Raw genomic sequence first — 144179 nt, forward strand, 5'->3', positions numbered from 1 at the left:
ATTGTGCCTATTCCTAAGATTAAACCAATGGCCACAAAAGTCAAACCAAAGTAACCATTAAGACTTTTGATAACTGGAAAGGAAATACTAGAAGAAATTGATTTAGACACAGATATAGTTATTCCAAAAATTGACTATGAAAATGCTACCATTGAAGAAATGAGGTATGCTAGTCAATTAATAGAGATGAAGGCTACGCAGAAGTAGTTAAGATCTGAAAGGGATAAGGAATACAAAATAATAGAGGACACCAAGAACATTATTATAGAGGCTATACGTGTTGAAGTAGATTCTACTCAACACATTTTGATTCAATTAGAAGAGGCTGTAAATAAATTCAATGAGGACACCTCTGGTCAAGAAAAATTGATTGAGAAGGCTGAAAGAAAATTTGATAGTAAGATGCTTGAGCACATTGCAATAAAATAGGTAGAATTGTCTATAATTTTGGCCAATTTTGAATATTCTTTTAATAATGTAACTTCACTTTTTTCCAAACTTTGTGATGTTACCGAGTACACCAAAGAGATCAAAGAAAAATTGAATAAAATTGATGAGGATATGAAGGGCGGTGCCCAAATATTGCAACTTGATCCCAATTCAAGTTCATCCCATCATCTCTAAATCAAGTTTTTGTCAGAAAAGCAGGCAGAATTGCTGAGAGAGGAAGCAAGGATTAGGTCTACCTTGATTGATATTCAAAATATGATACTTTCTATTAGGGACACAATGCAAAAACTCATTGTCCACTCCAAAGCATTGATCCATGACAACAATTCAGTTGAAGATCATGTGATTGAACTTTTAGTAGAAGTATAAATAGCACTGTCCACCTACAAAATTTTGCAAGAAAATTGGGATAAGACTTTGGCTCTTATTCTCAAGGTACATTCTGAATTCATCTCCCATTTTGGTGTCTCTATGTAAATATATATTGCTTAATTTGGCATTATTGTCAAAAAGGGGGAGATAGAGTTTAGAGGGGGAGATAGAGTTATAAAAGATAGAGATATTTGTAAATACTCCAAGCATATTGTATAGGGGAGATATATGTAAATCAGTACATCAAATTTTGTACATAAGTTTTTACTCATAAGTGTTTTTGTCACTAATGCCAAAGGGGGAGATTGTTGGAATTATGTTATATTTGTCATTAGTGCAAACACTTATTCTATCCTGAATGCTTATCTTGCTCATCACTTAGTCTCAAGTATATACTGAGCATTCAGTGATTACCTTATAAGTTCAGCAGGTAAATAGTTCTCACAGAGCATTCCAGAAGATATCGACTGAATGAGAAGTTCAATAGGCAAACAGTTCTCACCGAGCATTCTAGAAGATACCGAGTGAAAATGGTAAAGGAAGTTTAGCAGTCTTTACCGAGTGAAAAAGGTAATCAAAGATCAGCAAAGTTTACCAAGTGAAAAAGGTAAACAAAGGATTTAGTGTTTATCGAGCTAAGCAAGGTAAACGAAGAAGATAGTTTCTACTGAGTAACACTACATCTACTGAGTCACCAATGGCTACCGAGTTCCAAGCAATGTTCTGGGACTAGTATGAACTGAGTCTCTATTTCTACTGAGTACATGAAGATGCCAAGTAATTTAGTGGATGTCGAGTATCAGAAGGTCACTGAGTCAGTTCAGTGAATCCGAGTTTACTAATGGGCCGACTCAGTAATGTTTTGTTCACTTATGTTTTAGCAGATCTTGTAACTGTAAATATTGGAATGGTATATATGTAATGTATGATATCATTTTTGACATATGAATGAGGTGTATGATTGAGAATATTGGCATGAAATAAGAAAGTAATTGTTCGCATGTGAAGAAGGTATTGCTATTAGCAGCAGAGCAAAAGGAATATAACAAGGTCAGCATATGGAGCAAAAAAGTTATATCTATCACATCAGGTGATCAATGCAAAAGGATCTTATCAAGAAACAAGTTGTAAGTAGATCCAGTATTTCTTCCTAATAGGTGAATCAATTTTTTAAATCCTTTAACAGGGTAGACTTAACAGTCTTTTGTAAATCTCCTAACAGAGTGCATACTTCACTGTATGTTTGTAAATTCTATAACAAGGTGGATCTAGCAGTCCTACTTGCTCCTAACAAGGCAGATCATCAGAAGTGATCATTGTAAGCCTTAACCGGCCAACTTCATACTACAGTAATGAAGTTTTGTGGGCATCATCCCCACCCCAGTTTTACTTTCTAATTGGAAGGTTTCTGGGTCACCAAATCATTGTCTTCGTGTGTTATGAATGATTGATTTTCATTTATGCAGTAGATTAGATGAATGAATTATGAATGGTTAAAATGCATAAAATTTTATATGTTACTGATTCACCCCTCCCCTCTTAGTAACACATTTCATCATGAATATTTCCAATAGTTTCTCCTTTTGCTAAATCATTTTTAATGGTGTAAAGATAGTAGATCCTTAAAAAGTATGTTAATAAATTTCATTACATTTGGATTACTATACTTTTTTTTAAATTATTCTCAAACTGGCCTTATGTTTTATTATCATTCCATTATTTTGTTCATATCAAAACACCTTTGTCTCTAAATGTATATGGAATTTTGCAAAACTATAATGTTGTGCATGGCTACTCTAGAGTGACAATGAAAAGTTCCCATGAATTTCAATCAAATTACACTCCTATGGTGTTCTTCGACCATCTTTTGTCAATAAAATAAACTTGTAATTACTCACAAATTTTGTTCTTATAGGTTCTTTAAAGATGATGAATCATAAATCTCTATTATATTTTCTCTAAGAATATTTTTTCACAGTTTTATTTTCCTCATGATAGAGTCTATTTTAATTTGTGCCAAGTTATATATTTTTTAATCTATCAACCTATAATCATGTTTTTCCTTCTAATCATATGCACAAAGTATTAATGTGATCTTTCAAGCCTTGGTTGAATAATTGGAAATGGTACGTGGATCCACTTGATCCACCTGAATGTTTGTATTAATATAAGCTGGCCCTTTGTAATGAGCCTAAAATATTTTCACCTTATAAATTATTGTGCATATGCTCTATATTCATAGCACTAGATGCATGAAATTTTTCAATAATTAAGGCTTAAAACAATCACTTAGCATAATATTACTTTAGGAGATGTGATTGAAATTCTTGTTAATTTTAGTGTCATCTTTTTTATTTGCAAATGAAAATCATTTAATATCCCAAAAAATCTACTTGTTAACATCTAAAAGTACAACAACTAATTCTAGGCACAAAGTGTCTAAGCATAGTGACCCAACGTGGGTTTGAACCTTAGTGATAGTCTCACCAATTAAATGTTCCATCATTTTCTTCTATTCTTAGCACACTTATATTTGGATATTATTTTCTACATCTAAAAACTCAATAGTTCTACTATTTTTACTAATACTATTATGAACAATATTTTTTCTTTTCATTCTAAGCCATTGGTTAACTCTAATTTTCTTATGTAATATTAGTTTTGATCCTAATGTTGTTTTGGAGATTCAACATGTGTAGAATTAATAAACATAAAGAAAGTATCTAGTATGGTGTCCAAGGGGTTTCCTTTATAGGTTATAAGGTATATTTCTTGAAGTGCATTTATTTAGTTTGAGAAAGCTATAAAAATGTCTCTATTCCACCTTTGCCACTCTTACAAGATAATATCTTGAATGAAACCCTCTTCCCCTTTTATCTTTTAATAGTCAAGTTGGGTTGTGGTAGTGACCTCCACATTATTGCTCCATGCCTTATTAATGTCATTGATGGACCCCTCATGAAACTATTTCAAATCCAATTGGTATTTTCTCTACTAAGAACTATCTAGATTCCTAAGTAATAAATTTATAAGGAGAAATGTTATTATGATGGTTGGGAGCTTGTGGATGCTGACAAACTTTCAAGATGAAAAACTATTAATTCATCCTAATGATCAATACTATTCTCTTACTTTAGAATTTCTCTTATGACTTATTGTATTTTTATGTCGTAATAATCTAATAGATTGATTGTTATTTATTAATTTATTTCATAGACTATTCTATATCATGAAGTTTTTCCATTTTAAGGCCACATATCTATTTATAAACCTTGCATTTGTAGGCTTATCTTTGGAGAGTGATTACATGTTGTCCTTTTCTTTAGAATTTGGTTTCTTATATATATATATATATATATATATATATATATATATATATATATATATATATATATATATATATATATATATATATATATATATATATACCTTGCATTTGTAGGCTTGTCTTTGGAGAATGATTACATGTTGTCCTTTTCTTTATAATTTGGTTTCTTATATATTGTATATACATATATGTATATATATACATATATATGTATATACATATATGTGTATATATATATACACACATATGTATATACATATATATACATATATATCTATACATATATATATATACATATATCTATGTACATATATATATATATATATGTATATATGTATATATATATGTATGTATATACACATATATACATACACACACACACACACATATATACATACATATATATATATATATATATATGTACATAGATATATGTATGTACATATATATAAGTGTGTGTATATATATGTATAGATATAAATGTGTACATACATACATACATACATACATACATACATACATACATACATACATACATATATATATATATATATATATATATATATATATATATATATATATATATATATATTAGAGTAATTAGATCCTAATTAACTCTAGTTTTCTTAAGCTAAACTTTACACATCTAATAATTAATTCTTTTACTAACTATTATGATATAACTTAGGTTAGTTACCTATTAGGGTTTTGATCTTATTTTATAAGGATTGATCTCTCTTTGTAAATTAATTCATTTTTTACAATAGAAATTTATCTTTTATCTCATCAAGAGTGTCTCATCAGTGGATTTGGAAATTTCATCCTCCATAGCTTTTTGCTTCTCTATTTTTGTGATAGGTGTTTGCATGCAACTGCTTCTTGGGAGTTGTAGGGTTGACCTTTCATCAACTTTAACATGGTATCAGAGCTCCATATTTTCATGACCCTATTCTATTCTTGTGATATTTGACATTGATTTTCCATTTGTGGCTTTCAAATGATTTTGTATTGGATTTGGAAAGGACCTATTTTTTGAGGAACTTTGAGCCCAAAAGGACATCACCATTGAGCTCAAAGCACTCTAAAACCCCCAGTTCCATAGAAAATATATCCAATTTGGGCACTCTTGAAATCTAAAGCAAAAACATTTTAGCCCAAAGTTGTACGACTTTGGCTCAAAAATCAAGACAATAATTTTTTAATAAAATGTTTCTTTGATTACAAATTATCTATAAATTTTTATCAGTGCATGGCCTTTTTATTTTAAATGAAAGGGGAGAGTGGATTTTATTATTGAGGGGGGCAGAAAATTTCATCAAGGGTTGCCTTATACCTACACTTTCCATATTTTACAAATTTGATGGGCCTCGAGCTTCATACTTGTTCAACCTTTGTACCTCCTCCAATGCGTGCACTTCTACTCTTGGGTTAGGTGGCTTGGAAGTCACACTTTTTTAAGATTAGTTGGTGGTGGTTTTGCATGTCTTTGGAAATTTTTGAGATTTACTAGATGGATTGCTCCAAGTAGAACCTAGTGGATGCATTGGTGGGTGGACATAACCCAAGAAATGTACATAGCTAAGTAAATGGGCACGAGCCTAGGTGTGCATAGGGTAGCATATAAGGAGTTTCTTTTGGATGTGTGTTTATTGGAGGACTTTGAGCACTCTATACCTTGTGGCCACCTTTAATGCCTTAATTTCTAGCATTTTTTCCACAAGTGGTTGTTTGGATCAATGGTAGTTTTCAATGGAAGATTAGGCCATTTCTAGTCATGATTGTTCTTGCATTGCATGCATCTTGGTGCATGGTTGTATTTGACACTTGCTAAGGAATCAATTTTTTTGTTGACAAGTCTCTATGTTTGATACACCAATAGTGCCCTTTTATTAGCTTTTGTTTGAGAATTGATGTAAGTTTTTTTAAAATGTAGAGTCTTTATTTTGGTCACCATGCCTTGGGACACTACTGGCTCCTTCAAATCTGACTTGTGCCCACCTTCAGTGTGTTATCTCCACCAATCTCTATGGTTTTTATTGGAATAGTAGGTGAGATTATTCTTGAGAACAAATTTTAAGGTGAAACTAGCTGCTTGAGGATGTCAAGGGTCATGTATCCTACCATTCTTGTCACCCAATATTTATGGGATTTTGGTGGCTTTTGGTGCCTACACCAAATTTTTGGTCTATGATTTTGATTGCAAGCATACATGTCCTTGGTACCTTAAATTTGGTGACATCAACGGCTCTAATGTGGGAACTACATGGATTCCATCTTAAACCATGTGGCTTGTTGTTTGTCACAACTTATGGGTGGGCTTGAAATTCTTAAACAATGGTGGTTTGATGTAAGACAATTTTTATTTTGGATGATTTTTAGACATATGCTATCTTTATTTGGCCATGAGATTTTTTATGGCACCAACCCTTTACTCGGTACATTTTCCAATGATTGCATTTTTTTCCCTATAAGGGTCATTTTCTAGTATTTTCTTGCCTTGATGGCCATTTCATTGTGAAATTTGGGCTGATCATTTGCTGACATCAGTGCCATGTCAACTTGCATCAACACTTTTGTCACTTCTTTAGGCTTCATTTGGACCCAACTTCACATTTTTTCTCATATTTTGGGCATACAGACTTCATTTTCCAAAAATGAGATATCATCAAAAAGCTAGTTCCAAGTTTGTCACAGTGGTATATGTATTGTTCAATTTGATGTTTTTTTGATAGTGTTTTGTATTGGAAAAGTTAGAGGTAAATTTTTGCACTCTAGGAGACATATCTTGAGCATCTAATCTCTTATTTGGGAAGTCTTTATATCATTGGAAAGGTATTATAAATTTCTTTCCATCGATGCTGATTTTTTTTCCAAATTATGCTCTTGCCACATTTTATTTTGTTTTTTCATTTTAGTGAATATATTGGTTGTGTTAGGTTTGGGGATCATTTTTGTTCCTTCAAATGATTTATCATGGGTTGTACTATCTATTATATTAGACTTATGTCTCTTCTGGTCTATTTAGACATCATTTTTATGCATTCTTGCAAACCCACTAAGATAAAGTACCATATTGCATTTGTGTTTTCATTTCAATTATTTTTCCTTGTTTTTCCATCTCATTCGAGCAGTCTCATCTAAGGACACTCATGTGGATTATTTTATTCTTGGGATTTACCATATCTTGTGCCTTTTTTTACATGCACTACTCTGATTAAAGTGTCATAGAGGGTTGATGTTTTGCCTTTGTTTGTCATCTTCCTTTGTCCAGTGAGTTTCCATTATGTGACATTAGCTATATGATGTGTATGAGATTGATCACCTCAATACACACATATGTACTCTTTTATGCATCTTGATCATGGTTCCTTGACATGTAGTTCTTTTGGCCCACTTTTCTAGTTTCTTGTCACCTCATCCTTGTGTGCATTATGAGGGTTCATCTATTATTTCTCATGCTTCCTTGGTTTGATGGGGTCAGCTATGTATTTATTATTTGTTCCTATGTACTAGGTGGATGTAGTGGCTGGGTATTTATGCATTTTGGTGAGATGGATCATTTACCATATAGACACTTTTCTTTTCATTCCTACTTTGGTTGCATCCTTCTTTGTTTGATTGATGAGCTCTTTAGGCTGTGGCATTTCATATCATTTGATGCAAATTATAGTCTTCTCTACCTAGTTAGGTTCTATTTCAATGGAGGTTCTTTGGATCAACCATTACCTTTGACAAATATTTGCAACTTCTACATTATTTAGTGGTTTTCTTCATGATCATATTTTGTTCCTATCTTTTGGGACATTCCCTATTTTGGAGGCTTCTTCAGTCCTTCACTAGTTATTTTCAACATTATTTCAATCTCTTGTTGGAGTAGGGTTTTTCCCTTGTGGTTTTCTCTAATTCTTGTCTTTGTAGAGATTTGGTTGTGCTTAAGTACCTCACGAAGCCTTGTTGTTGAGACCCAAATCTATTTTTAGTAGTAGATTCTAGGTTTTTTATCTACTGCATAAGTTTATCTTAAGGAAGGGTCATAGAGTATTAGATATTTTTGATAAATGATTGAAAATATCATTTGAGTTAGAACATTGTTGTAAGAAGTGTTTTCAATCATTATTTTGTCACTGATGTCAAACCTACTATATGTTGGTAAGACAAATGCTTATATGTTTCAAGCACTATCACATAGTTGATTGATGAAGAGGATTTGATCAACAAGATGTAACAAAAGTACCTAGAGAAAAGGTTCATTTATGATTATGTATTGAAGTGCAAGAATCAATTAAGATAGTGATAACATAATGTATTGATGATCTACTTGGGGTTACAAAATATTTGGCTACACTTAGAAAGTTCAGATGAAAAAGGTTGAACAAAGTTCATTTGCTAAGCTTGACCAAGTTGATAGAAGGTACCAAGTAAAGTTATTGCAAGCCAAGAAAAAAGTCAATTGGAGTCAAGTGAAAGCATTTTCTAGTGGATGTTGAGAAAAATAATAGGTGTCAAGCAAGTTAGTAGATGTTGAGTGAATTCTAGTATGTTTTGAGCATCAATAAAATCTAGTTGATGCTGAGTAACACAATATGTGCCAAGCATCAGTAAATTGATAATGCCAAGCTACTACATTATGAAAAGGATGAAAGATTCACCAAATAAAAGCCAACAAGTTTGGTTTCTTGGAACTTATGAATCAAGAGGAAGATAAGATTGATGAGCTGGAGGCACAGAATCTTATGTAAAGCATTTTGGAGGTGAATTCAAATGGATTCTATAAGAAGTTTCTAGAAAAGACAAGATATGAGGTAGATACATTGTATCCTACCTAATCCATAAAAACCCTATTTTTTGAGATGGATATTGAGTAGGAAAAATAGTTTTAATTCCCTATATCTAGGGATGAGTTGTCATGAAGCAAAGATTGAGAGGTTAGGAAGATTTTGGGTGCAAAAATATGACAAAGAGAAGGAGGAAGGGTTTGCTTCATCAAGTGACCTAAGTGAAGAAGTATGCAATGGAAAACAAAGCAAGAAAGCTTAATGAAGATGAATTCATGAAGGGTGAACAACTGTTAGAACTACAAAGATTGGAAGCCAAGCAGAGTTGAGGACTGAATAGTGATATGTAATTTGCAACTAAGGTTGTAAGTTATATCAGATCAAAATCTATTGTTACTCTCTAACAATTGTATTAGATTAGGGTAAATTCTTTGGAGAAAGGTTGACTTAACAGTCATTGGAAAATCCTTTAATAGGGTGCAATTACAAGTGAATGACCTCAAGTCCTCTAACAAGGCTCACTTTTAACAAGGTGATTGAAATCCCTTAACCAGGTCACATTTAATAGTGTGTGTTGTAACCTTTAACAAGGATGTCCTTTAACAAGGCATCACTTCAGAAGAGTGAGAAAGGAGTAGCATGTTATTCATGGTTTTTCCCAAATTAGGTTTCCACATTAAATCATTGTGTCATGTGTACTAATGGATGTGTTGTGTTTTATGCTTTACATTTTTACATGATAGTAAAATAGTAACATACCTATTTTGGTTAACTCACAATGAATACATGCATGATGAAGAAATTTTTATGGGTTCATTGAATTGTAAAAGTTTTATTTGACATCTAGACCTTGAATAACTTATTCACTCCCCCTCTCAGTTATTCTAAAAGAATTCCAAAAATTGGTATCAGAGCACAATTGCTTAAGAGGATTAGTTTCAAGGTACCAAAAGCATAAAGATCAAGATGTCAAAGAGAGAGGTACCCAAGCTGAATAGAGATAACTTTCCTGCATGGAAAATTTTGATGAAGCTTCACCTTGAAGGACTTGGAGACTATGCACAAAATTGCATTACAATAGAACATGTTGATCTAACAGGAGCCCTAACTACTGAAGATTTGAAGAAAAAGAAAGAGCACAATCAAGCAATGTTGGAGATTGCCTCTACCCTAAGCTATGTTGAGTTTGATGATATCAAAGACCTCAAAAGTGCAAAGTAGATGTGGGATTCCTTGAACACCATCTATGGAGGAGACAAAAATGTTCAAAGAGACAAGTCAGAGAGCTTCAGAGATAAGTTTCATGACATGAGAATGGAAGAAGGTGAAAAGATTGCTCAATATGTTGCTAGAATAAAAGATGTTGTTAATGATATAAAAGATGAAACTAGTAAAATTGATGATGAAACTATTATAAGTAAAATCTTGAGAACATTATTGTCTGTGTATGTCATTAGAGTATCTACAATTCAAGAGTTAAGATGCATACTAGGAAATAATCTAACCCTTAAAGGTATAGTGGGTAGACTCATTGCATTTGAGCTATGTAATTTTGACAACTACAGACTAGAGAGTATTGAATTAGCTTTCAAAGCCAAATTATTACTAAAGGATTCTAAGGAGACAAAGCCAAAGAAGAAGAATAGAAAGATAAAGTATGCATCTAGTGATAGTAGTACAAATGAAGAAGACATTGAAGAATTGGAAGCATTGTTGGCAAGAAGATTCCACAAAGGAAAACGTAAATTCAAAGGTAAGCTACCTATCATTTGTTTTAATTGCAATGAAGTTGGTCATGTTGCAGCAAGATGTACACAGAAGAACTCTAGAGAAGGGAACAAGTACAAAAACAAAAGAGAAGATGATGGAAGAGACTATAGAGATAAAGGGAAGAAGTCATGCTATATTGCTAAAAAAAAGAATTCTGATGAAAATGATGATGAAGTGGTATATGTTGCAATGAAGGATGAATCAGATGAGGATGAGGCTATTGCACTTATGACTTGTGTAAACAAGAATGAAAAATGGATCATTGATAGTGGATGCTCACATCACATGAATAGAGACAAAAGCAAGTTTATTATCTTAACTTGTTATGATGGAAATACTATAAGATTTGGTAATGATGCACCATGTTCAATAAAAGGAAAAGGGTCTATTAAGCTTACTGACAAGATCTCATGTTGTGATATGAATATCAGGATTTAACTGTGTGATTTTGAGTCAAACTCAATGACCCATGTTTCATGATTAGTGATTCAACATGAATCCATCTCTCATGAGAATAAATTGAACACTTAGCACTCATTGGACAATGCTTATTATGTTGAAGGATTGAATTATAATTTTTTAAGTGTGTCACAATTGAACAATTTGGGGTGCAAAGTTGAGTTTCAAAAAAAATTGGACAAGATATATAATACAAATGGAAATTTGATTGGAAAAGGTGATCAAACTAGGAGTAATTTATTCTATTTGGATATAGAAGATGCTACTTGCCTTATTGCAAAATTTGATGATGTATGGCTTTCGCACAAGAGATCATGTCATCTTAACTTTGATAATCTAATTAGTATAAGTAACATGGAAAGAGTTAGAGGTTTTCCTAAGTTGAAGAAACTAGAAAACATAATGTGCAAACAATTTCAGCTAGGCAAGATGACAAAATCAAGCTTTAAAAGTAAATCTTATACCTCTAAAGAAATAATTGAAATTGTTCATATTGACTTGTGTGGACCTATAGAAGTGAAAAGCTACAAAGGAGATAGGTATATAATGTTACTTGTTGATGATTACTCTAGAATGATGACTATCATGTTTCTAAGATAAAAATTAGATGCTTTTCAAATGTTTAAATGGTGCTTGGTAAGAGTTGAGAAAGAAACAGGTAAGAGATTGAAATGCTTGAGATTAGATAGAGGAGGTGAATTCATTTCACGTGAATTTGAAGCATTCTACAATGACAGAGGAATTAAAAGGAAAACATTAGCACCAAGGACTCCCCCACAAAATGGAATTGTTAAAAGAAGAAATAGATCTGTAATGGACTGTATCAAAACACTAATGATGGAGAAAAATGTTGCCCTAAAATACTAAAGAGAAGCTGTAAGTATTATAGTATACACTCTAAACCATGTACAAGTGAAGATAGGTACTCACTCAACACCTTTTGAACTATGGTATGGTCATCCACCTAATGTTAAATATTTTAAGGTATTTGAAAGCAAATGCTATATTCTCAAAGATGTTAGAAGTGGAAAGTTTGATGCAAAGAGTGAAGAAGGTATATTTCTTGGTTATTCCACAAGAAGTAAAGCTTACAAGTCTTTAATTACTAACACTAAAAAAATTGTGGAAAGTACAAATGTAAATTTTGATGAGTTTATAGAAGCACATGAAGTTGAATCTGCAAATGAACTAGGAGTTTACAAGACATTTGCATGTTACTATGAAGGAATTCCTATTGAAGAAGATGTCATAAATCATGTAGAAAATTAACAAGTTTCAAAAACTATTGAATCACACCCTATGAATGTCGAGTTGCATTCAGATGCCAAGATGCAAAATGAGGAGAGTGCAAAATCTAACTCTAAGATTAGCACACATGAAAGAGATGCTAAAATACTTGATAGAGATGCAAATAGAGATATTGAAGATGAGAGACAAAATGAAGCCACAAGAACTGAGTCTAGACTGTACAAATATGTCAAAAGACACCATCCTATATATCAAATCATTAGAGATAAAGATTCAAGGCTAATGACAAGAAATATATTAAGAGGTGAATTATGTTTTCTGAGCATGAAGGAATCTAAGATAGTAAAAGATGCATTGTAAGACGATGATTGGTACAAGGCTATGGAAGAAGAAATTCAGCAGATAGAAAAGAGCAAGACTTAGAGCCTAGTTCCTAGACTAGATGACAAGAATGTGATTGGCACAAAATGGGTATTTAGGGACAAGCTAGATGAGAATGGTGAAGTAACAAGAAATAAAGCAAGACTAGTTTGCAAAGGGCATGCACAAGAAGAAGGAATTGACTGTGGTGAAACATTTTCTCCTATTGCAAGAATGGGAGTAAGAATTTTGTTTTCTTATGTCGCTTATAAAGGTTTCGAATTTTACTAGATGGATGTCAAGTCTGCATTTCTAAATGGAATATTAGAAGAGGTTTACATAGAACAACTAGAAGGATTTGTGGACAAAAATAATAAAAACATGGTATGCAAACTACACAAAGCCTTGTATGTATTGAAATAAGCACCAAGAGCATGGTATGAGAGACTTCATACTTATCTTATTAAGATTGGATTTGAAAGGATAGATGATAACAACAATTTTTACATGAAGAAAGATAAAGAAAGAGGTATACTATTATCTAAAATTTTTGTTGATGACATAATATTTGGAGGACAAGATTCTTTGTGTAAAGATTTTGCAAATCAAATGAAGCAAGAGTTTGAGATGTGAATGTTTGGTGAGATCAAATTCTTTGTGGGATTACAAGTATATCAAATGAAGTATGGTGTATATATTACTCAGTAAAAATATGTCAAGGATATTTTGAAGACATTTGGACTTGAGGACTCAAAACTAGTAAGTACACCTATGGCAACAACACTCAAGTATCAAAGAATGATGAATCAACTGAGGTCATTCAAACATTGTACAAATCCATGATTGGAAAATTGCAATATGTAGTACACAACAAACTTGATATTGCATTTTTTGCGGAAATAGTTACTAGATTCTCTACTAATCCAAGAAAAAATCACCTAATTGTAGTGAAAAGGATAATGAGATACTTGAAGGGAATAGAAGAGTATGGCTTATACTATAAGAAGAATGAAAAGTTTGAGCTAAAATCCTACACTAATGCTGATTGGGTTGGAAATATTGATGAAAAGAAGAACACTAGTGGAGGAGCATTTTTGTTAGGTAGAAGACTTGTTACATGGACAAGCAAGAAGCAGAGTTGTACTTCACAATCTATTGCTCAAGAAAAATATGTTGCTACTACTATCAATTGCACAAACATTGTATGGATCAAATAGCTACTAAAATGAATGAAGGAAGAAATCACTGAAACAATGACACTTTATCGCAATAATACAAGTGCTATAAATATATCAAAGAATCATGTTATGCATACAAAGACAATGCACATTGCAATAAAGTATCATTATGTAAGGGAGTTAGTTCAAGACAAAGAGGTGAAGATGGAATATACCAACACAAAAGAGAAAAATTTTGATATCTTCACCAAAGCATTAGCTAAGGATGCTTGTGAGTATTTGAGAGGTAAATTAGGGGTGATAACCCTATCAAAGGCTATGTAAACGATAGAGGGAGTACACTACATCAAACAAGCTAACATACATTTCATACAAATTGATGTAGTGGATCTTACTTTAGGAAGTTACCTAAAGTAATCATAGAGCTAGAAATTCAAATTAGTCACAAGCAAGGTGACAAAGGGAGAAAATTGAAGAGCCTGCAAAAGTCAATGTTTGCATAGATTTAGATACCAAGCATTGAGTGCGTGTCTTTGGCATTGTTGTCAAAGAGGGAGAATGTTCAATAAACTGATCAAGTACATATTGATCATGATGAAGATGATCAAAGTAGAAAATCAAGTCAAAGGGAGAGTAAAAGAAGAATAATGAATTAAAAGTACATCATTAGAAGATCAAAAGACTAGAAGCAAGAAAAAGGGGAATATTCTGATCCATCAAAAAAGTGAATTAGATAAGTGAGATTTTGTAACCTAAGAAGGAGTTGTTGATAGAGGGATAAGTTTTAATCACAAGATTTCTCTTGGTATTCCCTTACTATTTAACCTAGTTAGTTTGATGTTTGACTAGTTGATCAGTTTGGTTTGCCATTAATGCCAAAGAGGGAGATTGTTGATACATGATTGAAAAGATCATTTGAGTTAGAACATTTTTGTAAGAAGTGTTTTCAATCATTTTTTTGTCACTGATGTCAAACTTTCCCTATGTTGTTAAGATAATTGCTTATATGTTTCAAGCACTATCACTTAGTTGATTGATGAAGAGGATTTGATCAAAAAGATGTAAAAAAAGTATCTAGAGGAAAGGTTCATTTATGATTATGTTTTGAAGTGCAAGAATCAATTAAGATAGTGATAACAAAATGTATTGATGAGCTACTTGGGGTTGCAAAATGTTTGGATACACTTAGAAAGTTTAGATGAAAAAGGTTGAAAAAAGTTCATTTGATAAGCTTGACCAAGTTGATAGAAGGTGCTAAGTAAAGTTAGTGCAAGCTGAGCAAAAAGTCAGTTAGAGCCAAGTGAAAGCATTTTCTAGTGGATGTTGAGAAAACTAATAGGTGTTGAGAAAGTTAGTAGATGCCAAGTAAATTTTAGTATGTGTTGAGCATCATTAAAGTTTAGTTGATGTCGAGTAATATAGTATGTGCCAAGCATTAGTAAATTGATAATGTTGAGCTATTGCATTGTGAAAAAGATCAAAGATTTGCCAAATAAAAGTTGACAAGTTTATTTTCTTGGAACTTGTGAATCAAGAGGAAGATAAGATTGATGAGTTGGAGGCACAAAATCTTATGTAAACTATTTTAGAGGTGAATTCAAATGGATTCTATAAGAAGTTTATAGAAAAGAAAAGATATGGGGTAGATACATTGTATCCTACCTAATCCATCAGAACCCTAATTTTTGAGATGGATATTGAGTGGGAAAAAGAGTTCTAATTCCCTATATCTAGGGATGACTAGTCGTGAAGTAGAGGTTTAGAGGTTAGAAATATTTTGGGTACAAAAATTTGACAAGGAGAAGGAAGAAGGGTTTGTTTCTTCAAGTGACCTAAGTGAAGAACTCTGCAATGGTGAACTAAGCAAGAAGGCTTAATGAAGATGAATGCTTGAAGGGTGAGCAAGCTATCAGAATTGCAAAGATTTGAAGCCAAGAAGAGTTGAGGACTGAATAGTGATCTATAATCTGCAAGTAAGATTGTAAGTTGTATCAGATCAAACTCTACTGGTACTCTCTAACAATTGTATTAGATTAGGGTAAATCCTTTGGAGAAAGGTTGACTTAACAGTCATTGGAAAATCCTTTAATAGGGTGGCATTCCAAGTGAATGACCTAAATTTCTCTAACAGGGCTCACTTAACAAGGTGATTGAAATCCCTTAACTAGGTCACATTTAATAGTGCATGTTGTAACCTTTAACGGGGTTGGCCTTTAACAAGGCATCACTTCAAAAGAGTGAGAAAGGAGTAGCATGTTACTAGTGGTTTTTCCCAAATTAGGTTTCCACATTAAATCATTGTGTCATGTGTATTGATGGATGTGTTGTGTTTTATGCTTTACATTTCTACATGATAGTTTAACAGTAACATATCTATTTTGGTTAACTCACAATGAATACATGCACGGTGAAGAAAGTTTTATGGGTTCACTGAATTATAAAAGTTTTATTTGACATTTGGACCTTGAATAACTAATTCAACCCCCTCTCAATTATTCTACAAGAATTCCAATAGATATTTCCTAATTAACTCTAGTTTTCTTAAGCTAAACTTTAGACATCTATTAATTCATTCTTTTATTAATTATTATTATGCAACCTAGGTTAGTTACTTATTAGGGTTCTGATACCTTTTTATAAGGATTGATCTCTCTTTGTAAATTAATTCATTTTTGATAATGGTAATTTCTCTTTTTTCTCATCAACAATGTCTTGTCTGTGGATCTAAAAATTCTAGCTTCCATAGCTTTTTGTTTCTCTCTTTATGTGATAGGTGTTTGCATGTAGGTGATTCTTGCGAACTATAGGGTTGATTTTTCATCAACTTCAACAACACACACACACACATGCATGCATTTATACATATATAAAAGGAAGAATTAAAAAGAATAAATGACTAATTTTGCTAAAAATCAACAATGAATTTTATTTACTAAAAAAATTAGATTAAAAGAACTAAAGTCCACTAACATCATTATAATACCAAATTTTAAGTAGCTAAGACTTAATGAGAAAGTTAAAATATAATAAAATTAGTATTTAAAGATCCATGGTAGTAGAAGAGGAATATAAAATTTATTGAAAGGAACCTCTTTTTGGTGATAGCTATTATTATTTTTATTTCAATATTGATTTGAGTATTCTCATTTAATTTTTTTAACTTCTTTTTTTGTAAATTTTTTTTCAAAATGTAATGTCATTATACTATTTATTTTTAAATTAATAGAAATTCACACTCACTCATTGAAAAGTAGGATAGATAAATGCATGTCTCATATGAAAGGAGATACAATATACAACAATAACAAGTTATCTTGAAAGTTCATAATTTGTTATATATTAGATACATTACTATGATTCTTTTATTGAAAAAGGTGTGATGTTGAGATGATATAAAAAAAAATTGGCACTATAGATCAAAGAATTCTTAAAGTGAAAATTAAATAAAAATAATATTAAAATTATATGTTAAAAAGTGATTTATTGAGTTTTAAATATATTAGAAATAATTAATAATATCAATAACTAAGACAATTTTTTAATAGTTTGAATAAATTATGTATAGCTAAATATTATTGTTTATGCTTAACTAATTTATATGTCAGTATCCATAGAGATGATAAATAAATTTGTAAAAGAATATAAGGTAACAAATATATACATAAAAAGTTTTATATATTTGTTTGTCACAAGTTGTGTTCAAATATAACTTAAAAGGTTCTTATAATGAAAGTTTGGTTTACATCTTCCTAATAAAGTAAAATATTACATAAAGAAATAGTCATCTACTTCTTCTATTATCCAATGAAGAGAAAATTACAATATGATGTTTTTCACATTACATAAGCACCCATTTAAAGACCATTAAGATTGTTTACAAAAGTCGATTTATGAAATTACTAAAATTTTAATATGATTAGTTGACCATACCAACACTATCCATTGTATCCTTTGTGAATCTGTACAATTTTTTTTTATGAATTTAATATAAAAATTCATTTTATATAAAAAAGTAAAATTATTTCTTGCACCCACCTTATTTTTATATATATGTATAATATTGATTTTTTAATAAATAATATAAAGAATTACACATTATGTTAAAAAATGACAAAAGTGAAATAATAATCTACACAAGATATCATAAAAATTAACAAGTGTCATGTAGTGGCTTGTATTTTCCATAAGTTAACTTAATAGTTAGAAAATAATAAGAGAAAAGTTTAATATATTTTTCTCAATAGTTTATTAATATTTTAATTCTAAACTTTGTTGAATGATAAGATTGTTTGATAAGTTGATTTTGTTGTACTAGAAGCTATACGGGATAGAAACTGTGTAGAATTGATTTTCAAAATATCATGCCTAAAGTGGTAAGAATTATATCAATACAAGATTTATTATCATTTGATTGGTAAAAGTCAATTCATCTTATAAATATTTTTATTATTAAAAGAATTATATGCTTTTAAAAATGATAATAACTAGTTACTTGAGGTTTAATTACTTTAGATTTATAGGTTGTTAAATTTGTATTTTAATGTTTCATTTAAAATTATATTAGAAATAATGACTATTGTCATTTTATAATTATGTTTATAAAGTTGATTACTAAAATTGGTAATTAGATAGATTGAAATATTTATAATTAATAATATATTTTTATTTATCACATATTACTACTGTAACTTTATTCAATATGTTTTATGAGTTTGATATTTTAATATATATTTTGTCCTCAAATATTGCCATACAATAAGTTTTTGAAAATTGTTCCTATAAGACCCAAAATAAAAACTTATATTTAAAAATAGAAATACTTACAACTCATTGGTTGAAGTAGAAAAAATTAATCATTAGTTAGATGAAAGTGATTGCAATAGTATATTGCCTACAATAGATACAATAATATACAGACTATTAAAGGTATCATGAAGGAAGGGTGGGCTATTAAACGTGTGATAGAGGACATCAAACATCTTTTAATCATTTTAAATAGATTTGATTTGAATAATACTTTTTAGGAGGGAAATAGGGTGGCAGATGGAACAATGGCTTTAGACCTAAATGTGAAGGAACTAAGGTGTTGGACGGAATTTGATGCCTTGCCAAAGTTGGTATGAGATTTAGTGAATAAAGAGATTAAGCATGTTGAATCCTAGCTAGAGGATTATTTTAAATTTTTGTGACCTATTGTTGAGTAGGTGGATAGGATAGTGTCATGATGGATAGATGGCAAGGAGTTATGGTAAAGGTACTTGTGATGATAAATTTTCTTGGCCCAAAAAAGAAAGATTTTTGAAGTTTGACATGAAAGGTTTTTTAATAATTTTTCTATGTGTATTCTTATACACTTGGATGAGAAAAAGTTTAAATTTTAAATGGTTCAAAAGTATTGGGAATGTTGGAAAATATTAGATGAGAGATAGAGACAGTCAACATGTGATATTAATGTCTAGAAGGGATACTGCCATTATTAACAATAAAGGCCTTTATGTCTACTTAAGGGCTATTAGTTATTTTCCTAAGTGTGACTTCATTCTTAGTAATTTCCTTTGGGTTTGGAAGGAGAAGAGAGTTTTAGGGAAAATTTTAGAGATGGGTGGTGATCTCTTATGAATTAAACCTTCAATGATAGAGGAGAATACTACGAAGTCACAGGTGTAGTACATGCTGAAGGGAGGTGATTTCATCCCGTTTATGGAGGCATTAAATGGGTATAATGAAAATTGTTCCCTACAATTTGTCAATTCCTAGGAGGACCGAACAGTAAAAATTAATGGCATCTCATTTCATATCTCTAAAGAAGTCATCTCTATGGAAACAAGTCTAGCTATGAGGGGAAGGAAATGGAAAAAACTGACAAAGGTGGTTGATGAAGTGAGTCTGTAGTGCTTCTTCTTGGAAGGGGAGGAACCTATTGAACATAGAGGAGGTTTTATGTAAGAGAAGCTCCCTAAGCCATGGAATGAGGTCAGTTTGATGTTGATGAGGTATGTAACTCTAGAAGGGAGGTATGGTTTCTATTATTACTATCACTTCCCTCTCCTAAACCATTTCACCACCATGACTTTATTTCCATTTTGTGCTTTCTATTGCATGATGTAGTGGATATGGTTATTGACATTAAAGAAAAAAAAGGAAGGGTGTTAATTTTACCATTCTACACCAAGGGTTGATGTTTTGGCTATATTAATTCCACCTTGCTTTGGTTCTCCCTAGGATCATTGAGATTGATATTCCTGCCCATCCAAACCATTTGCCCCAACAAGTCCCTCTTAAGATTATGAGTCCTAGGGTCTCTACCCCACAACCTTCACCTAGTCGATCTTTGGTTGAGTTAATGCCCACCCCCAGGTAAAAAAGGGAAATTAGATAAAGGGAGAGAGAAGGAACTAGAGGAGTTGAAGGATGAGGGAAGAGGTGGTAGGAGGAGGTCAGGGAGGGCTACAAAATCCAATGCTCAAAGGAAACTGAGAGAAGGGGCCTCACAGAATGAGGAGGCAAATTCAGAGGACATGGACCATCCTAAAAAAGGATGAAAGAGAAGGCTTCAAATTTTGGTGAGGGGAACATGGAGGAGGAGGAAGTGGAGGTTTCAGATTCCTCATGACCTAGCTTGGGAGGTAGGATTAAGGAAAAAAGGGAGATGATGCATGTTTTGGCCACCATTGGGTTGGGGTGTGTGGACTTAACTCATAACCAACTCCCAAAAATTGAGGATAGAATGCCCTCCCCTGTAAAGATTTCCTCCCCTATTAGGGTTTCATCCAAGGATAATGCTAACCCTCGATTGTGCAAGATGTTGCTAAGGTGCAAGAAAATGACCATCTTTATGATAGGCAAGAGGTCACCATGGAGATCAAGAAGATAGTTGGAAATGATGTATGGGAAAGAATTCATGCTCTGGAAGAAAGAATGTTCCTCTTGACAAAATTTACTATTAAGGTGACACATGTAGCTACTACCACACTACAACTACTTACAGACTAGGAGGGTGATTTGATAAAGGAGGACTCCAAAATGTTGTTTGACTTCCTTGTAGAAGATTGGGCTAATATCATCCTAGGGAAGAAGGAGGCCAAGAAGCCTTAAGGGTTCATTCCTTCTATTTTTCATGTTGATTTTCTATTGGATGTTGAACTTGGCTATGTTTAAGGTGACTATGCCCTTTCCTTTACATTTCCTTACCTTTTCTAGTTCTAGTACAAGTAGTATTTATGTCATGCCTATTAAAACTCTTTTAGTTAAGTTCTCAAACTACATTTTTGTGTTTTAAGAGGTAGGGGGTAATTTTGGTTGGTGGTTATCTATTGGTAGTTCACCAGTTTGTATGTATAAAGGGCCAACCCCCTAGTTTTTGGTTGCTTTTAATTCAAAAACAAATAGAATAATAAAAAAGTGTCACATAGTGGTGAGTACTTATAGAAAAGAGTTATTAAATTGTTTGAATTAATAGATTGTTTGATTTTCAATTTATATTTTGTTGATGGGATTGATATTTAAAACATATAGTAATATAACATTTATTATTTAGTAAAATTATATTTAAATATATTTATTAAGAATTATAAATAATAGAAAATATATATCAAATATTAGCATTTATATATTTAACTGAAAAAATAATTATTTTCAATGTAACTCTTTCAATATAATAATAAAATGTGTGAGCATAAATTTTATTTCAAAAATTTAACTTATAAAACATAAAATAAATCAAAATCAAAATCAAAAGCTAAAAAAATATTAAGATCTAAAAATACAATTTGAAAAGATAATAAAACATTTAAAAAAACCCATAAAGAAATGCAATAGTATTTTCACAAGTACAATAACAACTCTAGCCAGATTAATTAAAAACAACTCAAAGCTTAAACAATTTTTAAATTATATTTAATAATTTTGTATGTTAACCATTTACCAACTTTATTGTTGTTTCTATTTATATTGTTTAGCTAGAATGCAAGTCTCTTTATTATTCAATACCTTGTGTGAACTTGTCCAAGTTGATTGTTTTTATTAATAATTAAGCTAATAGGCTTCACTCCTTGAGAAACATTGGCTTGAATGTTTAGATTTTTTGGCATTCATACACTACTAAATGCAAAAATGATGTTGCTAAATAAAGAAATGAGTTATCTCAAAATTGTCACCTCAAATTTCTAAAACTCAATAACCAATGAAGCTAAGCTAATACAGTGTTATAAACAGTGATTCAATTGGTGGATTTTCAGGCAACTTGTTTAGAAGTCTATACATACTTGATTTTTTCTGTGTAACTATTTAGATGTCTATGCCTGTAAAAGCCTAGGAAAGATTGGTAAACAATGTATTTAGATCACCAAGTTCTACATCTATACATGGTAGAACAACAAAATGGCTTTGGTCTAGCTTATTTGCATGTTAGCAACTGATGACTTATAATATATCTCATTTGACAATTTGGTTTTAGTAAATGTTTGAATAAATCAATCTACATTCAAGTTATTTTTGGATGCTTTGAACTATTCAATTTTTATTTTCTTGTTCACAACAAAAATGATGGAAGAATACAAAGTCTATGTAGGTCAAATTTTAGTTTAGGTCAGCCTTGCAGGCATTTGTATCATACTCAGAATTTCTTTTGACAATGGAATGAATAGTTTTGTATACATTGCTTATAGACATGTTTTTGCTACACTTATAATGGTTCCTTCTGCTTATTTTATAGAAAGGCAGCCAAGGCTTTCTATAATGGCTTACAATCTCAAAGACTTTTAGAACAAATTACCATATAAGAAAAGACACTTGCAACAAGAAAAAAAAAACTCAACAATTATAGTGCCATAAATGGAGTAGAAATAAAGTAGCATCAAGGAATTTGGTTTGGTTATTCAGTTTGTAAGCCTTTTTGGATTAAATACTAGTCATGAGCATTGATATCATGAAACAATTTCATGCGCTTTATGGAATCTCAATTAGTATGTTTGGTAATACATTAATCTATATCAATTATATTTAATTATGTATTAATTAAAGTCATTAATATAATTGAATTTGACTGTAATATTTTACTAAAATTTATAGTCGTATGATTACACATGGTTTTAATTAAAAATAAATAAGGTAATTGTAAATAAGTAAATAATTTTAAGTCAAATAACTTTGATCTAATATTATCTATGAAAATAAAATGTAAAATAAGTTTTATTTTAATAATATAATATTTTGGATGATAATATATAATGTAATGGTTAAACTATCTTATAAAACAATTAATTCTTTGATAGATTTGTATTTAAAATTAATTATTATTTTAAAATATTTAGTATAAATTTGACATTTTTTTCCTCTAAAGAGATTTCTAAACCTAAAGATATTGTTACATATATTTTTACATTCAGATAAATTAGTACATTATAGAATTCTAAAATATTTTATTAGACTTAAATGATATATTATTTAAGTTTATATTTATTATTGTATTTGTTGGAGGCACATATTATTACAATCACTTGTGCATAACGACTAATTAATTCTTCCTACTTCAACCAATGAAATGTAAGTATTTTTATAATTAAGTTAATGCTTTAATTTTTTTTCTAATGTTTATATGTCAAATCTTAATTTCTAAAATAATGAAAAATATTTTACTTTAGTTTGATTGACTCATATTATTTGAGTCTTATAGAAGCAGGTTCTAGGAACCATTATCTTATATTTAAGGATGAAATATATAAAATATGAAACATGTAAGACATATATCAAACTCATAAAACTTATCAAACAACTTTTTAGCTATAATAGTTACATATTATAAATTCAAAAATATTTTTATGTTAGAAACTATTATTTGATATATGTAGTTTAAATGATAATTGTTTTTAATCTTAATAATTTAAAGAGAACAAATGAATTCTAGCATTACACCTATATGATAATTTTTTTAGAAATTATTATTGTTCAAATATTTAAATATTTATGAAGAATTTTTTTTAATCTTAAAATATATTGATTAAATTATATTAAATTAACATCATTCACTATTAAATTTTTATTCTTAAACTATTATAACTTACCTCAACTCACTATTTTCTAGCTATTAAATTTTTAATCTTAAACTATTAAAATTTCTAGCAAATATAAGCCACTATGTGACACTTGTTTTAGTTAAAATATAGTTTGATCTTTAAGAATCTTAGTTCTCAAAAATTTAGTGTAGCTTTTAAGAGTGTTCTAAAAAATTTATGTATCTTTTTTGTAGTATCTGAGATTTCAATTTATAAATATTTTAAATATATAACCGATAAATTAGGAGTAGGGTGGAATTTGATTTTTCATTATTTCATTACTAAGATTTTTTGTGTTATACTAATATATATTCAATAAGGATTTGAAATTGAGCAATTGATCTTGTCAATATAAATATAAATTATATATTAAAAAAAACCTTTTGTGTTTTGGATTAACATTAAGATTTTTATCTTAAAGATGTGTTAAATTTTAGATTAAGGTTCCAAGTTTTCTAAAATTCTTTAACATTTAATTCAAAAATTCAATCAAGCTTAAGTACATTTAAAGTAATAATCTAAAATGTGTCCAATATATATCCAAAGAAAAATAATGATTGGCCCAAATGAGAAAATGTTGTGCTAAAAATATAAATGATATATAACTTGCTTTCTCATGGATGGAATTAAAGTATGATATTTTGGAAGATCAATAAGTTGTCTTTAGAACAATAAAAATGAACTAAAAGACTATAGTCAACATTCAAAAAAATTTGGAAGACATAATTTCACCATTAAATAAAAACACATCATATGATAAAAATCAACTTTTGTGCTACTTGTTTATTTAATCCACACTATGTGCACTTATTTCCATTATGAACTCCACTGTCTTCATCTCTCCATAAAGAATTGATACCTTGTATAATGTAAGATTTTCATTTCTATGATTAAAAATGCCTTTGAAAATATTCATCTATTTTTATCCTTATTAACATAGTTGGTCACTGAGGAGGAAGTTCGTAGAGCTATTTTCTCTATGAAAGCCTATAAATCCCTTGGCCTTGATGATTTCCCTCCAGCCTTTTTCCAACACTTCTGGGAGATGATTAAAATGGATCTGCTTTGGGCTACCCATGAATTTTTTAGAACTAGGAAGTTTCTTAAGAAATTCAATAAAACACTTATTGTCTTGATCCCTAAGGTCAAGGACCTAGGGGCTCCTTCTAATTTCAGTCTAATTAGCCTTTGTAACACTACTTATAAGATTTTTTTCTAAAATTATGGTGAACATGATAAAACCACTGCTTCATAAATTTATTGGGAAAACCTAGAATGGGTTTGATCTAAGGTGTCAAAACCTTAATATGGTCATAACTACTCATGAGGTACTTCAATCTATGGAGAAGAGGGGTAATCTAGGTATGCATTTGAAACTTGATATCTCAATAGCTTATGATAGGATCAACTAGACCTTCTTGTATGATGTTTGGTTAGAATTGGTTTTAGTTAGAAGGTTGTAAGGATGGTTAAATCAATGATAGAGACTATTAATTATTTGGTGCTGGTGAATGCTTTTCCTTGGGGAAACTTTGGTGTGGAGAGAGGACTAAGATAGGGGGGGACCCTATCTCTCCTTACTAGTTTATTATGGTGGTGGAAGTGTTGGGTAGGGCTTTCCTAAGAAAGATGGAAGGGGGGAGATCGAAGGTATTAAGCCTGCTTCCATGCTATCACCAGAGGTGATACAACAATTTATTGATGTCACTTTCCTGAGTGGGGAATCCTCTATGGGGGAAGCTAAGACTTGGAAAATTTCCTTGGAAGTTTATGCAGTTAATGCAGGATAGAAAATTAATTTGGATAAAAGTAAGGTTTTCTTCTTTAACACTCTTCCAAATATTTAGTGGAGGATCTTAAATATTCTGGGGTGTAATATTTCCTTGCTGCCCCATACATATTTTGGACTCCCTTTGACTATGAAAGATTTAAGCAATAACTTTTGGAATACCATTCTGGAAAAAATGGAAAAGAAGTTGATCTAGTGGAAAGGTAAAACCTTGAGTATTTTAGGTAAGCTTCGGCTTCTTATTTCAACCCTTCAAGGAATCCCTATGCATTTCCATTCTTTGTTCAAAATCACTCAGGGCATGGTAGATAGATTGGAGAAAATCCAAAGAAATTTCCTTTGGTTAGGAGGAAGTGAGAAGAATAGGTTAAGATTGGTTAGCTGGGGCATGGTTTGTAAACATAAGAATAGAGGAGGTTTAGGAGTTAGAAGGATATTTGATTGGAATAATGTTCTTCTCATGAAGGTGGGGTGGAATCTAATGAAGGAGGAGGCCAATTGGTGTAAAATTTTAAAAGCAAAGTATATGGAAAATATGAATTTTTCTCATTGCATCTAGAGAAATGATCATCCAATGGGATCTAAGATTTGGTGTAATATACAAATAAACATAAGTCTTTTGAGGGAAGTTGTGAAGTGGCTGGTGGGTGATGGAAATCAGGTTAATCTCTAGAAGGATACATGGCTTGCTGACAAACCTCTTACTAGAATGAAGTATGGGTCCCTTCAGGAGCACCTACAAGAGCAAGTGGAGCATAAGGTTGTCAATTTTATTGGCCCAAGGAGAAAGTGGAAAAAGGTTGCATTACAATAGAACACCTTCAATGGTGGGGAGTTGATTAAGGATATAAATGGCCTGCTTAAATGTTATAGAATCCTAGGAGCAACCCAAAATGATACTTTATATGGAAGTCTACCTTGATGGGGGATTTCTAAGTTGTCAGGTCTTCTTAAAAATTAATGTTTGAAAAATTTTTAGAGCCTAATTGTTGGGGGAATATCTAGTTCAACAATTTGATCTTGAAGATCAATATATTTTGGTGGACCACCATTCATGGGAAAATTGTCACTATTGATAATCTCATGACAAGGGGATTCCAATTATCCAACAGATGTTATTTGTGCAAGAAAGTAGAGGAGAATATTACCCATATGTTCCTTGAATGTAAATATGCTTCTAATGTTTGGGGGAGGGTATTACAAAAACTAGATTTGAATTGGGTGTTTAATATGGAAAATGAGAAATTTGTTGAGAGTTGGCAAGGCCCGTTTACCCACCTCCTCCTTGCCTGAATGTGGAAGGTAATCCCCACCCATTTTTTTTGGGGTATCTAGAAGGAGAGAAATAATAGGGCATTTATGAATGAAGAGAGAAGTGAGAAGTTTATTATGGACATGATTTGCAAACTTCTCGTTGAAAATATGAAGAGTTGTAAGTGGACGAAACCAACGATCTCCCTTAATTAGATGGAAATTAGGATTGCTAAGAGCTTGGGTCTAGAAGAGGGGCTCATGGAGATTGATAATTCCAATCTTCTGGAAAGGAAAAGGATATGATGGAAAATCCTAAGAGAGAATTGGGTTAAGCTCAATTTTATGATGCTGCTAGAAAGGAGGGATCAACTAGTGGAGGTATAGTCAATGATAGTGAGGGTAGGATGCTTTTGGCTTATGTTGGACATCTGCCCGAAAAGTTTCCAATAATATTGTGGAAGCTATGGCTCTATTTTAGGGTCTAAAAATGGTGATCAGTGTTGGATGGGAAAACATGGAGATTGAAGGTGACTCAAAAACTATTCTTGAAGCTATTAAAGGCATCATGAATGAAGGTTGGGAAATTAAAAGAATCATAGAAGGAATTAGAAATTTATTAATTATTTTAAAAAGATTTGAATTGCATCATATTTTTTGGAAGGGAAATGGGGTACCTGATGGAATAGAAATATTAGGTCTAAATGTGAAGGACCTATGGTGTTGGAGGGAATTTAAAGCCTTACCAAAATTGGTAAGAGATTTAGTTATTAAAGAAATTAAGCATGACTAATTCTAGCTAGAGGATCCTTTTAAAATATAGTGACTCATTGTTGATTCGATAGAAGGGATAGAGTCATTATGGATAGATGGCAAGGAGTGGTGGAAAAGGTACTCGTGATAATAAATTCACATGGTTCGATATGGAAAGAATATAGAAGTTTGAGATGAGTGTATTTTTAATTTTTTTTTTACATGTCCTCATACTTTGTGATGAGTAAAAGTTCAAATTTTAAATGGTTTGGTCTTATTGGGAATTATGGAAAAGACTGGAGTAGGGATAAAGGTGGTTGACATGTGACAAATATGTCTAGATGGGACACAACTATTCTAAAACAATAAAGGCCTTTATGAATTCTTAAGGCCCACTATTTTTGTGCTCAAGTTTGATTTCATTCTTAATAATTGCCTCTAGGTTTGGGAGAAGGAGAGACTCTTACAAAAAATTGCAAAGATAGGGGGTGATCTTCTACAAATTATGTCTTCTATGATAAAGGACAGTTCTGGGAAACCATTGGTCTGGTATATGCTAAAGGAGGGAGGATTTATCCCATTCATGGAGGCATTGAATGGATATGATGAAAGTTGTTCCCTACAATTTTTTAATTCTTAGGAGGATAGAAAAGTCATAGTTAATGGTATCTTGTTTCATATATCAGAGGAAGTTATCTCTTTGATGATAGGTCTTGCTATGAAGGGAAGGAAATGACAAAAAGTGACAAGGGTGGTGATGAAGTGAGTTTACATCATTTCTTCTTGGAGGGTGGGAAACCTATTTTCCACATAGGATAGTTTATTAGAGAGAAGCTTGGAGAGCCTTAGAATGAAGTTTGTCTAGTGTTGATGAAGTATTTAAGACCTGAAGGGAGGTATGGTGCCTACTATTATTACCATATTCCTCTTCTAAACCACTTTTACCACCATAATTTCATTTCTATTCCATTTTTTTTTGTTACATGATTTGGTTGATATGGTTGCCAATTTTAAGGAAAAAATGAGGAAGGGGGTTAATTATACCATTTTGCATCAAGAGTTGATGTTTTGTCTCTATCAATTCCACCTTGCATTGGTCCCCCCTAAGATTGTTGAGGTTGATATCCCTAATCCCCACAAACCCCCCCTCCCCCCATCAAATCCCCCTTAGGATCTTGGGCCCTAGAGTCCCTACCCCACAACCTTTGCCTATTGGGTCCCCTATTGAGACAATGCTCTCCCCCTTGGGTAAAATAGTGAAGTCAGAAAAAGGAAAAGACAAAGTTTTAGAGAACTCAGAGGATGAGGGGAGAGGTGTTAGAAGGAGGTCAGGGAGGATTGTGAAATGTAATTCTAAAAGGAAGTTGAGATATGGGGCCTCATAGGAGGAAGTTAATTCAAAGGAGATGGGCCACTCTAAACAAAGGATTAAATAGAAGCCTTTAAATTTTGGTGGAGGGAATATGGAGGAGGAAGTGTAGGTTTCTAATTCCTTAAGGTCTTGCTTGGGAGGTGTGATTAAAGGAGAGAAAGAGATGACACATGTTTTGGCCTCCATAGGGATGGCATTTGTGGACCTAATTTAGGACTAGTTCCCTAATATTGTGGATAGAGTGCCCTCCCCTATTATGGTTTCCTCTCCTTCCAGGGTTTCTATCAAGGATAATGTTATACCTAACTCCCAGATTATGCAGGATGTCACTAAGGACCAGGTGGATGGCTACCAATGTAGCAAGTAGGAGGTCACTAAGGATGTCCAAAAGATGGTTGGAAATGAGTTGTGGGAGAGAATCTATGCCCTAGAGGAGAGAATGTCTCTTCACTAAATTCACCATCAAGGTGACACATGTTGCTACTACCATGTTACATCTACTAAAGGGCTAGGAGGGTGATCTAAAAAATGAGGACTATAAAATGTTACTCAACTTCCTTGCTAAAGACTGGGTAAAAATCAACTTTCTTACTTTTAGTAGTTCTAGTACAAGCAGTAGTTGTTTAATGCCTATTGATACTTTTATCTTCGTACTTCCAAACAATGTTTTTGTGTAAAAAGTGGTAGGGAGTAATTTTGGTTGGTGGTAATCTACTAGTTATGGACTAGTTTGTCTATTTTAAGGGCCAACCCCCTTATTTTGGTTTCTTTTTAATTCAAAAACAATATACTCACAACCTTTTGAATGTTTTCATACAACCCTAGATTATTATTCATTTAAGCATTAAAAAATATAGCTATATTCATTAAAATAGAATCTAATGTTTAATCTATTTTTTTTTAAATTAGTCATACTAAATATATTATGTACAGATAGAGATACATACAAGCAGTAGTTGTTTAATGCCTATTGATACTTTTATCTTCGTACTTCCAAACAATGGTTTTGTGTAAAAAGTGGTAGGGAGTAATTTTGGTTGGTGGTAATCTACTAGTTGTGGACTAGTTTGTCTATTTTAAGGGCCAACCCCCTTATTTTGGTTTCTTTTTAATTCAAAAACAATATACTCACAACCTTTTGAATGTTTTCATACAAACCCTAGATTATTATTCATTTAAGCATTAAAAAATATAGCTATATTCATTAAAATAGAATCTAATGTTTAATCTATTTTTTTTTAAATTAGTCATATTAAATATATTATGTACAGATAGAGATACATACAACTACACACACACACACACACACACACACACACATAGAGAGAGAGAGTATAAATGTGTGTATCTAGGCAATTGTACATGTAGGGATGCAAATCTAGATAAAGAGAGTATTAGTGTGGGATAAAAATCCAAAAAGATATCATGATATATCTCAATTGATATATATTTTCCTATTGGCCTATCCCTTGCACCCTTCAAAGGTGCAAGTGCTAGTCTTATTTGATCTAAAAAAATAGATTTGCACTATATATTTTGAATTATTTAGCTATATTACTAAAGATATTACACCCCTTTTTATATATTGTTTAGAGGTACACATTGTATGAACCACCATTTCTCATATGTGATGCACCACCACATATTTGAAAGGATGGATATGCATTCTCATACCACAAGTTATGGAATGAGGCTTGCTTTCAAGATGGGCATTCTATGGTTTCTTATAAATTTATAGTCAATTCCATGCCTTATATTGTGTACAACCAAAATGATTATAGATATAAATGATTGTCATGGTGAAATTATAGGCTATTTTTAATATTAATTGGTTTAATATTTTAGAAGGTAATAATATTTGTATATAAATGAGATATAAAAAGAGCGTAAATCATGTGTATCATTCATTTTTATGTTTTAGATTTGTAATGGTGTTATCAATCTGATAATTAGTTTATAATTACAATTGATATAATCTTGTGTAAATTTAGTTTATTTATTGACATAAGTTTAATTGTCAAAATTTATCATTTCAAATTGGATTAGATTAGATACACAAATATGAATATTAGATAAGTCATATATAATTTAAAAATATTCATTTTTTCATTAAAATTTTTATAAGAGTTTGAGAAAAATACTTACCATATGAAAAATTATTATGCTTATTTATGTTTAATTGTCTTTTAGACTATAAAGCCAACCCACTATGAGTTTGATTAAATAGAACTTGATAAATAGAAGATAATTTCCACAGTAAGTCAAATTGTGATATTTCTATCAGGATTTAACTGTGTGATTTTGAGTCAAACTCTGACCCATGTTTCATGAGTAGTGATTCAACATGAATCCATCTCTCGTGAGAATAAATGGAACACTTAGCACTCATTGGATCTAGGTGATGCTCATAGGGGTGGAGCATCAAGACTTCCTGGTGCTTCACCCCTATGAGCATCACCTAGATCCAATGAGTGCTAAGTGTTCCATTTATTCTCACGAGAGATTCATGTTGAATCACGACTCATGAAACATGGGTTAGAGTTTGACTCAAAATAACACAGTTAAATCCTGATAGCAATATCATAAATAGAACTTGTCTTTATGATTTTTTCTATTTTCAAATTTGTAAGCATAAATACATTTTATCTATATAAAGACCAATCCTTATAGATATTTAGATACTAAAAATTGGGAGAGTAAATTTCAATAGTCTACATTTTATCATATTAGATCTTGTAGTGCCTCTCCCATTTGACTTTTGTAAGTTGTCTTGATGGATGCAACCTTGCTGATCTTTTGTTGTGATGGATCATGATTGTGACCCTGAGTGGTCTACACCGTTGAGGTGTTTGGATTTATGTTTCTGTATCAGTTGCTTTGATTATGCTTTTGTCTGATCTATGAGATTATGATGTGATTTATGGTTCACTGAGGTTTGTGCCAGTGGTTACCAGGATCGATGTGGTATCATGAGGTTGTTTCGTGATTACCTTGAGATGTGTGTAGAGATTGCACTATGTACTATTACCATGCTACATGGGACTAGGTTCCTGCAGCAGTAGTTAGTCATGTTTTTTACTGTGTTCGCTTATGTGTTTTAAGTGCTTTATTAAATTCTTAAGTAATTAGAATGGATTGTTCTTGTTGGATTATTTGGTTATGTGTTGCAGACATTTACCTTGTTACATTTTGATCTGAGAGGTATCTGTTCTTATGTGATATTTTACATTTGAGACGACTCGAGGGTCAGATGTTATACCTTGATTTCAGTATCATAGATTTTAGACTACCGTGCTATTCAGTTAATCATATTGCATGATGATGCCATTTTGAGATGATAGTGCATTTTATGATGATATCTAGTTATCTAGTATTTGGACATACCTCTAATTATGTTATGTGATGGATTTAATACTATGGTTATTTACTTCATTCCTGCATTGTTATGCTTTATGCGAATGTGAGTGATATAAATAGATTATTTTAATATAATTAAATAAATGGTTAAATTAGGTGATTTAATGCATTTATTACTTTAGCTATATTATTATATGCAATTGCACTTGATCATGTTGTTTAGTGTGCAGGATTTATATCCCTAGCAGTGGCATATGGAGTTAGTGATTTAGCCATTCATATTTTACCAATGTCGTCCTTATATGGTTGGTGTATCCTTTATTAAATGTTTAAATTAAACCTTTCGATGATTATTAAATCCAAACTCATCTGCATTATGTGATTAGACCAGTAAGCGTGTATGTGCATTTAGAGTTTTGCATTGTCACGAAAGTCATTAGGGAGATTTTTGTGTTTTTTGGTTTTCGAGCTTTTTAATTGATTTATTTTAATTTCTGGCAGCTTTGCCATAGATGAATTCCTATTTATAGGAATAGCCTATTTTCATTTGGGTTGATTCAAGGTTTAACTAGATTGGCTAGTTAAATGCCTTAATCAATTATTCACTCGAAAAGTGAATAAGTATCTAAAGAGGAATTTAATTCCTCACTTCTCACTTTCAAATTGGGAAGTTGGAGAGTAAAACTCAAAATCCTCTTCATGAGGATTTACTATTTTGTTTGTTGTGGGAGCTACAGGCATGGGATCGTCGCGAGGTTGGGCTCGTTGGATCCAGCTCGGGGAAACCTTGGATTGCCACAATTTTCAGCCACTTCTGCAAGCGTTTTATTTTCTAATTCAATTTTTCATTTTGCCCTTTTGGCTGCGAGGTAGGGCTTTTCCATTTTATTATTTTTTCTCCATTTTTGCTTCTATTTTTGGTAGCCATTTGTTTGGAGAATGAGAACTAGTGTTCCACTCTATTTCTGTATGCTAGTTCTACTTGGTTGGGCAGGTACAAACATTTCCTTCTTTTTCGAGATGAGGGTTTGAGATTTTGCACCGTTATGCTGGCTGTTTTTGCATATGATGTCTAATTCCATTTATTTTTGGATTTTTGGAGTTTTTGTGCCCAAAAGTCAAATGGGTTTTTAATTTTGAAGTTTTTTAAATTTTTGAGAATTTTTCCTCGTTTTGTGTGCCACCCTATTTTCTCAAGTTTTCTTGGCACAATGTGGGTCGTGGACCTTGATGATCTGTTTGGATATTAGTTAGACCACTTTTGCACTTTTATGTTGCATTGGGATGCGTGTTGCATTTGTACTCTTGATGTTGTGTTCAGTTGAGTAATTTTATACCTATTATGGTTTCTTTTGGACCTTTGCTTTTGTTTCGTAGACACTTGGATTCGTGTAGAATCCATACTCTTGGATTGAGGCTGGTGGAGTGAGTTCATGACTTTTGGTCTTGTTGCATCATTGAAATTCATGTAGAATCCATACTCTCGGATTGAGGCCAGTTGAGTGATTTCATTATGTATGATTTTAGTGGCTTTGGGATTCATGTAGAATCCACCCTCTTGAGTTGCTTTTGATTGGGTGTTTTTTTTTGCGTTGTGTTCTCATCCTGTCCTTGAGTTATGATCTTCGTGATGGTGGTGCACCACACACGAGTACGTGTTCATACGTTTGTCAGAGGACTTGTGGGTCTCGACCTTCCATGTCTTTTCTAGAAGTTTTGATCATTGGGGTTGGGATGGGAGTATGCATGCCCACGGGCACTTGTCATAGGATGAGCATGGGTAGGGTAGGGTAGTATATGGAGGGGCTTCTATCCTGCAACTTGGTGACTATTCCTCGGTTGGCAGAAGAAGTTTTATATAAGTGTTAATTAAATTAAAACATTGGGTGGTAATTAATACAAGATAATAAAATGTGTGGGTTGTGTGCCTTCCATCGTGAAGAGTTGCTGCCCTAGGTTGTGTACCTTCTGTTGAGAAGAGTAGCTACCCTGGGTTGTACACCTTTCATCATGAAGAGTTGTTACCCTAGGTTGTGTGCCTTCTGTTGAGAAGAGTAGCTGCCTATACTAGCTTGGGCTTTTGGATGCCAAGCGACTCTCCATGATGTCAGCACCTACTTAGTAGCCTTTTGAGTGTCTGACCAGGACTTGTACTCCTTGCATTGTCTTAGGTTCTTGGTTCAGCCATCATACTATCTGGCGTGAGTGTTAGCTATGGATGTTGTGTTTTATGTGTGTTTGTGGTTGGATCATTATCTCCATTAGCATGGCGGGTGTAGACCTATGGGTGCCACATGGTTGGGAGGCATAGCTACCTTCACCACTGCTAGGGACCAATGTACAGAGACGGTCTTGTCCTAGTGTGACCATTGCTAGATGTTTTCACTTGGTACTTCAGGTTCTGGAGTATTCTTTCTTGTGATTTATGCTTTCATTGGGATGATTGTATATCATTTTTAGACGATGTTAGTTTACTTGATGCATTCCCTTATCATGATGGTTAGCATATGATTAGATGATGCTATTTGATTTAGTAGTATATCTATTGTTTACTACTGTTTAGCACATGATAGGTGATGTTATCTATTGTAGGATTATCTTATGCTTTACTACAAGCATGTTAGATTTCCTTATGCTTATATTGTTGCATGTTTTATTAGTGACATCTCTATTACGACAGTACTGATGATTTGGTTGATGGCTTGGGATGTTACGCACGGGGCATGGCTAGGATCCATGATGGTCTTATGATGCTATTGACAGTTGGGAGAAACTGTATACTTAGTTTATTTGTTCAGTTCATTACGATGTTTCTTTTGTTCTCTTGGATGTTTATTTTAGTATTTTCTTTGCTATTGTGGTTTAGATGGATAGATGTTCCTCTTTCCTTTCTGTTGTTGCTCTCAAGTGTTCATTCCTCAATTTGCATGGATCCAGTACTCCCCGATGTGGAGGTTTCATTTTTTTTAGCTTTTTGTTTGCATTTTGTGTCTTGTTGATTTGTTTCCTCATGCGAGACTATATTTTCCTCGCACGAGAATGTTTTTTCCTCATGCGAGAGAATAGACTTCCCGCGTGAGAATGTAAATCTTTACACAGTGCGTAGGGAACCCTTGCATGAGAATGTGAATCCTCGTGCAAAGTTTAGTATTCCTCATACGAAGTGCGCACTTTCTCACGTGAAGTAGTGAAAGATCTCATGCAAAACTCAAGACCAATTTTCTTTCTTGTGCGAGAAATAAAGGCTATCTAGGATTGTCAGATGAAAGTTTGAAAGTTGGTTTTGGACACCCCTATTGGTTTTAACACCTTCCTGGTTTAGAATAGGTTTCCTAGGGGTTTAAAATATATCATCTAAGTATAAGTTGGCATATATTTAATTCCTTATACTTAAGATATATTTTAATATATGCGACAAATCTTTTGAGATAGGTTTCAAACCTCTCAGAGACAAGTTAAGGATTCTAGGAAATTTCAAGGCTTGAGAAATCTAAACTTAGCCAATTTTCAAGACTTTAGGATTTTAGGCTTAGCCAAATTTTAAGATTCTACATTTTACCCCAGCTCGATGTTTTTTTGATGAGTGGTCATTACTTGGGCCCTCATCTTGTTGTGGTGGTTGTTGGCTTTTGTTCCCATGTGTCAGTTTGGTAGTGGCATTCGAAGATCTGTTGGTTGCCAGGATTGTGGTGAAGTCTTTCATTGCAATATTTGCGATCCCTGTATGATGTTGTCATGTGCATTCATACTTGTAAAAAATAAATCTAGCTTTTATTTCATCCTTGTTTCCAAGGATCTTCGGGCGGGGCATTATAGATCTAAACATCATGAATTCAAATCAATTAATAAGATTTTTGTTGATCTCAAATTGGTCTTGACAAGTGAGTGTCAACACACTTAAACCATTTACTTTGTTCATGTCAAATTAGTAATATATGTTGAGCACAACATGTAAATATTAGACCATGTTGAGTTGTATGAGTGCCAAGTCACTCAAGTACTAAGCAGATAGACCATGCTTAGTGATTCAAGAGTTGATTAAATATTAGATGCCAAGCAATGTAGGTGTCAAGTCACAATACAAAGATCAGTGCATGTTGAGCATTAGAGACTTCATATGCCAAGTGACACAGTTTTCAAATATTTGTTGGTTATGGCACAAACAACTATGTAAACTATTTTTGAGCCAGCTAAAGATTATATTTTGATATTTTGAAGATAAGGATGAGTCTCTATTTGGATTCCCTATGCAATTACATGTGGCCAATCAAAAAATTGGAAGGATTAAGTGACAAAATGGATAAATCTTAGCTGTAGATTCATACCTAACCCTAAGACACCAAAGTCTTCTTAAGGAGAATGAAGCCCTAAACTCTTAAGAGAATGGAATGGAATGTTTAATGAATTGAAGGAGTGAGCAATTTTTTTACATGCAAAGAATTCAAAGTGACTTAGAAGTTATGAAGAAAGAGTGAATTGCATAATCAATTAGAAAAGAATAGAGGATAGAGCAAAGGATACATCATTGAGACATATGATAATGAAGGATCAAAGAGACATTGTTTAGAGGTGATCTATTATTAGGCAAGCAAGTGTTAATCATAGGATCTACGTTGAGACATTTTAATAGGTGATTTAAGTTAAATCTCTTAACAGAGTAGTCATAACACGCTATATGAAATCCTTTAACAAGGTGCTTAGTTGTAAGTTGAAGTCCTCTAACAAGGCACACTTCTAACAGGGTGTTGAAATCATCTAAGAAGGTGAGACCTAACAATATTTGTAAGTCTTTAATAAGGTAGACCTTTCATAGGGTAGATCATGTTTCATGGTCAAAACATTACAACCTTAATTGGATACACTATATTACTTTAGTAGTGAAGATTTGCAGGTTTCATCCCCAACCTAGTTTTACCTTCTCACTTGGAGGGTTTTTAGGTAATCATATCTAGTGTTATGTGTATGACTGTTTACATGGTTATATGATTTAGATGTATATGATTTAAATGTTATTTAAGTTTACTCAATTAATGCATGAGGTAGATGTATGGTGAAATTTTTATGGGTCCAAGTTTAAAATACTAATTCACACCCCCAACCCCTCAAAAGTTTACCATTCCTCTTGTATTTCCAACAATAGGTATTAGAGCCTTGTTCTCTAAAAGAGAAGCTTTGCAGCTTAGAGGAAAGATCTTGAAATGGAAGCCTCCAAGTTGGGAGAGACTATTGAAAACCAAGAGATTGAAATACATCTTATACTACATTAATTGAATGAAGCAAGAGAGGGACTAAAGAAATCCTTGAAGAGAAGGAAAGAGATTGCTATTATGGAGAATGATACAATACACAAAGAGATAGGAACTACTAAGCTATTTGTAGATGGTGAATCCAATGAATTTGATGCAGCAATTGTAGATCTAATAGAGAAGAATAGAGTCCAAGCTGAGAAAATAAAAAATCTCAAGATAGAACAAGAATCACAAGCTATACTACTATGTGAGGTGACTAAACAAAAGAAGAAAGCTATGAAAGAAAAATTCATGATTGAAGAAGACAAAAAAATTCTGGCCAATAGATTGGAAGAGAAGTCAACAGAGCTAACATAAATTTCCAACATGTAATTGGATACCCTAAGTCAAATGATGAATGCCAACTATGAATTGAATGTCAAGGACATTGAGATAGCTACATTAAAGTTGTAGAATGAATGATTGTAGGACCTAAAGAGAGAAAATGAATTTGTTGAAAGTTTCAACAAGCCAAATGAAGCCATCAAATACTTTGAGAAATTATTGAGATCCACTAGATCCAACAATGATACATCAGGACTAGGCTACACAAGCACTAAAGAAGAAGAATCATCCAAAGATGTAGAAGAAAGGAACATTAAAGGTAAGAAATCCAAACCTACTTGTAATAATTGTGACAAGATAGGACATACTCCTAATGTGTACAGGAGCAAGACTACAAATCAGAATGTCAAGCCTAAGAACATGACTCATTATCATAAGTGCAACAAGCAACCTCATCAAGCACATGAATGCAGAACTAGAACCATGCATACTATAAAGATTTGAAGGTTATTGCTACAATTGTTAGAAGTATGGACATGGAGCTTTTGAATGCAAATCCAAATCCATGTGGCCATCAAACAAGCCGAAAAAGGTAAGAAATAATGGAAACTCTTATAATTGGGATTATAATACAAGATATAGCTATCATTATTGTCAAGAATATGGACATGTTCCTAAGAATTGTATTAGGACACATTTCAATGGAAATTACAAAAGATGGTTAAGTCAAACTACATGTTTTAGCTATTTGAAGATTGGTCACATCAATAAATATTTTCCAACTAAGTCAAGGGCACCAAGTTGTGAATTTGATAAAGTTAAAGGCAAGGTAGATGTTGAAGACATTAGAGATGAGATGAACATGACATGGAAAAAGAAATATATTTGCACCACATCTAATGGAGAAGGGATAACTTCACCCAATGGGTCAAGTGACCCCACCTCATTAAACTAGGCAAACAAGAGGTATGTGGGATTGATATTTAAAGGTTATATCATGCATTAGTTCCAAAATGATATAGTACTAAAAAGAATACATTAGCATGAATAAAGATGCAAGATATTATTAGAAATTCAAGACAAATCTTTAAGTTTTTTTTTTTTTTTTTGGTAGACTGCAGGAATTGGTGCAACACGGCCCCCCTATAAACTGCAGTGTGCCTGGTAAACTTTTTAACGTGACCGGTAGCAAATCTTTAAGGTTTTCATGTTGTTTCCAAGTATGAATTTTTTTTTATATGCACCAAGCTATCAAACTAGGTAGTTGATGTTGAGCTTGTAGTAGTTGTCAAGTTATGGAAATATCATAATGGATTACAAGTGAAGTCAAAATTGGTTATTGTTGAGCTTATAGTTGTGTAATAAATTAGTATTAAATGCAAGGTTTTCAAAGGGTATATGATCATTTTGAAATTGAGAAAGAGCAAGAAGAGCTAGAGGTGACCTAAAAATTCATCAGAAGTGATTACAAAAGATTTGTGTAGCAATTCATTGCTAGTTCATCAAATTTTCTAAGGTATTTATCAAGAGCCAAGCTATGCAGTTTAAATTTTCATAAAACCCAGCTTGAAAAAATGGCATCAAGTTTTAAATGTTTAGCTAGTTAGTGATGAAGTTAAGCAGCCTATATTTAAAGCCATTCCTAACATTGCTTATAAACAAGACCCTTCTGGCACATTGTCTATGATCCTGCCAAATGTGATAATGGTGCAAGATGTGAGGAAATGGTACAATTTCAAGATAGGAAGCATTGGTGACATGGAAATAATAGGTGCATACAACATGTTTTGTGAAAATGGTGTTCTAAAAGAAGAATTCAAAATTGTTGAGAAAAAGGGTTTAACATGAGCCCTAGATTTTCCTACTATATTTAAAATAGAGTGGATATGAATTATGCTAAGCCAAATTCATGATGGTTCCTTGTGGCTAGAAGGAGGACCAATCAAAAAAGATAAGAGAATTATTCTTAGGGTTACTGGCTATCTAACCCTAGATCAACCAAAGACACTCAAAAGTGATTCCAAGGAAATGATTAAGAAGAGTATTAGAGCAGTCTAGAATAAGAGAGGTATGACTGTAGATTTAATAAAAAATCTTCTTATCAATTTTTTTGTAAGGTTAATCTCACACAAATTCTACTAATCCAATAGATTAAATAGTGTACCCTACATAGCTATGGATGTTGGTTATAAGATTGTTAAGAAAGATCATACATATGATCTAGTAGAACCTCAATTGTAACAACTTATGGAGAACCTTGGAGCAATAAGGAAATCCAAGAGTGCACAATGAAAGTTTGGTTCTATAGTAGTTTGTATATTCTTTTATTTATAGAACATATTTCCCTCATTTGGAATAGTAGGGTGGAAGACTAATAGATCAGTTGCAATACAGATAGGTGAATACATTAAGTAGCTAGGAGAAAAATTTGAATCCTTAATGACTAGTTACTTTGAAGATTTTAAAATGTCAATGAAGCAAAGACTCATAATACCATTTTCTTAGATGAGAAAAAACATTATAAAAATATATGTTTTCTTATTGATACTGACTACACATTTGTGTAAGCTTCCATGCCAAGGGTATGATGGTTGAGACCCTTAGGGTATGAGGTCAATGTGGATGAAGCCTCAACAACCATACCAGCTCTACTTGTAGAAGAATTAGATAAGACTACACAAGTTTTTGGAAACTATGAGATGATAAAATAAAAAATTACCATGGATTTGAAAACAATCTCTAGCATGAAGAAAAGGGAAAAGATAGTAAAGAAATTGAAAGCAAAATTTGGAGAGGGTGTCAAGGAGAAAGAGGAAGAAGAAGAAGAGGATGAAGAGGAAGAACAAACTCAAGCTCAAAATCCTCTAGCATTGGCATAGGTCATGGGAGAAGAAAAAGAAGAGGAGGAGACTAAAGATGTCAAGGGAGAAGAAGCTGAGGAAGGACCTACTCCTGCTAAGTAAAAGAAATGAAAGGCTAAGGCACAATTAGTGGAAAGGACAAAGAAACTTATTAGCCAAAGCCCACTGCACCTACAACTAGAGCTAGCACACATGCTACAACATAAAAGGAGAAAGAAAATTCAAAGCAAATAGAGCAAGGAGGAAAGGAGTAGAAAAGATAGAGAAGGAAGTATGTGGTTGAACTAGATTCAGATGAAGAGAAGACAAAATTAGATGACAACAACCAATTCAAGGTGGTGAGTCACAATCCTCTCTTAGATCTTGAGAATCTATGTGAAAATGTCAAGAACAATGTTGATTTATCAAGTTTTAGTCATGTTGATTTTAATAAATTGGGTAAAGAAGAGAAAATTCAAGTGGAATTGGCATTATATGACATGATGTCAAAGTTCAAGGCCATGCCACTAAATTTTTTTAGCTTGGTACCAAAAAGTCTATATGACATAGTTGAGCAAAGATGGAATTATTATCTGAATTTGGAAAGGTAAATCAGGGAAACAACACTAGCCCAATTAAAGCTTAAGTTGACTAAGGGACAAATTGCTAAGGTAGTTAAGAAATATGTAGTTAGGTTCACACCTAAGTACAAAGCCTTTAGAATTCTCCAAAATAATATTAAAATTTGTTAAGAATAAGGTGCAAGCCAAGTCATAGTGATAGACTAGGGCAAGCTTGAAGAGATAGAACCAAAGGTGAAGGAACAAGTGGCCATCTAAGCACTGGTAGCTTTACCAGTATCTGGCATTCCTTCTACACAAACTCTTTAGAAGCCAAGCACAAATGATACTCCATTGCAAATCTTAGTGCCATGCCCAAGCTTTTCAAAGGATAAAAGGTAATGCATTATGGAGATATAATCCTTGATGAAGAAATTACTATGCCAAAGTATGATTATGATACTATGAAATTGGAACAAATAGGCATTTTATAGCAAGCCTTAGAAAGAAAATAAGCATCAAGAAATTCTTATGAGAGAACATAGGCAAAAGCAAGCACTAAGGACATCTTTCTAGATGCATTTAGTCTTCCAACTCTTGAAGAGACCAAGCCACTAATAGAAAAACTAAAATATATAGTGGAGAAGGTCAGTAATGAAGACCTTGATACAAATGAAAAATTATTAGAATGATCAAAAAAGAAGTTCCAAAATAGAGTAAATGAGAAAGTATCTGGTGATATAAAACTTACTCAAGTTGCATTGGTAACCAAGGTTGAGGATGTGAATAAGGTACTTGAGAATATATTCTCATTGTACACAAAACTATGCAATCCTATGCTCTTACTCCAAGAGACTAGAAGTCACATTCTAAGCCTAGAAAGCCAAATATTTGCATTAGGTGCAAGACTACCTACAAATCCAACTCAAATTGAGAAGCATTTTAGGACATTGCTTTAGACACAGAGTTAGTTAGTTGTCTTAACAACAGATGAGGCTAACATTAGAGCCAAACTGACAAGCATAGGAGCTACCCTAACCCCACACATGGAGATATTACACAAGGAGCTAGGCTATGGTGAAATTGTATTGAAGAAAGAACCCAATATTTCTACTTTATATGGCCTAGTACACCTTGCTGCCAAGCTTGTAATCCAAATTAAGTCATTGGATGTTGCATGTGATAATTAGGATATAGCCCTCAAGAAAATAATGGATATCCATAAATCCATTTTGGAAAAACACACCATAGGTGTATAGCCCATTTGACATAAGTGTCAAAAAGGGGAGAGAAAAATACTATGGGAGAGATAAAAGGGAGAGTTATATCATTGGGGAGATATATATTTTTGGGGGAGAAAGAGAAAAAGGGAGAGATATCAACTGAGAGAGGGAATATTAGATGAAAGAGTATCAGTAACACAACCTATTGAAATCAAAGTGTATCAGTAGAGACACATCTACAAAAAGGGAGCACAAAATTTTGGATACAATATAGACATATTAACTCTGAGGGAGTTATCAAATTTTGAGGTATACAAGTTATTGCAAAATTTTGAAGCTTTGTATATAAGTCAATTCATGGATGTGTTATGATTGAGAGATTAAGGATAATATTGTATATTTAAGTGTTTTTGACACTCATATCAAAGGGGGAGATTGTTGATCTTAGATTGGTCTTGACAAGTGAGTGTCAACACACTTGAGGCATTTACTCAATTCATGCCAAACTAGTCATACTTGTCAAGAAAAACATGTAAATATTAGACCATGCCAAGTTGCAATGAGTGTTGAGAAAATAGACCATGTCAAGTAATTCAGGAGCCAAGTAAATAGTGGATGCTGAGAAATGTAGGTGCTAAGTCACAGTATAAAGATCAGTGCATACCAAGCACCAGAGACTTCATATGCCAAGTGACACAGTTTTGACATATTCATTTGTAATGACACAAACAAATATGTAAATCATTTTTGAGATGACTTAAGATTATATTTCAATATTTTAAAGATAAGGATGAATCTCTATTTGGATTCCCTATTCAATTACATGTAGCCAATCAGAAAATGGGAAAGATTAAGAGGCAAAATGGATGAATCTCAGTTGTAGATTCATACCTAACCCTAAGCCACCAAAGTCTTCTTAAGGAGGATGAAGCTCTAAATTCTTAAGAGAATGGAATGGAATGTTTAAGGAATTTAAGGAGCAAACAAGATAGTTTGCATACAAAGAATCCAAGGTGACTTAGAAGTTATAAAGAAAGAGTGAATTGCAGAATCAGTTAGAAAAGAATAGAGGATAGAGAAAAGGATACAACATTGAGACATCTGATCATGAAGGATCAGAAAGACATTGTTTAGAGTTGATCTATTATCATGAAAGAAAGTGCCAACCATAGAATCTATGCTAAGACATTTTAACAGTTGATTTCAGTTAAATCTCTTATCAAAGTAGTCCTGATAGGCTATATGAAATCCTTTAACAAGGTGTTTACTTAGTTGTATTAGAAGTCCTCTAACAAGGAACACTTCTAATAGGGTGTTGAAATCTGCTAACAAGGTGAGACCTAACAATCTGTAAGCCTTTAATAGGGAAAACCTTTCATAGGGTAGATCATATTTCATGGTCAAAACATTATAACCTTCACTGGATACACTTTATTACTATAGTATGAAGATTTATGAGTGTCATCCCCACCCTAGTTTTACCTTCTCACTTGTAGGGTTTCTAGGTAATCATATCTAGTGTTATGTGTGTGAATTCTTACATGGTTATATGATTCAGGTGTATACTCCTTACATGTTGTTTTAGTTTACTCATTGAATGCATGAGGTAGATGTATGGTGAAATTTTTATAGGTCCAAGTTTAAACTACTAATTCAACCGCCCCCCCCACCACAAAAGAAGTTTACCTTTCCTCTTGTAATTCCAACAACTTCATCTTTTAAAACATACTAACTCTTTTAAATGTATTTAAATATCTATAATAATCACAAATCATTTTCTAACATTGTTAAATCACTTCATCATTTAATCTAGCTAAACATTATTTGTTATATAATTAAATTTGATATCTATTTTCATTTATAACAAAAATAACATCAATTGTAAGGAGAGAGTCTACAACACAATGGTAAATTGTGAGTCTCTTATGTGGGAGGTATTAGGTTCAAGTCCACTCAAGCTTAACAAATAATAATATTAATTATTCACAAAAAATAATATTAATTGGCCTTTGCTTCAACCTATTACCCATAAAAAATAGCATCAAATATTATTAGTCTAGATTAATTGTGTACTTATTTGTCATGCCTAAAATTCAGGGCAAAACAGACACCAATTTTTTTTAAAGTGATAATAGGATTAAAATGTGTTGTTGGTACAATAATGTAGGCTTAATTTCTATTCAATCAAATATGAAGATGCGAGATATGCTTTTCATTCATGTAACTTCAAATTTTCTTGTCATAAATTGAAATTAAAATGCTTAATTATATGCCATCATTTTATCCAATTAATATTAATAAAGTGAATGCAATTTTCAAGTATATAATGCCACAGTAAGGTAACATCATCACAATTGATTTATAAGTACATATGCAAAATTGAAATGAACTAGAAATATCATAAGCAAGGATATTACTCAATCATTATTTTATTGAACTACCTGATTCAAAGGCTCCACCGGGAAAGAACTAGGAAGAAAACCTGACATCATTTCCATTTCAATAATAAGTTAACAATAAAATTTTTACATAGGATTTCAATCCTGAGGAGAAATCTCCCAACATAATTGAATTTCAATAACAATTTGAATTTCTTTCTTGGCCCTTAACAAGGGATTCATTACAAATTCTACAATACATCACAGTGATCATGGAGAGAATGAAAATTAACTCGGAGACAACCAAATTTAACATGAATGTAAAATCAAGCATTCACTCCCATTTCAGTTTGCACAATAGTTTTGACATTGAACCAGACTAGGGAGAAGGTGGATTTTTCCAATAGGAAATGCCAGACACAACACCATAACAAGTGCCCTTTCGAGTCTAAAATCTCAAGAACTTTTGTTCTTCCACAAATGCCCTTTTGAGGCTGATATCACCATGGACTTTTGTTCTTTCACTTCTCAAATTTCAAAACTCAAAACATGGTTTGTGCTGATGATTAGGGGCCCATAACACCTTACTCTCTTTCCTTCTTCTCATCTTGAGAAGAGACTCTACACAATTGGAGCCCAATTGAAGACTTCCCCCCATACATGGCCACTTCTACCCTATTTGAGGGTGAGTAATGCCAATACACCCATACAATCCCTTCGAAAAGAAAAGCAAAAATACAAAGGAAAACCATTCAAGAAAACCTATTTCAATCCCTCCCAAACATACTCAAAACACATACAAAAATACAAATGCAAACAAAATAACTTAAGCATAAAAAAACATGAACAACATGAGCAAAGGGATTCCTACCTTTGAAATCAAGTTACAAAAAATGAACAAATTTGAGATGAGAAATCCCTTCCTTCTCCTTCTCCTTCAATCCTAAATTCCACTATAAAACTAGAGGTTGGGTGAACACTCAAACCCTCTCAAATTTGCCTCTAAATAAGATCCAAAAAAGCAATAACTTCTCCACTTGCCTAAAAGTTTTAGAGTCTTCTAACTCAACTAGACATAGGCTAACCTCAAGGTGGAGTTAAAGTTATCCAACCCATGATGAAGTCATTCAATTTTCGCAGTAAAGCAAAAATGGAGTTTCTGAGTGACCACAAAAGTCAACAAAAGGGGCTAGAGAGGTGGAAAATGCCCCCAACCCATACCCATACCCATTAGGTACTTAGATTTCAAGATTATTGGCCTTTAGGACTAATTAGGGACCTAACAAAATGCTATAAAATTTTGGACTTCCTAACAACCTTCAAAAATGCAAATTAAATCACTAATCCTGAGTAGGGTAATTAATCTCAATTACTAACTGATTAGCAAAAAGGTCACTAACCTAGTCTGACTTAGATCTTTAGGTTACTTAGTTATCACTAATTATCATGTTGAAATGAATATACAATTCACAAATGTCAAGCAACACTATAAAAACACGGTTACGAAACATTAACATTTAAAGATTACAAAATGATACATTCATCCAATCCATGATACAAATAAAATACAAACAATGAGGTTTGCACCTTTTGTTAGACACAACCTTGGTTTCCCCAATTGATACATAGGGTTTCGTTTCATTTCTCTGTTAGATTCCCCAATAATAAATATCTTGCATACTCATTGCACACATTAGTAGCTCAAGAAAATCACATACATATATTCAAAACTTATCTGGATAGTTACATAAATCAAAACATGAATCTTTCATATAATTAACTGTTTAATTCATTTCTACTCACATTTAATCACTAGTAATCACATAATCAATATAACATAACTTATTCATTAATTTAGATTAAAATATGATCGTTAGGCATGCATATACCTAACATCATAAACATCACCATTTAAGGAATACTAAACTATCTAGAACATAAAACTTAATCATCAGGGTATCAAAATCAACACCCTTATCATCAGGTGAAAATGCCTCATATCTTCATGAGTAAAATTTTAATGTTTAAACAATCGAGATAGTGTAGTTTGTTCTTGAATCACTAAATATTTAAAACATGAATGTATTAGGATCTTAGTTCTTATTAGGACATCTAAACCATAAAACATTATTTCATATCCATTATAATCTCCTACAATAGTTTCAATAAAGAGATACATATTTAATAAGTACTTGCGAGGAGGGACCTCACATCATTAGTCATACCTATTTAATTGATCTTAAAATATTTATTTATTTAAAATAACACCTCTAGGGGAAGAGCTTTGATAGTCTTATAGCTAACTTCAAGCACTCTAAGTTCTTAAATATTACATTAGATTTTGATATTTTTTGTCCCAATGTGTGATTTAAATGTGTATAGCTATTTTTTAGGCTTATGTTGAGTAAGGATGAAGAATGTGGCATATGTATACAATGGGCGACGGGTGATGGGATTGTTGTTGGAGTTGTGATCAGCCACCAATCTAAGGTTGAAAGCCTATAAAAATTTATGTGTCATTTGAAATGTAATTTCCATTGTCCCATTATCCCTTTATTTTTACAACCAAACAAATTGGTCAAATAATATAATACTAATGCAAAAATATGTCAATAGTTGTGCTATAGTCTATTTTGTTTATTTAGTAAATAAAAAAATTACATTAGATTGTTGGAAACTAAAATTGGAAAAATTGTTATGTTTTCATTGATGTCAAACCTTATTGTTAAGATGGTTTTCTATCTAATTTGAGTGTCATACCTAGATGATTGATGAAGAGGATTGAGAAGATGGACATAACAAAAGTACCCAATGGAAAAGTTGAGTTATGAGAGGAAACAACAATGAGCATTTGATTAGTTATATTTTGATAAGATAAATTGATTGTTAAAATCCTACTACAACTAAAGAAGACATGTGTACTAAAGCCTTGAAGAAGTGACTAAAGATTGAATAAATGCATAGGCTTGACTGAGAAAAAGAGAAGAAGAAATTAAGGAACTTGAAGTTTATGTCGAGTGATACTAGTGCCAATTGAGCCCTAGTATATGCTAAGGAAAAATAGTATTGACCGAGAATCAGTATTAACTGAGTGTCAGTATATGTGTCAACTAGAAATGTTAGTAGTGAACGAGTAACCCAGTGATGACTAAGAATTAGAATACACTGTTGGCCAAGTGATAACATTTAACAATTTTTTAGGAAATCATGATTTCCAACTAACATAGTTGATTTCTTTGGATATGTAATGCATGTGGAAGATAAGGATAAATGATCTAGAGCATTTAAGTCAAGGGAAACCATATTTTTTGTGTTCTATGCAAGGATTCAGGGATAATATTTGAGAAGTTTCTAGAAGAGAAAAGAGGAGATGAAATTTTAGAAAGATTTGATGATTCTAACCAAACCCTAAGATCTATGGTGGTGTTTCAGTGGAAAAATATCATAATTACCTCTTTAAGGAGGCACAAGGGCTAATTTGGAGTGGTTGAAATGGTTGTTGATGCTATTGATTGGTAAACTTAAGCAGGAGGCTAAGAAGAATTGTGAAGAGGTGAAGAGTGATTGCTTGAAGGGTTTCCAAGCATATCAGAGAGAAAAATTACAATGGAGGTCGGTCTATGGATCAACATGTGAGACAAACTATGATCTGTATTTGTAAAGTGAGTTCTATTTGTTAGATCAAAACCTATTTTTACTTTCTAGTTATTGTATTAGTATTGAAATCCTTTAATCAAGGTTGGCATAATGGTCATATGTAAATCCTTTGATCAAGGTAGAATTCTAATGGAATGGTCTAAAGTCTTGTAATGAGTCCACTCCTAATGGGATGATTAAATCCTTTAAAAAGGTCACATTTAACTATATTTTGTGTAACCTTTAATAGGGTTGGATCCTAGCATAGCTCACTTTAAAAGAGTGAAATATTAGTGACATCTTACTAGTGGTTTTCCCCAAATTGAGTTTTGACATTAAATCCTAGTGTCAAACTTGTGCAGACATTATTTGTGATGATTTATTGTTGATATTTTACATTCTACAAGTCTATTATAATTAGGATAGTGTAATACTAGTTGATGTTATTGATAATCTTCTATAAAATCCAAGCTAATGGATTATTATATTTGAAGTAGTTGAAGTGTTTATTTTTTCAATCAATACATTTTTACCTTGGATAACTTATTTAGAACCCCACCCCCTTGCACCTCTCAATTATTCAAAAAATTCTAACAATTTGTATCAAAGTGTGGTGCTTGTAGAGAATTTTTTCAAAGGTACTTCAAGCTAAAGATCAATATGTACCAAAAGGAGGTGCCAAGGTTGAACAAAGAGAACTTCTTTGCATGGAAAATTTTGGTGATGATACATCTAGAAAGAATTGGAGATTGTGCAATACATTTTGTGGTTAATGCATATGTGGAGATAATAGTTCTTCCTTTGACAATTCAATAGCTAAAAGAGAAGCAAGAACACAACCAATAAATTTTGAGATTACATCAGCCCTAAGCTACATTGAGTTTCATGACATAAACTACTAAAAAAATTCCAAGAAAAAGTGGGATACAGTTCAAACTTTTGATGGAGGAGACAAAAATGTCTTAAGGGAAAAATTAGAAAGTTTGAGAGGTAGGTTTGATGAAATGAGAATGATGGAAGGTGTGAATATTGCCTAATATTGTGGAAGAATCAAAGAGGTTGTTAATGTCACAAGAGGATCAAATGGAAAGATTGATGAAGAGACTATGATCCACAAGGTATTGAGGACACTACTTATCATTTATGTTATTAGGGTTTCTATAATAAAAGAAATGAGATGTATTCCTAGTAATAATCTAACTCTAGAAGGTGTGATTGGTAGACTTACTGCTTTTAAAATGTCAATTTTTGATGATTTCACCTCTACCACTATTGAATCTACTTTCAAATTACAATTGGTTCTTAGTAATAAAGGAAAAGGAAAATGTTTGAAAAGTGATAGTGACATTTTTGATGATGAACTTGATGAGCTTGAAGATCTATTGGCTAGAAGATTTCTAATAGTCAAAGAAAAATATAAAGGTAAACTTCCTATAATATATTTTTCATGAAACAAATTTGGTCATATTATTGCAAGGTGTCCTGACAGAGAAGAAAAGGATGAAATAAGGGAAAGAAAGTACAAAGGAAGAAGAGATGACTAAGACAATAGGAGAAACAAGGACAAAAAAGAAAAAGGTAGGAAATCTAGTTACATTGCTAAAGAAGAGACTGATAATGAGTCTGATAGTAATGATGAAGAATTTGTCTATGTTTCTATGAAAGAAGATAATGATGAAGGTGCATTAATCTCTTATGTAGGTAAAGGTGATAGATGGATAACTTATAGTTGTTTTTCACATCACATGATTGGTTATAAAAGTAAATTTGAAACCATAGAACCTTACAAGGGTAGTTTTGTTAAATTTTGTAATAGTTTTATGTGCATCCTTTACCTTGAATAATTGAAAGGAAAAATAGATCAATCATGGATTGTGCTAGAATATTAATGATGGAGAAGAATGTGTCACAAAAATACTAGAGAAAAGTTGTAAGTATAAGAATTTATACCTTGAAGAGAGTGCAAGTCAAGCAAGGTACAAATATTACACTCTTTGAATTGTGGTATGGAAATGTACCTAATGTAAAGTATTTTAAATTTTTTAGAAGAAAATTTTATATATTGAAGGGTAATAGACATGGAAAAATTGATGCTAAAATTGATACTAAAAATGTTGTGAAAAGTGTGAAAAAGAATGAAGATGAATGCAAGACAAAACTTGAAGACTATATTACATTCATATATGTGAATGAAGGTTCTCCTTGAACCATACCTAAGAAAGAGAATAAAGCTACAAATCATAAACAAAATGTGAATGTCAAGCTACAACAACAAGTTGTTGAGCAACAAAATGCATGTGTCAAGAAACAACAAAATGATGTTGAGGTACATGTAGAAGAAGTCAAACATTAGGAAGACAATGTGAAAAAGAAGAACCTAAACTAGAACTAGAACCAGAGAGACAAAATGAACTTGAAATCATTTTCCAAGATGAACCTATAGAAGAAGAGAGAAGGAAAGAACATGTACTAGAAAAGTATGTAAGAAGACACCATGCACCTAAGAAAATTATTAGTAACAAAGAATCTAGATTTATGAAAAGGAAAATATTCATAAGTGATACATGTTTACTTTGTGAATTTGAACACAAATTAGTAAAAGATGCTTTGGATAATGAAGATTGAATTAAAGAAATGAATGAAGAAATTAAGCAAATAGAGAAGAATAAAACATGGACATTGGTACCTAGATCTAAGGAAAAGACTGTTATTGGAATAGAGTGGGTATTTAAGAAAAGGCTAAATGAAAATGGTGAAGTCACAAGGAACAAGGCTAGGCTAATATGCAAAGGATATACACAAGAAGAGGAAATTGATTATGAGGAAACATTTTCCCCTATTGCAAGATTAGGATTTAGAACACTACTTCATATTCTTCTTATAAAATATTTAAAGTGTATCAAATGGATGTCAAATCTACATTTTTGAATGGAATGGTGGAAGAAGAAGTTTATAATGAATAGGCATAGGGATTTTTTGACCTTAGCAAAAAGAATATGGCATGTAAATTACACTAGGCTTTATTTTGTTTGAAACAAGCACCTATATTATGGTATGAAGAACTGCACAATTATTTGGTGAAGATTAGATTTGGAAGAACTAATGATAATAACAATCTATATTTGAAGACTGGTAGTAACAATGAGATATTGTTATCTGAAATCTTTGTGGATGATATCATATTTGGAGTAAAGGAAGCATAATGAAAATCATTTGTAGATGAGATGAAGAAGGAATTTGAAATGTCTATGTTTGGTGAGATCAAATTCTTTGTTGGTTTACAAGTACATCAAATGAAGTAGGGAATCTATCTTACTCAATCAAAATACATCAGGGAGATGTTGAAATTCTTTGGAATGGAAGATTCAAAACTAGTTAGTACAGTTATGGCTATAGGAAATAAGATAACTAAGAATGAGTATTCCATTGATGTGAGCCATATATAATATAGATCAATGATTGAAAAACTACAATATGTTGTTTACAAAAGATCTAATGTTGCATTTGCAAGTCCTAAGGAGAATCACATGACGGGAGTGAAAAGGATACTAAGATATCTAAAAGGAACAGAAGACTATGACTTGTATTTCAATAAGAATGAAAAGTTTCAAATGAAAGTGTACACATATGTTGATTGGGAAGGAAATGTTGATGACAAAAAGAGTACAAATGGAGGAGATTTCTTTATAGGAAAGAGACTAGTTTCATGGATATAAAAAAAAAAAGAAATACATTTCTCAATCAAGAGTTGAAGCTAAATATGTGGCAACAATAATAAATTGTTTAAATATTATGTGGATCAAGAAATTGTTTAAAGGAATCAAGGAAGACATCACTAATCTAGTTGTTATCTATTTTGATAACACTAGTTCTATAAACATATCAAATAATCTTGTAATGAACACAAAGACAAAGCACATTGCTATGAAGTATCACTACTCGAGAGAGTTAGTTCAAGACAAAGAAGTGAACTAAGGAGTAGAATAGATGATATTTTCACTAAGACTTTAGGTAAGGATTCTCATTAATATCTAAGAGGTACATCAAGGGTGATTCCCCTAGACAAGGATACTTGAGATGAGATGGAACTCTCCATCAAATGTGTTAATTAGAATATCTTGCAAGTTGATGCAAATTGTCTTACATTAGGAATTTCCTAAAGTAGAAAAGGAAGGAGGAAAAAAATGTTGTATCAGTCATATATTAGATGAAAAATGATGAATTTAGCATTGATATAAGTATATCTATAGAATAAATATGTATGAGAAAAATTATCTTTAGCATTGTTGTCAAAGAGGGAGATAATATTCAACTACCTATGTAGTAGCAAGAAAGAGGGAGAGTATGCTAAATACTATGGAAGAAAGTAAAAATGTAATCGAGGGAGATAATATATAGTTAATGTACAAAGATGAAATTTTTTAGAAAGAGATTTTGCAAAGAGGGAGAGTGTATGTAAGGTGTTGCTATAGATACCAAGGAATTTGATTGATTTCATGATCTGATATGATAGAGGGAACTTATGTGTTGCATATTGAAGTTTCATGAATGAGAATTAGAATAAAACTAAATGAGAGAGATTATTGGACATAGAGGTGAGAATCATAATGAAACCAAACATATTAATGATGATTTGATACTAAGGACATAAGCTTCTCAAAGCAGTACATGTTTTGGATTACATGGTAACTAGAGGTCTTGTCATCAATGCCAAAGAGGGAAATTGTTGGGAACTACAATTGGAAAAATTGTTATGTTGTTAATGATGTCAAACCTTATTGGTAAGACAATTTTCTATATGATTTGAGTACCATATCTAAATGATTGATGAAGAGGATTTGAAAAGATGGACATTACAAAAGAACTTAAAGGAAAGGTTGAGTTGTGAGAGGAAACTGCAATGGACACTTGATTAGTTAGACTTTTTCAAGATAAAGTGATTTTCAAATTATGCTATAAGTGAAGAAAATATTTGTACTCAAGCCTTGAAGAAGTGATCAAAGATTGAAAAAATGTATAGGCTTGACTAAGAAAAAGAACATAACATTAAAGAACTTGAAATTTATGTTGAGTGATGCTAGTATCAACTAAGTGGCAATATGTACCAAGAAGAAGTTGTTGGAATTACAAATAGAAAAGGTAAACTCTAAGGTGGGAAAATTTAACCCATATGAATATTCACCACACATCCATATCACATATTTATTAAGTAAATTAAAATACAATGTAAAACATATACATCTAAAGTATGTAAACAAGTAAGTATTCACACATATATGACACAAGATATGATTACCCAAAAACCCTCCAATGAGAAGGTAAAATTCGGGTGGGAATAACACCCTCAAATCTTCACTACTAGAATAATAAAGTGTATCTAATGAAGGTTACAAAGTTTGATCATGAAACATGATCTACCTTGTGAAAGGTTGGCCATGTTAAAATCCTACAAAGACTACTAGGTCTTACCTTGTTAGAGGATTTCAATACAATGTATTAGGACTAATTTGTTAAGAGATTAAATAATTCACCTATTAGAATTTCTTAGTAATGATCTTGTGATTAGCACTCTATTTCTTGATGAAAAATCACCTGTATACTAATGTATATTTGTTCCTTCTTGATCAGATATCTCTCTATTGTTCACTATTTCCTTCCTCTATTCTCCTTTAACTAATTTTGTAATGCAATTTAGATCATAATACCTTGATCACCAAAAATTTCCTAGTTTGTACATGAAAAAATCTCCTTGGCCATTCATTCATTCACTCTTTACTTATAAGAAGTTTAGGGTTTTTCCTCCTCAAGAAGACCTAGGTGACTTAGGGTTAGGTATGAATCAATGGGTGTGATTCATTTGTATTGCCACTTAAACCTTCCCTTTATCTGATTGGGTGTATGTAATATATAGGGATTCCCACTTAAGATTCATCCTTATCAACAAAATATCATAATTCAATCCTTAAGTAAGCCCAAAAAATGGTTTGCATATTAGTTTGTGCCAATACAAACAACTACGAAAAAACTATGTTACTCAACATCTGAATTCCTTGATGCTTGACATCAATTGTGACTTCAATACTATCACTCGGAATACACTACCTTCTTGGATCCTAAATCACTCAACATATACTATCTACTTGACACTTGAGTGACTTGGATTATGAGTGACTCAATGCTCACTATTTTTTTGGCATGCTTTAACTTATGTGTTGTGCTTGGCATATATTACTTGTTCAAAAAGAAGTAAGTAAATGACTTAAGTGTATAGGCACTCACTTGTCAAAACCAATCTAAGATTAACAATCTCCCCCTTTGACATGAGTGACAAAAACACTTGGTCATACATTAATACTCTTATTCGTATGAGCATAACATAAATGACTATTTGACTTCTATACAAAATTTTTTAAAATATCAAGATTTTGCAACATGACTTATATCTCAAAATCTCTTAACTCCCCCTAAGTTGTTTGATCTATTGTGTTCAATACTCTATATCAAAAATCTTTCTTTTACTAAGTAGATTTGCATCAACTAATACTCTATATCTACTTGCTTGCTTGATTGTATCTGTTCTTGCTCTTCTCTTTACTCCCCTTTGTTCTTACTCCCCCTTTTTGACACTAATGTTAATTGGTCATACACTATAGTGTATTTATTCGAGAAAGATTTATGGACCTCAAGTATTTGTTTAAGAGTTGGATCCAAATTATCACAAGATACCTCCAAAGACTTAATTTGGATGGCCATCTTAGCAACAAGGTGTACTAAGCCATCTAATGCAGAAAGATTGAGGTCTTTCTTCATAAGTGCTTCTACATAGCCTAGCTCATTGTGTAAAATATCCATGTGAGGAGTTAATGTAGACTAGATGCTGATTAATTTAGCCTTGATGTTGGCTTCATCTTCTTATAATGTTAATAACTAACTTTGGGATTTCAAAAGGGTCCTAAAGTGTTTCTCACTTTGAGCTAGAGACATGGGCAATTTTGCATTAGATGATTGCATTTGACTCTCCAAAATTAGGATGTGATTCCTTATCTCTTGTGTGAAGAATATAGGGTTACAAAATTTGGTGTAAAAAGAGAAATTATTCTCTAGTACCTTCTTAACACTATTTATCTTAGTTACCAATGCAATCTATGTGAGTGCAATATCACTAGATATCTTCTCATTCACTTTGTTTTGAAACTTCTTCTTAGACCATTCTAATATTTTGACATTAGTATCTAGGTCTGTGTCACTTACTCTTTCTACTATATTGGTCAATTTTTCAATGATTATCTTTCATTTGGAGTAGGTAGATTGAATGCATCTAAGAAAATTTCATTGATCTCAATCAAAGCTTGCTTCTACCTATGCTCCCTTCTAAGAAATTCTTGATGTTTCTTCCTTGCTAAGGCCTCTAGAATTATACCCATATGCTCAATTTTTATTGCTATATAATCAAACTTGGACAAAATACTTTCTTCATCTATGCTAACATCTCCATAAGTTATTACCTCTTCTACCTTAGATGAGCTAGGACTCAACACTAAGAATTGAAAATGTGTTGCATCTATGCTCGGCCTCTAAAGAGTTTGGCTGGGAGGAGTTCTAGATTCTGGTAATGTTACCAGTGCTTGGATTACTACTAGCTCCTTCAGATTGGGTGTCAAACTTGTCTCTTTAGGCTTGTCCTTTTTTGCCTCTTTGATTTTAGTTGCACCTTGATCTTGTACTAGAGGTGCAAGTATATCTACCTAACCTATTTAGTTTTGTGTCCCATTATTTATTGATGTTTCTACCTTGTCTTTTTAAGGTTCTTGTATATTTTTTGAGACTGGAGTGCCTTCTATGAGTGTATTGATAGTGCATCCTATTATCTCATTCCTTTCATATACAACTAAGGGCTGTGAAGGTTGTACACTTGTGACTTGAGGAGTTATTGTAGGTAGTCCTTGTCTTTTCACTTCCTCCCCTACAGTCATAAACTCTCGCTTCTAAATTTCATCCACAATTACTAGTACATGGTTGTCACATAATTTGGCTTGAAAAGTAGATTGGATAAGTATCCTTTTTAAATATTCCTCTATTAGGGGATTGATGTTTTGATTAGTAGGATAAGAGACATCCTTTACTTTGATAGTTCCAGTGATTATACTTGTCACCTATGGAGGGTTGATACTTGGCATTACTGTATCTTGTACACTCTATTCGTATTGTTGTTCTTCCTTAGTTGTTGCCTAATTATCAAGATTCACATCAGTGCCTCTCTCAAATGTGCCTTGATCTTTATCATTTTCTTCATCATCTTCTACCTCAATAGTTTCTTGGTCAACATCTTTGGTTGTGGCTAGTCCATATGCAATCTTTCACATTTATTTGGACTTTTGGACAACATCCTCTATGTTGTTCTATAATATGCTATACTTTGGAAAAAATCTGATAGCATATTTCTTAATGGCCATTGACATTTCAGCCTTATTGAGTTCTGGCATAACATGAGCAAGGGATGTCTCCCTAATTTTCTTATCTATGTCTAAACAATAGTGTCATTTTTGGTCAACTCGTTCATATAGGCTCTTAGGTATAGAGTTGGAAATTTCTAGACGAGCCTTCTTAAATGTAGCCATCATGGCATATATTGCTTCCTCTACTTGATTTTTCTTTTTTTTCCCAAGATTATCAAATTCAATGTGAGAGAAACTTCATAAATCAACATTGTTTCTAACATTCTCACATAAGTTATGTCATGTCCCCTAATTATATAGGTGAATTATTTTAAATAAATCAATTTATTAAATTATTAGAGTAAATGACTCTATATAATCATATTATAATTTCATGATGAGTACAAATACTTATGAAAATATAAAGTTAATAATAAAATAATCTAAATAATAAATAAATACGATATAATAATAAACTATTAACAATGTTAAAAAAATTATTGCATAATATATAATAAATATGAGAATTAAATATTATTATAAAAGTAATGTATTATGCAATATTATTAGTATAAATATTAATAATATATTAATGAGAAATATAATTTATATTATTAATATAAATTATAATGTTAGTAATATAATATATATAATTAATATAATCAAATTATTGGTAGAATATAGTGTTTATTTATGAAAAGATGTGACTTTTCTTTTTTCTTTTTTTTTTGATAAAGAGGGGTAAATGCTTTGACTTGGAGCTATGAACCACTGAGGCCAAAAATGGGGGACCTCATCCCCATTAGATTTGAACCTTGATGGCAAGGATAACAAAGTAACAACTTAACCATCACAACATGCCATTATTGGCATGACTGTTAATATAGAGTACATATATAGAATAAAATAATGTTGAGAGAATCATTTAGATTTTTGGAGGAAATGAAGTTAAATATATCTAGAGATTGGGAAATACAAATTAATAAAAGGAAATGATATAGAAAATATATGCAGAGCTAGAATTATAATCTAATGTCCTAATCGGGGATATTACAAGTTATCTAGGTTTGAGGATGGATTGTGACTCATGACCACTTGGAATTGGTTGTTTTCATATAAAAAAAAATTCTCACCATCAGATTCAGCCTGAGCAACATACTTTCTTCTTGGTCTCTTTTGTGCTCCAGCTTTATACTCTTTAGGCTTGGCTAACTCTTTCATCTTTTGTATAGTGACTCTTGTACTAGCCCTTGTGGTAGGTACTATTGTTTTAGGTTGGCTTGGTTTTGCAACATTCTTTGATCTTATCATTTCTTGTGTTTTGGCTTTCTTTTCTTCTTGTTAGTAGGAATAGGTGCTTCCTTGGCTTCTTCTTCCTTGACACCTTCTATAGTTTCTATTTCCTCCTCTTCCTGATCCTCTACCTAACCTTGTGTTAGTGCCAATGGTACTTGAACCTATGTATTCTCTTCTTCATTTTCATCTTCATCATCTTCTTCTTTCTTTGTTCTTTCACCAAAATTCTCTTTTATTTTCTTTGCCAATTTGTTCTTCTCCCTAATTATAGAGGAAATCTTCAACTCCATAAAGATCTTTGATTTGGCCAATTAATAGTTATCAAAAGCTTTGTATTCTTTGTCCATTTCTTCTATATGTAATATTGTGATTCTTGCAGAGGCCACATCAATATTAATCTCATAACCTAATGGCCTTAGCCATCTCACCCTAGGAATTGTTTCTTGTACGAATATGTGATCAATATCAACTAGGAAGCAAACATCATCATAATGTTTCTCCACTAGTGAGATAGGTATTTATTAACCAAAATTTCCTCCCACCAAAAAAATGAATTTTAATGCCAAAGCCCACCTAACAGTCACTTTCCATATTTAAATTTTCAAATGCCATGGGAATATGAAATAAATTAAATAAAAACCTTATAATATTTCTATGTTTTCCTAAGTTTACTTTTTGGCTCCCGTAACATTTTGGAACATCAGATCTTGCATAGATCCATGGTGGGCACTTTCTCGCATTATGAAATTGTTCAAACTTTAAGAAATGTAGGTGAGCACCTTGTCACCATGTGGCACGTGGGGTCTATTTTCTCTTTGTGGGCCACAAAAAAGGAAAAGCTATCAATCAATTTGGCATTTTGATTGCTTATCACTTTCCTACATTTTGTGTTTTGTCAGAATTTTTGATAATATGGGAAAGAGACTTTCCACCATGTGGATTTGTAAGTCTAGCTTCTTTAGTGGGCTACTACAAATAAGGTAGACAAGCTGTCAGAGCACATTGGCATATGTAGGTAGTTTGGTGTTATGTCATTGGTCAAAGGTATTGACATGGATAGATTTTTGGTTGCATGTTTCAGGGCCATCTGATCTAAGATGGATCAACAATAGGTGCCTCCCCACTTCTTGAAGCTGCAATATGTTTAAACATTATAGGGAAGTGACAATGCAACACATGGCATATAGGACCTGATTCTATTGTGAGCCACTATCATTTAAAAGATAGTTCTAGTTAGGGTACCAAGTAGTGTTGAGGTGGATGTTGAGTATCTGGTGGACCCAAAATTTTTAGAAGTAAATGTCATGATAACTAGGATCTTCCATGATCATTGATCTTGTGGATATCAATGATCAATAATTGCCTATATTTTGAAGCTGTAAGGATTTTAGAGAATGCAAGAATGCATCTAATTTCCATGTGTCCTCGTGGACCCAGTTTGAAAGAAAAGTAGTCGTATTAAGGTTGATAGTTATGTGACATAGTTGTTAAGTTGGAAAGTTGTCACAATTAGTAGGTTATGTGGTCAAATGCATGAGGACCTTACAAGGTGGCAGAAAGATAAAAGAGTAGTAGTCCACATGGTGTTGTCTAGTTGTAGAACTCAATTGACCTACTGACCTTACTGACTCATGAACCAACTATGAGGAAGAGATTTTTTCTTACATGATACAATCTTTATGATCAATTCCAACCACTCTCCAATGAATTTCATGCCTAGTGAATGAAAGAAAATAATCCACCACCTCTGGTTTTATCCATCTACTTGGTCAGAGTGATTTAATGGTGTCGTTCTATCTTCTCAAGGCTCTATTTTAGAAAATGTTGGATTTCATTTTATTTGAATCTATGCCAAGATCAAAATTTCTCTAGATCTATATGATTATTCTTTGTAATATTAAATTATAGTGGTTGAGTTTGGTTTAGGATAGAAAATATCTCAGTTATGCCTAAGCTATAAAGGTAGTTTTCTAAATTTTGTAGAGGTTGACTCTTCTCTATTTTCTTGATATTACTCTACAAGTTCACTATAAATTCACTTTGCCTTTGAACCTATATGATACTCTATTTTATCTCCTCCATACATTGTTGTATTGTACAAGACCTATTTTCCTGTCATTAGTGTATTATGGATATCTATAATCTTCCATGACTATATCTCCTTTTGGCCTATGAATGATATATAAGTGAATTCTCTTCCTCCTTGAGTCATTTATTTGGGTTTTATGATTTGCATCTGATTGTTAGATTAAAAAAAGTCTAGATGTGTATATCATTTGGTATCATGATGGTTAAAGTATGCATGTATGGGTGGAGATTGGCTTGAACACTCTATTTTTGTGCATCATCCCTTAGGTTAGAATAAGTAGATTTGCTTTCATGCATTCCTTCTCCCTTTTCCTCTCCAAGAGTAGATAGGTGCATCCTAATAGCAAAGGAAGTTGGCCTTCTCTGGAGATTGAACCTCATAGTTCAAGTCCCATAGATTGGATGTTGCTTTCATGTTTCACAAGGTTTTCCTTAGGTTAAAATTTTTGACAAGAGTGCAAACTTTTGTGACAACAATTTTTGGCATGCCTAGTGGGATAAAGAAGATTCAACTATATAAATCCACTAGTTAGCTAGCTAATTTGGATACACTAAGAATTTGGGTGTTATTCTTAGTGCCATCAGCCTCTGGAGGCTTTTAATCAAACACCATGGTGACTCTAGTGCACATCTCCTAGTTTCAAATAGACAAAGTGCTGGTATGTAAAAGATCACTCTTTATCTTTGTGATTTTTAGGTTTGCTATGAGTTTGTAGTTTTTATGAAGCTTTAATTATGGACCCATTTTGTAGAAATAGTTACTATTCCCCCCTTATCATGAAAATTTTATTCCTTAGCCCTTACATGGCCAATTTCAATCACAACGCCAAGTTGATTATAGCTAGTATGGTCAAAATTATTATTTCCCTCCAACCCCTATTCCACCTAACCCGACATCCCCATTTGTAGAGTTTAAGGATGTGATGTTGGAATTCCAAAAGAGGGTGGAGTTCAAACTTCATAAATGAGATGAGCAATGGTTGGTCTAGGATAGGTAACTTGAGGAGATTGCAAGGCAGCAAGCGATAGAGAGACAATGGGAGGAGATAGCCTACCAGGCCTATCTCCAACAATAACAACAACAACAAGAGAGGGAGGGATAGAGACATTTTGAGGAGAATCTTACAAGGAAAGTTGCTATAGTGAGAGAGGAGAAAATGAGGCTCCAATCACCTCATTTTCAAACCAAGGAAGTAGATGCTCCCCTTCTACCAAATATGTCATCCCAAGCTTTAAGAAGCCCCCTCCCTCACAAGAGCCTATTATTGTAACCCCTCCACACCCTATAAAAGAGAGTTGGATTGGTTATGACCCCCCTAGATCTATCACTATTTCCCTATTTTAGTATGGATGGACCGGTTATATGGACTCCTAATGGTCCAAATAAGGAGTTTTGGGAGAGTGAATCCAAACCCACAAGGCTACAAAGGGAGGAGTTGCAATCTTTTGAAGAGAACAATGAGGTAGTTGTAGAGCCAAAGGAAGAGAATCCAATCCTCCTATCTAAAGATCCCCCCTCCTTGTTGAGGAAGAAGAAGAAGGAGAAAAGTTGTCCCTTCTTTAAGGAACAAATCATGGCTTTTGAGCCCTTGCCAAAAAATGAGGATCTACTGCAAGGTGAGCAAGAAGAGAACCATTTGTTGCAGCAGACAACTCTCCATGATGTGGAGGATGGAAAAAAGAGCCTCAAGGATAGTACTATCCTTGAGGAGGAATATTCTAACCTACATGAGGTTTCCCCTCAACCTATGCATGTCTTTGCAACTGTAATAGAGGAGATTAATGATGAGGATGATCTTTTGGATGAGTTGGATGCTATATGCTCTTCCATAGATATTGAATCCTCATCTCCTATATATGAGGAGAATGTTCCATGACAACAACAAGTGGAAAATTGCACCATACCGGTAGCTCCTAAGGTGGTGGTTCATGAGCATCATGAGCAAGATGTGGAGGTTCTCTCTTCACAAAAGTAGGAGCCACTTCCAAACCAACAATATACTACTATTGCAAAGCATAACCAAATGGTCAAGGATGATTCCTTTGCCCCTACACCATCAAGAGGATGCCCCATAAGGCACCTAGCTCTAAAACAAATCAACAAGTTGCCCCTAGTCATGCTTATACTTGAGCATGAGGAGGAAGATCACAAAGAAGAATAAGTATGTTTTGCTCCACAACGAAACACCCCAATGCTAGAATGCTTCATTGTTGTTAGCACTGGAAAGGAGGTGTTCCATGCAACAACATGTTTGTCATACTTGCTATAATTTTCAGCTACCCTTTTGTATGAAAGAAGAAATCAATTGGTGAGGAAAGGGAGCTACTTCAACAAACCAATCAATGGGTTTGTTTAAACATGCATATATGTAAACACTTGCACTTAGTGGAGTAGGATTTTGTTTTCATTTTTTTCCTATTTTTAAAAAAGTGCATGAGCATAGAATGTCTATCCATGGGATGGTCAAGTTTCTTTTGAAATTTTGAAATTTTGAAGTTGCAAAGGGTTCTAGTTCCTAGTTTCAACTGTAGAGTTCTTGTTTTGTAGTTAGAGGTAGGATTTTTAGTGTTTTATTGCCACAGAGGTAGGTTTAGGGTATCATAATGCATAGGATCCACATTTTTTTATGACTTTGTAGCCCAATGAATGCTTCAGGCCATTGGTCTTATGCATATCAGACTTGCATCCCCTCCAAGTCACTAGAATTGTTAACCAGAATTGTCTCCCACCAAAAAGTTGAATTTTAATGCCAAAGCCCACCTAATAGTCACTTTCCATATTTAAAATTTCAAATTCCATGGTAATATGAAATAAATTAAATAAAAAACTTATAATATTTTCATGTTTTCCTAAGTTTACTTTTCAGCTCCCGCAACTTTCTAGACTGTCAGATCTAACATAGATCCATGGTGGGCACTTTCCCACATTATGAAATTGCTCAAACTTTAAGCAACATAGGTGAGAACCTTACCTCCATGTGGCATGTGGGTCTATTTTATCTTTGTGGGCCACAAAAAAGGAAAAGCTATCAGTCAAGTTGGCATTTTGATTTGCCATCACTTTCTCACATTCTATGCTTTGTCAAAATTTCTAACAATATGGGAAAAAAACTTTCCACCATGTGGATTCATGGGTCCAACTTCTTTATTAGGCCACTAAAGATAAGGTGAACAAACTATTAGAGAACATTAGCATATGGAGGCAATTTGGTTTTATGTCATTGGTCAAAGGTATTGACATGGACTATTTTTTAGTTGCATGTTTTTGGGTCATCTAATCTTAAATGGATCAATGATAGGCACTTCCTTGCTTCTTGAAGATGTGATATGTTTAAACATTGTAGGGAAGTGATAATGCAATGCATGGCATATAGGACTTGTTTCCAATATGGGCCGCCAAAATATAAAATATAGTGCTAGTTAGGGTGCCAAGTAGTGCTAAGGTGGAAAGTATGTTCCAGTTACTTCTTGCTGATTTGCTAGAAGGGTTGACATACTTGATGAAGGTGGATGATGAGTGTCTAGTGGTCTCGAAAGTTTTAAAAGAAAATCCCATGATAAATCAGATCTTCCATGATTGTTTATCTTATGGAGATTTATGGTCAATGTTTTTTCGCATTTTGAAGTTGTGAGGATTTTAGACAATGCAAGAATGTGCGTAATCACCACATGTCCTTGTGGATTCAGTTTGAAAGAAAAGAAGTCACAGTTAAGGCTGATAGTTATGTAATATCATAGTTAAGTTGGAAAGTTGGTATGGTTAGTAGGTTATGAGGTAAAATGCATGAGGACCTTGCAAGGTGGTAGAAAGATAAAAGAATACTATTCCATGTGGTGCTTTCTGGTTGGAGAACTCGGTTGACCTACTGATATTGTTGACTCATGGCCAACTATGAGGAAGAAATGTTTTCTTGCATGATTTAATATTCATGATCGATTCCAACCACTCTCAAATGAATGACATGCCTAGTGCATAAAGGAAAACACTCCACCACCATTGGTTTTATCCATCTACTTGGTCAGAGTGATTTAATGACATTGTTCAATCTTCTCAAGCCTATTTTTTGGAAAATTGTTGGATTTCATTGTATTTGAATCTATGCCAAGATCAAATTTTGTCCAGAATCTGTATGATTGTTCTTTGCAATCTTAAATTTTAGTGGTTGAGTTTAGTTTAGGACAAAAAATATCTTAGTTATGCTTGAGCTATAAAGGTAGTTTTTATAAATTTTGTAGAGGTTGACTCTTCTCTATTTTCTTGATATTACTTTGCAAGTTTACTATAAATTCCCTTTGCCTCTAAACCTATATGACACTCTACTTTATCTCCTCTAGACATTGATGTATTGTGCAAGACCTATTTTCCTCTCATTAGTGTATTATGGATATTTGCAATCTTACATGATTGTATCTCCTTTTGGCCTATGAATGATATATAAGTGAATTCTCTTCTTCCTTGTGTCATTTATTTGGGTATGATCTGCATGTGATTATTAGATTAAAAAAAGTCTAGATGTGTATATATTTTGGTGTCATGATGGTTCAAGTGTGCGTGTATGGATGGAGATTGGTTTGAACACTCTATTTTGGTGTATCACCCCTTAGGTTAGAATAAATAGATTTTCTTTCATGCATTCTTTCTCCCTTTTCCTCTCGAAGACTAGTTAGGTGCATTTTGATAGCAAAGGAAGCCAACCTTCTCTAAATACTCAACATCATAGTTCAAGTCCCACATCTTGAAGGTTTTTTCCATATTTCACAAGGTCATCCTTAGGTAAAAACTTTGGACAAGGGTGCAAACTTTTGTGACAATAGTATCCTCAATATTTTCTTCTTAGATTTTTTAAAATCTTCAAAATAACTAGTCATCATTGACTCAAAATTATTACCTAATTGTTCAATGAACTCTCCTATTTGAAGTGCACTTGATCTATTTGTCATCCATGCAACATTACCAAATGTTGGAAATGTATTTGACACATAGAAGAAAATATATACTAGAATAGATCTAAATTTACACTGAGCACTCCTAGTTTTCCTTATAGCTCCCATATTTTTAATCAATTGTTGTAACAATAGCTTGCAATGCAAGGTACACTATTTAATTTACTTGATTGATAAAACTTGTGTACTATTACCCTCATTGTAAAATTTATTACGGGATCTATGATAGTGTCATGGCCATTCCCCTTTTGTTCCATATAGTCCCTATGTTCTTTTCAATGACTTCCTTTGAATCACTTCTCATAGTCTTTGGCCAATGTAGGGTTGGATACCCTATTACCCTATGAACAATATTCTTTGTGATTTTAATTGGCCACATTCTCTAACTATACTAATTTATCAGGAATTCTACTTAAGACAATCTTAATCTACTCAAGTTTGAAAACATTGGAGAAATCTAGGGTACAAGTTAACCCTTTCTTCTCTACAATCTTGTATTCTTACTTCAACACTATATTTTTACATAGTCTTACATATTCTTCTTTGATTTCCATGTCTCCTATTCTTCCAATCTTGCAATTGTAAAAATTCCTAACATCTTGAATTATTAACACACACAATGGTATCATAGATAATGCATTGAAGGGATCTTGTTTGTATGATATTTATGGAATAACATTGAAAATAAGTTGTTTTTTTAATCTTGTTTCTAATTAACTAAAAATTTAAAACCTCTTCTCATTCTACTTCTTTTTCTTTAGAAGAACTAGACACCATTACATATATATAGGGTTTACAATATTTGAAACTGTGTAGCTCAGCACATGGTAAATACTTTATAAATCCTACTGAAATGGTGTCAAACAACAATTCAAATCTCCTACAAATGTTTCAAATAAAATTCTCCAAATCACCTTTAGCTCTTCATGTTATTTCTCAAATTCAAATGATGTTAAATGAGTAGAAATCAATAAAATAGCTCTTAAAACATTGTAATTAATGTTAGGTGCTTACAAAGTTATAAGATCACCATCAATTGATTTTTGGCTCACTCGACATTCACATGTCTTTCCATTCACTTGAAAACCATTATGAGCTTGGCCTTAACTAACTAATTCCATTATCTTGGCATCCACTAACATTTTACTCAACAACCATTAGAAACTTTTTCATGAACTCGGTAGTAACATGAAAAATTGACAAAACTTAAAGATTTTTCTTTGATTTCTAATAACACTTTGCATCTTTATTCATGCATATGTAATATTTTCAAAACTAAATCCTTGGAATTGATGTATGGTATATCTTTTAAATATCAGTCCCACATAACTCTTGATTACTTAGTTTGATGAGGTGTGATCACCAAAACCATTGGGTGAAGTGATCCCATCTCCACTTGATGTGTTGCAATCCTTCGTTCTCTTCCATGTATTGTTTATCTCATTTATGAAATTTTCAATATTTGCCTTTCCTTTTCCTTTTTTGAACTTGCAACTTGGTGCCTTTGACATTTTTGGACAATATCGATTGATGTGACCAGTCTTCAAATAGCTAAAACATGCAGTTTGACTCAACCAACTTTTGTAATCACCTCTAAAACATGTTTTGAAACAATTCTCAGCAACATGTCCATACTCTTGATAATAGTGACAACTATACCTTGCATTATAATCCCAAATATAAGCGTTTCCATTGTTCTTTACCTGTTTTTCTTGTTTGATCACCACTTGGGTTTGGATCTGCACTCAAAAGCTCTATGTCCATACTTCTGATGATTATAAAAATATCCTTCAAATCTTTGAGTGTGCATGGTCTTGGTCACATTCATGTGTCTAATGACCTTGTTTGTTGCACTTATGGTAGTGACCCATGCCCTTTTTCTTAATATTCTAATTTACAATCTTGCTCTTGTAGACATTAGTATCATGTCCTTTCTTACCACAATTATGACAAGTAGGTTTTGAATTATTACCTTTGTTACTTTCTTCAACACTTTTGGATGATTCCCCTCCTTCTTTACTTTCATATCCCAGTCTAGATGTATCATTGTTAGATCTAGGGGATCTCATGAATTGTTCAAAGTAATTGATAGTTTCACTTGGTTTATTGAAACTTTAAGCAAACTCCTTTTCCCTTTTTAGATCATTTCTCAACTATTCATTCTGCAACTTTAGTTTTGTGATCTCAATATCCTTGGCATTCAATTCATGATTTGCAATCATCATTTGACCCAAAGTTTCCAATTGCATGTTAGCAATCCTAGTTACCTCTGATGATTTCTACTCCAGTTTTTTGGTCAAAACTCTTTTGTCATCTTCAACCATGACTTTTTCTTCTATAGGTTTCTTTTTTTATTTGGTCACCTCACATAGTAATATGGCTTGTGATTCTTGTTCTATCTTAAGATTTTTAATCTCTTTAACTAGGATTCTTTTCTTTTCTATTAGATCTACAACTGCTAGATCAAATTCATTAGAGTTTCCATTTTCAAATAGCTTAGTAGTGTCCATCTCTTGGTATTTTTTATCATTCTCCTCAATAGAAATTTATTTCCTTATTCTCAATTATTTCTTTAGATCTTCTCTTGCTTCATTCAACTAATATATAATGAGTTATATTTCAATCTCCTGGTTCTCAATAAATTTTCCCAACTTGTAGACTTCCATTTCCAAAATCTTTCCTCAAAGATGATAGGCTTCACTTTCAAAGAACTAGGCTCTAACACCAATTATTGGAACTACAATAAGAATGGTAAATAAGTAAGTATTCACACATATATGACACAAGATATGATTACCCGAAAATCCTCCAATGAGAAGGTAAAACTAGGGTGGGAATGACACCCACAATTTTTTACTATTGTAGTAATAATGTGTATCCAATGAAGGTTACAATGTTTGATCATGAAACATGATCTACCCTATTAAAAGTTTAAAAATATTGTTAGGTCTTACCTTGTTAGAGGATTTCAACACCCTATTAGAAGTGTACCTGATTAAAGGACTTTAACTCACAATTAAGTAAGCATCTTGTTAAAAGATTTTAATATAACCTATTTGGACTACTCTGTTAAGATATTTCAATGATTCACCTATTAGAATGTATCAACAATGATCCTATGATTATCACTCTATTTCTTGATGACAAATCACCTCTATCCTGATGTATATTTGATTGTTCTTGATCAGATATCTCTCTATTGTTCACTATTTTCTTCTTCTATTCTCCTTAATTGATTTTGTGATGCTATTGAGATCATAATACCTTGATTACCATGAATATCCTGGTTTGTGCATGCAAAACTCTCCTTGACCATTCATTCATTCCCTCTTCACTTATAAGAAGTTTTAAGTTTTTCCTCCTCAAGAAGACCTAGGCAACTTAGGATTAGATATGAATCAATTATTTTGATTCATCCCTATTTTCACTTGAACATTCATTTTATATGATTGGGTGCATGTAATACATAGGGATTCCCAATTAATATTCATCCTTATTAACAAAATATCATAATTCAATCCTTAATTTTTCCCAAAAATGGTCTACATAGTAGATTGTGCCAATACAAACAACTATGAAAAATAGTGTTACTCGGCATCTAAAGTCCTTAATGCTTGGCATCAACTATGACTTTATTACTAGCACTCGACATCTAAATGAGTTGGCATGCATTACTTGCTTAGCTCATAAATCACTTGGCACTTACTATCTTCTTGGCATATGAGTGACTCAACACTCACTATTTACTCAACATTCTCTAACTTATGTGTTGTGCTCGGTATATGTTACTTGTTCAACATGAACTAAGTAAATGACTTAAGTGTATAGACACTCACTTGTCAAAACCAATCTAGGATTAATAGAAGTAATGTTGATCGAGCATCAATATATGTACCAAACATAAGGTTAGTAGTGATTGAGTAACCTAGTAATGGTCAAGCATTAGAACACAATTTTGGCTAAGGGACAACATTTAACATTTTTTGAGGAAATCCTAGTTTTCAGCTAACATAGTTGATTTCTTAGGATATGTAAAGTGTGTGAAAGATAGGGATAGATGATCTAAAGCATTTAAGTCAAGGAAAACAATGTTTGCATGTTTATGTGCAAAGATTCAAGAAAAATTATTGAAATTTCTAGAAGAGAAAAGAGGAGACAAAATGTTCGAAGGATTCAATGAATCTAAGAAAGCCCTAAGATCTATGATGGTGTTTAAGTGGAAAAAGATCAAAATTACCTATTGAAGGAGGTACAAGGGCTAACCTAGAGTTCTTGGAATAATTATTGATGCTATTGATTGGAAAAATTAAGAAGGAGGTTAAGAAGAGTTGTGAAGAAGTAAAGAGTGGTTGCTTGAAGAGTTGCCAACTATATAAGAGACATAAATGACAATGGAGGTCAATCACTAGATCAACATGTGAGATGAACTATGATTTGTATTTGCAAAGTGAGTTGTATTCATTAGATCAAAATCTAATGTTACTTTCTAACCATTATATCAATATTGAAATCTTTTAATAAAGGTTGACCAAAAAATCATATGCAAATCCTTAATCAAGGTGGCATTCTAATAGAATGTTCTAAAGTCCTCTAACAAGGACACTCCTAAAAGGGTGATTAAATCATTTAACAAGGTCTTATTTAATATTGTATTTTTCAACCTTTAATGGGTTTGGTTCCTAATAAAACTCACTTTAGAAGAGTGAATTATTAGTCATATGTTGCTAGTGGTTTTTCCCAAATTGGGTTTCCACATTAAATCCTAGCCTCAAATTTGTGTGGATGTTATTTGTGATAATTTATTGTTAATGTTTTACATTCTTCAAGTCTATTATAGTTAGGAAAGTTGATTGCTAGTTGATATTATTGATAATCTACTATAGAGGACAAGGTAATGGATACATAGATTTGATGTAGTTGAAGTGTTTGTTTGTTGAATTAGTACATCTGGACCTTGGATAATTGATTCACACACACCCCCCCACTCCAATTATTCTAAACATTCTAACATAGATGTCAATCAAATAATTTATAAAATAAGACAAAAAAGCATAAATTAAACATATTCCAAAAAAATACAAGAAGTAAAACATTACAAATCATAAGATATGACAAATTAAGTTTCAAATTGAACTAATTACTAACATTTATCTCCAAAATGAAGACAACTATTGACACATTAGATGATTTTTTAGCTTAATGCCTCACCAAGGAATCCAAGAGGACAACACAACATACAAAGAAACTAGAAGATATTTTATTTTTTGAAAATAAAAGTGCAACAAACATTATAATAGTATTTCATTTCACATAACTCATTAATGATTTATTTCATTATATGCAAACATGAATGTTGAACATTAATCAGATAACTAAGTCCTCTTAGGTTCCCCAATGTTGGTACTAGAAATGCATAACAACCAAGACTCACACTAAGATAACCATATTTAAACTAGGATCATTAATACACTATGTGGACATTCATTTGAATTTTGCATCTAGAGAAAACAATTCATATGAACAATCAAAGGTGTACATCATACACCACTTCTTTAATTACATACAAGCAATCATAAATACATCTTTACATAAACCATTACAAGTAATCATTGATCCATATTTACATATGCTTTTTTCATTTGCAACTTCAAGAAGGTTACAATAAAACATGAATTCAATGATACATCCACATAAATATGGGCAGCAAGATATAGTAAATTACAGAAGCAATTTGGTTGTATGACTAATAACTTTAGAGAAGAAAATATAATTTTATGCCAAAGCTCCTAATCACAATTAGGAAAAATACTAGATGGATTAAAAAAAATTCACCCAACCACATGAAACCCTAAGGCCCACTCCTTTGAGTAGGAAATAACACAAGGCCCCATTGTAGACACCCAAAATTAGATAGACTTCTGAGTTTACCTCCTAAGTCAAATATTTTCATCCTTCAATCTTCCCTAATATAAATTAAATAAATAAACTTATTTAATTGATAAACCTTTAATTAATTGATTACTATTAGTTAATTAAACTTAATTTCCAATTTTTAATAATTTAAATAATTATTTAAATCAACTAATTTATTCCTCATTAAGTTAAATTCTAAATTTAATTCATCTTAATTTGAGTTTTTGATTAATTTCTATTTAATTTCATCTTTCAACAAAAAATAAATTTTAAATTTAATTAAATCTTCTAAATGTTAGAAATTCTTTAGAATAACTAAAAGAAGGGTGAATCAGTTATTCAAGGTCCAAATGTCCTATTCAAACTTTTCACTAAGTATAGTGAGCCCATTCAATCATTCATTCATCCAAGCTTTAACTTTTCTAACCAACAAGTTACTGTAAATCAACATGCAAGCATAACACATAAGAAATCAACATATAACCCAATAATTTATGTGGAAACCCAATTTGGGAAAAACCACCAGTAACATGCTACTCAATTCTCACTCTTTTGAAGTGATGCTATGTGAAAGGCCCGCCTTGTTAAAGGCTTACAACACACTGTTAAATGTCACCTTGTTAAAGGATTTAACCACCCTATTAGAAGTGGGCTTGGTTAGACAACTTTAGAACATTCACTTGGAATACCACGCTGTTTAAGGATTTACAAATGGTTGTTGGGCCAACCTAAGTCCATAGAATTTTTCTTCTATCCTAACTGATACAATTGCAAGAGAGTAAGAATTAGGGATTTTGATTTTATTGTAGAATACAACTTGACTTGTAGATCTTAGATCACTTCTTAGCTCATAGCATAGCCTGCCTTACAGTTTCTACAACTCTAATAGCTTAACCTCCTTTCAAGCTTAGTCTCCTCAAGTCTCCGTGCTCAATGTACCAGTGCAATCATCTCTTCTTAACCACTTGTAGAAGTAGAGCCTCTATGCTCTTCCTTTTTCTAGATGCCTTCTTCTTGACACCCTTCAAACTACTTCGCAATTTGACTCTTTGGCAGCAGCAATATTAGTAGCATTTGCTTCTTGGTCTGTGAATCCTTAAATAGAAGTCTTGGAGTTCTTTTCCCACTCAATTCTTCCTTCTTTTTCATTTCAACTTGTATGGATTAGGTAGGATTCATTGTATCTAACCCATATTTTGTTTCCTCTAGAAACTTATTGAATAATCCTCTTGAATTCACCCAAAAATGGTTAAAATTTTGTGCCACCAGCTCATCATCCTTATCTTCTAACTAGTTCACAAAATTCAAGGTAACCACTTTGTCAGCTCAAATTTGGAAAATCTTCATTATTTAAAATAATGCAGTAGCTCAATACTATTGAAATATTGGTGTTACTTGGCATCAACTATATTTTTCTTGATGCTCGGCATCTAAAGATCACTCAACACCAACTAAGATTTTCTACTTGAACTTCACTCGGCACCTAAAGATCACTTAGGACACACTAAAATTTCTTATTACTCGGCTCCAACAGAGTATTTTCTCAGCTTCAACTAACTTGCTCAGCACCCACTAATGATATTAGTTTAAGCTTTGCAGTCAACCTTGTTACAACTTGTTCCTTCAATGTTTCTAAGTGTGACCAACCTCTATATCTTTGGGTATGTTATCAATACACCATTTGACCATTGTCTTAACTGATCCTTGCACTTTATTACAACATCATAACTCAACCTTTCCCTTGGGTAGTCTTGTTACATCTTGTTGATCAAATCCTCTTCATCAATAAACTAAGTGATAATACTTGGATCTTATAAGAAAATGTCATTCCTACAAATAGTAGGTTTGACATCAATAAAAAAATAATGATTGAAAACATTCTTTTAACAACAATATTCCTTCTTTGCAACAATCTCCCTCTTTCATCTTCAACAATGAGCTTTTCAATTAGATTGTCAACAATCTCCATCTTTGGCATTGATGGCAAACCAAACTGATCAACCATTAGACTAAACTATTTAACCAAATGCTAACTAGGTTAGAACAGTAAGTCAGATGCCAAAAAGTAATTGTATTACCATCATTTTTAATATCTCCATCTACTATCTTGATTGCTTCATTTCTGCTTCTCCCTCTATATTGCTCATCTTCTACTATTCTAATCAAATTTTGATTATTTTTGTCAACTTCTCCCTCTATCTTCATTTGATCAAATTCTGCATTTTTGGTCATTTCTCCCTCATACTTTTGATCACTAGATCATCAACATTTGATCAGTTTCTCACAATTTCTCCCTCTTTGACAACAATGCCAAATACATATTAGCATTTTATTAGCTTTTGCAGGTTCATTCAATTTCTCCCTCTATCACCTTTCTTGTGACTAATTTGGAACTTCAACACTTCTACTACTTTAGGCATGAATCCTAAAGTAAACATCCTCTACATCAATGTGTGAAATCTTTTAAAAATTAGCTCATTTGATGCAGGACATTCTTGCTTTTTCTTCAAGTAGCCTTGGCTAGGGGTATCACCCCTAACTTACCTCTAAGATATTCAAAAGCATCTTTAGGTAGTTCTTTTATGAAGATGTTAGTAATTTGTTCCTTTGAACTAACATATTCCATCTTCACTTGTTTGTCTTCCACCAATTCTCTTACATAGTGATACTTGATTGCAATATGCTTTATTTTAGCATGCATTACAGGGTTCTTTGATATGTTGATTGTACTTGTATTATCACAATAAAGTATCACAAGGTCATTTATCTCTTCTTTCATACCTTGCAACAAATGTTTGATCCATACAATATTGGTGCAATTTATAGCTGCTGCAACATATTTAACTTCAGCAATGGACTATGAGGTATAGCTTTGTTTTTTGTTGGTCATTGTAATCAACCTTTTTCCCAAGAAAAGTGCTCCTCCACTGGTGCTTTTTCTATCATCAATGTTAACTCCCCAGTCTCCACCAGTGTAGACTTTTAGTTCAATTTTTTCATCCTCTTGTAGTACAAACCAAAGTCATCAATTCCATTTAGGTACTTTAGTATTCTCTTGACTGCCATTAAGTGATTTTCTCTTGGATTTTTAGAAAATCTTGCCACTATTCCAATAGCTAATGTAATGTCTAGTCTACTATGTACAACATATTTTAGCTTTCCAATTATTGATCTATACAATGTTTGATTTACTTCAGCAACTCATCATTCTTGGATAGCTTATGTCCTATTGCCATTGGTGTGCTGACTAGTTTTGAGTCTTCTAACCCAAATATCTTGAGTATCTACTTGATGTATTTTGATTGGGTAACAAATATGTCATGCTTCAATTGATGCACTTTCAATCCAACAAAGAATTTGATTTCTCCAAACATTGACATCTTGAACTCATGTTTCATTTGATCAGCAAAATCTTTGCAAAGAACATCTTTTCCTCCAAATATTATATCATCAACGAAGAGTTCTGATATCAAAATGTCTTTACCTTTTTCAGCTTTGATATAAAATTTGTTGTTGTCATCTATTCTCTCAAATCCTATTATCACAAGATATTTGTGCAGTCTCTCATACCATGCTCTAGGTGCTTGCTTCAATCCATAAAGTGCCTTGTGTAGTTTGCAAACCATGTCCTTGTTCTTTTCATCTACAAATCCCTCTAGTTTCTCTATGTAGACTTCCTCTTCGAGTATACCATTCAAAAAAGTAGACTTTACATCCATTTGGTAAACTTTGAAACCTTTATAAGAAGCATATGCAAGCAGTGTTCTTACTCCTTCCATTCTTGCAATAGGGGCAAATGTTTCCCCATCATCCGATCCTTCTTCTTGTGCATAGCCTTTGCAAGCTAGTATGGCTTTGTTTCTTGTTATCTCACCATTCTCATCAAGTTTTTTTCTAAACACCCATTTGGTACCAATCACACTCTTATCAGCTGGTCTAGGAACTTGGGTCCATGTTTTGTTCTTGTCAATCCGATCTATCTCCTCTTCCATGGCTTTATACTAGTCATCATCTTGTAGTGCATCTTTCACTATTTTAAGTTCAACCTTGCTTAATAGAAGGGATTCATTCATGAGCCTATTTCTTGTCATTGGTCTAGCATCCTTGTCACCAATGATTTGTTCTATAGGGTGATGTCTTTTTACATACTTGACTAACCATGGTTCTATCCTTCTTTTCATGTTTGATCCTTCAGCTTTAGAGTCATTTTGTTCTTCTTCATCTGGCACTTCATCATTCCTCTCATGTATACTATTTTTTAGAACCAGAATGTGCATTTTCTACATTTTGTAGCTCAGCTTCTGAATGTAGCTCGACATTTACTAGATGTGACTTGGCTGATACTGAAATTTATTGCTAACTCCCAACTTGATTTGCAGCATTTTCTTCAATAGTCATTCCTTCATAGAAGTATACAAAGGATCTATAAGCCTCTGATTGCTTAGTTTCATCAACCTAAACTTCTACATGCTCATCAAAATTTACATTTGCACTCTCCACAATCTTGTTAGTGTTAGTATTGAAACGCTTATATGTGTTACTTCTAGTGGAGTATCCAAGGAATATGCCTTCATCACTCTTTGCATGAAACTTGCCATGTCTAGTATCTTTAAGAATATACCATTTACATCCAAAAACTTTGAAATGTTTAACATTGGGTGAGTGACCATACCATAATTCAAAAGGTGTTGTATTGTACCTTTCTTGACTTGAACTCTATTCAATGTGTAGATTACAGTACTTACAGATTCTCTCTAGTACTTTAGTGCAACATTTTTCTCCATCATCAAGATTCTAGCATAGTTAATTATTGACCTATTCCTTCTTTTAGTAATATCATTCTATGGAAGAGTTTTTGGTGCTAATGTTTTCCTTTTGATGCCTTTGTCATTGTAGAATATCTCAAACTCTTTTGTTGTGAACTCACCTCCTCCGTCTGACCTTAGGCATTTTAAGTTCTTTCATATTTCCTTCTCCACTCTGGCCAAGTACCACTTAAACATTTGAAATGCATCAATTTTTTTCTTTAAAAATATAGCAGTCATCATCCTGGAACAATCATCTACAAGTAGCATTATGTATCTATCTCCATGATAACTTTGCACTTCTATTGGACCACATAAGTCTATATGGACTAACTCTAGTACATCTTTGGAAGTCTATTTTTTTCTTTTGAAGCTAGACTTAGTCATCTTCCCTAGTTGACATTTTTTTCACATTATGTTTTTAGGTTTCTTTAATTTGGGCAACCCTCTGACCTCCTTTTTGCTGATGCTAATCAGATTATCAAAGTTAACAAGACATAATATTTTATGTCACAACCACACATCATCAAGTCTAATAACAAGGCATGCTGCATCTTCCATGTCTAGGTAAAATAGATTACTCCTAGTTTGTTCACCTTTTCCTATCAGATTTCCATCAGTGTCATAGATCTTGGAAGTTTTGTTTCCAAACTCTACTTTTCCACCTATATTACTTAACTATGACACACTCAACAAGTTGTAGTTCAATCCTTCAACATAGTATGCATTATCACATGAAATTTTCTCTATGAGTTTAATAGAGCCTTTTCCTTTGGTTTGACATGGAGCATCATTACCAAATCTAACACTATTTCTATCCTATTGAGTAAAAGTAATCAACTTACTTTTATCTCCTATCATGTGATGTGAGAATCCACTATCTTTGATCCACTTGTCATTTATGTTCACACAGGTAACCAATATTATTGCTTCATCTTCATCTTTATCTAATTCATCCTTCATGGCCACATAGACTACTTCATCATCATTCTCATCAGAATCTTCTTCAACAATATAACATCTTTTGCCTTTCTCCTTGTAGTCTTTGCTATCACCTTCTTTTTTTTCCTGTACTTGTTTCCTTCTTTGCAGTTCTTCTTCTATGTGCATTTTTCAGTAGTATGACCTACTTCATTGCAATTGAAACATATGGTAGGGATCTTACCTTTGAATTTACCTTTGCCTCTATGGAATCTCCTAGCCAGTAGTGCTTCTAACTATTCCACATCTTCCTCATTTGTACTACTATCACTAGATGCATGTTTTCTATTTCTTCTCTTCTTGCTTGATGACTCATCCTTAGTGTATTTTATTTTCATCTTGGCCTTAAAAGAAAATTTAAGGTTCTTAGGTCTATAGTTATCAAAATTGGACAATTCAAATGTAGTAAGTCTTCCCACTATTCCTTCAAAGGTTAGTGTGTTTCCTTATATACACCTTAGCTCTTGAATGGCTAAAACTCTAATAGAATAGATAGGGAGTAGAGTTTTTAAGTATTTGTTGATGATAATTTCTTCTTCCAATTGACCACCTAGACTTCTTATTGCACTTACCACTTCTTTTATTCTTGCAGCGTATTGAGCAACATTTTCACCTTCCTCCATTTTCATGTCATCAAACTTTCCTCTTAGGATTTATCTCTTTGCTTTCTGGACATTCTAATCTCCTCCATAGATATCTTATAAGGCTTTCCACATCTTGAATGTAGTATCACAATCTTTGATGTCATCATATTCTATATAACTAAGTTTAGAGACAATCTCCAACATTGCTTGATTGTGCTCCTCCCGTTTGTTCAAATCATCTGTAGTAAGAGGTCCTACTAGATTTATATGTTCTATTCCAATTGAGGTTTATGCATAGTCACCTATTGATCCAAGGTACAATTTCATTAGACTCTACCATGCAGAAAAGTTGTCTTTGTTGAGCTTGGGAACTTCTCTTTTGGACATCTTGATCTTCCTACTTCTAGTACCTTGAAACTAAATCAGTAGAAGGCTCTGATACCAATTGTTAGAAATGCTTTAGAATAACTGAGAGGGGGGGTGAATCATTTATTCAAGGTCCAAATGACATATTCAAACTTTTTACTAAGTATAGTGAGCCCATTCAATCATTCATTCATCCAAGCTTTAACTTTTCTAACCAGCAAGTTACTATAAATCAACATGCAATCATAACACATAAGAAATCAACACATAAGACAATAATTTACGTGGAAACCCAATTTGAGAAAAACCACCAGTAACATGCTACTCAATTCTCACTCTTCTAAAGTGATGCCCTATGAAAGGCATGCCTTGTTAAAGGCTTACAACACACTATTAAATGTGACATTGTTAGAGGATTTAACCACCCTATTAGAAGTGGGCCTGGCTAGAGGACTTTGGAACATTCACTTGGAATGCCACCCTGTTAAAGGATTTACAAATGGTTGTTGGGCCAACCTAAGTCCATAGGATTTTCCTTCTATCCTAAGTGATACAATTGCTAGAGAGTAACAATTAGGGATTTTGACCTAATTGTAGAATACAACTTGACTTGCAAATCTCAGATCAGTTATCAGCTCATACCATTATCTGGCTTACAATTTTTGCAACTTTGAAAGCTTGACCTCCTTTCAAGCTTAGTCTCCTTGAGTCTCTATGTTTAATTTACTAGGGCAATCATCTCTTCTTGACCACTTGTAGAAGTAGAGCCTCTATCCTCTTCCTTTCTCTAGATGGCTTCTTCTTGACACCCTTCAAACTACTTCAAAATTTGACTCTTTGGAAGTAGCATCATCAGCAACATTTGCTTCTTGGTATATGACTCCTTAAATAAAATTCTTGGAGTTCTTTTCCCACTCAATTCTTCCTTCTTTTTGATTTCAATTTGTATGGATTAGGTAGGATTCATTGTATCTAACGCATATTTTATTTCCTCTAGAAACTTCTTGAATAATCCTCTTGAATTCACCCAAAAATGGTTTACCTAAAATTATGTGCCACCAACTCATCATCCTTATCTTCCAACTAGTTCAAAAAATTCAAAGTAACCACTCTGTCAACTTAGATTTGGTAAATCTTCGTTATTTAAAATAATGTCGCAGCTTGGCACTATTGAAATACTAGTGCTCGGTACATACTGTGTTACTCGACATCAACTGTATTTTTCTTGATGCTTGACATCTGAAGATCACTCGGTACCAAGAAAGATTTTCTGTTGCTCAACACCTAAACTTCATTTGACACCTAAAGATCACTCAGCACACACTAAAATTTCTTGTTACTCAACTCCAACTGAGTATTTTCTCGGCTTCAACTAACTTGCTCAGAACCTACTAATGATCTTAGTTTAAGCTTTTTAGTCAACCTTGTTACAACTTGTTCCTTCAATGTTTCTAAGTGTGACCAACCTCTATATCTTTGGGTATGTTATCAATACATCATTTAACCATTGTCTTAACTAATCCTTGCACTTCATTACAACATCATAACTCAACCTTTCCCTTAGGTAGTCTTGTTACATCTTGTTGATCAAATCCTCTTCATCAATCAACTAAGTGATAGTACTTGGATCTTATAAGCAAATGGCATTTCTACAAATAGTAGGTTTGACATCAATGAAAAAAAATTATTGACAACATTATTTTAAAAATAATCTTGCTTCTTTGCAACAATCTCCCTCTTTGATCTTCAACAATGAGCTTTTCAATTATATTTCCAACACTAAAATCTAAAAAGACAATTTTATGAGGAATTATAAAATTTAAAAATTAGAAAATCTTCATGAAGTAAAAAATTAGTATTTCAGAATATCCAAAATCAGAATTGATTTCAAATTTTCCATTTTCAATTTTTGGAAACTTTATCTCTCCAAAAATGAAAATATTTAAAATTTTATCCTATCTTTCTTAGTTCAAAATTGGAAACTTCCCAATTATTCCTCCAATTTCTTTAATCCTTGTCCATTGATCATGATTTTCCCAAATTGATCTAAACCATTTATGGATTTTCAAAAAAATCTATATAAATAACCCTCCTAACTTATAATTTCATCACTCACTTTCACATTGAACCTCTATGATGAGGAGCTTCTTCAACTAAGAGCTTCTAGCACTTCTAGGCTACTCCTAGCCCATTATAGGGTTTTATTTGCTAACCCTAACTCAAAGGATTCCTCTACAATCCCCCTTTTTCAAGAAACCCTCCACTAATGTAAAACTCTAATGTCATTCTCCTAATTCACCCTAGATGCCTTCTTTGGCATAGAAATGTCAAAAGTTCCCAAGGAAAAAAAGTCCCTCAAAAATAATATGGAACACTCCTAATAAGGTTCTCAATGCATTCCTCGTGATTCTACACCATTCTTTTAATGTTCTTCCACCCAAATCACAAAATTGGCTAGTTAGGTCTTATAGCCCTAAGAACCCCTATTAGCCCTCCTAGAATCAAGGAAATAGGTATAACTCACAAAAACCATTAGAAAGGAATATTTGAATATACTATACTTTTGTCTCTATGACCACCTTTTCAAGATTTTGTAGGTCTAAGTTTCTAGTAATGTCTATACTATGTGGATTCAGAAAACCCTACCTTTAAGGGTTTTGGTAGCAATGTTGGTGTCTCTTCCCTTCCAAGTGTAAAAATCCATATCTAGACTCCTAGTTTGATTTTATCCTCCCTCACACATTTATCCTACCTTACAAATTCAATATTGACCTATGTCAATCATCTGTTTTTCATAAGAACTCCTTACAAGCATCTCCGTGCATCTTGCCTAGGGCTCACTTGTAAACACAAAAAATGGCCTTCCACAACCTCCAAAGACCATATTTAAAATATTTATATAGTATATTTCTTGTCTCCAAAGGGCATGGTGATTAGACCGAGGAAACTCAAGCTATAGCCCATTTCATGATTTCTACTCAAAATTGGACAACAAGATCCACAAAAATAAATAATTTTCAAAATGTTATTGAATGCCTACTTCAAACCAAAAAAATTCACATATATTTAGGACATGAACATAGGATTATACTTCATTAAAAAAAATATTATATTTAATCCAAAAATCCAACCAAAACTCTAAAACTACACTTAGAATGCTCAAACTTTCTTGTTGTTGAATGTTGTCTGTACATCCAATAGTCCAACTCCTACAACTAAGTTGAAAATGTATTAAATAGACTTTATTCTTCCTCCTAGTCTATATTTTTAAGCACAACTACCCCAACTTGTTCTTTTTCAAAAATTACTTGAAACGTTGTCAAGCAATTTTGCAAAATTGCAAAGTTGTCAATGCAACTTTTGCAAGTTTTCTTCTAGACTCTCCAAACTTGCAAATAATGTTCCCAAACCTCCTAGGGTGACCTTATAAAATATAAGGGCCATATTGACACACTCCTTGCCTCATTTTTCCCTCTAGATCTATTTTTGTAATTTTCAACTATTAGGACCTAACTGACCAAAATAGACTCACAAACCAAAACTTACTAACTCAAAACCTCCTAAGTACACCTTGGGACTTTATCACTATTTAGTATCACTCCATGGTTAGTTAGACCATCCATAAAATAAAAATTAAACTTTAAGATTTGAGCTTACCTTAGATACTCATACACCATTCTCCCCCTGCATGAAACAGTTAAGGTACTACTAGAGATAGGAACATAGTACTAATGCCTATCTTCTTGAGGTCATCCTTACCAATCCAAGTTACCTCAACCTCAAATAGATCCATCCATTTCACCAAATTTTCCTTGTAGACCTTATTTCTTTTTCTCTTCTTCACCTTGGAGTTGAATATCTTTTCAACTTGTGGTTGCTTCTTTCCAGGTACCTACCTTCATGCCTACTACATCCTCATTTAACTCTTCTTGATACTCTATGTCATCCATTTTATGACCTTTTTATGGTACTATATCTTTCACATTGAATATTGGAGAAAGAGACATGTCCTTGGGTATATTTATCTTATAGGCATAGGTCCATATTTCTCAAGAATCTTGCATGGCCCAATCCTCCTCATCTGCAACTTGCTAGGGATTCCCTTTTGTAACTTGGCCTTATTGAGATATACACCATTACCAAATCTCCCACTTGAAACTACAACTTTTTCATCTCTTCATATTTCTTCTCCTTCAAGTTTTGACTGGCTTCCATCAAGGTTTATTTTACCTAATCATGTACCTGCTTCATTGATTACACAAAGTCATTAGTTGTTCCACTAATCCTATCATGTGAAGCTAGATCCTTCAACTCCATTATACCTCTTAGGTGAGTACCATACACCACTTCAAAAGGAATTAGCCCTATTGTCCTATTATTTCTATCATTATATACAAAATTAACTTGGGGAATAACTTGTTCACAGCTCTATCCATACTCCTTAGTGATGCACCTTAATAGGTTGCCCAATACCCTATTTATTACCTTTGTCTGACCATCAGTTTGAGGATGGTAGGTAAAACTATGTTCTAGGTTTGTTTCAAGCCTCTTCCATAGGGTCTTCCAAAGGTGGCCCATAAACTTAACATCCCTATTAGCTATTATGCTCCTTGGCAAGTCATGGATCCTAACCACCTCCTTGAAGAATAGGTTGGCCACATTACTTGCATCATGTGTAGTCTTACTTGGTATGAAGTGGTTCATCTTGCTAAACCTATCTACTATGACAAAGACACTATCGATCCTTGTCCTAGTCCTTGATAATCCCACTATAAAATCCATATTGATGCACTCCCAAGATCTATTAGGAAAAGGGAGAGGTTGGTAGAGCCCTATATTTGACAAAGTTCCCTTTTCCTTTTGACATATGTTGCATTGCTCCACATACCTCCTAACATCTCTCTACATTTTAGGCCAGTAATAGAACCTTTCCACAAGGTCCAAGGTCTTGTTTAAACCAAAGTGCCCACTCATGCTCCCACTATGTTTTTCTTGCATAATATTATTCCTAATGGATCCCCTTGAAATGCATAACTATTGATCACTGAACATTAGCCCATTTTGTAGGGTATATTCAACAAAATCACTCCTGAAATTATTAGCAAAATGAGCACATATCTTATAGGCCTCTAAAAAGTCAATGTCCTCCTCATAGATATATCTGAAGCCATCCAATCCAATGCTCTATAATTTCACTTCTTCAATTGTCTACAATTTCCTAGTCAAAGTATATGCCACCTTATTGTTTGTTCCCTTCTTATGCTTGATAGTGAAGGTATATGACTATAAGAACTCTATCTATTTGATGTTCCTTAGACTTAGCTTCTCTTGTGAGTTAATACAACTCAAGGCCTAGTTAACTCTAAAGACAAAAAACTCATTAGGTAATAAATAGTGCCTCCACTTCTTGAGGGCTTGGAAAAGTGCATAAATCTCTAGGTTATATTTGAATATCTTGTCTTGGATTCATTAATCTTCTCACTAAAAAATGTCACTGGTCTGCCCTCCAAGCTCAAAACTACCCCAACTTCTATGTTAATCACATCACATTCCACCACAAATGACTTCTCAAAACGAGCTAGAACCAAGATAGTTTGGGTTTCTACCTCCTTCTTCAATCTCTCAAAAATATAATCTTTAGGTTTAGTCCACACAAATTTAGTCTTCATGCCCCCTTTCACTGAACCTTCTGACAAACTTCCTATAGAACTATGCCAATCCATGAAAAATCCTGACATTAGTAGTAGATCTAGGTTTGGGCCAACTTAAAATAGCTTCTACCTTGTTCTTTTCCATCTTAAGACTTCCTTGGGATACTACAAACCCAAAATACACTAGTTCCTCTTTCATGAACTCACTCTTCTCCAAGTTTACTATCAACTTTCTCTCTAGGAACTTTCTCAATACCAACTCTAGGTGTTTCATATGTTCCTCCTTGGTCTTACTAAAGATGAGAATGTCATCTAGGTATACCAAACATATACCTCAATGTAATCCTTCAAAATCTCATTCATGACTCTGATGAAGGTGCTTGGTGCATTGGTAAGGCCAAATGGAATTACCAACCACTCATAGAGACCATTAGTAATTTTAAATGTAGATTTCCATTCATCTCCTTCTTTCGTCCTAATCTAATAGTATCCACTTTTAAGATCAATTTTGGAAAAATACCTAGCTCTACCTAGACAATCCATCTAGTCTCCTATCTTAGGAATGGGAAATCTGTACCTAATTGTGATTCTATTAATTTCCCTAGAATCAATACACATTATCCACTTACCTCCTTTTTTAGGTGCTAAGACCACTAGTATGGCACATGGACTAATGCTCTTACTAATTAGCCCTTGATGAAGTAGATCTTGAACTTTCCTTGCAATCTCCTTGTTTTTCTCTAGAGTTATCTTCTATGTAGCCTTATTAGGTAGTGAAGCCCTTGGTATGAAGTCAATCTAATGACTTATGGGCCTCTTAAGTGGTAGGGTAGATGGTTTTCCATCACAATGATGTCTTTAAACTAGTCCACTAGCCCTTGCACTTCTACAGGTATAGGTGTGAATGTTGTTGCCTCCTCTTCTTTAAGGTTTAGTATAACTGCATAAACTCCTCCTTCACTCTCCTTCAAGTCCTTAAGAAATCCCTTTCCACTCATGAGTAAGACTTTAGTAGTAGACTTCTCTACCTTGTCTTCTACTATAGATTTGGTTCTATAAGTTACACCATCATTTTTAAAGGAATACTTATTCTCCTACTACCAAGGTCTTTCAAATAGTAGGTGACAATAATCCATGGGAATCACATCAAACAAGATCCTATCTAAATACCTTCCAATGGTAACTTTTCCCCACACTTGTTCATTCACTAGGATATTCTAAGCCCTTATTTAACCAAGTCACCTTGTAAGGGAAAACATGTGGAATATTGGCCAAACCAAGCTTTTGTACTACCTCCTCTGACATGAAATTTTTAGTAGACCATGATTCTATGATCACCTTTCACACCTTGTCCAATATCTTACATGTGGTTCTAAACAATTTTCTCCTCTGGTTTGGTTCATCCTTGATTGGTTCCTTAACCAATGCCCTCCTCAATATAATATTTTCACCTTTCTCCACATCAAGGTCCACTTCTCTTGTCTTTTGATTGTCCTCTTCTTGGACATAGTTAATATTGTTTTCCCCATAAGAAGATGATGCCTTTTTTGGATATCTATAAGCAGGGTGTCCTATCTTACCATAGTTGTATCACTTCATGTTATTGAAGTGTAAACCTTTATAGTTGTTTCCATATCTACCCTTGCCACCATTATTAGATCCTCTTCCTTTGCTAGAGCCTCCTCTCTAATTGGTCTCACTAGACTGCTCACTTTGCTTAGAGTCTCCATAGTGTCTTTTCTTAGTGCTCTTGCCACTAGAAACTCCCCTTAAACCACCTCTAAAGTCCTTTCATGTACCTTTGTTCTTAGAACTAGAGTCTGCTTTCTTCCTTAGTTTTTCCTCCACCTTCCTAGCCATTTGAAAAAAAATCTAAAGAGTGGTGAGGCTAAAAGAACTTATCCCATATTTTATGGACCATTTAAGGACATCTAAGTACCTTTCCACCTTGATACTCTCTACTTCTTGCATGCTTGACCTTAGTGCTAATTTATGAAATTCCTTAGTATAGATAGCCACATCAAGTTCTTTCTACCTAAGGTTTTGCCTCTACTTATGGATCTAAATCTCATAATCGTCTGGTAGGTATGCCTCTTTTATCTTTGCCACCATTTCTTTCCAATTAGCTATAGGCTTATTCCCCTCACTTTCTCTTTCTTCCTACACAAACTTCCACCATGTCAAAGGTTGACCTTTCAACCTAGACTTTACAAACCTCACCTTTTGGGTCCTTTTTGTCACTTCACACTCAAAGTAGTTCTAAATTCTTTCAAGCCACTATGAAACTACCTCTACATACATGTTATCATGAAATATAGACACATTCTCTAAACTCTTCCCTCCAAATGCTTTGAGGGTTTTTAGGAATGGTTCCTTCTCACTAATCTGAGGATTTGGTTTAGGTATTTCATCCTCCAAACTCACCTTCTCTTTACCCTTGAAAAAGTGTTAATATTCCTTAGCTTGGGATGCATCCTCTATCCCTTTCAACTTATCTTTTACCTCCTCTAGTGCCTCCTCTAGAACTTTGGTATTTTCTTCTAAGAGATTCTTCTTCCAATCAACTTCCTTTGCTAACTCTGAATTGGTCACTATCTTGGAAGATCCACTTGACTTAGTAGAATACAATGTGCTAACACAAGACAAATCTTAAGTATTTGATACCACTTTAATTGGGAGATTCTTCAAATAAGAGCTTCTAGCTCTTTCTAATCTACTCCTATTCCACTATAGGGTCTTCCCTTCTAACCCTAATTAAGAGGATCCCTCTACAATCCCCTTGTTTCAAGAAACTCTCTACAAATTTAAAATTACAATGCCATTCTCCCAATTCACTCTAGATGCCTTCTTTGGCTTAGAAATGCCAAAAATTACCAAGAACACCAAGTCCCTCAATAAAAAGATAAAAAAATCTAGTTCTCAATGCATTTCTCATCATTCTACACCATTCTTTTAAGGTTCTTTCAACCAAATCAAAAAATTGGCTAGTTAGGACTTGTAGCACTAAGAGCCCATAGTAGCCCTCTTAGAATCAAAGAAAGAGATATAACTCACAAAAACCCTTAACAAGGCACTGGTGTGTACTATAATGTTGTTCCTATGACCACCTCTTGAAGATTTTTCAAGTCTAGGGTTCCAGCAATGTTTGTACTGTATGGATTGAGAAAACCCTACTTTTCAATGTTTTGGTTGCAATGTTGGTGTTTTCTTTCTTGCAAGCATCAAACTCCATACCCAGCCTCTTCCTTTTATTTTATCTTCCTTGACACATTTCTCCTACCTTACCAATTCAAGATTGACCTATGCCAACCATTTGTTCTTCACAAGAACTTACAAGCATCTCCTTGCACCTTGCCAAGCTTGATAGGTTACCTAAGGCTCAATTGTAAACACAAAAAATGGAGTTCCACAACCTCCATAGACCATTTTATTTCTTGGACCAAGGACACTTGAGTTATAACACATTTCATGATTGCTACTCAAAATTGGACAACAAAATCAACAAAAACAAATAATTTTTAAAACCTTATTGAATGCCCAATTGAAAAAAAAAAAATTTCACATAGAATTGGTACATGAACACATGATTCTACTTCATTAAAAACATAATTCTATTCAATCCAAAAATCAAACCAAAACTCCAAAACTATGCTCAGAATGCTCAAACTATCCTATTGTTGAATGTTGCCCATACATCCAACTATACAACCCCTGGAAATAAGTTGGAAAATTATTAAATAGACATTTTTACTTCTATTCTATAGTTCAAACCATAAATTCTCCAACTTTTTCATTTTCCAAAACTTCCTAAAAATTTGTTAAGCAATTTTGCAAAATTGCAATGTTGTCAATGCAACTTTTTGACAACTTTTGCAATTTTATGCCTAGACTCTCCAAACTTGCAAAGAATGTTCAAAAACCTCATAGGATGAAATTAAAACATCTAAGGGAAATCTTGACACATTCCTTGCATCCTTTTCTGGTATTTTACCTCATTTTACCCTTTAGAGTGATTTTTGTAATTTTCAATTTTTAGGACCTAATTGACCAAAAAAAATCTCCTAAACTAGAACCTACTAACTCAAAACCTCATAAGAACACCTCAAGAATTTATCACTAGTCCTTATTAATTCATGTTTTTTTTACCATCCACAAACCAAAATTAGATTTTAGGGTTTGACCTTACCATAGGTGCTCCTGCACCACTCTACTAGTTTTCTATCATCTTGCTATCATTTCAAATCATATCTTTTTATCATATTTCTTAGAGATCAAATTCTAAGTGTTACCAAAATGATAGCTAAGTGCACACTTCATATGATCAAAGAGAAAAAACAAAAGTTTGGAGTATTTGTTTGTTTGCATTCATTCATTTGTATTTTTTTTATAATATGCTTCTTCTTTTATTGTTTGTAGAGTTAAATAAATTTATTAGTTTAGCTTTTTGATAAATTGGTGCTACTAATTAGTTTTATTTATTCTTGAAAATTTCTCCTATAAAAACAAGAAACATCTCAAGGAGTAAGATAGAAATTCAAAATTATTTGCATCATTTAATCAAAATCAAGGCTACAACAAGAAACATCCCAAGGAGTAAGATAAAAATTCATAAGGGTATAAAACTAGCTGACATGTGATCAAATAGTATATACTAGAGATGAATCTAAAGTAAATTTCTCATGCTAGTGCCATCCAATATTCTCTCTAAACCCGGTGCCTAGGTGAACACCATGTGGAAACAACCACCCTATTGTATTGAGTTGTCATATTGCCAGATCAATTCCACTAATATGGCCAAGAATTCTCAACCCATCCTCATAAAATAGGGTGTGAAAACTATAGGCACAAGAGATGTTACAACTTTAAATTAATGTAAATTCACATCCCAAATAATTTTATTAAGTTACTAATAGCCATTTTTTGCCTCCCGCAAAAAATTTGAATTCAAATGCCTGAACCCACCCAATGGTCATTTCCCACTTTTAAATATTTAAATACCAATAAAAATACAAAAAAATAAGCAAATGAAAAGAATTATCATATTTCCTTTTACCTAAGTTTGTTTCCATGGGTCCGCAACTTTCCTCGTTGTCAGATCTTACATAGATCTATGCTGAGCGCTTTCTCGCTTCATTAAAGTGCACTACCTTTACATAATGCAAGAAAGAACCTCACTATCGCATGGTAGGTGGGTTCATTTCCTCTTATGGACCATAGAGGGGGAAGCTATTGGGTGACTTGGCAATATGATTTGTAGGCACTTTCCCACATTTTGTGTTTTGTCAAACTTCTTGATAATGAGGGCAAGTGCCATTATGCCACATGGATCGCTGGGGTCAAATATGTTCTTTTGTGGTCATAGAAAGGGGAAAGAGTTATTAGTGAAGTTGGCATATGGAAGAGACTTCATTGGTCAAGTACTGACATAGATCGTCAACAAGTTGTGAGTTCTCATTGACCATCAAATCTCCCAAGATCAACAAATGGTGCTTCCCTACTTTATGAAGATGCAAGGATGTTAAGGAATACGAACAAGCACCTTACTACTACATGAATTTATGGTTTCAGGCTATATTTTATAGGCCGCAAAGTGATGCTAGATAGGGCCAAGTTACTGAGGTGCTTGCTAAGTGGTCTATAGGCCTAAAAAAAATTTAGGGCAAGCATAATATAATTAAGGATCTTTCACAATCGTTGATCTGATGGAGATCAATGATTAGTGCTTTCCCACTTTATGAAGATGCAAGGTATTTAAACATTGTGGGGAAGCACCTAAAGGACATGTGTGCCTATGGGCTTGGCTAAGGAAATAGTATAAGAAGGAATTGACAATTAAGGCTAACAATTGTGAGACCACCATAGTCAGAGTTTTAAAAGGTGGCTCAGTTAGTTGCAAGTTGGTCAACCACATGGAGAGTTTGTAGGTGGAAAAATGAAATAAAATCATTGGCCCATGTGGCTCATTTTTGTTACACAACTTGTTTGACTTACTGGCTTTGTTGAATCATAAGCTAGAAACAAAGGGAACCAGGTTTTTTTGCACAATCTAATCTTCATGATAGATTCCATTCACTCTTGAATGAATGTTGAACCTAGTGAATAAAGGAAATAATCCAGCACCTCTGATCCTATCCATCTACTTTGTCAGAATGGTTTAATGGCATCATTTCTATCTTCTCGAGGCCCTATTTCAACAAGATTTTGGATTTCATTGTATTTGAGTCTAGGCCAAGGTTAGATTTGTGCTAGATTTGCATGATTAGAGTCTATAAGACTTAATGGCACTAGTTTTCAAGTAACTTTAGTCAGAGAACATCTTAGTTATGCCTAAGTTATAAAGGCATTTTTGTAGATTTTGTTAGGGTAGGACTCTTATCTATTTTTTTGTGATATTGCTTTGTAACTTTAGTGTAAATTCCCTTTGCCTCTGAACTATATGAAATTATTCCTTATCTCTTCTAGCCATTGATGTATTATGGATATTTTCAAATCTTGCATGATTTTATCTCTTTTGGCCTATGAATTATATATAAGTCAATCTTCCCTTTCCTTGTGTCATTTACTTGGGTTATGTGATCTGCATGCAATTGCTAGATTTTTGCAAGTCTGAATGTGTATATCTTTCAGTGTCATGATGATTCAATAGTGCATGTATGGGTAGAGATTGGTTTGAACACTCTATTTTATTGCATCACCCCTTTAGCTTAGAGTAGGTAGATTTTCTTTTACACATTCCTTCTCCCTTTTCCTCTCCAAGAATAGTTAGGTGCACCCTAATAGTAAAGGAAGCTAGCCTTCTCTAGAGACTCAACCTCATAGTTCAAGTCCCATAGCTTGGAGGTTATTTCCATGTTTCACAAGGTTTTCTTTAGGTAAAAACTTTGGACAAGGGTGCAAACTTTTGTGACAACAATTTTTGGCATGCCCAGTGGGACTAATATTTAGATAATTTCAAGTCTACTGGTGTCAAAAGGAAGATTTCAATATTGATACTGAAGAGATAGTACTGGCTTTGGTATTTAAGCCTTTAGGAGGCTCATTCTTCAAGTACTTAGTGACTCTAAGTTTCAATATATCTGGTTCCAGACCAAAGTCATAGTGATTCATGCCCTAGGTTGAGACAAGGACATCTTCTAAAGATAAATTTTAGTATCAAGAGCTTTCACTTTCAAATCCTACAAAAAGAAAGACTAGAGTATCTTTATCACCATTTAGGAGTGCAACAGTAATAAATACACCTACAATATCCATCTCTACTCCTCCTATTGTTAGATCTCAACCTAGATTTTTGTTAGCACATATCAATAGATCACTTGTCTATATGGCACAACCTAGAGCTCATGATTTTACCACCTTTAATGGTGGAAGTCTTCTTTATTGGTCCAAAGACATGACATACCAATAACTACACTCAAAAGTATACTAGAATTTACTAGTGAAACTTCTATCTCTCCCTTAGAACACATTCAAGAAGTTGCAAATGTCTGCAATATCCATGGTATTACATAAGATGATGTTGTAGTTAGGCTTCTAGCTTCATCCTTGAAAGGAAAAGCACTACAATGGTATAGAGTTTTGGCTCATAGTTCTATAATAGATTGGGATGGATTAGAAGTAGGACTATGTAAACAATTTGAGAACCAAAGTGACCATTTGTAACTTTTAGAATAGTTGACTACTATAAAAAGGGTCCTCCATGAATGTATGACTGATTTCAACTATAGATTTCAAAAGACATGGGATAGAATACCTACTTTAGTAAAGCCTAACCCTAGTAATGCCTTCTGGAATTACCTTAGAGCTTTTAACAATGATATTGCCACTATAATCCAAACTATGGGAGGAGATACCTTGCTTAATGCTTATGACATAGCAATAAAGTTAGAAAATATATTGATACACGGAGGCAAGTTAGTTCCAAGGCCTCCTATGCCCTTCTTCCCTGATGTCCCAAGTCACCAACCAACAATGGTCCCTATTCCCATAATGTCCACATCATAGTCCCTTGCTCTAGTCCCTCAAGCTTCCATGTCTTCAAATGGGATGAGTAAAATCAAGGAGATGATGCACTCTATGCTATTAAACATAGATAAAAGATTGCAAGGGCAAGAGAAGAAGTTGGAGGATAGCTTCTTAATGATGCAAAAGGTGAGCAACAAGGTGCTAAATTTGGAAAGGCAAAAGGCTCAAGATAATAAGGCTCATTAATTGCAATATCAAACTCTAAACAATAGTAGGCCTCCAAATCATAATTATGGAAATAACTATTTTGGTCAAAGTAGATAGAATAGTCATGCTTCAACCTCAAACATAAACCAAATTAGGGCCATAGTCTCTCAAAACAACTTAGCTCAAGACCAAGACTTTTGTCCTTCTTGTAATTATTCATATCATTCCTGTATGTGCCAGAACGTAGAAGAATTCCTAGTAATAACTACACAAGATCCATATGCTACATAGCAATGTAATTACCCTTAGTCTACTAATGTTTCCCATTTGTAGTAGTCAAGGGATTGTTCTTTTATGAATCATCAGGTGGAAGAACATTGTAATGTAAACTAGGATTCCATTTCTCATAACATTAGGAGCAAAAGAAGAGCTATTGAAGATGCTACCCCTCCTCCTCCCAATCAGGACTCAACTTCAAATGCAATACCTCATGTACAAGTAATAAATGATCAATCAAATAACTTTCAATAGAAAAGGCAAAATAATATCAAAAAGGATGTAAGTGATCCTTGAGTTGTTTCATCTCAACCTCCTACAAATGTAGCTCCCAAGGCTTCTACCAAAGTACCTAATGTGCCATTCAATGTGGTAGAACAAATGAAGAAGAAAAATATGAATATTTCCATGTGGGATTTTGTTGCTATTATACCCATGCAGAAGAGGTTGCTACAACAATAATTGGAAAGTATTGAACCAAAGGATCTGCCACCTAGCATGGAAAGTGCCACAAGCCTAGTACAACCATTAGAGGAGGTAGAAACAAGTAAAAAGGTAAAACCCCCTCCAGTTTATGTTTATCTAATTATAGGGGGTAAACTAGTCCACAATTGCATGATTTTTTTAGGGGCTATTAGTTCAATGATGCCTAGGTGTGTTGCTGATGTTTTGGAAATGGAATATGAGCCCATTGTTAGGTATGTATTACAGTTGGATGGTAGTATTATCAAGACTATACAGATCCTTAGGAATGTGGAAATGGCCCTACATGCATGCCTTGGTTGTACTATAACTCAAGATATATCTGTTGCTAAAGTCAAGCCACATTTTTCCATTTGTCTATCAAGAGAATTCACTACCCAAATAGGTGGTTACATATCTTTTGATTGATCAGATATGTTTTTTAGAATGAGATATGGGACCAAAGCTTCAATCAAAGTAGAGCCTTTAGCCCTTTATCACATTGAACCCTACACCCCTAATCTCATAAATATGAATTGCACTATCCTAGAAATGGATGAGAATGACATAGTGAATGAGCCTACCACTTCTCTAATAAAGATAACTAATTTTCTCTTAGATGAATGGGCTAGTAAATACTAGTTTGATCCTATGTCACAAACCCTTGAGACAAGCCTCGAGACATACTATATATTAGAGAAAGATGCTCTAGTTCCCAATCTAATGAGGACTAAAGAAGATGTGAATGGGGTATGGAGCATGTACTTTGATGGATAAAGAAATAATAATGGATTAGGGATAGGTTTGATGTTGATTTCTCTTGCACAAGCAAGGTATTACTTCTCCTTTAGGCTCCAATTTAGTTCCACTAATAATGTGGCTAAGTATGGATCCTTGATTCAGGGTATCCTACTCACTCAAAAAAGAGGGATTTAGGCCTTAAGGGTATGTGAATATTGTGAGTTGGTGGTTAATCAAGTGAGAAATTAGAATATCACCAAGAATGGTTTGCTCAAGTCTTATAAACATAAGGTATGTGATTTGTTGATAGACTTGCAGAAATAGGTGCACCTTATGATGTGCCAAGGAATCTTGAGGAGAAGAAGAAGCAACAAATCAAAATGGTCATAAGGCCTACCATCCCTAACAAAAACATCCATTGGTAAGTGTTTGAGTCTGATGAACAAATTGTGAGCTTCTTGTAGAATGAAGTAGAGTTTTTCAAATAGAAACCAATTTAGACTACAGGATCATTATGGTGATTAGATCATTGATCTCAGTTCCAACAAATTTCCTAAAGGTCTCATTACCTTAGAGAGTGTTTTCAATCATGATGACCAAACAAGAGGTAGAGTCATGAACCTAGCTACTGACAAAGATGATCACATCCTAGTCAAGGTTGTTGATGGAAAATCCTTAAACATGGGGAAGGTATGTTCTAAAATTGAGAAAGAAAGTTTTATTCATCTATGTCAAGAATTTAATGATGTATTTTCTTGGATGTATGATGATTCAAAGGTTTTGACCCAAGGTTGTTTTAGCATACCATAGATTTAATTGATGACGTCAAACCAATAAGACAAAAATAGAGGCTAGTGAATCCTAAAATTGAACCCCTAATGAGAAAAGATCTATCCAAATTAATTGAGGCAAATATAATTTTCTCCATCAAGCACTCATCATGGGTAGCAAACCTTGTCCCTGTTAGGAAGAAGAATGGAGAAATTAGATTGTGTATGGACTTTAGGGACCTTAACCAAGCTTCCCTTAAAGATCACCACCCTCTCCCTTCCATGGAGTAGATTTTGTCTAAGGTCAGTGATTTAGAGAGGTTTTCATTTCTTGATGGGTTCTCTGGTTACAATCAAGTGCTATTCAAGGAGTCTAATAGGTGCATTCACCACCAAATGGGGTACCTATGCTTATTGTAAGATACCATTTGGACTAACTAATGCAGGTGCTACATTTCAAAAGGAAATGGAGATGGCCTTCAAGAACATGATTGAAAGATTTTTATCAGTTTACCTTGATGATATCACAGTATATTCAAAGAATGTGATAGATCATTTTGATCATCTCAAACAAGTGTTCATAAGGTGTAGAGAGTTTGGAGTATCCCTCAACCTAAGAAAGTGTGTCTTTGCTACCAATCAAGGAAAATTACTAGGAAACATTGTATCTAAGGATGGTTTAACCATTGATCCTAAGAGAACAAAAGCAAAACTTTCTCTCTCTCTTCCTAAACATAATAAAGGGCTACAAATTTTCCTTGGTAGGATAAATTTTGTGAGAAGATTTATCCCTAATCTTGCTACCATGGTAAAACCCCTTATAGCTATGCTCAAGAAAAATATGGTCTTTGCATGGACCAAAGAAGGGAAGGAGATTTTTTAAAAGATCAAGGCAACCATAGCCTCAACTCCTACTCTCATTAATACAAATTTTGAAAATGATTTCATCCTTTATTCCCTAGGTGGTGAGTCAAGAATTTCTATTGTCTTGACTCAAACAAATGATAAAGATGAAGAGCAACCCATAGCCTTCTTTAGTGAAGGGCTTAAAGAATATGAAGACAAATACAACTATGTAGAGAAGAAAGCCCTTGTAGTCATCAAATATTTAAAGAAATTTAGACACCTTTTGTCTCATAACAAGATTCATTTGTTAGTACCCCATGCCAGTGTGAAGGATTTCCTTTTGAGCAAAGATATTAGTGAGAAGAAAGCTGGTTGGATTACTAAAGTAATGGAATATGATGTTGAAATCTAGATCACCAAATTGGTAAGAGGGAGGGGGTTTTGTAAATAGATGATATCATCTTAGGAAACATGTGAGAAAGTCACTATGATACTAACAAAACAATGAGAGATAAGAAATGATGAACCAGGGAATTGGATGGATGATATGAAGAATTTCTTGTTAGGTAATGGATATCCTCAGGGATTGGATAGAACTAATAGGAGACAGTATAGATTGCATTCAATTCCTTATGTCATAGTTGATGGTATCCTTTTCAAGAAATATTTTAATGGAGCCCTATTAAGATGCATTGACACAAACTAAGCTAAAATAATGGTCAAAGAGCTTCATGACAGCCCTGATGGTGGCCACTTCTTAGCAAGGACAACTACAATGAAGATCGTGAGGATTGGTTACTACTGGCCATCCCTGTTTCATGATTGTCATAAGTATGTGAGGAAGTGTGAAAAATGTGCCTTCTTCTTTGGTAAGAAAAAACTTGTAGCTCTTCCCCTTCACCCCATTCAAGTGGACCAACCTTTTGCTCAATGGGGATTGGATTTCATAGGCCCTATCAATCCTTCTTCTAGTTCTGGTCATAAATGGATTCTAGCTGCTGCTAATTAGTTCACTAGATGGAAAGAGGCAATTGGATTGAGGGAGGCACCTAAAGGACATGCATCCCTATGGGCCTGGCTAAGGAAATAGTACTAGAAGGCATTGACAATTAAGGCTAACAATTGTGAGATTGCCACAATCAAGGTTTTAAAAGGTGGCTCAGTTAGTTGCAAGGTGGTCAACTGTGTGGAGACTTTGTAGGTGGCAAAAAAAATACATTCATTGGACCACATGGCTCATTTTGGTTACAAAACTTGTTTGACTTGCTAGCTATGCTAACTCATAAGCTAGAAATGAAGGGAACTAGGTTTTCTTGCACAATCTGATCTTCATGATCAATTCCAACCACTTTTGAATAAATGTTGCACCCAATGAATGAAGGGAATAGTCAATCACCTTTGATCCTATCCATCTATTTGATTAGAATGGTTTAATGGTGTTTTCTCTATCTTGTTGAGGCCCTATTTTGACAAGATTTTGGATTTCATTATATTTGATTTTGTGCCAAGGTTAGATTTTCCTTAGATCTACATGATTAGTCTCTATAAGACTTAATGGAAATAGTTGTGGAGTAACTTTAATCAGAAAAAATCTTAGTTATGCCTAAGCTATAAAGGTAGTTTTTGTAGATTTTTTTAGGGTAGGACTCTTCTCTATTTTTCTATGATATTGCTCTGTAACTTTAGTGTAAATTCCCTTTGCCTCTAAATTGTATGAGATTCTACCTTATCTCTTCTAGCCATTGATGTAAAGTGAAAGAATTATTTTCCTCCCATTGATGTATTATGGATATCTGTAATCTTGTGTGATTGTATCTCTTTTTTCCTAAGAATGATATATAAGTGAATCTTCCCTTTCCTTGTGTCATTTATTTCAGCTTTCTGATCTACATGTGATTGCTAGATTAAAGCAAGTCTGAATGTGTATATCTTTTAGTGTCATAATGGTTCAATAGTGCATGTCTTGGTAGAGATTGGTTCGAACACTCTATTTTAGTGCATCCTCTCCAAGAATAGTTAGGTGCACCTTGATAGTAAAGTAAGTTGACCTTCTCTGAAAAATCAACCTCACAGTTCAAGTCCCATAGCTTGGAGGTTTTTTCCATGTTTCACAAGGCTTTCCTTAGGTAAAAACTTTGGACAAGGGTGCAAAATTTTGTGCAGTTACCACTTAATTAAAAACTCCACAATGGGTTACCTTGGATTGACCATTTTGGGTCCCAACCCCCATTGTGAGCCACCTTTCATACTATACTCCTAGTGAAACCCTACTAAGGGAACACAAAGAAAATAATCTGAAATTGAGCCTCAAAATAATCCTTAAAAATTTAAGAAGCCAACAAGGCAATGTTTAGAGCATAGATACAAAATCATCAATAGAATCAATAATGCCAACATGACAAAGAGGATGAAAAAACTTATGAACATCCATATGAGTGTTAGAAATATGAGGAGTGACTAAGAGGGGAGGGGTGATTCAGTTACAACAAAAATAAATCCTAGGTCCCTTAGATGTTAGTACAAATCAAACTTTAAACTCTGATGTAGCTTGGTAAATACATAGGCATTTGGTTTACATTAACAACTACTCTAACTCAGTAAACACTAATCTAACTAGGGAAATTCTTAACATGGAAATCATAAGATATTATATGTGATGATTTTACTTTAATTTAGTTGTATACATATAAAATAAATAGCATGAACATAAGTGACACCAAGATTTAACATGGAAACCCAATTTGGGAAAAACCACCAATTGCAACTAGTTACTATTGTTCACTCTTCTAAAGTGATCCTTATTAGGATCCAACTCTATAAAGGTTACAAAATACACTATTAGGTGTGACCCTATTAGAGGATTTAATCACCCTATTAGGAGTGGCCTTGTTAGAGGTTTTTAAACACTTCAGTAGAAATCCCACCCTTTTAAAGGATTTACAAATAGTTGTTAAGCCAACTCTATTAAAAGATTTAGATGACTGCTACAATGGATAGAGAGTAATAATATGACCTAATTTTTGATGCAACTAAATTGTTGAGTCCAAATATTAATTTTTTCTTATACTTGATCCTTCTATTGGAATACAAACACCACTAAGAAGGGGGTGGGGGGGGAGCAGGTGAATCAGTGGTTTAAATACTTTTAAAAACTTAAAACAATTACAAGTTATAAAAATTTAACACATGAGCAAGATAGTTAATGAATAAAAAAGTGACACAATATTTTAACATTGAAATCCCCTTAGGGTAATAAACCACTTTGAATCTAAAACTTTATTGGCCTCTTGGGAAAATCTTTTAGAGCTACAACACTGGGAAGCACCAACACCTTGTTTTAGAAACACCAATTTCAAGAAACACCAATCCCTTACACTTGAAGCACCAACTTCAAAACTGAAAAAGTGAGATATAAAATTAGAGGATCATCTCTATTACAACACAAATCATGAATCACTATTTTGAACTTCTTGTTGAAAGCACAATGCAAGATATACTTCTATTCTCGTCAAAACATCCAACATCCAAATATATTTTCCTTTTCCATTAAAAGATCTGGTAAAATACTGATATGAATGAATGAAGAAAAAATATATAACCCTTCTTCCACATCTGATAAAATTCTTCAATAAAAATCAAATCAAAAATATGAAAATTAGAAACATAAAGCATTACCCTCTTCTTTGTTTTTAAAAATCTACCTGCAAGTTGTTCGATCTACAAGGAATTCTGCACCAATTCTACAACTTCTATCAAAACCACTTATTACATATTTTAGTGGAAAGTATCCTCTACTTATAAACCAAGAAAGTCAAAATTTTGGAGGTAGTTACATACCCCAAACTTCCATTAGCCCAAAACTGCTCAAAACTGCAAAAATTGTCATAACAATTTGGTACCTGTTTCTGATAAATAGACTTTTTTTCTTTTCACACATGCTATGCAAAAACTAACAAAGACCCATTTTAACTAACTCCAAGTCCTTTACAAAAAGGTATGATATTTGGGGTCTATCTAATTAAAATTCTTGTCAACTTTCTAACAGACCAAAACTATTTTTTTATATCCGTTTTCAAAAACAATGTGAACATTAAGTGTTAATTGTATAACACTTAAGTATTTGTCTTGAATATGTTTTGAACAATATTGAAGGACATAAAACAAGATAATTGATGATGTTAGCCATACCATATGCTTATTATGTTAGCCATATCATATGCTCATTATTGACATCAATGTTAACTATCAAAGAACAAATAACAAGGGTTCAACATACTCCCCTTTTGACATTGATGTCAATACCAACTTCCACCTGTATATCTGTACATATACCTGTATATCCATCATGTATAAATCTTCTTCATTTTTCTCCCCCTTTGACAGCAATGACAAAGGAGATATACCAAGCTTACAGTGTAACAAAAAGATAAGCAATATATGCTCCCCCTGAAACCTATCACTCATTTATGAACTTATGCAAGAGAAGAGAGGGATAAAACCACCAATATTTTTCTTAAACATTCAAATGTGGCTCTTGAGAGAGTTTTGTAAATATTTCAACAATTTTATCTAAAGAAGGATTAAATTCTAATTCAACATTACCATTTAGGTCATGTTCCCTTATGAAATGATGATGAACATCAATGTGCTTGGTGTGTGAATGCCTAGCTATATTCTTAGAAATACTAATTGCACTCTAATTGTCACAATAGATAGGAATTGGTTTAGACACTATTACTTTCATATATGATAAAGATTGAACCATCCAAAGAACCTATTGACAACAAGAACATGCGGCTATATATTCAACCTCTATAGTAGAAAGTGTAGTAGACTCTTGCTTTTTACTATGCCAACACACTAACCTATTACCCAAGAAATATGATGCTCCTAAGGTACTTTTTCTTTCATCTATAAAACTTGCCCAATCTAAGTCAGTATAAGCAACAAATTTGAAATCATCATGTTTAGGATACCAAATCCCATAATCCAAAGTACCTTGAATATATCTAAAAATTATTTTAATTGCTATAACATGAGATTCTTTAGGTGGAGATTGAAATCTTGCAACCAAACATACAAAATGCATGATATTAGGCCTGGAAGCTGTGAGATATAGTAAACTACCAATCATAGATCTATAAGTAGTTTGATCAACATTAGGAGAATTACCATTTTTAGTAAGTTTACATCCTATTATCATTGGTGTTCTCATAGGCTTACAATCTTCCATATGAAATTTCTTTAACATTTCCTTTGCATACTTAGTTTGGGATAAGAATATACCATTTTCCAACTAAGAAATTTGCAACCCAAGAAAATAGGATAGTTCCTTAAGCATGGACATTTCAAATTCAGATTGCATAATCTTTGAAAAACTTTGACTTAAAGCATCATCATTGGAACCAAATACTATATCATCAACATAAACAGGAACAATGAGAACATCATCACATGTACCATATATGTACAAATTGCTATAAATACCACCTCTTCTAAAGCCATTTTTGATAAGATACTAATCCAAACTAGAATACCAAACCCTCAAAGCTTTTTTCAAACCATAAAGAGCCTTTTTTAACATGTAGACATGATTAGGATAGTCTTTGTTCTCAAATCCTTTAGGTTGATCCATATAAACCTCTTCATCAAGATAACCATTAAGAAATGTCATTTTAACATTCATTTGGTATATTTTAAAGCTCTTGAAAGCTAAATATGCAAGAAAGATTCTTATTGATTCAATTCTAGCCACCAGTGTAAAAGTTTCATCAAAGTCCACACCTTCTATTTTTGCATAACCCTTACAAACCAATCTAGCCTTGTTCCTTGATATCTTTCCATTTTTATCAAGTTTATTTCTAACGACCCATTTATGACCTATTACATTTTTATCTTTAGGTCTAGGCACTAATTTCCAAGTTTTTATGTTTTCAATTTGACTTAGTTCCTCTTTCATAGTGTTAACCCAAAACTCATCCATACTAGCTTCTTTATATGATTTAAGTTCAATTTGAGATATAAAAACAAAGATTAGCACATTCACTACATGTAGTTCTTGTTGTAAGAATTTGCCTTAGGGAAAAATTCACCCAAGAACTAAGAGCTCAAACACAAGCATAACTTTAGACTAGAAAGGAGTATGATCAAAATAAAAATGTATTCAATTCAATATAAATAAAAGTACACTAGGAGTGCCTGTATATAAAGGCCTCTGAGATGCATCTAGAATGCCTATGAATTAGCTACATGATAAGTCATACAACTAGGCACATGTCCACTAGATATGGGTTATCCTCCATTATGCACAGGAGTAAGTGCAATGATGAGAGGATAAGTCTACAATAGTGTAACATGCAAATTTATGTTGTAGAAAACATGTGCTAAAAAGGGAGTGCAAATAACTGTGTTTTCAACATGAAAACTTAGTGAATGATGCAAACTCTTGTGTTGTAAACACCATGTACTGAATTAAAGTTGTGTACTTCTTTATTGTCAACATGATAACTCATAAAGGTGCACAAACTCCTAAGTGTCTGATAAAATAAATGATAAAATAATGCATTAACCTAAGTAAACTTAAGTAAGTGTAAATATTAAATACATATTTACACCAACACCCCCCCTTAAGTGAAACTTAGGGGAATGCCCATAAGCTTACGAGAACTGGGATGAAATGCATGATGGGTCCTAGCTACTAGGCCATGTTAGGTACCCATGTACATAATGAAATGCAATCTCTCATAAAGTAGAGAAAGAGGGAAAAACCATCCCCCAAAAAGAGAGATAAAATAAACTAGATGCATGGATGGATGGAGTGATCAAGACCCCCCATTATGACATACATCAAGTATATACAATAGTGAAGAATGAGAAGAAAAAGACCTCATAAGAGGAAAAATTACCCCCCATAAGAAAGAAGAGGAAGAGAGACAAAGTAGTCCCTCGCCCCAAATGAAGAATGTTGACTAGTGAGTGTTGCTCCAAGGAAGAAACTGGTCCAAGAGTGCAGAATGATGTTCCTCCCCTTTGGAATAAATGATGGAAAATGTACAATGTTGAAGATGGATGGTGGCCCTAAAACCCACTCAAGTGTCCCTATATCAATGCTGATGTTCACCCTTTCCAATATTGCTAAAAAGAAGAAATGTAGATATGGCAAGGATGTCTATTGAACTTGTCCCAATGAACCATCTATCTCCTCAGTTAATAAAGAGACCTCCTCCAATTTTTGTACATAAGGATCCACAATCTTGCCAACCTATAAAGATTGATCATGTAGAGAATGGACATGAGGGTCAAAGTGATCCCTTCCAACAACTGTAGAAGGATCATCTTCATCAAAGAGAAGATACAAATCATCAAGGCTATCTCCCAAGTTTTCAGTGTGTGAATCCATGAACAAACCTACAATGTATGTCATGTAGTCATCTTCTATTGTTGGAGTTGGAAGACAACATGTACCCTACTATATTGGACCGATCACTATGGTAATGTATGCATGCAGACTAGACTAATTTCATAACCTCTCATTGCAAGTGTTGATAGAACCCAATGTGTCTAAATCTATTGAAGCACTATCACTGGTGTCACTATTAGTTTCCATAGTGTATGAAGTTTGGAGAGGTTTAGAGGATAAGCTGGGTAAACTTTCCTCAAACTGTACATCCTTCTCCACAAAAATCTCATGAGTCGCTGGATCCATAAGTTTGTATGCCTTAACATTGTCTTCATATCCAATGAAAGTACAAGGCCTAGGTGCTAGTGCCTCCCATCCCCTAGAAGATAGGTTTACCCATGCTAGACAACTGAAGACTTTGAAGTGACTCACACCTAGTTTTCTACCACACCATGCCTCAAAAGGTGTCTTCTTGTCTAGGGCATTATGAGGAGACCTATTAAGTATGTGAGTAGCACTACTAATGGCTTCAATTTCAAGTGTTGGATCAAGAGACTTGGCTTTAATCATCCAATTTTCCATGGTCTTAATAGTATTGTAAAATTCAATTCCTCATAGCTACAACATCTATCTTGTGTAGATTGAATGTTGGTGGACTCTGAAGATCAATTCCCTCAAGTTTTCAAAAGTCTTTAAGTCTTCTGTCCATATATCTACTTTCATTGTTCATTTGTAGAACCTTGGTGGCTTTCCTTGATTTGTGTTCAACATGAATCTTAAAGGATTGAAGCTTATCAACAACTTCATTCTTATGATGAAGGAAGTAGACCCATGTGAATTGTGAAAAGTCATAAACAAAAGTAAAGATGTAGTGGCTTTGGCTGACTAATGTCACTGCAAAAGGTCCTACTAAAACTATGTGAACCAACTGAAAAATAACTGCCACTCTTGAAGATTTCCCTTTATCATACTTGTCCTCAAGATGCATATCCACTAAACATGATGAACACTCACCCTAAGAAAATTTAATGTTAGGTAGACCTTTGACCATGTGTTTTGAGAAAAGTTGTTGAAGATAGCAAAAGACAAGATGACCAAACCACTCATGCCATAGTTCCATTTGTGAATGTGAGTAAATCAACTAGGCTTGAGAAGGAGACTTAGGCACAAAGTGGGAGAAGGAATAAAGTCTCTTTTCATGGTTGACTTTCCTCACTCCAACCAATGTATCATCTTCAAGACTATGCACCATCACTAAATCTAGAAGGAACTCAAATTTTTGAGTCATCTCCAAGGTGAGTGATTTGGTAAACTAAGAGGAGATTGGAGCTAAGGTTTGGAATGTAGAGAACATCTTTTAATTCCCCATTTTCCATGTCCACATGTACTTTTCCTTCAATTTCCATTTTGGTATCATCTCCAATGAAGATGTGTGGTACCTGTGACTACTTCAATGAAGAGAAGTCTCCCTTTGAAGAACCCATATGATAGGAGGCACCTAAGTCAAGTATTCATTCTAAAGAAGAACTTATATTTCCCATAAGTTCTTTCCCTTTTCCCTTTGAAGAGGTTGGAGTTGAATCCTTAGAAGTGTCTGGCACTTGTATTTTGTTCTTCTTGGGTAGGTTTTCCAACTCATTGATTTTTTTAGTCTTGCAATGATGCTCATCATGATTTGGCTTTTTGCAATATGCACAAAAAAGTTTATCCTTCTTTTCATTACTTCACTTTTTGTTGGAAGAAGAATTGCCTTGCTGTAAGGAGGATTGTTGTGTCTTAAATTGTGATTTATGCTTCCACTACTTTTTGTTGTTTCTAGAACTTCTTCCTCCTTGACTTGATTGGTGCTCATCACTAGCCACCAATGATTTGGTCTTTGATGATGTGAGAAGTCCCAAATCTATCAAGTGAGATTGTTCAACAATCAACATCTCTACAAATGTATCAAATGTAGGCTTTTGGTAAGCACTTCCCATGGTCAACCTATGAGTATTATAACTCAAAAAAAATGAAGCATACTCTGAAGGTAGCCTCTTCAAGATGTGATGTATCAACTTTTAATCCTTCAAGGGATTCCACAATATTTAAGTAGTGCCCTATACTCATTGGCTTTTTTGATGTAATCTTGAATTGTGTCAAAGTTCTTTGGATCCAAGAGAAGTAGATCATCCTCAATTTAAAAACCATTTTCTTCTTCCACCCTACCACACAATGATTCAATTTTGTCCCATGCAAGTTTGGTTTCCTTGAAACTGGAAATGTGGAAGAAGAGATCTCTATGTACCCAATTCCTAATAATTCCTAAAGTCTATTGCTCTTGTTTTTGCTAATAAATGAGTTCTTTGGCATCAGTGGGTTTGGGAATTTTACCATCAACATAAAGATTGTAACATTTTTCATTAATCTACTCCATGCAATATCTTTCCATGTAGAATAATTACGTGAAGTTAGAAGTGGACATTTAGGTGAACCCATGATGCATAAAATGAAAAGAGCATACAAAGAGACATAAGAACACAATACAACCCCCCCCCCCCCCCACTCCTTTTCACTCAATCAAAAGACATCCCCCCTCCCCAAAGAAGATGATTTTGGCACTTTATATGTAGTGTGTGTACAATAGGCCACTTGTCAAAAAGTACAAAGTGGACTTCTAATTTTTCTTTTTATAACTACCTTTTGAGGCCCAAATCTATCACTAAGAATTATAGCTCAAATGTACAATAATTTTGAAAAGTAATCAAAGCAATACAATGTAGAAAAAGTCCTAATTCTAAAAGTAATATTTTTGTCCACAAAACTCTAAGATCTGACTACAAATATGGAAAGTAGACAAAAAATTAACAGACTATCAAAAAAATGGAACCTATTTTTGTGTCCAAATGAGCCCATATGAATTGTTTCAAGTTGCAAAATACAGGATTGAGTAGGTACAGTCACCAAAAAATGCAATTTTTGAAAAATTCTTGCACCAAAACCAGAAAAGAACACCACTAGTGAAAAGTTCAAGAATCTCTACCCAAAATAAAAACAAATTTCACTTGAATTAGAGTTTGGATATCCAAGATATGGCCTCGCAAAGTCAGGTTGCCAAAGCAAAAAACAATCTGGAGAGGGGTTTGGAAGAAAAAATGTGTGCTTATATTTGATGGTCAAATGGCCATTGCAGTAATTATAAAAGGCCTAGTTTTGATGGCCAGATAGTCATCAAATTTGACCTCATAAAATGCTAACATCAGCAAGAAAAATCCCCCAAGTAATGTGGAAAATTTGTATGCTGACTAGACCATACCGTACTGTACAGATGACAAGTGGAAGTATGAAATTTGAGCTATCTATATGGAACAAAAACATGTGGTAGGGTATGCATTGATACATGTGGCAGATGATGTGTCACAACACATGGCTGAAAGATGTGGCTGGCTAAGTCAGCAAGTGACGTGGGCAGACACATGTCTGTGTTGACTGGGAAAGTAGTGCCAACAGGGCCTAACATGGACTGCATCTTAGCTGGCTTGTAGTTGTAGTTGTGGTAGGTTTTAATAATGCCATGTGGCATGGGCAGTAGACCTCGGTAGTGGCCGCGTGGCATCTTTGAAGGCTTCCCTGTGTTAAGAAGTCATGAGTTGTCACTGTCGGGAAGATCTTCATAGGGGCTAGCATAGAGTTTTCACCTGTTGGAGTTTGTAAGAAAAATCCTACATTGGTGGGAAGAATAGCATATGTACTATTTAAAATATCGAAGCCGTAGACTTTAAAACAAAGGCACATCCATGGGTAGGAGCCGTGTGTTGTGGGTTGCCCAAAAATTTGAAAGTCTAGAGCTAGATTATGCCGCTCTCTACCACCAAAAAGATAAGATGCCCACTATTAAATGAATGAATATTCTTGTGGAATATTCTTTGTGTAGGGTTGGGGTGTGACTGCGGTACCTATGCAAAAAAAAAATTGAAAAAATATAGACTTTGAAAATGTAGAGCAATAGCAAATTAATAGATCCAAAAATCAATTAAATAGATCTACAAAATGACCATACTTGAGTTGCAAATTAGGGCTTTTGTGTGTTGATTTGCGAAAAAAAAGAATTCTCGTGATCAACTTTGGGCTAAGGTAGTCATATTTATAGCTGATTTGCATCAAATTGATGTTCCAAATGCAATGGCGAGATCCATTTAGGCTCTAGATACTCCTAATTTTTGTGGTACTCTAAATCTGGGCTGAGGTGTTGAAGCAACAATGGTCTTGAATGGCTATGTGAAAAGAAAATCTCTCAACTCTAATACCATATAAGAATTTTCCTTAAGAAAAAATTTGTCCAAGAACTAAGAACTCAAACACAAGCACAATTGTAGACTAGAAAGAAGTATGATTAGAATAACCATGTATTCAATTCAATATGAATAAAATTACACTAGGAGTGCCTATATATAAAGGCATTTGATATGCATCTAGAATGCTTAAGAATCAGCTGTATGATAAATCATACAACTAGGCACATGTCCACCAAATATGGGTTATCCTCCATTGTGCACAAGTTTAACTGCAATGATGAGAGGATAAGCCTACAAGAGTGTAACGTGCAAATTTATGTTATAGAAAACATGTGCTAAAAAGGGAGTGTGAATAATCGTGTTGTCAACATGACAACTTAGTGAATGATGAAAACTCCATTGTTATGCACAAACTCCTAAGTGTCTCACAAAATAAATAATAAAATAATGCATTAACCTAAGTAAGCTTAAGTAAGTGTAAATAGTAAATATGTATTTACACCGAAACTTGTTCTCATTTGAATACCTGCATGTTTATACCCCTATAATTTGTTCTTGAGGATGATAATTCTTCAATCTTGTTCCTATAGCCTTTGTACTTATGGGTCCTAGTGTTTCTATTTGATTTTTTATCTCTTCTTTAGGTTCAACAACTTTATTATCTACTTCTTTCAAGTCTTTATCACTGTGTTGTAGGAAAGTATTATCCATTCTTATTTCCTTTTTATCGTGCACAACTTTGTCCACTTTCACATGTATAGTTTCAACAAGTTTATTCAACCTTTTATTTAAACATTTGTAAGTTTTACTTTAAGAAGAATATCCTAAAAAGATTTCGTCATCACATCTTGAATCAAAGCTTCCTATTTTATCATTAGAATTCTTAATGAAGTATCTACTTCCAAAAATTATAAAATACATAATAGATGCAGGATGTCCATATCATAACTCATAAGGAGTGTACTTAGTTTTTAGCCTTAGTTGTGCCTTGTTTAAAATATATACTATTGTTCGAATAGCTTCTTTCCAATACCAATTTGGTACTTTAGATTCATCTAACACAGTCCTTTCCATTTCTTTCACTATTCAGTTCTTTCTCTCAACAACTCCATTTTTTAGAGGTGTCCTAGATGTTGCATATTGTCTTTTGATGCCATGTTTTTCACAATAATCAAAAAATTCTTTTGAAGTAAACTCACCAACTTTATCTAATCATAAGTATTTAATTTTCATGCCTAACTTATTTTTAAACATTTTCCTAAAAATCTTATACTTGTTAAGTACCTCTGATTTATGCTTTAAGAATGTTACCCATGTCATTCTTGTATAATCATCTATAAAAAGCATGAAATACTTTTCACCATTTAATTATATTGTCTTTGTAGGACCACATAAATGAGTATGTACTAATTACAATGGTTTAGAAGCAAACTATGATTTTGAAGGAAAAGATGCCTTTATTTGTCTACCATGTTGACACCCTTCACAAATAACATTCTTTGGCTTACTTATACATGGTATACCTCTTACTTTCTGATACTTACTAACTTTTACCAAGTTATCAAAGTTCAAGTGCCCAAGCCTTTTGTGCCATAACAAACTTTCATTCACCTATCCCATAAGAAAAACATCTTCATGATTGTTAGTATTTATGATATCTTTTAAATTGTATACATTCCCTTTAGATCTTTTACATGATGCAACCAACTGTTCAGATTTTAATTTGATTTGGCAACCATGGTCATCGAAAAAAATATCATATCCATGATCACGAATTTGACTAACAATTAGAAGATTATGCTTTAATCCATCAATATAATACACATCATGAATGGACATTTGTCACTAAGCATCAAAGAACCTAAACCTTTAATTTTCCTTGAAAAATCACCACTAAAACTAACATTGCCACCTTTGTAGTTAATCAATTTGTCAAACTTCATTCTATCTCCTGTCATGTGTTTAGAACAATCACTATCAATTATCCAAAAGTATTTTTCTTCACAATATAGAGCCATTTAAACAAACATAGACTTATTAATCTTAGGCCTCCATATCTTAGTCATTTTAGTATCAAACTTTTTATCAACTTGTAGACTAGCATAAGATTGATCATTCTGAATTGACTTAGTTTTGCAATTACTCATAACATGACCAAATATATTGAATTTATAACATCTTAGACTATTCATTTTAGGAAAATAATAACCAAAATGAAACTTTGAATACCTCCTTGACATGTATCTGCAATTACTTATTCTATGTCCATATTGATGACACATGAAGCAATACCCATCAAAGAAAGAAGTGAACCTATTTGAGTATCCTTTACCCATGAATGAAGTTTTTGATGTAACCTGATTTTTATCATTATAAATCTAATTAAAATTTTCATCTTTACTTGCATTTGATGTGGTAACATTCTCATTTGTATCCTTACTTTCAGATTTAAATATCTTGAATAAAGATTTATCTTTCTTGTCACTAGAACATTGTCCAAGTTCAAAACCAATTCCTATTAGATCATTAATTCTTCTTTGTTTCCTTAACATATCATCAAAAGTAGTGTTCTCATATTTTTCTAACTTTCTTCTTTATGATACTACTTCATTCATTAACCTTGTCCATTCCCGATCTTTAGAACTTAACTCTTCCTTAGTGACAAAGACAATTCTCTTTTGTTCCTCAACTTGTAATTACAATTCTATAACTTGTTGATTTAAGTCCTTAGTTTATTTTTCAAAGTTCTCTTTTTCTTTTAAGAATTTATTTTCTTGAATACTTAAATTCTTTTTTAATTCCTTGATCTTTTTAAGTGCATAAAGAAATTCACATTCTAAATCAACCTCAAAAAGTTCAACATCATCATCACTATCTGATTCTTGACAAGTAGTTTCTATAGCCATGAATGAAACTTCATTTTCATCACATTCAAAACTACTAGAGTCACTATTTGATATATCAGCAATCAAACTCTTCTTCTTCTTAAAACACTTTTTGTTATAGAATTTCCTTTTACTTGATTTCTCTTTCTCATCATCTACTTCATCATGATTATTATAAGGACATTTAGATGCAAAGTTCCTATTTTACCACAATTAAATTATTTGAAAGGAAGTTTACCTTTTTATTTATCTACTCCTTTATTTAATTTCCTTGATAAATGCACTTTGAGAACATCAAGATCTTTTAATTATGAAGAGATTTGCTTCACTTTCTTTTCCACCTTGAATGTTGCTTCTTTGCTTGTGTATTCCTATTTGCCAAACTTTCTCATTTCATAAGCTACAAGTGCTCCATGAATATCTTCCATTGTATACTTGTTAATATCTCTAGTTTCTTCTATAGAATATATCTTAGAATCAAATTTATTAGGAAGAGATCTCAAAACTTTCTTTACAACATCAATTATTTCACCAAGTCCACTTATGCTATTTATAGTTTCATCTATCTTAAGGAGATTGTCTTCTACCTTGTCATCATTACCCATCTTAAGGTCTTCAAATCTTGATTTCAAATGTTGTATCTTGGCTTCTTTAACTCTATAATTACCATGATATGTTTTTTTCCAATTTTTCCCATACTTCTTTAGAAGAATTGCAATGCATTACCCTAACAAAAATATCTTTAGATAAACTATTAAGTATAGAAAATTTAGATTTCATATCAGTGTCATACTTCCTCTTTTCATTAAGAATTGTAGGTAGAGTATTAGGAACTTTATAACCATTAACATTTGAAGCCCAAACATCAACATTAATAGTTAGCAAATATGTTTGCATCATTACTTCCCCAAAAAACATAATATAATTCATCAAATATAGGAACCTTTGAAGAACTATCTTGATCATAAAAGAAAAGTATTCCACTCATCCAAAATCTACCCAAAGTTGTTAAACTTGATATAGGGAACCTTTCTCTAATACCACTTGTTGGAATACAAACACCACTAAGAGGGGGTGAATCAGTGGTTTAAAATATTTTTAAAAACTTGAAACAATTACAAGTTCTAAAAATTTAACACATGAGCAAGATAGTTAATGAATAACAATGTGACACGATATTTTAACATAAAAGTCCCCTTATAGTAAAAAACCACTTTGAATTTGAAACTTTATTGGCCTCTTGAAAAAATATTTTAGAGCTACAACACTGGGAAGTACCAACACCCTATTTTAGAAACACCAATTTCAACGAACACCAATCCCTTACACCTGAAGCACCAACTTCAAAAAAGAACAAGTGAGATATAAAATTAGAGGATCATCTCTATTACAACACAAATCATGAATCACTAGTTTCAAATTCTTGTTGAAAACACAATGTAGGATATACTTCTATTCTCCTCAAAACATCCAATATCCAAATATATTTTCTTTTTCCATTAAAAGATCTAATCAAATACTGATATGAATGAATGAAGCAACAATATATAACCCTTCTTCTACCTCTAATAAAATTCATCAATAAAAATCAAATCAAAAATATGAAAATAGAAACATAAAGCATTACCATCTTCTTTGATGTTAAAAATCTTCCTACAAACTATTCGGTCTACAAGGAATTCTACACCAATTTTGCAACTTCTATCAAAACCACCTATTGGATGTTTTAGAGGAATGCATCCTTTACTTATAAAATAAGAAAGTCAAAATTTTGGAGGTAGTTACATACCCCAAACTTCCATTAGACCAAAACTGCTCAAAATTGCCAAAATTGTCATAACAGTTTCGTACCTGTTTCTGATTAATAAACTTTTTCTCTTTTCACACGTGCTATGCAAAAACTAACAAAGACCCATTTTATCTAACTCTGAGGCCTTTCCAAAAAGGTATGAGAGTTGGGTATATCTAATAAAAAAAGATTGTCGACTTTCTAATAGACCAAAACTATTTTTTTTATCCATTTTCAAAAACAATGTGAACATTAAGTGTTAATTGTATATCACTTAAGTATTTTTTTGAATATGTTTTGAAAAATGTTGAAGGACATAAAATAAGATAATTACATGATGTTAGCCATACCATATGCTCATTATGTTAGCCATATCATATGCTCATTATTGACATCAATGACAATAATCAAAGACCAAATACCAAGGGTTTAATACCTTCATGATCGAATGTATATTTGTAGCTCACAAAGGATATTTTTCTTATCCTTCTAATTCCCTTCCTCTAAGCATAATCAAAATCTTCAATAATGTTCCACTCATTCAATCCTCAACTTGACCTTATATTTATATCTTACACATTGTCAAATTGGCTTGAATATAACTTAGAATAATTAATATTCATCTCCTCAGTTGGATAGAACCAACAAATTATTCATTTGAACTTAATAAATGCCAAAACAAGAAAATCCTTTATTAGCCGACCCTGCTCAGTAAATACTAACTCAAAGTTATTTTCCTATGTTAACCAAGTGAACTCAGTCAACACTACATATTCATAAAGTTTCTTTGGTAATTGAGTGAGCTCAGTTACCACTAGTCCCATAAAACTTTTTTTTCATTATCCAAATGAGCTTGATTAACGATCAACTTCTTAAAAAAATCCTTTATCACCCCAGTAAACTTAGTAGACATTGACTTCTAAACTAGGAAAACTCTAGAATGCTCAACAGACACATAAAACTATCTTCAATTCTTGAGTGAGTTCAAAATACATTAACTAGAAATGATATGACATTTTGTCTAATATTAAAGACAATGCACAATTAATCAATTGTTTGAATAATCTCCCTCTTTGGCATTGATGGCAACACAACATGTCATAATGCAATGAAAATTTAAAGAAAGAATAAAGTAAGGAACATATCCTTAGTTTCATTCTAATTCTTATCCATGAGAACTCCCTCTATTAGTGTGAACTCCCTCTTCCTACAGTTTCTCCCTCTATTAACAAAAATCTATCTTCAACAACTTCTTCTAATATCAAATTATATCTTTGATATTAGACCAAGTTCATTTTCCCCTTTTGACGCATCTTTGTCTTATCTTTATAAAATTTCTATGAGATATAACTTCTCCCTCTTTGACATCTTATGCCAAAGACAATACTCAATAAATATCAATGTACCTTATGTATTGATTCATTTTCAATGTGCCTTTGTCAATACTACATCAACTGAATGATCTTCAATATGCTCTAGTTGATGCATCACTAAACTTCATTTAGTGAGCTTCAGATAGGAGAATGACCCCTAACTTACCTCTTAAATACATAAACGTATCCTTAGGTAGTGGCTTAGTGAATATATCTACAATTTTCTCTTTAGTATTCACATATTCCAATCTTACCTCTTTATCTTGTATTGATTCTCTTAAAAATGATATTTTACAGCAAAGTGTTTTATTTTGGTATGCATCATAGAATTCTTTGATATATTAATTGCATTGGTTTTATCATAGAAGATAACCATTGGATCCTTGATTTCTATCTTCATATCTTCCAACAATTGCCTAGACCAAATAATATTTGAGCAATTAACTATTGCTGCCACATATTTTGCCTCTATTGTAGACTGAGAAGCACAATTTTGTTTCTTCCTTTTTCAAGACACTAGTCTTTTACCAAGAAAGAATGTTCCATGATGTAGGGGCATTCAAGGGTCGTGGTTGTTGACTAAAATGTGGGTTTTGGTCAAGATTTACTTCTGAGGTTCATAACTTTTGACTGGGATGTTGGTTTTGGCCGAAATCTCAACTTCACATCTAAATTTGGTTTTTTGTGTTTTTTTTTTTCAGCTTTTTTAGAAAGTAGTTTTTGTAATAAATCCAAAATTATATTTTTGATTTTGTTGATTAGTTAAAAATTCATCTTGCCTTAGTTGGGGGCTTTTCTTGGGAAAATTTGAGATTTGTAAGATGAGTTTTAAAAATTACCAAAAATGGAAAAATTTATTTTTTCTAAAAATTTACCAAATATGGTAATTTTTAAAATTGTAATAAATAGGTGTTTTTTTTAATTGTAGAGGCAAGGTAGAGTTGCAAAGTTTTAATGAAGAGTTATGGTATTTTGAAACATCTTTCTTGTGTCAATTTTTGAATTATTCTTTGACAAGATTGGATTGCATCACCCCACCACGTGTGCTCTTTCTAACATCAATACTTTTTACCTAATCAACATGTATGAATGCTTTCAAATCCAAGTTGCCTCTTTTTTTGTACCATAATCCATAGTCTTCAGATGCTTTTAGATATCTCATGATTCTTTTGATTGCAATCATGTGATTTTCTTTGAGATTTGTTGAGAATTCTGCCACCATACCAACTATTAATGCAATATCAAGCCTTGTGTGTACCACATACTATAATTTTTCAATCATTTATATATATGTGGTCTAATCTACCTCCTTGGAATCATCATTTTTGGAAATCTTATGTCTAGTATACATAGGATTTCTCTTTGGTCTTGAATCTTCCATTCCAAACTTCTTTAATATCTCCTTGATATGTTTGGATTGAGTAATATAGATACCATTTTTCTTCTACTGGATTTCTAATCCAACAAATTATTTTATCTCTCCAAACATAGATATCTCAAATTATTTACTCATTTCTTCTAAAAATGCTTTGCACAAGTCATCATTTACTATAAATAAAGTGTTATCCACAAATATTTCTACCAACACAATCTTCTTGTCTCATCCTTCTTTGATATATAGATTGTTGTTATTATCTTTTCTTTGAAAAAAGATCTTTATCAAGTAGTTATGAAGTCTTTCATACCAATCTCTGGGAGCTTGCTTGAGACCATACAATGCTTTATGTAATTTGCAGACCATATCTCTTTTTCTAAGATCTACAAAACCTTCAGGTTGTTCTATGTAGACTTCCTCATCAAGAAATCCATTCAAAAATGCAGGTTTTACGTCTTTTTGATAAACTTTAAACCTCTATATGTTGCATATGATAGTAAAGTTCTAACACCTTCTAATCTTGCAACAAGAGAAAAAGTTTCACCATAATCAATACCTTCTTCTTGAGAATAACCTTTAAAAACTAACATTTCTCTATTTCTTGAAATTACTTCATCTTCATTTAGCTTATTTCTAAAAGCCCACTTAATTTCAATTACATTTTAATCCTTGGGTCTTGGAACAAGAGTCCAAGACTTATTCTTCTCTATCTATTCTATTTTTTCATTCATAGCTTCAATCCAACTTTCATTATCCAAAACATCCTTAACATTTCTAGGTTCAAATTCAACAAGCAAGCATGTACCTTTCAATTTGTTTCTTGTCATTGTTTCATCTAACTTATCTCTAATGATCTAATTAGGTTCTACCTTCTAACATATCTCACTAACACAAGTTCTTTGGATTTGGAGTCTATTCCACTGACCTCTTCATTATCTTTTATATTAAGCTTGGGTCCCACTTTCTAAGACTCAGGTCCATTAGACTCAGTTTTCTCTAGCAATAGCTTAGTAGCTTTTGATTGCAACTTGGTTCCTTTAGACTATGACTTGGGTTGCACTAGATGCAACTTAGTAGCTTTTGGAGATTTTGGGGACTTGAGAGGTGAAGCTTTCTTAATTTCAGATAGATTTGGTAAGGTATCAGGTTCATAATACACAAACCTTCTATAATCCTCAGGTTCTTTATTGATTTCCTCTTCACTCTTTTTAGCAAACTCGTCAATTCTCACATGTGTACTTTCTATTATTTTATGAGTAGAAAAATTCAAACATTTGTATGCTTTACTTTTGCAGGGGTATCCTAGGAATATGCCTTCATCACCTTTAATATCAAATTTATCTTTCCTAGATTCTTTCAAGATATAACATTTGCTACCAAATACTTTCAAGTAACTTACATTAGGTTTGTAGCCATACTATAGTTCATAAGGAGTTTTATTTGAGTCTTTCTTCAACTATAATTGGTTTAAGGTATGCACTACAAAACTAATTTCTTTCTCCTAGTATTTGATTGCAACATTCTTCTTTATCATCAATGTTCTTGCACAATCCATGATGGATTTGTTCCTTCTTTCAGCTATACTATTCTGCTCAAGTTTACTAGGGGATGATATCTAAATAAATTCACCACCTCTGTCTGATCTCAAACATTTCAGCTTCTTTCTAGTTTCTTTTTCTACTCTTGCTAGATACCACTTGAATTTTTGAAATGCTTCAGACTTTTCCTATAGATACATTATAGTCATCATTCTTGAATAATCATCAACAAAAATAATGAAAAACTTATCTCCACTACAACTCTCCATTCCAATAAGTCCACATAAGTCTGCATGTACAAGTTCTAAGACTTCTTCAAAATGATAGTTCTTGCTTTTGAAACTAGTTTTTCCCATCTTACCAATTTGACAGTTTTTGCACAAATCCATATCAAGTTTCCTTAAGCTAGGAATACCTCTTACTCTAATTTTTTTCTTATCTTGACCAGATTACCAAAATTTACATGACATAATCTTTTGTTCCATAACTAGCTTTCTTCTACTTGATCAATAAAACATGAACTTTCATTGAGATCTAGATAGAATAGATTACATTTTTTTTGTTTGCCAAACCTAACCAGATTACCTTTTCTATCCAATAGTTTGATCTTCACATTCATGAATTCTACCTTGAATCCAATGTTATTCAACTATGCCAGACTCAATAGATTATGCTTAGTAGATTATGCTTTAGTCTTTCAACCTAATAAGCATTGTTACATCTAAGTTCATTGGTCAATGAGATACAACTTTTTCCCTTTATGCAACAATGTTCATTGTGGCCAAATCTCACACTACCACTATCATAATGTTCCATGTGAGTAAAAGCACAAACCTATGTCACCTTTTATAAAGAAACAAGATATTAGAATGTGACAGTTCAACATTAATAACAAAAAAAAATGGTATTTTTGTATAAAATATGAAGATGATGTAAACTGATGAAATGTGTAGAATTGGATGAATTTTATGCCTATAATTTTGATAATTTTTTGAGTAATAATTTATTCATTTTATTTTATTTTGAAGTCCCTTTTCTAATTGTAAAAAAATAGGGTGTAGTTCCCATCAAACAAGTATATGCAAATCATTTTTTTTTGTTCTAATTTGAAAATATCTTATAGATGACATCTATAGCTAGTGAACAAAAAAAGAAATAATTATTTTTTATGTATATTTTCTTTGTTATAAGTACTCAAGTGTGATCTTATCAGAATCCAAAAAAAATTTCCTCCCATCACAATTTCCCTCTCAAATCTATACCTTCTTGATAAAAAATTACATATTCGTGAAGAGGATTCTCTCCTCTAGAGATAAATATAATTTTAAAATTTTTTCAATATGATTTACTATTTTTTTTCCTTTTTTGAGGGAGCATCTTCTAAAATGTTGAAATATCAACTTATAATATTTTGAGATTATAACATATTATAACTAATCAAAACACTCAAAAATTTATATAATGATGATATTGAATCTGAGATCTATACAAGGGTATTTTTAGTTTTTGAAATAGAGAAATGAGATTTGACCAAAGCAAGTTTTGGTATCATAAATGGTGATATAGATTTGTGCTTTTACTCAAGTGTTAAAAAAAATATTTTATCACTAGTCATATGATGTGAGCAACCACTATCAATAATCCATGTATCATTTTTTCTAACATGAGAGATCAGTGTCGTTTTATCTCCTTCATCATTAGATTCATCTTTTATAGCAATATATACCATTTCATCTTCATTGTTATCAGAATCTTTAGTCATAAAACATGATTTCTTACCTTTGTCCTTGTATGTCATGTCCCCTTTTCAAATAATTAAAAAAATAATAAACTTTGCTAAGGCAGACAGGCTCCAAAAAGGTGAAGTTTCAGCAAAAGGGGCTAATCTTTGGAAACCAATGGACTAATAAATAAAAATTATTATTAAATTATATTTTATTAACCCCTCTTGGACGTGAGTTAGGGTTATACCCTCTTTTAAAGGGGTTTGGAGGCATTTTGGGCTCATTCCAGAACTTGATTTTTTCTCATTTTCTTTGTTGTTCTTTAGAGGCTGCCAAACCTGTGGAGAAGGAGACCCAAGAATGGGAGTTTGCAGGTTTCTAAGAAGGCTAAGAATGAGAGTTTGAATCCATTCCATGTGCATGCTCATACAGAGTTTTCCTTTGTGCTGAACAATGCAGATTTGTGAGTTTTTGGGTGTGTTTTTTGTATGAGTTTGGTGTTTTCAGTTGAGTATTTCATATCAGTTTGGGTTTCTGTTGTATATAAGACTTTTAAATGTTAAAATAGAGTTTAATATATGTATTGGGACATGATTAAACTTCTGAGATAGATTATTAGTGTTTTTGTGGTGTTTCTGGGCATATTTTGTGCTATTTCGAGAGCCTGATGAGCATAGTTTTTGTCTTACATTTTTGAGCTGTTGTGTAAAGGCTATATGGATCTAAAAATGTCAATTTGTAGGCTGTTATGCTGCTGAAATTTCTATAAAAATTTATATTTTCAGATTTATTAATAATTTGTGAAGTTGTGAAGCTTTTAGCACTATTTTCATCATACCCGATTTGGGGTTTCTTGAGGAATTTGGTGGATCTTTGGGATATTAGTTGTTTGATTTTAAAGATCTGATTTGAGACTTGAAATATCATAAAAAATTAGAAAAGGGACATTTCAGTGGTATCAGAGCCATGATCTTTCCAGCCTGAGGGTTTGTAGAAGTTTGCATGTCAGTTTTAACAACTACCCAGATCTTGCATGTCAGTTTTGACAACTACCCAGATCTTGCATGTCAGTTTTTACAACTACCCAGATCTTGCATCTCATATTCTATGGTTGCATGTTGCTTCTAATTAGTTGCATGTCAAAATTTATGGTCGCATGCAACTAAGTGAAAGAGAAAAAAGATATTTGCAGCGAGAAAAGAATAAAGAAATTTTGATCAAACCTCTAGTTGGAAGTAAAAGTAAAAAATCCAAGGAAGGGAAAAGTATGGCTGATCCAGATGAGATGGCAAAGAAATTTTTCCAAGAGATCCAAAATACTCAGAAACAAACAGCAGATAGTTTGGCAAAAACTAGAGAGGCCTTGCGAATATTGACAGAAAAACTACAAGGAGTTGCATCTATTAATGAGAAAGGAAGCACTTTAGAGGAGCCAAGAAATATGAAATCCACACCATCTAAATCAACTAAAACTATTTTTTTGCCTACAGATGAGCCACCAGTACCAAATCTAGCCATTAATCCCGTGGAAGAGGTTACACGTAACTTGATTACATTAAGAGCTACTTATAATGGCTTAGATGATGAATTTTGTAGTTCGGTTCCTTTTAGAGAATATGTGGATATGATGAACACTTTGATGCCCAAGAAAGAGAATAGGAGGGAGCATGACATAAGTGGAAGAGAGCTCAAAAATAAAATAAGCAAGTTTACAACACCTACTTTTGATGGAACAAACAAAATTTCAGCTAGAGCATGGCTACAAAAATTACAGACTTTCTTCACACTTAACCCCATGAAGGAGAGTGATGTTGTTCAATTTGCAAGTCTACACTTGGAAGATGCAGCCTATGATTGGTGGTATCATGGAATGACTACTCAAGGTCATGATCAAGTAACTACATTTGATGATTTTAGTCAAAGAGTGATAGACAGATTTGACCTCAAGGATGATGAAGAGTACTTTAAAGAATTGTCAAAATTGAAGCAAACCAAATCAGTCAATGAGTATATAGAAGAGTTTCAAAAAGTGTCTGTTATGGTACTTGATATGAGTGAAAAGAGGATTGTTTATCTTTTTCTTGATGGTTTAGAAGATTCTGTTAAGGGTTTGGTTAAGGCTTTCTCACCCTCAACCTTACAGGAAGCTATCAAAAGAAGCTTGCAACTTGAAACTTGCATGCCTATGAAATCAATCACTAATCAAAAACCCCCAAATCTTTGGCAACATAAGAGAAATTTTCAAAAAAAGACTTTCCCAACACTACCACCAAAAGATGCGATAAATGTGGCAAAAAAGAAGGTAGATGAAGAGACTAGGAGTGAATTACGAAGGAAAAAGCTTTGTTTTACTTGTAGAGAACCATGGGCTCCAGGACACAGATGTTTGGGGAAGGGTCAAGTACACTATATTTAAGTTGCTTCAGAATATGATTTAGATGAGCATGAGGAATTTCATGATACTAACAAGGAGGTAGAAGAAGAGAAAGAAAAAGAAACCAACAAGGGTGGCACTTTAGCAGCATTATCGGGAGTCCTAAGATACCATCCCTTTCGAATTCAAGGGGTACTAGCAGGGCAAAGGTTGACAGTTCTTCTTGATAGTGGGGCAACTCAAAATTTTATTGATGAGGGATTTTTCATGAAAAGAGAGCTTAAAGCAGAAGATTTTGAGGGATTCAATGTTACGGTAGCTGATGGATTCACTATGCCTTGCACACAAGTGGTGAAACAACTCAAGATGACCTTAGGAGATTATGAGTTATGTGATGACTTCTATGTGGTTGGTATTGGGGAGACAGATCTTGTATTGGGTGTTCAATGGTTGCACTCTATTGGAGGCTATTACATGAACCATCAAACTATGGAGTTTAAATTTCATTCCAATGGCAAAGAAGTCATATTGAGAGGTTTATCGAATGGAGCACCTAAGGTGGTCTCTGCAAAGAGGATGGAGAGGACTTTTCGAAGAGGACAAGTAACATGGGCAACAGGAGTCATAATCCAACCAAAAAGCTCTCCAAAGAATCAAGGTAATTTCCATTTTGAAATTCAAAATATTCTTGATAAGCATAGTATAGTTTTCAATGATTTGCCTCCAGGATTACCACCAGATAGAGGTTTTGAGCATGTTATAGAGTTAGAACAGGGTGCCAAACCAGTTATAACAACCCCATACTGTCATCCAAGAGGTTATAAGGAAGAAATTGAAAAAACTATTAAAGAACTCCTGGACATGGGATTCATAAGGCCTAGCTCTAGTCCATTTGCATCATCTGTGGTACTTGTCAAGAAAAAGGATGGTACAATGAGAATGTGTATAGACTACATGGCTCTAAACAAGAAGACCATAAAAAATAGGTATCCTATACCACGCATAGATGAACTCATTGATGAGTTACATGGTGCTGTATACTTCTCAAAAATTGACTTAAGATCAGGGTACCATCAAATCCGAATGAGGAGTGAAGATGTGGAAAAGACTGCTTTCAGATGTCACTATGGGCACTTTGAATTTCTTGTTATGCCATTTGGACTCACTAATGCACCTGCAACATTCCAATCTTGTATGAATAAGGTATTCAGCCAACATCTTCAAAAATTTGTTTTGGTATTTTTTGATGATATCTTGATATACAGTAAAATATGGGAAGAGCATCTAAAGCACATAGACACTATTTTGGGAATCTTGGAGCAGCAATCCTTCTATGCTAAGCTATCTAAATGTGAGTTTGGTTTGACAGAGATCCTATATTTGGGACATATTATAAGTTCTAAAGGAGTACAGGTTGATCAACAAAAAATCCAGGCAATTTTGGATTGGCCTCCACCCACTAATCTTACACAGTTGAGAGGTTTCTTCGGGTTGTGTAGCTACTATAGGAGATTTTCCAAGGGATTTTCTCAGCTTGCTGCCCTCTTGACTGATTTGACAAAGAAAGGAGCTTTCGTTTGGATAGAAGAGGCACAAAAGATATTTGATAAGCTTAAGGAGGTAATGAGTTCATGCCCTGTGCTTGCAATTCCATATTTCTCTTTACCTTTTGTTGTTGAATGTGATGCTTCTGGAGAAGGTATAGGGGCTGTCCTAACTCAAAGGGGATATCCAATAGCATTTGAGAGTAGAAAATTAAATCAATTAGAGAAAGGTTACTCCATCTATGATAAGGAAATGTTGGCAATCATGCATGCACTTCATAAGTTTAGACAATATTTGGTATGTGGGAGATTCATTGTAAAGACAGACCATAATAGCCTTAGGTTCTTCTTGAACCAAAGGGATTTGAATGATCATCAACAAAAATGGGTAAGCGAATTGCAAGCTTATGATTTTGATATTGAATACATGAAAGGAAAGAATAATGTGGTTGTTGATGCTCTCTCAAGAAAGCCCACTTTGTGTTCCTTATCATCTATCTCTGTTGATTGGAAAGTCTCCATAATTTTAGAGTATGCTAAAGATTCCTTTGCCACAAATATTTTGGATAAGTTAGTGGATGATAATAGGTACAAGGTTGTTGATGAATTGATTTATTACAAGAACAGGATCTTCCTAGTGCCAGGATCAAAAACTAAGGAGAGGATATTGAGGGCCTTTCATGACACACCTTTGGCTGGTCATCAGGGATACTCCAAGACATACAGGCAAATTCGAGAGCGGTTTTCATGGAAGGGTATGAAGGAGGATTTCCTTAAAAACATTAAGGAATGTATGGTATGCCAACAAAGCAAGAGTGAGCAAAATTTTCCTGCAGGGTTGTTGCAGCCACTTCCTATTCCTGAACAAAAATGGGAAAGTATTTCCATGGACTTCATCACTGGGTTGCCCAAGGTTCAAGGTAAGGATTGCATATATGTGGTGGTAGATAGACTAACTAAGTATGCACATTTCTTTCCTATCACATCTGATTTGAAGGCATCACAAGTGGTCGAATTGTTCTTCAAGGAAATTTTTAGATTACATGGTTTGCCTAGAAACATTGTTAGTGATCGGGACAGTAGATTCCTCAGCTCTTTTTGGAAGGAGCTCTTTCATTTGGTAGGAATTGAACTCACTCCCAGTACTAGCTATCACCCTCAAACAGATGGACAAACAAAGATAGTTAATAAATGGATAGAGGGATATTTGAGGAACTATGTTTCAAATCAACAACATGCTTGGGTGAAATGGTTACACCTAGGGGAGTATTGTTACAATACATCTCATCACATGTCTATTGGTATGCCTCCTTTTCATGCTCTTTATGGTTATGATGCCCTTTCCTTTGTTGATCTAATACTTTCTGATAGCAGAGTACTCACAGCAAGTGATTTCATCAAGCAAAGCCAAGACATAATAAGGTCCCTCAAGGATAACCTACAACATGCACATAACCAACAAAAGATATATGCTAACAGGAAAAGGATTGAAAGATCTTTTAAGGTGGGAGATTTGGTATTTGTTAGGTTGCAGCCATATAAGCAAAGCACCTTGAAGAGGAGTGGGGCAGAGAAACTCAAGCCAAGGTTCTATGGGCCTTATAAAATCATCAAGAAGGTAGGAGAGGTAGCTTATGAATTGGAGCTCCCACCAAACAACAAAATACATAATACTTTCCATGTATCTTGCCTAAAGAAGGTTCTAGGCCAGCAAACCATAGTATCTACAAAATTACCACCTCTTGATGATGAAGGGATATTAGTTTTGATACCAGAAGAGATTTTGGATACAAGAGAGAAAAGATTGAGAAACAGGAGCGTCATAGAGCATTTAGTCAAATGGAAAGGATTACCACTAGAGGATGAAACTTGGGAAGGAGCACATATTCTTGAGAATTCCAACCTTCATTGCTTGAGGACAAGCAATATTTGGGAGGGGAGGACTTGTCATGTCCCCTTTTCAAATAATTAAAATAATAATAAACTTTGCTAAGGCAGACAGGCTCCAAAAAGGTGAAGTTTCAGCAAAAGGGGCTAATCTTTGGAAACAAATGGACTAATAAATAAAAATTATTATTAAATTATATTTTATTAACCCCTCTTGGACGTGAGTTAGGGTTATGCCCTCTTTTAAGGGGGTTTGGAGGCATTTTGGGCTCATTCCAAAACTTGATTTTTGCTCATTTTCTTTGTTGTTCTTCAGAGGCTGCCAAACCTGTGGAGAAGGAGACCCAAGAACGGGAGTTTGCAGGTTTCCAAGAAGGCTAAGAATGGGAGTTTGAAGCCATTCCATGTGCATGCTCATACAGAGTTTGCCTTTGTGCTGAACAGTGCAGATTTGTGGATTTTTGGGTGTATTTTTTGTATGAGTTTGGTGTTTTCAGTTGAGTATTTCATATCAGTTTGGGTTGCTGCTATATATCAGACTTTTAAATGTTAAAATAGAGCTGAATATATGTATTGGGACATGATTAAACTTTTGAGATAGATTATTAGTATTTTTGTGGTGTTTTCGGGCATATTTTGTGCTATTTCGGGAGCCTGATGAGCATAGTTTTTGTCTTATATTTTTGAGCTATTGTGTAAAGGCTATACGGATCTGGAAATGTCAATTTTTAGGCTGTTATGCTGCTGAAATTTCTGTAAAAACTTCTATTTTCAGATTGATCCGGGGGATACTTTCGTCAAAATTGAAGTATCTCCAAAACTCCAACAATCAACATCAGATTAAACTCCTTGAAATTCTAGACCCAATGCAATTTGAACGGACAAAAATGGAGTCCATATGCAAAAGTTATGGTCAGTCAAAGGTTGGTCAAACCGAGAACAAAAGTCATCAAAAAGGTGAAAAAATAATCATCTCCAAAGTGGTCAACAATGGATTTCAAAATAAAGAGCTCATCGAGAGCTTTTCAATGGTGTTTGTTTCATCAAAAACGGAGCCCGTACGTGAAAGTTATGACATTTTAAAGTTCGGCATAAGAGATGAATATTGATGATGTCATCATGATGTCAGCAAAGTGGGAAATAAAAAGATTTATGGTCGGATTTGAACCCATGACCATTTATTCCCAAAACTCATGCTTCCTCCACTATGCCACACACTGATTTCAAAAGATATTGGCGGCAATATGTTTTTAAACATTGGCTAGCGCCAATTTTAATCAAAGGAGGCCGCCGGTGGGGTTGGAACCCCCGATCGGCGGCTGCCCCAAAATGGTTTTTGCCATTGCACTATTTTAGCACTTTAAAATATAGATGGCATAGTTTAGGGTTATCCTTTAAACCGACGGCCTAACCTTAGTAAAATAAGGTTTTTTTGTTATTTTTAACCCCAAAATTGGTAAAAGCCAAATCTTTTTAAAATGGCTAAAGGGTTATTCCGAGGGGGAAATTAATTGAAGGACCTATTATTGTAAATTTTGTTATAGCCTTATTTTGGCTAATTTTTTGTATAAAAGGGGGTTAGGAGACTCTTAGAGGGCATTCAGAAAGTGGAGAGAACATCCAAGTGCTGAGAGTAAGGGAGATGTGATCAATCCTATACTTTGGAATAGCGTTATGCTATTGTACTTGAAAGGAGTGATTTTGTAAACAATTGTACCTAATATTGGAGTTAATCGGATCGGTCCCCCTATTGGAGCAGGACCCGGAGACGTAGTCCATACGAATGAACTCCAAGATCAAATTGTTTGCATCTTCTTTCTCTCAATTTCTCTTTTATCAGCTTAATTTTGTTGTTCTCTTATTTCAATTATGTTAATTTGATTCATTAAATGTTTAAATTAACTTTATGTAATTAGTTAGCATTCCTCTGTAATAGTCCTGGATCCTAATCAGATCAAATTTGGTATCAGAGCTTTTGTTGGACTAGTATTGCAAATTTGAATGTTAACAAGATCCAGGATTGAGAAAGGTGAAGGAAATCTTGAGGAATACAATCCTGAGATTGGAAAACGAAGGACTAAACCATCATCACAAATGGCAGACGAAGGTGGACAAGCTTCTCAAGATAAGAGTATTCAGAAGACTCTTCAGAATTTGCAGACAATGGTAGAGGTCTTGGTACGAGAAAGAGAAGAGAAGATGCAAAGACGTGCAGCTCAAAAGGACAAAGGGAAAAAGAAAGGAGCTGATCGTGATCCACCAAAGACACCTCCTTCTTCTCCTTCTTCTCCCTCTTCTCCTTCTTCCCCCTCTTCTCCTTCTTCTACCCATTCTAAGTCTTCTAATATTTTCAAAGGAGGACATAAGCCTCGAATTAAGTTGGATGTAAAGTTTGACTTACCAAAATATTGTGGGGAGTTAAATGCCGAGAAACTAGATGACTAGATTCAGCAAGTAGAAGTCTACTATAGAGTTCAAAACCTTGTAGATGATGTTGACAGAATTTAGTTAGCCACTCTTCGTTTAGGTGGTGTAGCCCTAACTTGGTGGGAGAGTAGGTCTCAGGATGAAACTTCATAACATGGTAAGTTTAGTTTGTCTTGGTCAGAATTTGTTACTACTTTAAAAAAACAATTCTACCCCCTAGGCCATATGCAATAGTTAATGATGAACTGGCAACATTTTAGGCAAGGGAAAGGTCAGTCTGTCCAGGATTACACCCATGAATTTCGCAAAAAGGCTATTTCATTAAATGTCCCATTGTATACCCAGGACACCTTACTCAAGTATATAGGTGGTCTTCATTCTTACCTAAGGCATTCTATTCTCGTCCTGAATCCTTGTAATTTGGATGAAGTATGTGTCCAGGAAACACATTTAGAATCAAGGGGTAAGGGTACTTTCATTGATAAGTCTGATAAAAAGCCATCTAAGTCTGAGGAAAAGTCCAAAGGAAAAGGAAAGGGTAAAAAGATAGCAACAGTAAAGAAAGAGGGAGAGAAACCCACATGCTCACATTGCAAGAAAGAAGGGCATGATGATTCTAAGTGCTGGAAGTTACATCCTGAAAAGAGGCCAAAGCGATATGGTGGAAACAAAGGTAAACAGAAAACTACTGCTATAATTCAACAAGATCTTGGATCTGACTCCGGAGATGAGACAAAGATTGTTGCTATCGGGATTCAAGGTAAAGGAAAAGGTATATCTCTTTCATCAGCTCCAAGTTCTTCTAGCATAAGTGCAAGTACAAGTAAAGAATTTTCTCCCAAGAATGATAAGCAAAGGAATGCATTATTTCACATTCGAGTTGTTATCAAGCATAATAAGGTTGATACATTATTCGATACGAGTTCCCAAGTTAATTTGATATCTGAGGAAGTTGTTAAAAAGCTTAACTTGACTACAACACCTCATCCAAAACCATACCCTCTTGGATGGGTTTGCGATGATGCACAGTTATAGGTAACTATACAATGCAAGTTAAGATTTGCTATCATTGCAAACTTTGTAGATGAGGTAGAAGCTGATGTAGTCCCTTTAGATATATGTGGTCTTGTACTTGGGAGTCCCTATTTGTTTGATCGTCAAGCTATCTTTTATAGGGGGGAAAATAAATATCATTTGTTTAAAGACAAGATTGAATACATTGTATGGGCACATAAGGTTAAGACTAATCTGGCATTAGTCAATGCTGGTCAAATGAAAAGGTTAGTCAACTCTAGTAAGAATTTTGTGTTGATGCTTGTAAAAGACAAAGAAGATGAAACATCTGAGGCATTTAAGGGATGTGATCCAAAACATAAGGCTGAAATAGTCAAAGTTGTTTCCTCTTATGATGACTTGTTTTAGGAACCGAAAGGATTGCCTCCTAAGAGAGAGATACAACATGAGATCCAATTGCAGCAAGATGCACCACTTCCTAATATTGGCATGTACCGCTTATCAGTGTTGCAGAATGAAGAAATCAAGAAGCAAGTTCAAGAGTTGGTTGAGAAAGGAGTTATCCATCATAGTACTTCTCCTTGTGGTTCTCCTATTGTGTTGGTTCCAAAGAAAGATGGGACTTGGAGAATGTGTTTTGACTACAGGGCTTTGAACAAGATAATGGTAAAGAACAGGTACCCTCTTCCTAGAATTGATGATTTACTTGATCAGTTGAAACATGCAATTTATTTCACTAAGCTAGACTTACGTAGTGGATATCATCAAATAAGAATTGCAGAAAGTGATATTTGGAAAACTGCTTTTAAGACAAAATAGGGACTTTTTGAGTGGTTGGTCATGCAATTTGGGCTTTGTAATGCACCAGCTACATTCATGAGAGTCATGAATGATGTCTTTCATCCCTTTATTGATGATTTCGTCATAGTCTATTTAGATGATATTCTTGTATTTAGTAAGTCTTGGGATGATCATGTAATTCATGTAAAGAAAGTATTTGAAATACTGAGAAAAGAAAAACTACATGTAAAGATGTCAAAATGCAAATTTGCAAAGACATCCTTAGTGTACTTAGGCTATGTCGTAGGGAATGGTCAACTGAAAGTAGACCCTGCAAAGGTCGAATGTATTGTAAAATGGCCTAAGCCAAGTACACTTACAGAAATCAAGAGTTTCTTAGGTGCAGTTCAGTACTGGAGGAAGTTCATTGCAAATTTCTCTTTCATTGCATCACCGTTGCATGCATTAACCAGTACCAAGGAAAATTTTTAGTGGGGAGGTCCGCAACAGAAGGCTTTCAACACTTTGAAGGAAAAGTTGAGCACCACACCAGTTCTAGCTCTACCTGATTTACATTAACCATTTGAGATTGAGACAGATGCGAGCGAGTTTGCCATGGGAGCTATACTCATGCAAGGAGGTAAACTAGTCTGCTACCACTCTGAAACTTTTTCAGGAGCAGTAAGTAACTATCCTACATATGATAAAGAACTTTATGCTTTGGTTCAGAGTGTTAAAAAATGGAAACATTACTTAGTGGGAAAAGAAACTGTAATCCACACTGATCACCAGCCACTGCAATATTTGCACTCACAATCTAAGTTGCAACAAAGTAGGCACTTTAGGTGGATGGGTTTTCTACAACAGTTTCATTTGGTGATTAAGTATAAGAAGGGTTCCCATAATAAAGTAGCAGATATGCTCTCTAGGCCTCCTGTTAAGAATGCTTTGATAATCTTTCGGAATAGTTCTATGGTTCATGAAAGTTTTTAGGAACAATATGCTAATGATGAGAACTTTAAGGATATCTATGCAGCTTTAATCCAGGGTAAACATGTAGAAGAGAAAGATTACTATGTGCAAGATAATTTGTTGTACCACTTGGAAAAATTATGTATTCCTAGAAATGAACAAGCACATGTAATCCGTGAAGCACACACCTCATTGATTGCAGGACATTTTGGGGTAAGTAAGACATTAACTCAATTGCAAAAATATTGTTACTGGCCTCGTATGCAGGAAACTGTCACCAAGTATATAAAAGGATGTGTAATGTGTGCAACCAAAAAACCAAGTAATAGGAAATTGGGTTTGTACACACCATTACCTGTACCATCCCGTCCATGGGAAAGTGTATCTATGGACTTTATGGGAGGTTTACCTATGTCTAGGAAGGGTCATGATTATTTGTATGTAGTAGTTGATCAGTTCAGCAAAATGTGTATTTTAATGTCTTGTAAAAAGCAAGTTACTGTTGAACTAACTGCTCATTTGTACTTTCAAAATGTATGGGTTCATTTTGGGTTACCCACTTCTATTGTATCGGATCGAGATTCTTGATTCTTAGGGAAATTTTGGTCATCTTTATGGGGACTCATGGACACCAAGCTGAAGAAGAGTACAGCCTTCCATCCGTAGATCGACAGACAAACAGAGGTAGTGAACAGGACAATTGTGCATCTACTTAGAGGCTACTGCAACAAACATCCTAAGTTGTGGGATGAAAGTCTTTATTATGTGCAACATGCTTACAACCATGCGGCACACTCTTCTACAAAGAGGTCTCCTTTTGAGACCTGCTTCGGTTACTTGCCTAAGACACCAATGGATTTTGCTTTTGGGAAGGACGATGTTGTAGATGGATGCCATGATGCAGAAAAGGCTTTAAAGTTCATCCAGAAGGTCCAAGCAATCCATCAGGTAGTAGAAGCACAATTAGAGCAGAGCCAAACAAAATACAAGGCTCGCCATGATAAGCATCGCATTGATCACCAATTCCAAGTTGGTGACGGAGTTTGGTTACATATCAACAAGGAAAGAATTCAAGGTGAAGGAAGGAAGCTCAAAGCTATTAGGTATGGTCCTTTTGAGATCTTGGAAAAGATCGGTACTAATGCTTTTCGCCTTAATCTTCCTCCATACATGCAAATTTACTCAGTTGTCAATGTTGAGAATTTGAAGTTGTATGAGCCTCCTATGATCTTGGATAAAGACGTCAGTGTTCAGGTTCCATCAGTTGATGACCTTTCACCAGAGTACATGTCAGAATTGCCACAAGATGTCATCCTTGACAAGAATGTCAGAACTTCACGAAGAGGACCAGTTGAATACCTCCGAGTGGGATTGAAGGGGATGCATCCAAGCAAGGCAAGATGGATGGAGATTGATAAAGTGAGGGAACTATACCCTCACCTTCTTTCTCAGTAATCCAAACTTTCGGTGGTCCGAAAGCTCCTCAATGGAAAGGCTTGATCCGGGGGATACTTTCGTCAAAATTGAAGTATCTCCAAAACTCCAACAATCAACATTAGATTAAACTCCTTGAAATTCTAGACCCAATGCAATTTGAACGGACAAAAATGGAGTCCATATGCAAAAGTTATGGTCAGTCAAAGGTTGGTCAAACCAAGAACGAAGGTCATCAAAAAGGTGAAAAAATAATCATCTCCAAAGTGGTCAACAATGGATTTCAAAATAAAGAGCTCGTCGAGAGCTTTCCGACGGTGTTTGTCTCATCAAAAACGGAGCCCGTACGTGAAAGTTATGACATTTTAAAGTTCGGCATAAGAGATGAATATTGATGATGTCATCATGGCGTCAGCAAAGTGGGAAATAAAAAGATTTATAGTCAAATTTGAACCCATGACCATTTATTCTCAAAACTCATGCTTCCTCCACTATGCCATGCATGGATTTCAAAAAATATTGGCGGCAATATGTTTTTAAACATTGGCTAGCGCCAATTTTAATCAAAGGAGGCCGCCGGTGGGGTTGGAACCCCCGACCGGCGGCTGCCCCAAAATGGTTTTTGCCGTTGCGCTATTTTAGCGCTTTAAAACATACATGGCGTAGTTTAGCCTTATCCTTTAAACCGACGGCCTAACCTTAGTAAAATAAGGTTTTTTTGTTATTTTTAACCCCAAAATTGGTAAAAGCCAAATCTTTTTAAAATGGCTAAAGGGTTATTCCGAGGGGGAAATTAATTGAAGGACCTATTATTGTAAATTTTGTTATAGCCTTATTTTGGCTAATTTTTTGTATAAAAGGGGGTTAGGAGACTCTTAGAGGGCATTCAGAAAGTGGAGAGAACGTCCAAGTGCTGAGAGTAAGGGAGATGTGATCAGTCCTGTACTTTGGAATAGCGTTATGCTTTTGTACTTGAAAGGAGTGATTTTGTAAAAAATTGTACCTGATATTGGAGTTAATTGGATCGGTCCTCCTATTGGAGCAAGACCCGAAGACGTAGTCCATACGGATGAACTCCGAGATCAAATTGTTTGCGTCTTCTTTCTCTCAATTTCTCTTTTATCAGCTTAATCTTGTTGTTCTCTTATTTCAATTATGTTAATTTGATTCATTAAAGGTTTAAATTAACTTTATGTAATTAGTTAGCATTCCTCTGTAATATTCCTAGATTCTAATCAGATCACAGATTTATTAATAATTTGTGAAGTTGTGAAGCTTTTAGTACTATTTTCAGCATACCCGATTTGGGGTTTCTTGAGGAATTTGGTGGATCTTTGGGATATTAGTTGTTTGATTTTAAAGATCTGATTTGAGGCTTGAACTATCATGAAAAATCAGAAAAGGGACATTTCATTGTAGTCCTTGTAATTCTTGAATTCCTTCTTGCCTTTGAACTTATTACTTTTCTTTTCATCTTTGTCTTCTTTGTTTGGGCACCTTGTAGCAATGTGTCCAACTTCTTCATAAGAAAAAATAGATTAGAAGAATCTTACCTTTGTTTCCTCTACCTTTGGAATATTTTCTTGCAAGTAGGGCTTCAACTACTTCAAGATCACTATTTGAACTTTCTTCCTCTTATACACTTTTTGATTGATTGGCTTTTGATTTGTTACCCATTTTCCTGAGTGAAATCTTGGCTTCAAATGTAGACTCAAGACCTTTAGAACTAGGTACATAGTTATCATAGTTATCCAATTCAAAATTTGTCAATCTTCCAACTAGGGCATCCAAAGTTAAATTGTTATTTGGATTAAATCTCATCTCTTGAATAGCAGACACTCTAGTTGCATTGATGGAAGAAGGGTTCTAAGTGCCTTACAACTATTTTGTCGTCAATGTCTCCTTTAGATGATTTGACTATACTTACACTTGCTTTAATTTGCTTAACATATTTTGCAATATTTTCATCTTCTCTAACCTTCATATGATCAAATTTCCCTCTGAGACTTTCGGCTTTAGCTCTTCTTACATTTTCATCTCCTCCATAGATGGCTTTCAATTTGATCCACATATCATAAGTTGTAGTGCAACTTTTGACTTAATCAAATTCACCATAATTAAGAGTAGAAGCAATGTCAATCATCATGATGTTATGATTTTTCTTGTCAACAATATCTTCAATTGATAATGTTCCAGTAAGAGTTTTGTATTTCACTATCAAGATATTTGCATCTTGAATCATTAATAGTTTCCAAATGTAACCTCATAGGTCCTTTTCATGCTACAAAGTTATCTCTATTCAACTTGGGAATCTCTTTGTTAGTTTGTAGTGAATGATCAGGAAAGTATTGTACATACTTCATAAATTCTTTGAGGTTTGAGGTAGCACCCCAAAAAAAAAAAATTGGCCCATAGTCGATGTTGTGGCCTGCATATGGCTGAGATATGGCCAATATGTTGCAACCCAAAAGTGGCATAAAAATACTTGTATAAAAGGGCTTAGGGTTAGGGGTTATTTTATTATGGTGATGTAAAATTTGGTTCTTATGGTGGTATTGAGTTGTAAGGAATTACAAATTGTAATCAGGTTGTAATCATTGGATTTTAATAATATTGGACTTGTTGTTTGGTGGATGTAGTCTAGGGATTGGGTGAACCACATTAAATCTTGGTGTCTTGTTGTCTTTCATCTGATCTATTATTTTTTAATATTGGTTATATTTGAATGTAATTTTTATTTCTATCTATGGTTTAATCCTAACAAGTGGTATCAGAGATAGGTTGTTTTCAATTATCCTCTATAGGAAAGTCTCATGGTTGAGTGGGAGTCTCATAGTTGAGTGGGAGTGATGGAAGATGAGGGTAAGCTGAGGGTTGATAAGTTTAATGGGTAGAACTTTCAGTTATGGGAGATGCAAAGGGAGGACTATCTTTATCAAAAGGATTTATGGAAGCCATTGAAAGGCAAAACCAAGAATCAAGGATATATGTAAAATGACGACTAGGATCTTTTGGACAAAAAGGCACTTGGAAGCATTTGATTGTGCTTGGTATCATCGATGGAATTTAATATTACAAAAGAAAAGACAATAGAAGAGTTGATGCAAACCCTAGCAAAATTATATGAAAAGCCCTCAACTTCAAACAAGGTATTTCTCATGAAGTATTTATTTAATATGAAAATAGTAAAAGGTGGATCTATAGTAAATCATTTAAATGAGTTTAATACTATTACTAGTCAATTATCTTCTCTGTATATCAATTTTGATACACAAATTAAGGCCATCTTGATTTTGTGTTCTTCAACCATAAAGTTGGAATGATTTAGTAATGGTTGTGAGTAATTATGTTCCTAGATCTAGTACCCTAAAATATGATGATGTGATTGGTGTAATTTTAAGTAAGGAAACTCATAGAAAATCAACAAGAGGATCTACATCTGGAAGTGCTTTGAATGCACAAATTCGAGGTAGAATAATTGAGAGAGGAAGTAATTTCAAAAATTGTGGGAAATCAAAAAGAAAGTCAAAAGGGAGAAAGTCTCAATCGAAAGGACCAAATGATTGTTGGTACTATGGGAAACCAAGGCATAAAAAAATTTATTTTTGGACTTGAAAGAAAAATGAAGGAGATAAACCAAATGGAGACAAAGAGGCAAATATGGTAAGTAACAAATTTGAAGAGGATGCTTTGCTTCTATCTTTGAAAAGTGTTGATGATTCATGGGTTTTAGATTCTGGTGCTTCATTTCATGCTACACCTCATAGAGGTTATTTCATTGATTATGTCCAAGGGGATTTTGGACTTATTTATTTGGAGGATAATAAACCCTATCAGATTGTTGGAAAGAGAAAAGTTAAGATTAAGTTACAGAATGGGAATCATTGGCTACTACATGAGGTAAGACATGTTCTAAGGCTAAGTAGAAATTTAATTTTAGTAGGGCAACTTGGTAATGAGGGTTGTGCAGTTACTTTTAATGATAAAAATTGAAAAGTTTCAAAAGGTTCCCTTGTAGTAAAAAAATGTGTGAAAGTAGGCACCTTACATCTTTGCACAGGTTATATTGTTCCTTCTACTTTAATTGTTTCAAAGAAAAATGAATGTTTAGGAATAGTTGTTGTAATTGATCAGGGAGAACAAATAGTTGTTGTAAATTCTGATATAACACTATGGCTTAATAGACTTGGGCATATGAGTGAGAAAGGTATGAAAGTTCTTCATTCAAAGAATGTTTTACCAAGTTTGAAATGTGTTAATATGGATTTTTGTGAAAGTTGTGTGTATGAAAAACAAAAGAGAATGAGTTTTTTGAAGACTAAGAAGGAAAACAAAAAGGAGAAATTAGAGCTTGTGCATACCAATGTATGGGGACTGGCTTTGATATATGCCCTTGGTGGCTCTCACTATTATGTTACATTCATTGATGATGCAACTAGAAAGGTATGGATTTATTTTCTTAGATAGAAATTCGATGTATTTCAAACTTTTAAGAAATGCAAATGCTTGGTTGAAAATGAGACTAGTAAGAAATTAAAATGTCTTAGATCTGATAATGGTGGTGAGTATTATAGTCAAGAATTTGAATATTATTGCTCCACTAATGGTATTCTTAGACAAAAAATTGTTCCAAGGACTCCACAAGAAAATAGAGTCACTGAACACATGAACATGACTATAATGGAGCATGCAAAAAGCATGGGTTTGCATGTTGGGTTGCCCTTAAACATGTGGGTGGAGGTTGTCAATAATACTATATATTTGATTAATAGAGGTCCCTCTACTCCTTTGGGTTGTGGTATTCCAAAGAAAGCATGGACTGGTAAGAAGATGAGTTATTCTTTTCTCAAAAACTTTGGTTGTGAAGCTTTTTCTCATATAGATTTTGAAAATAGAACCAAGCTGGAAGCTAAGTCAAAGAAATGTGTATTTGTTGGATATGGCATTAATGAATCTGGTTATAGGCTTTGGGATTTTAAAAATCATAAAATTGTAAGAAGCAGGGATGTCATATTCAATGAGAATGTATTGTATAAAGATCTATTGTAGCAACATGAGAAGAAAGAAGATTATTATGTAGTGTTGGATGATAATCTAAAAGATGATGTTCTAACCATTCCTCATGATGTGCAACAACTGCAATAACAAATACCACACACACTAGTGAATGTTAGATGGTCAACAAGGCTAATTAGACCTCAAGAAAGATTTTCACCCTCTTTGTATTCTATTTTACTAACAGATGCTAGTGAACCTGCATGTTATGATGAAGTTGTACAGGTGGATACTACGATTCAGTGGGAGTCTACAATGAAAGATGAAATGGACTCTTTGTTGAAGAATAAGACATGAGATTTATGTAAGTTGCATATAGTTAAAAGTTATTTAAAGAATAAGTGAGTTTATAGGTTAAAAGAAGAGGAAGGAGATAAGAAATTATTTAAAGCTAGGTTAGTTGTAAAAGGATTGCATAGAAAAAGGGAATTGATTTTGATGAGATATTTTCTCTTGTTGCTAAGATGACTTCTATCTATATTATTTTATGTATTGTAGCTACTAAATATTTTCATTTAGAGTAACTTGATGTTAAAACAAAGTTCCTTCTTGGTGATTTGGATGAAGAGATATATATGGCTTAGCCATAGGGATTTGAGGTCAAAGGTAAAGAGACTTAGTGCACAAATTGAAGAAAAGTTTATATGGCTTGAAGCAAGCACCTTGGTAATGGTATCTAAAATTTGACAGTTTTATACATGAGCATGGATATAGTAGATGTTATTTAGATCATTGTGTTTATTTAGCTACATTATTTTATGTTTATATGTTGATCATATACTTGTAGTTAGGTTTAACAGGGATCACATTAAGGGGCTGAAATGCTAGTGAGCACATGCCTCTGCTATAAAAGATTTTGGGGCAGGAAAAAAAATCCTTGGTATGAAGATTTGTAGAGATGGGACTCTATCTCAAGCCGATTATGTTGAGAAGGTGTTGCAACATTTCTCAATGGAGAATGCTAAAGCTGTTAGCACACCTTTACCTGATCATTTGAAGTTGACTAAGGAGATGTGTCCTAGGACACAATAAGAGGAGGACAAGATGTCCAAGGTATCCTATGATTTAGCTATAGGAATCTTGATGTATGTTATGGTACATACAAGGCCATATTTTTCACATGCAATGGGAGTCATTAGCAAGTATATGAGTCATCTAAGAATTGAGCATTGGAATACAGTCAAATGGATTCTTAGATATTTGAGAGGTACATCCACTAAGTGTTTACACTTTGGGGGCTCTACTACTAATTTATAGGGCTATATTGACTCATATTTAGCAAGGGATATTGATATTAGCTAGAGTTCTATAGGTTATGTCTTTACTATTGGTGGGGCAGTCATGAGCTAGGTTTCTAGGTTACAAAAGATTAATGCTTTATCCACTACAGATGTAGAGAATGTTGTTGCTATAGAGGCAACAAAGGAGATGATGTGGCTTTAGTTCTTCTTGGAAGAATTGGGACACCCTTAGCAAGATAATTATTTTTTTACCAATAGCTAGAGTGCCATTCATCTCACCAAGAACTCAACTCTACATTCAAAGACAAAACACATTCAGTTGTGATACCATGTCATTTGGTCAGTTTTGGATGATGGATAGTTAACACTGGATAAGATACATACAAATGAAAATTTAGCAGATATGTTTGCAAAGGTAGTGACAAGGGAGAAGTTGAATTCCTCTTTAGCTTTGGTTGGTCTTCTAGACTAAATATGAATAAAAGAATAGCAAAGTCCAAGGTGGTTTGATCCAATGGGAGCCCCATGTGCTAGCAATATTGCTACAAGATCAATTTTCATATGGGAGATTGTTGTCTAGTGTAGAGTTTGATCAGTCCCTAAGTGGAAGATTGTTAGTTTGTGGTGACTGATCAGGAAAGTATTGTACATACTTCAAAAATTCTTTGGGGTTTAGGGTAGTGCCCTAAAAAAAAAATTGACTCGTGGCTAACATATGGCCAACATGTTGTAACCCTAAAGTGACATAAAAATACTTGTATAAAATGGCTTAGGGTTAGGTATTATTTTATTATGGCTATGCAAAAATTGGTTCTTATAGTGGTATTGAGCTGTAATCACTAGATTGTAATAATATCGGACTAGTTGTTTGGTGGATGTAGCCTAGGGATTGGGTGAACCATGTTAAATCTTGATTTTTTGTGTTCATTTCTATGTGATCTATTATTTTTTGATATTAGTTATATTTGCATGTAATTGTTATTTCTATCTATGGTTTAGTCCTAACACTCTCTTTTATAAGACATCCAAATTTCTAGCTTAGGTCCTTGAAACCTTCTACATAAGCACCAAGAACCTCTAATACCAATTCTTGGAAATATCATAGGAGTAACTGAGAGGGGAGGGGTAAATCAATTACCACAAAAATAAATCCCAAATCCCTTAGATGTTAGTACAAATCAAACTTTGAACTCTGATGTAACTTGGTAAATACACAGGCACTCAGTTTGCAATAACAACTATTGTAACTTGGTAAACACTGAAATAACTTGACAAATGCTTAAAATGAAAATATTAAGATATTACCTGTGATTGATCTTACTTTAACTTAGTTTCATATACATAAAAGAAATAATATGAACATAAGTGACACCAAGATTTAACATGGAAATTCAATTTGGAAAAAACCACCAATTGCAACTAATTACTATTTTTCACTCTTTTGAAGTGAGCCCTATTAGGAGCCAACCTTGTTATTGGTTACAAAACACAATATTAGGTGTGACCCTATTAGAGGATTTGATCACCCTTTTAGGAGTGTCCTTGTTAGAGGTCTTTAGACACTTCAATGAAAATGCCACCTTGTTAGAGGATTCACAAATAGTTGTTAAGCCAACTCTATTAAGAAATTTAAATCACTACTATAATGGTTAGAGGGTAACAATGAGATGGCCTAATTTCTAATGCAACTGAATTGCTGATTACAAATCTCAATTCTAGCTTGTATACTTGATCCTTCCTAATCAAATGTATCTTTGCAACTCACCAATGATATTCTGCTTATCCTTCTAATTTGCTTCCTCTAAGAATCATTAAAATATTCAATTATATCTGACTTATTCAATCCTTAACTTGAACTTATATTTATATCTTACACATTGTCAATTCGGTTTGAATATAACTTAGAATAATTAATATTCATCTCCTTAGTTAGCTAGAGCCAACAAGTATTTAATTTGAACTTAATATGCCAAAACAAGAAAATCCTTCATTAGCCAAGTCTACTTGGTAGATACCAATTCAAAATGATTTTTTCTATGTTAACCAAGTGAACTTAGTCAACACTATATATTCATAGAGTTCCTTAGGTAACTGAGTGAGCTTGGTTAACATTAGTTCCATCCATCTTTTCTTTCATTAATCGAGTGAGCCTAGTTAACTCTCAACTTTTATAAACTTTTCTTTGTCACATGAGTGAACTCGGTAGACACTGACTTCTGAACTAGGCAAACTGTAGTGCCTACCCTAGTTTGCATTTTGCTATTATGGATGTTTGTATTGTACCTTATAAATTCCTAGTGTACTTTTCCTTTAATTAAGTCTAATTAAATTATTTAACTAATGATTTATTTAAATGAAAAATTGACATGATATTTTATTATTGTATTTAATTAATTGAGAAATTAATTAAATAAAAGAATTTAATATGGAATGAAAGTTGTAATGTTAGAGTTAATATTTATTTAACTTAATAATAGTATTTATTTAGAGTTCATTTTTAAATAAATGCTAAATAATACTATTATTTAAGTAATAAATATTTTATGAATTAAATTTTGAAAATAAATTTTAAAGTGGAAAAGAAATTGATTCATCAAAAAAAGATTTCATGATCACATGATTTGTGCATGAGATTTAAAATTAATAAATTAATAGTCAGGTGAATATTAAATACATTATTGTGTATTATTTTTATATTTATCGATCTGGGAGTATGTGCACCTCCTTGATGTGAGTTGTCTTCTGCACGGGAGTTGGCATGCTGATTAAGCACAGAGTGTCTACAACCGTAGCATTCTTATCCCATATCCAAAAGGTAGGATAAGGCTGTGCTGAGTTGTCGATGCTTATCTTATGCTTGTAACACAGCTTTGAGGACAATAAGAAGGTGCAAGGTTCGATGGATGGGAGGAAAAAGGAGAGGAGGAAAGACTTGATTTGCAAGGATTGCATATCCTATGGCATTAACTAGGGATCGTTATGAAGGCAGAATTCACAATGTCTTGATAGTGGATGCAACAATGCTCAAAGAACACACTCAATCGGTGTACAAACCCATTCATTATATTGATCTCAGATTTCTCTTGGGAGCCACTTGAGTATGAAATCCCATACTTCCTTCCCTCACAAATCTTTCTGTTAATGCTCCTGCTGATATAAAAGTGCATATTTTTGTTGATTGAGTCATTTAGAATCCTTGCATAAGTTTGTATCAGTTTTATTAGGGCACATCTTAAAGGATTTTGAATCATTTGACTGAAACAACTTAGGGAATCTGAGGAAATTGTATTTTAGTTTTTAGCTAATCACAACCTATCTCGAATTTGATGGCGGTAGCATTCATGTTTAGCCACACAGACTTGTTATGAGCCATCAGTGATATAAATCGCTTCAAATCTATTTTAAAACAACAATATCACTGATATCTGCATGACATAATGTAAGAAAATACCCCAACTATCTCCATGCGTTCGCAATTGAGTATCGAGCGCAGAGTACTTGCATGTTACAAGGTAAGGGCGATGGGACCTTTGAATGACTGCATGACCATGTCAATAGGCCAGCGGCCTACTATGATTGCTACACCACCTCTTTATTATGAGCACAGTGTAATATAGCCTGTGCACGAATTTTAAATTGCCCAATTGTAATTTGTTTTATAATAGTATGGTCGTAGCCCATAGTTTATGCTATTAAAAGTTTTCCTGTTATTAATGATTCTAAACATTTATTAATATCTATCATATCTCACGATGCAACACACCACTGTCTTATTTACATGCTTTTGGATTATAAGACTCTCAGATACATGATTAATAATCTCCAAAGTAGTGGACTTTCCATCTATGGACATGAAACTATATCACGAGACATTGCAGCTTCGTAGGCAATTTGAGGGAAAATATATCAGCACAAATTCCTTCTGAAAGTGTTTCCTTCAATTGAAAGCCATTTTTTTGTATGCGCAATGGAAGAATTACACCAAAGATTTTTTTTGAATGATTCAGGTTATTCCTGAACCCGGACAGTTTGTTCTCTTTCTCAGTTTATATTTAGTGTGGCACCTTACATTGGTCTACTGTACTATTTTGATTGGAGGGCTATGGTTATAGACAATGCAATGATTTTGTTGGAACTTGGATGCCAGAGTTACTTTTTGAACCATTTTTTAATTTATATGAGGAATTGGCCGGTAGCTTAGGAGTTGGCTATGCACTTGTCAACTTGATCTGGATGAGACCATTTCCCCGTATACTTGATTTGTGAATTTGCTTTGCAATGTAAAGCTCAAAGTAGTCACAGTTGACAGAGCCAAGGGCTATTCCTTCATTAGTAAAGTGACCCAGGATTTGCTTGGCCTCGCCTGTTGGATATGTTCCACATGAAGATGGAGGTAGCATCTTATTCAATCATGTATGTATGCTTTTATGATTGTGTAGTGCAACCTGACGGTATCCATGAATCGCACTTAGAGATCCAGCTTTCTTTAAACCGCTCTCACATATAGCATTTTGCAACGTATGGAAGGCCCAAGCCTCAGGCCAAATGTTCCCTTCAACATGATCCTTGCTTGAGTACTGTGTAAAAAACACTCCATTGACCAATTTTCTACACGCAGAATATGGCCCAGTCGTAAATGGCAATTTAAGATTGGACTGGTCTGCATCTCACAATGAAGTGGTAACTCAGAATGGGTCAATCTCCTTACAGCTACTGCTTCAGTCTCTTCGCGATGTCAAAACTAAAAACCCAAGCTCGAATAAAAACATCTGACTATGCGTTTGATTTGAGTTTAACCGATGGCAGGTTATTAAAGGTATCAATTATGTTTAATAGAAGTTTGTTTAATATGTTTAAAGTAATTTTATAATAAAATTCTAAACGTGTAGTAAATTAGTTTTTATGATGTTGTAAACTCTATTATATGTTGTTTAAACCACATTTAATATATACTAAATAATGATATTTAATATATATTAAATATTGAAGAGCTGCTAGAGATCATGTTATTTGAATAGTTGTTTAGTAACAGATTAGATTATAACAGATATTATTAATAGTCCAATTGAGTGGCTTAAATCTTAGTAATACTTAATTAAGTTTTAATTAAATTATTATTAAAATGATTGGGGCCATTGATCACAATTTGAATGTATATTGTTAATTAATTAATGGGATTTAATGAAGCTTAATTAGTAATGAAAGTGGTTTAATATAAGTTTAAGACTAATTAAACCATTGTAATCTTGATTGATTATTTCTTTGAAATTCAACAAAGCAATATTTAGATAATAATTAAATCACCCGTAGAATATGTTCAGACAATGGGTAATTGGACTTTACAACTAAGTTATTGGGGCAGTTGATAAGTCTTGTCTACTGGGAAACCTACATTGGAAATGGAAATCAAACCTCACATTATCTCAACGATATGATTTTAAACCTTAACCCAACCAAGAGGCTGCTCTGCTATTTGATCTTGATGATGTCATGTTTGACTTGGTCATTGTGGGATTTTGATCAGTATTAGTTAGAAATACTTTCCAGATTTCTCATAGAGAACTGGTGTGAATTTGAACCAACTGGAGATTATCATATTTTCTATGTACCATTTGTATTTTGAATGATTTGTTCTTGATGCTGTCATGATATGATATGTTTGACTTGATCTTTTTCGAGACCTTGCTCAGTAGTATATTGAGATACTTTCTGGTTTCTTGCTGAGAACCGATGGGTACTGTGATTTATTGTTTGACACTTATTAGTTTGCTCAATGAGAACTATTGTTATTATTATGATTATGTCGTTGATGCTTTCAGTCACTTATATAGGACCGAAGCATTGATATATGTGTAGATGCTCAAAAATGGTTCACATCTACAACTTCATCACTTCTTCATACTAATTTGTCCCATTTTCTCATTCTACTAACTTTGATCTTTTGGCCAGACTGACCATATTTTGTCATTTGTATCCCCTTTCGTATCATATCAAATCAGCTCGAAATCATATCAAATCAACTTGAAATTACCCCAAATCAACTTGAATTCACTTAAAATTAGTCCTAATCAACCCAAAACATATCAAACATCTCAAATCAATCATCATTTATCCGCTCCCAGGCATTGTTGTGGCTTTTAGTGCCTTGGAAACCTATCAACTTATCAATCTTATCAATCTGACCTTAGTACTGTCATGGCTCTCAGTGCTAGATCAAAATATCATTCAATCTTTGACATTGTTGAGGCTTTCGATGTTAGGTCATGGCATCATCAACCATTTTAATAATATTGACAATGTCCGTCAGTGTTATTATGATCGAACCTTATCAATCAATTTCAATCTTGTAGCATTTACAATGTTGGTTAAATGTTACATGTCAATTAATTCATGTCATGTGTCCTTGGCATGTTATCAATTTCGATCTATCAATTAATTTGACCATGGCTTTGTTCTACCTTTTCATCATCTTATTTGATATCCATCATCGTCACATTTTCATCAAAAGATACAGTCGCATTCATTTAATCAATTTGGCCAATCATCTACTAATTTTCTCTATAGGATTAAATAACCCATAATTTAATCCTATTCTTTCTAATTATTCTTCCCAATTATCATCCTCAATTAATTAATTTTATTAATTAATTGATTCATTATCTGCAAACCATGGAAATTCTTAATTTCCTAAGTTCCATTTTCCATCATTAATTCCATTTTCTACTAATTCTTATTTTGTGGAATAAAAGAATTTTAATTCAAATATTCCATAAAATATTTCACCATCATGACACTTGGATGTGACACCTCGTGGATTCTCCTTTGACACTTGGCTGAGATTTGTCATAATCAAATATTATTATCTCTTACGCATGTCCCTATTTGGCTTATTAGTCATAGATTCTTGGCTTTAAGTGGGTTGAGGAATCTTATGACGCGTCATAGATTCTCTTCCAAATTTGACTCTCATGTGTCATAGAATCTTAATTTTGGCATATTCTGTCATATGCGTCATAGGAATTATTATTACCTCTTACGCATGTCCCTATTTGGCTTATTCATCATAGATTCTTGGCTTTAAGTGGGTTGAGGAATCTTATGACGCGTCATAGATTCTGTTCCACATTTAGCCAAATTTGACTTGCATGTGTCATAGAATCTCACAATTGGCATATTCTGTCATATGCATCATAGGAATCTCTTGCTACATCGCACATCTATGGGTGACAAATCCAATGCCCTCACTTTGAGTGTTGATTATAAAATGAACACTCTTTCTCTCATTTTGGGTCCTGGAGTCTCTTGAATCAGAATGCTTAAGTCTTGAGTTTCTTGAATCCTAGAATGCTGAAGTCTTGAGTCTCTAATTTGCATTTTGCATTCTCTCTCTCACATAAAATCACACTTCAAGTATTCTCATGGCATTATCACTATCATAGGCTTTTTCTTCAATTTTGTGTGCACTATAAGCAACTTTGGAGCTACAATCATTTGGAGAAGAAAGAAGGACATGGGAGCTACAAACGAAAAAGGGAGTTTTTGATTATGTTTGCTTTCTTTTGTTTAGTTTGGCTTTCATGGTAGACTAGTGGGTGCTAACACATGATTATTGAGTTTTGTGATTTTCTCATAGTGTGTTATGCATTTAACCCATTTTTCTAGTCCTACAATATGATTCTTTGCTGGTGATTTCATGAGCTTGGACAAATTGGGTTATACACCTGAGAGTTGTTATATACCTATCACTATAGAAGGACAACCTCCTAGTTTGGGGCTTGGATTTAAACCATTACGAATAGGTCATCCTAGTACCATGGTACCTACATGTAAGACTATGGATGTTTCAAACGATGAAAAGGCATCTGAGGATATCCCACTTGAAACCAACAATCCCCTAGCCTCTGAGCATAACCCCAATGACACAGTTGAATCAGTTACCTTCAACCAAAGCCCATTCAACATTGATGATGACATCTCCTCAAGCTATCCTAAACCTTTGGATTGGGACCAACGTGGACCACCAATTTTTGATCAATTCGACAATGA

Source organism: Cupressus sempervirens, chromosome 1 (genome assembly GCF_028749045.1).
Source record: "Cupressus sempervirens isolate cs-2001-9-10 chromosome 1, ASM2874904v1, whole genome shotgun sequence".
Lineage (NCBI taxonomy): Eukaryota > Viridiplantae > Streptophyta > Pinopsida > Cupressales > Cupressaceae > Cupressus > Cupressus sempervirens.